This window comes from Myotis yumanensis, unplaced genomic scaffold (assembly GCF_028538775.1).
Source record: "Myotis yumanensis isolate MYYU_CA2020_CCGP unplaced genomic scaffold, mMyoYum1.0.hap1 SCAF_9, whole genome shotgun sequence".
NCBI lineage: Eukaryota > Metazoa > Chordata > Mammalia > Chiroptera > Vespertilionidae > Myotis > Myotis yumanensis.
The window spans coordinates 61,096,753-61,222,106 of record NW_027223760.1 but is presented as its reverse complement, the minus strand read 5'-3'; the positions used below and the strand labels follow the sequence as shown (position 1 = coordinate 61,222,106).

General features: G+C 38.4%; 1 protein-coding gene and 1 pseudogene across 2 annotated transcripts; both read left to right on the top strand.

Moving 5' to 3' along the window:
• Window positions 1–10,696: 10,696 nt before the first annotated feature.
• LOC139016010 (large ribosomal subunit protein eL18 pseudogene) lies at window positions 10,697–11,294 on the top strand (annotated as a pseudogene).
• Window positions 11,295–51,769: 40,475 nt separating this feature from the next.
• Window positions 51,770–113,236, top strand: HYCC1 (hyccin PI4KA lipid kinase complex subunit 1). 2 transcript variants are annotated; one of them, XM_070424424.1, is made up of 12 exons: window positions 51,770–51,971; window positions 68,177–68,255; window positions 78,736–78,837; window positions 84,141–84,320; window positions 85,396–85,476; window positions 86,187–86,302; window positions 86,687–86,782; window positions 93,273–93,389; window positions 95,547–95,634; window positions 96,149–96,308; window positions 107,516–107,811; window positions 108,653–108,737. In XM_070424424.1, the coding sequence occupies exons 2-11, from the start codon at window positions 68,205–68,207 to the stop codon at window positions 107,782–107,784; spliced, it is 1,260 nt and encodes a 419-aa protein (XP_070280525.1). In that variant the 5' UTR covers window positions 51,770–51,971; window positions 68,177–68,204; the 3' UTR covers window positions 107,785–107,811; window positions 108,653–108,737. The 2 variants fall into 2 exon arrangements, with proteins under 2 accessions (XP_070280525.1, XP_070280524.1); XM_070424423.1 differs by lacking the exon at window positions 107,516–107,811 and having other exon boundaries at window positions 108,653–113,236.
• The last annotated feature ends 12,118 nt before the right edge of the window (window positions 113,237–125,354 follow it).

Genomic DNA, 125,354 nt, shown 5'->3' with positions numbered 1-125,354 from the left:
AGTTTGAAACTAATCAAATCCAAACAAATCAAAAACAAAGAATCCCTCTCTTTGTTTTATCTTGGACACTACTTCATTTACTTGCTTTACTTTATGCTCTTTGAGCTGTGAATTATCAGTCAGGTTGAAACAGCAGAGTCCTTTAAATTCTTCACATCGGTGATTTTGTGGACGGATCACGAGACTTATCGTGTTTTTTGCTCTAAGGCTTGTGGCCAATCACGAGAATTCTTGGCTGTTCATTGTCATTTAGAGAGAAACAGTGTAACGGAACATGCGTTCGCTGAAGTTAAAAATTACAAAAGGAATTAAAAGTGATTAGTCTCTTGTCGTTAGTAATAAAAAATAACTGTTTTTTAAATATCAATTTGATATTTTTAAAGTGCTCAGTAACCATGGATAGTGACGAAGAACATGATAAAATTCTGGACATATTTGCTGACAATTTATCAGATATTCCAAGTGAAAGTGATGAAAGCTTTGACAGTGGCAGTGGTATAGTTATTCCTTCAAAAATGTGAAAAATAGTAATTTCAAGTGATTCTGAACCTGAAAATTTGAACAATTCCACACATGATTCTGAGTGTAATTTGCGTTTTGGTTGCCAAGATAATGATTGGTCAAAAGAGGACTTTCAACCCAATTTGGAAAAATTTGAAGGTAATTCTGGCATTACAGTTATACCATCTGATTCTAAGAACATCATTGAAGTCACCAACTTGATTTTTGATGACGATCTGTTTGAACTATTTTGTCATCGATCGAATATATATTATAACCAAAATTTGGGAAAGCACAAAATTTTGAAAGCAATAAAGTGGTCTCCTGTTACTCCAACAGATATGAAAAAATTTTTAGGACTTATAGTGCTAATGGGGCGTACTCGAAAGGATACTTGGAAAGAATATTGGTCTACAAATCCAGTTCTAGCTGTTCCAATATTTCCTCAGACGATCAGTCGAAATCGTTTTGAACAAATATGGACTTATTGGCATTTCAGTGACAATGCAAACATGACTAAATATTCATCCAGGCTATTTAAAACTCAATCGGTACTCAACCATTTTATTAGTAAATTTCAAACAATATACAAACCTACGTGAGAATTATCATTAGATGAAGGCATGATTCCCTGGAGGGGATGTCTTCTATTTCAAACTTACAACCCAGCTGAAATTATTAAATATGGTTGACTTGTAAGAATGGTATGTGAGAGCAATACTGGGTATATTTGCAATATGGAAATTTACACAGGGGAAGGAAAAAAATTGAATGACTCTATTCTTCACTACTTCTGTCGTATCTGGAATTAGGGCATCGCATATACCAAGATAACTATTACAATAGTGTTTCAATTGCAGAAACTTTACATAAAAGGAAATATCCTACTAAAGTTTGCAAAGTATGCAAAAGTAATGGTAAGAGAAGAGAAATGCATTACATTTGCCAGCTTTGTTTAGTTCCACTTCATATTACACAGTGTTTTACAAAGTATCATACTTTAAAAAGATATTAGCTTGTAAGAACATGCAATAAATAACTTCAAAATGCAATGGGTATTTAATTTTAAAGTGTGCCTTTAACATTTATGTAAAATGTTTTTTGTACTCATTCAATAGAAACTTATCTGGCCACTGGGTGAAGCTAGCAATAAAACTACTGGTCCGCAATGTGCTAAAAGGAGGCAGTCTATAGCTGCCTGATTTTCTATTAACACTTCCCTAACTTGTCCTAGTTCTTGACTGATACTGATGGCACTAAAGGCTAGAGAGTTGGCATTCAAAGCCTTTACCACAGTGCGGGCTGATCTACCTATTTCTGTATTCAAAGAGGTTACCATGACTGGCATTATACATAAAAATATATTCAGCGGAGCAAGAAAGGAGCAAATCACTGTTACAATCTGGTGCATGGGAGAGCGCCCGTGGAGCCCATCAGTCTTCTAGAGAGCATGGTCCCCTGGAACTGTTTGCTGGAACACAGGAATAAACAGTCCTTCCATATATTAGAGACAATCCTGCAGGCAAGTTGATGTGACCAAAGGCATAAGGTACATTAGTGGTGGTGTTGCAATTCACCTCCACGCCTCCTGAAAGCATAAAACAGTTTTTAGTACAGTTGACAGAAGTTGCACAATCCTCAGTTGGGGCTACATTAGTAACTTTTAAGGAAAACATTTTCCTGTCCTTTAGAGTTACAACAGGTCTCCTGTTATAAATATCCGGCCCATATTGTTTTCTTAGCTTTTCTAAATGTCAAAAGGCCTCCATTTGCTCCTTTTGTGAAGATAACTGAGATCATTCACCTGGAGGGAAGAGTTCCCAGTGGACAAAAGAAGGTGATAACAAACTTGGATGTTAATCTTCACTCAAGGATATTTTTCCACTGATTTTCTACAGAGTGGAAGGGAGGGGGACAGACACAGAGAGAGGAATATTGATGTGAGAGAGACACATGCAACTGAGGTACATGCCCTTGACCGGAATTGAACCTGTGACCCTTCAGTCAGTGGGCCAACCCTCTATCCACTGAGCCAAACCAGCCAGGGCTGGGATCATATACACTAATATATATATATATATTTTTAATTTTATTGATTTCAGAGAGGAAGGGAGAGGGAGAGAGATAGAAACATCAATGATGAGAGAGAATCACCATGGTCTGCCTCCTGCATGCCCCCCACTGGGGATCTAATCAAGAAACCCAGCCATGTGCCCTTGATGGGAATTGAACCTGGGACCCTTCAGTCCGCAGGCCAATGCTCTATCCACTGAGCCTAACTGGCCAGGGCTGGATCATATTTTTAAAAAGAGCTTTAGATCTGGATTATGACAGTGGAACCCTGGGTCTTGTAAACATTGATCAATAAGACAGGCAAAAGGTAATTTTTCAGTGTTATTTTAAAAATGTCTAATGAGGCTGAGCATGTTCTCATATGTTTATTGGCCATTGATGAATTGCCTGCTTATGTCCTTTGTTCTTTTTTTCTTTTAATTCCCCCCCCCCCCCCCCTTATTGATTTGTAAGCATTTTTTCTTGAGGCAGGTTTTAGGCAAGTTGAGTTTTAGATAATAAATGTGAGAAAAATGTCCAGTAAGCATTGAAAACTCAGGATGAGGTCTCCAAGAAAAGAATATAAATGTGCAAAAGCATATTACTGATTCATAGCTCAGGGAGGAAAAGGATCCAGCAGAGGCAAAACAGTATTGAGAGTGACCTAGAAAAACATGTCCTCATGTGACCCTTAGCTGTCAACGTTCTTTTACTACACAGTTTAGTGTGGCCTGCATGCCTGCAGGGAGTCCGGTCTTTTTTGAGTTTTACTCCCAGAGAAGCCCCAGGGGTGTTGATTCATGTCCAGATGTTTGTCCTTCTAGCTATTATTTTTTCTTAGCAAGTCCAAAACTCAGTGTGCCCCCTTGAGGCTAGAGGATGCCACAGAGCTGCCCTGATGGTGTAACTCCAGAATGTGCTACCGATGCAGTGTTGACTAGGACACTCCCTGCACTGCCCCCTGAAACCCGAGCCCTGGCCAGGCCATGTTCTCTTTGCCCACTGACCATGTGCATTATTGCCACTACTGCTGAAGCTGAACCTCAGGGTTGTCATCTGCTGACCCAGGCCAAGCAAACCACTATGGCTCTAATTGTGCCACCAGGGATACTGCAGATCCTAACCCAGGTTATGATTATTCTTTCTAGTACAGAGGAGAAATGCACAATGTGTTGTCAAATGGGATCTACATAAAATATGACCAAGCCTGATCACCTTCAAACTCTTATGATTCACACTCACTTCTCTGGGGCCCCTGCCTGCCCCTGGGTGTCTGTGTTGGGGGCAGATCCACTGATGAATCCAGGCCAGGATTCAGGTTTCCTAGTTGATTGCCTCACCTATCTCTACCCGTCCTCATGGTAAATCATCTAGGGATCTTGTTGTTCTTTTCTGTCGCCTAATTTAAGTCCATCGAACAATTGTGATTCATTTGAACTTGGGAGGGAAAGAGACAAGTTCTTACCTCCATTCCTCCAAGAGTACCATCATGTGTTGAGGGCTCTGACCCATGCATTCTCATTCCCAACAGCATTTGTTTGGGGTGGGAGAGTGCTGTCAAAATGTTCTGTTGTGACTCGTAGACACAGAGAACAGACTGATGGTTGCCAGAAGGGAAGGGAGTTGGGGGACCAGGTAAAAAAGGTGAAGGGACTGAGGAGTATAAATTGGTAGTTATAAAATCGTCATGGGGATATAAAGTACAGCACGGAATATAGTCAATAATAGTGTAATAATTATGGACGGAGTCAGGGAGTACTAGAAATATCAGGTGGGGGAACACTTTGTAAAGTATATAATTGTCTAACCACTATGCTGTACACCTGAAACAATACGAAATAATATTGAATGTCAACTGAAATGGAAAAATAAAGAAAAAAGCCTGTTGCATCACATCAGCACCTTTCTCACTCTCTTACCCTGGCAAAGTTACCCGAAATGTTGGACCCCTAGCAGAGGTGAGCTTTCTAAGAGGTCCCTACCCAGTGAGGAGCCTCAGAATGTATTTATAAGCTCATATCTTTTTGTAACATTTGCAAAAGTAGATATTTTTGTATTCTTTTTCTCAAAGCTCTCTCCTCCCACTTATAAAAACTTCAGGCTCTGCAAAACCTGGACCCATCCCTGATCTTAGGCAAAACTTTGTAAAAAAGTTAATTTGTTGTTTTAACTTTTAAGAGGTAAAGTAGCATAATAGTATCTAACCCGCGTGATTTGATCCCTGATTCCATTTCTCACTAGCTGTGAAATGCTGTGTGTGTTACTTAACTTCTCAAAACCTGAGGTTCCTCAGCTCGAAAATGGAGAAATAATGTATGTCTTCCAGGATTGTTGTGGGGATTAAAGCACCTAGAATGGTGTTTGGCACTTAGTAGGTAATCGAAAGTTTTGTATGTGATTATTGATTTATTTGCTGCAAAAATACCTTTCCTGGAGGAGTGGGAACTTATTTCCCATGTTTTCTACATATCTATTCTCATTTCTTACCTAGACGTGACAAAACACACACACACAAAAACAAAACAACCTTGAACATGAGAAGAAGAAGCTAGAAGAATGGGGCTCTGCTCTGAACTCCTAACTGAGTAATTCCATTGCCAGGCAGTAAGTTTTTTGTTCATATCTCAAGTCTGAGGTTTTCTGGATGATTAGATTGCCTTGACTTTCCCAATACTATATTACAAAAACAATTCATATCTACGCAAGCAGGCTAGAAAATGTCTTTCAAAACCATTCACTTTTGGTCTAAATCTCAAAGGGAAAAATCTGATACTGAAAGTATAATGAGGAGTCAATATTCTTTGAAATGTGATGGAAAGGGACAAGGTGGTGGTCTTCAGCCCATATACCAATATGTCAAGTGGCCATGCCTGGAAATATAGTGTGTGTGTGTGTGTGTGTGTGTATGTGTGTGTGTTTTCCCAATTAAAATGCCAAACATACTTAGTCTTCCATACTCATGAGAGACTTAAGTGGGAAAAAAGATTATGATTTAGCCCTGGCTGGTGTGGTTCAATTGGTTGGGTGTTGTGATCCATGTTTCTCTCTCTCTCTCTCTCCCCCCCCCCCTTCCCCTCCCTTTTTCTCTCAAATCAATAAAACTATATTCTAAAAAATATGATAATTTAGTCACATCCTCAGCTTAAAAGATGAATTATGTACATAGATGCTCTGTGAAAAAGACTCGGAATGAAAGACAATACTTCAAATACCTTCAAGGAATTATTTGGAACACAGAGGAAACCCATGGAACATTTTTTATAATTGCTTAATTGACTGCTTTGCCCGTGGGTCATACACTAATTCACTGTAACCGTAGCTTGTAATTAAAATGCTGTTTTAGTTAAGAAGACAACATGACAATGAATCCGTCCATGAGAGGATTTCAGCCCAAGGCGTTGTTCTGCCTCTGAACTCAGGTCAAGTTGGCTGGCGTTAAGAACATGCTCTTTCTGAATTCCTTCCCACTGAGCTTCATCTTTCTCCAGTTTATCTTGAATATCCATCTGCTGCCTGTCCTACCCTTTTAAGGACAGATGTATTCTCCTGAGCTTATATTTATCTTCGTTCTTCCTCATTGTCCTCCCCTCTATCCCACAGACACACACATCAGAGCCACCCTGTAAAATCAGTGGAATTTTGCCTCCCCCCACTTCCTTCTCACAGACTTTCTAGGTAACTCTTCCCAGCTTCTCTAGGTTTATTTTCTATCCTATTTCCCTCTACATTTCCACATACCTTTCCCCACACTCCACAAGCATTTCCAAAAATAGACAACACACACAGAAAAATTACAAATGATGATTTTCTAAATTTCCCAAATAGGTTGAACACAATCCCCAACTATTCTGTACCAACATTCAAAATCTGTTGGGAAAGTCTGTGTGTGTGTGTGTGTGTGTGTGTGTGTGTAAGCATTTAAGGGAAAACAAATCTTTTGTCTTACTATGTAATTTCTGGTTCCCTCACTGTGTTCAATAAAAAATCAGACAAAACAAATTATTTTAACAAGTAATTTTATCCAAGAATTTTGCTTTTAGCCCTGGCCAGTGTGGCTAAGTTGGTTGGGCATCATCCTGTGCACCAAGAGGTCACCAGTTGGATTCCTGGTTGGGGCACAGGCCCAGGTTGCTGGCAGGTTGCAGGCTCAATCCCCCGTTGGGGGCCTGCAGGAGGCAGCCGATCTATGTTTCTCATCCATGCTTCTCTCTCTAAAATCAATAAAAACATATTTTTAAAAGAATTCTGCCTTTAAAGCTCCGTACTGTTCCACACATTATCTGAGATACCTACCTGCCCTTCAAACACAGAAATTCCCAGGTACTTGACCTATGTCACTTTCTTCTTAGCTCCTACCTGTGTACAGAAGAAGGGAGCCATCCTTACATGCACCCAAGGGTATTGCTTTCTTTGTAGTTTTGATGCCTTTGAGATTGTGAGACATATATATCTATATCTCTCTCTCTATATCTCTATATATGATTTTTAAAATTTTTTTCTTTCTTTCTTTCTTTCTTTCTTTTTTTTTTTTTTTTGCAGCAGCTCTCTGGACTTGTCCTTCCCAGCCTCTCATCAGCTGACTGCCACCATGAAGGACATGACCTAGACTTTTAAATACAACTCACTATAACCATCTCACTATCCTAAAATACCAAAGCTCTGTGTAAGAAAAAATGGGTCCAAGGGCCTTTACTGAAAGAACTTTAAAACATTTATAACTTCCTTATATTCGCTATTTCTGTTATTCCTTCTTTGTTTCCCTACAAAACTGGTGAACATTCTACAGGGCAATAAAGCCATAACATCTTTGGGTCTGATTTCTCTGAAGGCTGTAAAATCATAACACCTTATCAACGCCTTCAGGGTAACCTCTAACTTCACAGGGCAGTAGCACCACTTTCCCTTTTATCAACTGGGGATTGTTAGTCAAATATACTTTGAAAACAAAGTGGCCGTACCCACTAGAATGGGAGGAGGATAAATCGGGACTGCAAAGTTCCACTCAGTCTTTCTTCCAGTATTAACTTTGAAAGTTCCCAACATTAATCTTTGTAAGGGAGCCGGTACTTTCCTGTACCGCCATTGCTAGCATTGTGTTTAAAGTAGGAATAAATAGGCTCTAGGAGGCATACCTAGAGATGTAGCCCATGACTTTCAGTTTTGTGTGAAATCTGTTTTGGCTACTCAGAAACCTCTTTTGTTTACCAGCTAATTGCCCATGGACTTCTATTTAGGCAAAACAACAACAATAACAAACAAACAAAAAGACACAACAAAAAACCCCACAAAAAAACGGTTCCCTTTCTAGCTGCCTTCACAGCCGCTGCTGCTTCTCCTGAATGCAAGAGTCAGAGAACTGTTTATAAAACCAGGACCAAGAGAAATCTTGTGGATGGCAGGGATTTATTTTTTCTCCTTATCTTGGAATTCTTATCCCAACATGGCACATTCAGTAAATGAAGTAAGCATTACAAACTTTCACCAGACTATAAATACTTTTTGTCCATGAACTTTACCTAGTGCTAGAATGTGATGAAATGGGATAAATGGAGTTTCTGAAATGCCTGTTCAAATGTCAGTATCTTTTCAGAAAACAAGGCAATCAGGTATCCTGTTAACTCACATGCATGTTTTGTTTGTTTGTTTTTTTTTTTAAGGAAAAAACTGTTTTTGGTTCTTTTTTTATTGAAAAAATCATTGAGAGGTGGCAGATTGATGATTCTCTCTCATCATTAATGTTTCTGTCTCTTTCTCCCTCTCACTTCCTCTCTGAAATCAATAAAATAGATTTAAAAGCAAGAGAAAATCTTATATACATTTCTTCATCCTCCTGCTAATTTTTTCTCTCTTGTAAATGCTTCAACATAGTAACTTAACTATGTCCCAAAATTTGGTTCATTTGTGATTTTTAAAGAAAAACTCCCCTTCTTTGGGGCACTATGAGCTTCTCAGTGATCGGAAATGAACACAGCACTTGTTGCTACATGCTCACTTGGCATTAGCTGCTACTTGCTTCAGACAAGCAGGGAAAAAGCTGTTTTCGAGACTGAAATATAATAACATCAGTTGACAGATTCTATAGCATTCCCCCAAAGTGGATAAAAGTCATATTCTATACCTGGTAATCTGTGATATAGTCTTAGGAAGAATCTTGTAACACAACAGCATTTTACTAGTGTGTGTGTGTGTGTGTTTGTGTGTGTGTGTAGAAGAGAGAGAGAGGTGTTTAAATGTTTATTTGATTAGTAGAGGCCCAGCGCATGAAATTCATGCCTTGGTAGGGTCCCTAGCGGCTGCCAGCTGCTGGCTGGGGCCTCCCTCCCTTTCCCCGGCCGGCCCTGCCCCCTGGTCGAACTCCCGGACAACTCCTGGTCGAGGGGACATTTTGCATACTATGATTTTATTATGTAGGATTTTTTTAAAAAAATATATTTTATTGATTTTTTACAGAGAGGAAGGGAGAGAGATAGAGAGTTAGAAACATCGATGAGAGAGAAACATCGACCAGCTGCCTCCTGCACATCTCCCACTGGGGATATGCCCGCAACCAAGGTACATGCCCTTTGACCGGAATCGAACCCGGGACCTTTCAGTCTGCAGGCCGACGCTCTATCCACCGAGCCAAACCGGTTTCGGCTATTATGTAGGATTTTTGCTTGAGAAACAATCTAGATTTTTAGAGAGAGTTTGGGCCCAGCTCACATGAACTCTGTGCGGAGGCGTAACGAATCCATGGGACAAGAGCTTGCTCTCTCTCCGCCCTCTGGCTGCCTCACAAAGGCACTGGGAGAAGGCTGGATCCTCCACCTCCGAGTGGCTGTATGTAATGCTTAGGTCCAAGAATCTGACATTAGCCAGGGTTCCTGTCCTCTGGGTGGGCGGGATGCCATTTGCTCTGATGAAAACTGCAGCTAAGGGGAGGAACTAATAAGGGGATGAGCTAGTAAGAGAACTTCGAACAGGGGTGGGCAAACTTTTTGACTCGAGGGCCACAATGGGTTCTTAAACTGGACCCGAGGGCTGGAACAAAACCATGGATGGGGTGTTTGTGTGAACTAATATAAATTCAAAGTAAACATCATTACATAAAAGGGTACGGTCTTTTTTTTTTTTTAGTTTTATTCATTTCAAACGGGCCGGATCCGGCCCGCAGGCCGTAGTTTGCCCACAGCTGCCTTAGAATCAAGTGATACCTAATTATCACAGGCAAAGGAAAAACCCCACAATGGGAAAAAGTATATTTCCTGCTTTAGAGAAAGCTCGGAGGATCACAAGCCACAGCTACAGTGTCCTTGGTGAACACTGACTTCTCCATCACTGCCAAGGAGGAGGCGAAAATGAATATTTTACTTCATCCATTTGGGAACCCTGTTTAACCTCAGAGGAATAGAGATTGCCTGAGACAGAATATTTGATTTCTTGCTCCTGGTTCATATCTTGTCCTCTTTCTGCCTCTAAAACAATTTCCCCAAATCCTTGTGGTTTCCCATTCTCTTCCCTTTTCTGGTTATATGTAAATCAATATCCATAAGAGTTTAAAGCAAGAAAATAAATTAGAATTAAAATACCCATTTTTGTTTTGCAGCCCTTTCTCAAACCCTGCTTGGCACCTGGAAATTTATGTCTGTGTTTTTCTACATATTAGTATCTTTTCCTTAGTAGAAACATGGTAGAAAGTCTCAGAGGTCAGTGAAAACCTCCAGCCTCTAAGAAAAGTAGGACATAGCAACTCAATCGGCTTGGAAAAGTCAGTATAAACTCAAGACTTACAAAATGCATATTTCCCAGCTCTGCGCCAGCAAGAAGCAGCACGCACTCACCACAAACTCTCAATGCTCACATTTGGGTCTTTGATACTTTTCTCCACTAGAAGGAGCCTGGACTCCTCTGACTGTAGCAGTTTCCAAGATTAGAGACGGGGAAGAAAAAAATTAAATGGGCAGAAAATATCCTTCTATTGCCAGAAAACGAGGATTCTTTAAAAATACAGTAAAGTCGGTGCGGACAGGGCAAAAGGAGCACATTCAAGGTGTTCCCACTGACTAAATTTTGAAAAATCACAAGAATCAAACGATTATTTTTACTATTTAAGTTCATAATGAAACTCAAAAGCAAAAAGTTAGATGGAGCAGGAGGCGCCATCATGGGAGTGGACACCCCACAACAAAGACGAAAGGTTTGGCGCAAGGAGCCCTCGAGCCAGGACATCCACCTGAGGCTGTTGGTCACACTGTACAGGTTTTGGGCCAGACGAGCCAATTCACCTTGCAAGTCGTATAGAAGAGGTTCATGAATGGCACCTACCGGCTGCCCTTATTCCTTTCCCTGATGATCCAAAAGATGATGCTTCCTGGCTGGGTGTGGGGTGGGATGGAGAGCAAGAGGGGGGTGGGGGAGGGCAAAACCGCTGTAGTTGTAGGGACAATAACCCATGACGTGTGTCCAGGAGGTGCCCAAACTGAAGGTATGAGCAGCTATGCTGGAGCTGCATCCTCAAGGCCAGACACAAGATCCTCATCCTCAACTAGCTGGCCCTGGACTCCCCCAAGGGCTGTGGCACGGTCCTGCTCGCTGGTCCTCACAAGGGCGGAGAGCTGTCCAAGGATTTCACCAAGGCTTCTGGAACCATTCCAAACTCTACCTGCGCCAGGGGCCAAGGGGCCAGCCTCAGCTACAAAACCCCAGATCCTAGCTTGCTATTAAAAATATTTTGGGCCGAACCGGTTTGGCTCAATGGATAGAGCGTCAGTCTGCGGACTCAGGGGTCCCAGGTTCGATTCCGGTCAAGGGCATGTACCTTGGTTGCGGGCACGTCCCCAGTGGGGGGCGTGCAGGAAGCAGCTGATCAATCTCTCTCATTGATGTTTCTAACTCTCTATCCGTCTCCCTTCTTCTCTGTAAAAAATCAATAAAATATATTAAAAAAAAATTTTGGATGTTGACAAAGAACAAGGTTAAAATGTAAGCAAAAAAGTGGATATGAGACAAAAGAATGGTGACTATGGATATATTTGTTCAATGTTTACTTAATGAAATGAGATAGTTTTTTTGTTTTCAATTTATGCCTTATTAAAGGATAATTTTTAAAAGAGGGCATTATAGCCCTAACCGGTTTTGCTCAGTGGATAGAGCGTCGGCCTGCGGACTCAAGGGTCACAGGTTCGATTCCGGTCAAGGGCATGTACCTTGGTTGCGGCCATATCCCCAGTGGGGAGTGTGCAGGAAGCAGCTGATGGATGTTTCTCTCTCGTTGATGTTTCTAACTCTCTATACCTCTCCCGTTCTCTCTGTAAAAAATCAATAAAATATATATAAAAAATAAAAAAAATAAGAGGGCATTATATTTATATGGCTCTCACATGTAGATATTATTAAAATACAATTCAACTGAGTAAATTTAAAGATGTAATTGGTATTATTTAATGACTCATGCATTGGGCAGTCTTCCATGTAGCAGATGGATAGAAGCTCCAAGGAGCTGTACAAAATGGAAACCTTCTATAGGCAGAAGAAGGCAGGGCACGGAGTTTGCTGTAGCAAAGAGTGAATTGTTTTAGGCATGGTCACTCTCCTTTCGGGACAGAAGAGGTCTATCAGGTCGATTACCTCACTAGTGCTGACCAGTAATCCTATCTAATAATAGACAAAGATTGAAATGAACTGTACCTCTGCTACACCTCCCATTGGCTAATCAGCAAGATATGCAAATTAACCGCCAACAAAGATGGCAGCTAATTTGCATACTGCAGGCAGATCCCGCTGGGCTGCCCAAGGCGAGATCCTGGCCTGCCGTGTCTTGGGCGGGGTGGGCGGGGCGGGCAGGGTGAGTGGCAGCGTGATCCGTGAGAGGGCACAGGTTGGGCTGAGGGACCCCCCTTCCCTGCCAGTGCACAAATTTTTATGCATGGGCCTTCTAGTCTATATTATAAAAGGCCTGTGGCCATAATGCCGTAACGCCGTAATAACTCACCAGAAGGTGCATTGATGGGTCCCGCGGCAGCTGCGGTGGGTGAGACTCTGGGGTCCTGTGGTGGCGGCGGGAGGGAGTCTGGGGTCCTGCAGTGCAGGCGGGCGAGTTCTGGGTCTCACACAATTTCGTGTACTGAGCCTCTAGTCTTATCTAATAATAGACAAACATGGTAATTGACCGTACCTTCACTACGCCTCCCATCGGCTAATCAGCGTGATATGCAAATTAGCCACCAATAAAGATGGCAGCTAATTTGCATACTGCAGGCAGGGTGGGACAGCACCATCCCGCCTGCCCCACCACCATCTGGGCCTGCTATTTGCCACCCGGGGCAGTGGGGTGGGACAGTGCCATCCCGCCTGCCCTGCCGCCATCCGGGCTTGCTATCTGCGACCGGGGGCGGCGGGCGTCCTGTGTGCAACCTGCCCGGGGTGGCCGGGTGGTGCAGCAGCGATCGGCCTGCCCACCCAGGCATCCTGCGTGCGACCCGAGCCGGAGCGGCTGGGCAAGGCAGCAGTGATCGGCCGGCCTGCTCGGGCATCCCATGTGCGACCTGCCCGGGGTGGCCGGGCAGGGCAGCGAAGGCTTGAAGGTGGCTCCGGCAGGAGCGAAGGCTTGGGTCCCAGGTGCCAGAGGAAAACTGGTGCCGGCAGCCAGGGGAAGGGAAAGCCTATTGCACGAATCTTTCATGCAACAGGCCTCTAGTCTATATATATAAAAGTCTAAGTGACTGGCCGACTGGTAGCTATGACATGCAATGACCACCAGGGGGCAGACGCTCAATGCAGGAACTGCCGAGTGACAGCAACTTTGCAGAGTGCCCTCTCACACTCTGGGACCCCTTGGGGAATGTTGGAGAGCCTGTTTCAGCCCGATCCCCGCAGGCCAGGTCGAGGGACCCCACCTGCCAGAGAAACCCCACTCACTCCACAGATGCCCTTCGAGCCCCAGCACTGCCCCAGGTGTGGCTGACTGGGGAGGGACCTCGGGAGGTTGGCTCCAGGGTGTGTCCAGCCCCTCTCACCCAGTTCCACCCTGCCAGCCACCTTCTAATTAACTTCCTTTCAATGTGTATGAATCAGTGCACTGGACCGCTAGTTATAAACTGGCTAAAGTTTACAGTTATGCCCGGCCGGCATGACTCAGTGGTTGAGGGTTGACCTGTGAATCAGAAAGTCATGATTCGATTCCTGGTCAAGGCACATTCCCAGGTTGTGGGCTCGATCCCTAGTGAGGGCGTGCAGGTGGCAGCCGATCAATGATACTTTCAGATCATTGATGTTTCTATCTCTCTCTCCTTTTCCCTTCCTCTCTGAAATCAATAAAAAAAAATAATAAAGGTTAAGTTAAGGGAGAGGCTGAATCTGCAATTAGGTCTGTCTTGGTTAGTCTCAATTAGTAAGTCTTGGTTTGGGACTCTGCTTTCTGGACTTGTAAGTCTATTTCTTTCACCAGGTAGGGGAAGTTTTCTGTCATTATTTCTTCAAATAGGTTTTCTCTTCTTCTGGCACCTCCATAATGCAAATGTTGGTTTGCTTGAAGTTGTCCCAGAGGTTCCTTACACTATCTTCATATTTCTGGATTTTTTTTTTTCTTTTTGCTCTTCTGGTTGGGTGTTTTTGTTTTTAATTTTTATTTCATTGTTTAAAGTATTACAAATAGTAGTACATATGTCTCCTTTTTTCCCCATTGACCTTCCCCTGGCCTCCCTCCTCTGCCCCCCCCCCCCCCACACACACACACATGCCCTCACTCCCCCCTTCCTCCCAGTGTCTTGCATCCATTGGTTATGCTTATATGCATGCATACAAGTCCTTCAGTTGATCTCTTATCTCTCCCCCTCTCCCCAACCCTCCCCAGCCTTCCCACTGTAAAATACCACATTATCTCACTCATTTATGGATAATAAAGAACATTATAACCTGAGGAACAAAAAGATAAATACAGAGGCAGAGAAGCATCAAACAGACTGTCAAATTACAGCAGGAAGGTTGGATGTTTTTTGCTTCCTCATATTTCAAATCATTGATTTGATTCTCAGAATCCTCTACTTTACTGTTGAATTCCTGTATATTATTCTTTATTTTAATCATTGTATGCTTAATTTCTGACTCATCATTTTCCATTTTTTTTCAGGTTTCTAGAAGATTATTGAGTAACCTTATTACTATACTATGGTTTTGAACTCTATATCCAGTGGTTTGCTTCCTTCCACTTCTTTCATTTGTGACATGTTTCTTTGTCTCTGCATTTTGTCTGCCTCCTTGTGTTTGTTTCTATGTATTGGGTAGAGCTGCTATGTCTCCTTGAGTTGTTAGAGTGGCCTTGTGTAGTAGGTGTTCTATAGGGCTCTGTGGCTCAGCCTCCCCAGTCACCTGAGCTGGGAGCTCTAGGTGCACCCCTTTGTGGGCTGTGAGCACAGTCTTGTTGTAGTCGAGACTTGATTGCTCTTGGTGTCACTGGGAGGAATTGACCTCCAGACCAATAGGCTGTGAGGACCAGCTGTGACTACAGTGGGAGAGCTGCTGTGCAGGAGACACCCGTATGGAACAGGACTTGCTTCAGTGGGGCTTTGGTGCTCACTGAGTCTTCCCCTTGAGTGTGTCACTTATGGATGTGTAGAGTTGTATTCTGGTATGGTCTGACAGTGACCACTGGGTACACTGGCTCTTGGGTCTCCAGGAAGGTGCAAAGTCAGCCACTATCTGTGGCCACCCAGCAGGAGCTACAGAGAGATCTTCAGATTCCTCCTCTTTGTAATGGGTTTGGAAGTACCCAGATGAGGCCCAGCTGTGCAGCAAGGCAGGCTGTTGTTGGTGCTGGGTCTTGGGCCTTTTATTGATAGGTTTGTGGCTCCCTGACCCAGCTACAGCTTGTTTGACAGATTTTACCCTAAGCAAGGAAAGGCCACATACTTGCAAAAGCTGCTGTACACAGCTTGGGTGGGGGTTGTAAATTGGATGAGGCAGGGTCTTAGGGAATCATGAGGGAGGAGCAAACAGAAATGGTTGCCAGTCAGCTCTGCCACCTGATGAAGGAGGTCCCAGCATAGGAACAATGGTCCCTGTGAGCACCTTCGTCTGGGAGAAAGCTGCCCCCAAGTTCCTGCCTTGATGCCAGACAATCCAGTTCCTCCTCATGTGTCTGTGTTCCCCAGAGCCTCGTCCTGGTGCTGGAGCTCAGAGGAAGCAGGACCTTGTAAGTTCAGGTTGTGGTGCTGGCCTTTTAAGGGGAACAGCTGGGTCTCCAGTAGCCTCTGTGTCACTGATTTTTACATCTGCACTGGTTTTTACAGCCCGTAGTTCTTACTGCCCATAGAGACTTCTTTTCCCAGCTCTGGGAGCCTGGGATGGGGGTCTGGTGTGGGGCTGGGACCCCTTGCTCCTCCAGGAGGCCTCATAGAGACGATCTCTCTCCTGATTAAAAAAGCAGCACACGTGGGTGCTGGGCCAGCCCTTTCTGTGACACTGCATCTCCTACCAGTCTAAGTGTGCTTTCTTCTTTACTTCTCTAGTTGAAGGACTTCCATTCAGCCAGCATTCCAGTGATTCTGGATGATGGTTGTTTCTGTATTTTTGTTGTAATTTTGATGTGGTTGTGGGAGGCGGCGAGTACAGGCATTTACCTACGCCACCATCTTCAAATTCTGAGGATTAAAAAGAAAAAAATCAATTCCTACAGGAAAGGCAACTAATTAAAAGTAAGTTTTAACTAAAAAAAAGGTTTAATTTAATAACTTAGTGGTATAGGGTAGAATCATTTTGGGCTGTGATCGGATTCCAAATCCAACTGAGCAGCAATCATTTGACTCCCCTAACTCTGCAGTACTGGTAATCAATATAATATTGTGAGTGTGTGTGTCTCTATTATAAGTTGTTTAAAATATTTATAAAAACCTGATAGGTTAAATTTGTGATTTTAAGTAATTATCGAGAGCATTTAATTAAGTAAGTTTATAATCACTAATTATCTGGGAAATTTTAAGTAGTTACTAGTAAATCTGTGATTTGGTATATCAGCTATATGACTAGTGTATGAATGTTTAGGATAATGTTGATTGTTTAGTATTTAGATAAATTCTAATTGTTTAATACATCAGTTAAGTTTCTTGTGCAATACTGATGCATGAAATGCAGCCTCCAAATCACATATTTCATATTCATGGCCAGCGGGTGTCTGGGGAGGCTCTCCGTTAGACAGTGAGTTGAGTTTAGGTATGCTCCATGTGCTTCTATTGTGGGACCAGTGGCTACTCAGGGCTCTTCACAAGGCAGATGGCAGAATTATAAGAGAAGAGTGTGGGAAAGTTTACTTTTACTTCTATCACATGTGACTACCTTGATTCCTTGGCTCAAAACTGGGAGGCTTTCTTTTTGGTCCACATTCCATTATCTCTAAAGCAAGTCACATGGTCAAGCCCCACATCAAAAAGGCAGGGAAAAATGCTCTACCTGCATTCTTGAACCACGGCAAAGCGGGGGAGGGAAGGAAGAATCGTGAGCAAATAAAGCAATCTACCACACTCAGTACATCCCTGAGATCAAAATATTGGATAGTAACCGAAGCACAAATAGCAGTGATTATTTTCCATGCACAAAAGCCTCTCGTAAATTAAAGACTTTGTATAGCCAGCTTCTGGGTAGTGAAAGGCTATTTATTTTTGTGGGGTCAAATGCAATATGATGAGAACTTAACATTATTTGATCTTAGTGTTTTTGTAGCAGGATTGCAAAGTTACTCATGATGTAGAAATTTAGGAGGGGTTTAGTTTCTTTATTTTGTCTGTGGCTGATTTGTTTTTGTGACCTGGTAGGTAGCTGGAAAGGACAAAATCAAAACAAACTCAATTTAATCTGGTTTAAAATGTATTCTGACCTAGTAATTTAAACCACCTCGTTAGGTAATTTCTCAGGTTCTTGGATTTCCCACATTTTCACACCCCACTGCCTTCTTATTTGAAGAGTATAGATTCCTGTATTCTGAAGATATGGGGTGGGGAGAGGGGCCCCTGTAGTGTTCTCCTGGTTCTTGATTGTGTACCGCTCAGTTTATCCAAGTTTTGGCTATAGACTTCAGTGGCTGCTAAAATTACCTTCTTTTTTTTTCTGGTTCAGTCAGGGTCTAGTCACCCTTCCTTGTTGACTTGGGCCCCTTCTGCTCTTTCTGGCTGCAGACCCTTAAAAGTAACCCTCCACTCAGCCCCTGGCCAGGCTGTTCATCCTGTGAGGTCATCTCCCCCATGGTCACAACAGGGCCATGGCAGACTGCTGGCTCTCAACTCTGTGTCACCAAGGGAGGCTTGGGAGTACAATTGAGGTGTTTTCTCTCTCTCTTTCTCCCTTAGCCTCTCTCTCTTTCTCTCCCCCCTTCTCTCCCCCCACCCCCCCCTTCTCTCTCAGGGACCTCAGGACTCCAGTCTCCTAATCACGCCGGGACACCTGGACACTCACACTCGTGTTGAGATTAAGCCACTCAGCATAGCTATCCCAGAATCTGACAGAAAGGATCCAGATGACCACCTCGGAGCATGAGTTTCTCACTGTTCGCCTTTCCCTTCCTCTGATCGCTCCTTTCCTTCTCACCATCCCCTGGGCTACAAGTGGGAAAGTTTACTTTTACTTCTATCACATCCTCTTTCTACCACAGAGTAGGTGTTTCTTGGCATAGTGTTACAGGCAAACAGGAAAAGCTCTGTGATTTGGTTTGCCAAGTCTAGCTCCTAACATATTAACTGGGAGCCAAAGTGATGTAGAAAAAAAATTTCTTTCACTTTGACAGTTTCTCACTGCAAAATCCTAGTTTATATGTCAGAAGGCGACGGTTACTTTTTTCATTCCTAATTACCATCCTCCCCCCTGACAGGCACAGAGATGGGTGCTTTTAGATCTGTAAAGAGAAAGTCACGACTAGGAAAAGCAAAAGAGAAAAACATGTGGATTCTTCAGAGTTCTGCCGTTGGTACACTGACACTGCATTTGTCAGGGCTCACGTTGAGTAATAGTTCAGAAAGTCAGATTTGGTTCCACTGTTAGGTCTATGATTTCCTTAGGCAGCACTGTGGAGAGCAATCTGGGACATACTTGACATGAAGGTTGACATTCACGTTAAACAGCCATTAACTTTATGTCCGTGTGTATTTGGGGGGCTGGGATGGTGAGGATTACCTACATAAGAAATAAAAATAAATGCGTCATCTCCAAATTATCTGTCATTACCGGCTAGGCAATAGGAATCCTTGTTAGGTATATCACCCACCTTTAATCTCTGATCAAAAGAAGACATGCATTGTCATAATTCCCCTCACCCTCTCTCTGTGGCCAGATTCTGGGATATTCAACTTTAGGACAATAAGCTACTGCCTGTGGCATTCAGCACCTCAGAGGGAGACACCAGCTCTTCTGGACAGTGGCCTGGGAAGATCAGGAGCACTATTCTAACAGGAGCTGTAACTCATAGAATGAATGCTGCCCCTGCTCTTTAGGTTTTTTAAGAAATGGAAACCACTTCCCACTTAGTGTTCAGCTTATCAAATCCTCTCCAGAGTAGAGTTCTGTAGAGTCTCCTAGAGGAGATTTGAAACAAATCCCCAACTTCATCAGGACTTGCTACGATCTGGGAGATGAACTGATTTCTCCAAAGACGGAGAGGCCACATTCACTGCTTCTCTTCTATCACTGTGCTGGCACATAGGACTCGCAGAGATACCTTGATAACTAAACACTGATAGCATCATGCCCTGTGGAGTGATACTCTAAGAGTTACAACCTTCTCAGTAGAAGATACTATCTCCTTCATATATACCCCTGGGTCTTTAAAATCCCTTTAAAATTCAGAATCATATTGATATAAACTTTATGGGAAAATCTAAACTGTCAGGTTGATTATCTAGTCAAGAGGAGAGTTGTAAATATTTTAGAACCATTCTGAGCAAAGAGAGAAACAGCATTCTAGGGACCATTACTGTATTACTCACCGCTCTCTACAGTATGAACTCAGCACAAGCACAAGGCCAGTGGGGCTAAAGTTATGCATTCAGATCCCCAGGGTATAGACATCCTGTCTCAGTTTTATGGCTTTAGATGAACATCCCATCCCCAACCTGCTCCTGGTCATCAGGAAAACAAGAGAATAATCTTCACTTGGAAAAACACCTGGCTAAATAGTTGGTGTTTTAAGTATCTATTGCTGTGTAGCAAATCACCACAAACTTAGCAGCTTAAAATAACATTTATTATCTCACAATTTCTGTGCGCCAGGAGTCTAGGCACAGTTTAGCTGTGTCCTCTGATTCGGGACTCATTTAACTGCAATCCAGATGTGATCTCATTGGGGGGCTTGACTGGGGAAGAACTACTTCTGAGCTCACTTAGATTGTTTTGGCAGAATTCATTTCCTTGCATCGGTAGTGAGGGCCCCAGCTTCTTGCTGCCGTTGGAGGATGTCCTCAACTCTTAGAAACCATATTGTTCCTAGAGTTGCCCGCAGTTGCCTGCCTTGGAGACCTCCCAATATAGCTGCGTACTTCATCCAGCTAGCAAGGAGAGTCTCCGCAGTGGTTCTCAACCTTCTGGCCCTTTAAATACAGTTCCTCATGTTGTGACCCAACCATAACATTATTTTCGTTGCTACTTCATAACTGTAATGTTGCTACTGTTATGAATCGTAATGTAAATATCTGATATGCAGGATGGTCTTAGGCGACCCCTGTGAAAGGGTCGTTCGACCGCCAAAGGGGTCGCGACCCACAGGTTGAGAACCGCTGCTCTAGAGGGAGTGTGCTAGCAAGACAAAGTCTACATAATGTAACATGATCACAGAAGTGACATCCCATCACCTTGGTCTCATTCTATTGATTAGTACCAAGTCGCAGGTCTTGTACACACTCAGCAGGTGGGGGTTATACAAGTATTATAAACACTGTGAGGTGGGGTCATGAGGACCATCCTAGAGACGCTGGCTGCCACATTTGGGAGAGAAGGTAAGTCCTGCTGAGGGTTTGGATATTGCATAAGGTCCAGATTTAGAGTTGGTGGGTGAGCGATATCATACTAGGATAAGGAAAGGCAAGGGGAGAGAGAAAAAAGTAAGTGGAGAAAAGAGCCAGCAAGATAGAGGCCGGGATTAGGCAAAGCCAGTGAACGAACATGGTAATAGCCTGACCAAAGGGTCTTTTGAGAATGACAGTGCTTGTTATTTGAGTGTAAATCCTCCATTTCCCATGAAATCTGCAGGAGAATCTGCTTCCTTCTGGAATGTTAGGTGTGAGTGATATTGGTTTTGATGTTGCAGAAATTGAAGACGTTTGTCCCAAGTTTGACATGAGAGGTAATGGAGTGTGGGGCCAGAGCAGCTCCAGAGGACATGGGTGACTGGAGCTGAGGGGCTCCAAGGTGCTAATTCACTGAAATCTTGGAGAGGCCTTCAAACTTTCCCCTTGGCCAGGAAGTAGCAAGAGATATGAGAGGCTGGGGTGCCTCCAGCCATAATGGGCATTACATAGAAATATGAGGACTTTAAATAATATTATTTTAAAATTGAAAAACTGGGGAAGGGAAAGAAGAGAGAGAGAGAGAGAGAGAGAGAGAGAGAGAGAGAAGAGAGTTGGGGGTAAGGTAGGGAATGCATGTATCAACATAGGATGACTATGTCTTGGTTGCCTGGATCACTCCCAGTTTAACCCTCTGAGTGCCAACCAATATCCTAGTAACTATGCTAAAATTGCCAAGGCATTTTTGCTGATTTTACAGCAGTTTAGGAAAAAATTATGAATCACAAGTAAATGAAGTTACATATTCAAAAACTTAAGAAAACCTTTACTACATTTGTTTTCATCTTTGACATATATTGTTTGCTGATTGTATTATAAAATACTAGTAGAAAAAAAATTTGAACAAAACATATAATATTAAAATAGAGGGACACCCTTTTCTGATATCTTCCACAAAATTGTCATCTTCACAGCAAGAATTGACATATTTAGAAATATCATCATCACTAATAAAAGCAGACTTAGAACTGGACGCCATTTCAAAGCTTTAGGGCTACAAAATCTGAGTAAACTCCATAAAATCGTAGTACCTGTAAAAAATTAGGCAGATAAATGACAGTGGTCAATTTTAGAACTACAAACATTCGGCATCATAAGTAATCTGCACGTAGATGCCATCTGTCAATAAAGAGTGAACTACTAGCATCTAATAGTGACACTGCAGGAGGAGGGCGATAGCGCTCCCGGCACTTTTGGTGAAAGACAGGAGGAGCACGATCGCACTCCCTGGCACTCTAGGGGTTAAGTAACAAATCACACAGTCACTGAATTAAGGCCCTCCTATGTGCCAGGTCTGCAGAGTTTAAAGAGAGATTAAGCAAGAGAATGCTTTCTACGCATTTGTAGGTGATCCTTACCACAAGTGCTACCAGGTAAGGCTTGGACTTCCCATTTGACACATTTCAAAAGTGAGTCTCAGAGAAGTTAAATAATTTGTTTAAGGTCACACAGCCAGTACGTGGCAGAGCCAAGATTCAGATCCATACCTGTCGCATCCTAAAGCTCATCTTCTTTTCATTCTTTTATCATCCTAATGTATGAGGGTTTTGGGGTGTCTGACAACATAATGTTAATATGAGCCTAGTTAAATTGTGTAATGCTTATTTCCCCATAATATATGCCTGCATAGAGAGCTTTAGGAACTCTCCTAACTTCACACATCAATGATTTTAGTTTAGGTTTGAATTAATTGGGAAGCTTTTGGTTGCAAGTAACAGAATATCTGATTAAACATTGCTAAACAATAGGGGTCTATTATCTTGCATAAAAAGAAGTCTAGAGGTAGGAAGTTCCAGAAGGTTTAATGATACTTGAGCTCTTGGTCAGCGAGGCTGCAATTCTCTTGGCTTTCTCCTCGTGGTCACAAGATAGCTGCCACTGCTCTAAGCATCGCACCCTCATCTAATAATACCAGCAAAAAGAAAGGATTTTGTTCTCATATGACGTTCTTTTTTATCAGGGAAGGAAATCTTTTTAATAACCCTCAGCTGATTTTCCTTATAATTGATTGGGCACCTTTCATTCTTAAACCACTGTAAGTAAAGGGAAATGAAAATGCCATGACTGGCTTAGGCCAATTATGATGAATTCCCAGAGGCAGGATGGACTTCCCCTGAGCAGATTGCTGCCTGGTACTTGAACAAACTTGGCATTCTAGTAGCAATGGAGAAGGAAAGACAGGCAGTTGGATCCACAGTGTCTGCTGCAGGATTCTATGCCAAAGGCTCCTAACAGAGGACCTGTGTGGGCAGGGACGCCGTGCTGAGTCACTGTGCTTGTGTTTTGGAGAAGATCTTCCAAATAACTAATTCCTCTCTGTCATCCCTGCCCCATGGCTAAATGCAAATAGTTGGGTTCAAGTTTCTGGCGTTGCACTTGTGAGAAATAGCTGCCATTCTCGGGTACATGGTGTTTTGATATAAAGCACATTATTATTCCAAACTCTTATTGCTTTGCTTCAAATGTTTTTGAAGAAAGAACAATGAGTCATTTCTCACAGGATTGGAAATGTAAGTACCTCCCTTTGGAAATAGCACAGAAATGTATAACTAAAAATGGCAAGCACTCTTGTGTTTTTGAGCCCCTGGTATACTAATAACTCAGTAATATAACTGCAACAGTAATGATAATGATAATAATAGTAACTACCATGTATCGAATGGTGTCAACTACTGGACTGAGAATATTTATATAAACATACATTTTAATCCTCATAACATTTCCATGAGATAGGGTTGCATATCCCCATTTTACAGATGGGAGAACTAAGAGAGAGGTTATAGGACTTGTCGATAGGGCTGAGATCTAGGCTTTGACTCCTGTGGACTGGCTCAGAGTGAGCTTGCTGAATGAGTGTGGTGTTCCGCTCGAAGTAAGCTCAGGATGTTTGCTACCTGCTGCAGAGGAAAAGCCAGGGTGGGGAAAGAGAGAGGGAAGGACGATGTTTCCAATAATGAAAGCTGACCACCATGGGGGAAGCATTCAACATTCATTTGTAAGAAGGAAAATCTTGAGTTATAGTTTTAGACAAGCACTATTATACTGTCAAGGCTAGCTGGGGTCAAATCCAAGCTTTGTCACTGACTAGCTGCATGACCTTGGGCAAATTATTTCAGCTGTCATTGCCTCATGCCTTCATGTATAACTTGGGAGAATAGTACCGACTTCACCAATCTATAGAGAAGATTAAATGAGTTAATGGCTACAAAGCGCTTAAAACAGTGGCTGGAACCTAATGAGTCATTGAGAGGATGTGGAATAATGTGGGCCTGGAGTCAGATGGGCTAAGGTTTGAATCCTAACTGTTATTTAACATCTGGGTGACTTGGGCCAAAATGCTAGACTCTCTGTGCCTAACATATGACTGTGTTAATAAACAAGTTTTAGCCGAAACCAGTTTGGCTCAGTGGATAGAGCGTTGGCCTGCGGACTGAAAGGTCCCAGGTTCGATTCTGGTCAAGGGCATGTACCTTGCTTGCGGGCACATCCCCAGTGGGAGATGTGCAGGAGGCAGCTGATCGATGTTTCTCTCTCATTGATGTTTCTAACTTTCTATCTCTCTCCCTTCCTCTCTGTAAAAAATCAATAAAATATATTTAAAAAAAAAAAATAAACAAGTTTTAAGAATATGACCTGTTTTGCCCAGTAGGTGTGACTCAGTGGTTGAGTGTCAACCTATGAATAAGGAAGTCACGGTTTGATTCCCAGTCAGGGCCCATGCCTGGGTTGAGGGCTCGATCCTCGGTGTGGTGTGTGCAGGAGGCAGCCGATCAATGATTCTCTCTCATCATTGGTGTTTCTATCTCTCTCTCCCTGTTCCTTCCTCTCTGAAATCAATAAAAATATATTTTAAAACAGAATATGACCTGTTATAATAGTACGTCTACAACATTACCCCTTCCCTGTCATCATAATTCTATATTTATAAGTCTGATTGATACCATGTGACCTACTAATATCAGGTTGGTGCTGCTTTGAGTAAAGCAACTCATATTCCTCTACCTTAAAGATATCTAGACCTCAGTATAGCTTCTCAAATTAACATCTGGCCAAAAGAGTGCCACATCACGCAAAACATTTAGTACTATAAGAAGGGGCAAATGTTAGCAAAGGTGATAACAGTTATCCACTAGGTATTTTATCCTCTGAAATTCTCAGCAAAGGAATCTGGATGCTGAGTAGAAGGTAAAGCTATAGTAAATACACTGAAGCAGAGTGTTGCTGCTACAGTACAGTGCATTTAGGCACGCCAGTGCCCCCATACTTTCTTCTCTTCAAATTATTCCTCCTCTATATCTTCAACAGTTATATCAGATTATATAATTGCCTCAGGGCCATGTTCTTGGCCAAATGCGACAGAAGAGGGACACCTGACAAGTGAATTCACCCAATAGTGTCAGGGCCCTGATCACGGCCATTTACAGTGAGTGAAGGGACAGAACTGCCACTTACAAAGTAAGATACAGAGATGCATTTCTAACAGAAGTTTATGTAGAAATTGTAGAATCAGAGACTCTCTAAGGCCCCACACATCTCCCGTGGTCCACTCTCTCAGACAGAAAGGTCCCGAAGTCCTCTTGGACTAGACCTTAGTATCTGCACCGTTACACCCTGAGCAAGCTGAGCACAAGGCAGGACTCAGGGATGCAGAGATTTGACATCTTCATTTGTGGCGGGGTATTTTCCTTAGACCTCAGTATAGCACATTTACTAACATCAGGCCAAAGCCATATCTTTAAACCTGGATAATATGAACAGTGATTGTATCAGCTTTTATATTTTTTTCTGTTAGTTAAGGTTAGGCTTCCTCAGTAGTGAAGGCAAAAAGTTATTATTTTGTAAAATTTTTATTACAACAGACCCAAACTCCAAATAGCTCAAGCCAGGACAAATCGCTGCCCCGAAATTGTTCAACCATTACCCAAATGCCCACTTCCCTTTGAGCTTTATGGAGCTGGCCCCCAAAATATTTCCTCTTTGGTAAGTGTGGGGGTGCAGGGCAGCCCACCCCAAGATATCCCACAATGGCATACTGATCACTTTGAATTAAAATAATGACAGGCAGCCCTAACCCATTTGGCTCAGTGGGTAGAGCGTCGGCCTGCAGACTGAAGGATCCCGGGTTTGATTCCGGTCAAAGGCATGTACCTTGGTTGCGAGCACATCCCCAGTAGGAGATGTGCAGGAGTCAGCTGGCCGATGTTTCTCTCTCATCGATGATTCTAACTCTCTATCCCTCTTCCTTCCTCTCCGTAAAAAATCAATAAAATATTTTTAAATAAATCACGAGAAGCAGCAAGAGTGGGAGGAGCTGTCTGACTCTCCTCTGTCTCTCTAAATCAGCGGTTCTCAACTTGTGGGTCGCGACCCCTTTGGCGGTCGAACGACCCTCTCACAGGGGTCGCCTAAGACCATCCTGCATATCAGATATTTACATTATGATTCATAACAGTAGCAACATTACAGTTATGAAGTAGCAACGAAAATAATTTTATGGTTGGGTCACAACATGAGGAACTGTATTTAAAGGGCCAGAAGGTTGAGAACCACTGCTCTAAATGCAGGAAATAAATCTCCATGTGATAGGTACCCTCCCTGCTCCTCAGGGCTGGGAGACAACCTCATCACAAGAGGATTTTTAAAAAAGCCCGGGCCGGGTGGCTCAGTTGGTTGGAGTGTCATCCAACACACCAAAAGTTTGAGAGTTCAATTCCTGGTCAGGGCACATGCCTAGGTTGCAGATTCAATCCCCTACCCCGACCCCTCTCCAAAAAAAAAAAAAAAAAAAAAGTTAAAAAAAAGAGTTAAAAAAAATTCAGAGTCAAAAAAGCCTGTACAAGTAAACCTTGTAATGCCTTTATTAATTTACTGCCTAAGCCCAAACCTTGCTTAGAGTCCTTTCTAATGAGCACTAACTTTTTTTGTCTTGTCAATTTCTAACAGATTTATTGTTTCTTTGTCTAAAAAGTACTTTTTAAATGCCTGGTTTGATTATATTGTGATTTTTCCGTGTGCATGTATTAAGTAGGTTTTTTCTCCTGTTAATCTGTTACTGTGTCAATTTTATTATTTTATTATTAGTCCAGCTATAAAAAATAAAGCAGGGTAGGGGGCAGGCATTTTCTCTCTCGCTGACATAAGTATTAGGAGTTCAGATGAGGACTTATAGGAATGATTTGCTGGGCTGCCACTCTGCTCTCTGAGATAAAATGGTAATCCATTTTCAAGCCTATGGCTTTTTATAATGAAACTGACAGACCAAAAGCAATTTTCAGTTTTTCACAAGGATCCAGGGAGTAGAACTCCCTGCCGCACTATTAAGCATTGCTTGGCAGCAGCTTGCTCGATGTGCCTGAGAGCTCTTGGCAGGAGCTATAATAGAATCGCCCTTCTTCCCTCTCTCACTCCAGCAATTCATAGTCGATTTATATTACTTTTTGAGAAAGGCAATTCTCGGTCCTAAGGGACATCAAAATGAAAAGCACACCAAATGAAGTGTTTAATTTCATCAACCCAAGGATTAAGTAAAAAGCCTCTTTCTCCTTTGGGCTTATAACAGCAAAATAACCTTCTGTTAGACTTGATTACACGAGCACTTATAAAATAAACTTCTGGCATAGGTGATGTATCATTTAAAATGTAGTAGGGGAAAACATTGGAATATAAGCCTATTCATTTCTTATGGGACTGCATTTCTTTTTTTACTATAACAAATAGATCCTATAATGTCTCAATATGATAGATGTTTACCTTTTTAATTAAAAAGAAAGTCAATAGACTGTTTTTAAGAGCTGTTTAAGGTTTATATAAAAATTGCACAGAGCTCTGGCTGGTGTGACTCGATTGGTTGGGCATAGTCCTGTGCAGCGAAAGGTTGCTGCTTTGATTCTCAGGCACATGCCCAGGTTGCAGGCTCAATCCCTGGTGGGGAGCATGCAGGAGGCAGCTGATTGATTGATGTTCTGCTCTCACATTGATATTTCTCTCTCTCTCCCTTCCTCCCTCTTTAAGAATCAATAAAAGAGCCCTGACCAGTTTGGCTCAGTGGATGGAGCATTGGCCTGCAGACTCAAGGGTCCCAGGTTCGATTCCGGTCAAGGCATGTACCTTGGTTGCGGGCACATACGCAGTAGGGAGTGTGCAGGAGGCAGCTGATCGATGTTTCTCTCTCATCGATGTTTCTAGCTCTCTATTCCTCTCACTTCCTCTCTGTAAAAAAATCAATAAAATATATTTTTAAAAAAATCAATAAAAGCAAAATCTTTTAAAAATTCAGCAGAAAGTTTCTACATACCACTCTCCTCACAGTTTCTCCTATTACTAACATCTTGCCCTAGTGTGATATGTTACAATTGATGAACCAATATTGATATGTTGTTATTAGCTAAAGTGCATATTTTACATTAGGGTTCACTCTGTGTTGTACATTCTATGAGTGTGAACAAATGTATAATGACATGTATCTACCATTATAGTATCATATTGAATAGCTTTACCGTCCTAAAGATCCTCATTCTACACCTATTCATCTTCCCCCTCCCCTCCTCCTAACTCCTGGCAACCACTGAACTTTTTGTTTTGCTTTGTCATTTCCAGAATGTCATATATAGTTGGAATCATACAGTATATAACCTTTTCAGATTGGCTTTTACACTTAGCAATATGCATTTAAGGTTCATCCATATCATTTTATGGCTTGATAGTTTATTTATTTTATTGCTGGAAAATATTTCTTGCTGAATATTTCACTGTATGAATGCACAACACTTTGTTTTTCCATTCACTTACTAAAGAACATCTTGGTTACTTTCAAGTGTTGTCAATTATGACTAAAGCTGCTATAAACATCCATGTGCCAGTTTTTGTGTGGACATTTTGGTAAAAATAAGGGGCATGATTGCTCTGTCATATGCAAGATATGCTTAATTTTGTAAGGAACTGCCAAACTATCTTCCAAAGTGGCTGCAACATTTTACATTCCCATCAACATTCATAGGACACTCTGGAAAAGTTAAAACTATAAGGACAGACATATGCTGGGGATTGACTACAAAGGGGCACATAAATGAGAGTTCCTGTTGTTCCACATATTTGCCAGCCTTTAGTGTTTAGATTTTAGCCATTAGATTTTAGCCATTCTAATAAGTATGTAGTGATATTTCATTGTTTAAATTTGTCCACATGCATTTTAAAGGGTCTAAACAGGCCTGGCTGGTGTGGTTCAGTGGATAGAGCGTCGGCCCCCACACTGAAGGGTCACAGGTTTGATTCCTAGTCAAGGGCAACTACCTGGGTTGCCAGTTCCATCCCTGGCTCCATGCAGGAGGCAACCAATCAATGTGGCTCTCTCACATTGATATTTCTCTCTCTCTCAAAATCGATGGGAAAAATATCCTCCGGTGAGGATTAACCAAAAAAATAAATTAACTAAAGTGTCTAAAAACATATTGCTACCTCCTGCTCTAGACTTGAGAGATAAGGTTTAAGACTTTCATGATATTGTATGTGAAATTGTGTATGGTTTTTCTGGAATGTGGGACATTTTCATTAAAATTTAAAAGAAGTTTATCTCACAAAGGTGAAGAGCCTCTCTTTTAGTGCATTTTATTATTATTATTTTAAAATTTAAGTCACTTTTATAGTATTGTTTGGACACCAGGCTTTTTAAAAGCTTAGACTACAGGCAGTTACATTCATGATCATCTAATACATTTCGGGAGCATCTTTAAGATGACAAGCACAATATTAGGCACTGGAGGTACAGAGGTCAAACACACATGATCTTTGTTCTTAAGTAAGTCAGACTTGTGTAGCTCACGTTGTCAGCCAGTAATCATAGAAGGGGACCCAAAGATGCTCTGTCAGTTCCCATTACCTCTGGGTGCTCAGTCCTGGTTGAGCCAGTAGATGTCATTGTAGTGTAGGCCAGATAACTGATCAGCTAGCCTGAAGGCATGGAATTAAAAAAATGTTTTATTTTTCTTGTCTTGATGCACGACGCGCATACATACTAAAAAGGCATCATGTAATTTTTTTCTCTTACTGACACACACACAAAGTTACTATTAGTATAAAATCGTGGTTATTTTGAAAGTGAAAGGAGATTTCAAAGCCTAACTAAGACACATTTCTACAAAAGGAATATATAAATAACCAACTCTATTATAACTCCTGAAATATAACGTAGCAGGCAACTTGAGACTGTTAACCTTTCAACATGATAATGGAGACTTAAAGCCTCCATATATAAAAAACCTAACAATAACTATTATTTTTATTTAATAACATTAAGCTTTTTCCCCTGTAGAAAAACAAAGACAAATTGAATACTTCCAGTAGCAGTTTGAAAGACTTAAATTTTAGCCTTTACTATGTTGTTTCAGAGACTATTCTGTTCTGATATAAGAACAATTTTGTACAAGAAAAAAAGCCTGTTTTAATTTTTAAAGTGCTCATCCATTCATTAAGTAAATTATGTTAATGCCACATAATTAACATAATTATACAGGGCCACAGCTTATTTATCATGTACTTCAAGTTTATCCTTTCTCTATTGAATAACCTCAGCACATTCATCAAAAATAAATGGATCCCCCCTAGCTGGTTTGGCTCAGTGGATAGAGCATTGGCCTGCGGGCTGAAGGGTCCTAGGTTCGATTCCAGTCAAGGGCACATGCCCTGGTTGTAGGCTCAATCCCCAGTAGGGCGCGTGCAGGAGGCATCTGATCAGTGATTCTCATGATTGATGTTTCTATCTCTCTTTCCCTCTCCCTTCCTCTCTGAAATCAATAAAAAAAATTAAAAACAAAAAACAAATAAGCTGTAATTTCTATTCTCCAGGAGCTCATGTGCTAGCATACACACACACACACACAGATGTTACTGTTAAAAGATTTTAAAATAGAGATATATGCATACATATACATGTTGCTCAGAGACTAGAGCAGCCGTGGGCAAACTACGGCCCGCGGGCCAGATCCGGCCCATTTGAAATGAATAAAACTAAAAAAAAAAAAGGACCATACCCTTTTGTGTAATGATGTTTACTTTGAATTTATATTAGTTCACACAAACACTCCATTCATGCTTTTGTTCCGGCCCTCCGGTCCAGTTTAAGAACCCATTGTGGCCCTCGAGTCAAAAAGTTTGCCCACCCCTGGACTAGAGGGTCTAACTCAATATGGTGGCTGTGAGCAACAGGGTAAACTTGACCCAAAAAGGACATTCAAGCTGGTTCATGAAATATAAGCAAGGTTTTTCAAATAGACAGGGGACTAATGTCTTGCAAGGCAGGGGGAATACAGAGAGCAGCAGAAGAGAACATGCACTAGGAGAAAATGACAAGTCATTCAGTGTGGCTAGAGAACAAGGGACAAGGTGCCTTTAAATGCATAGACTAAGAGGACATGTAGCTAGAAAAGTGGGCAAAGGGTCTTTGTGTGCCACACTAAGGGATTTGGACTTCTGTAGACAGTTGGGAGCTATGGAAATATTTTACCTAGAGTAATAACATGATCAGATTTGAGTGTAAAAATACCATTTTGCTAGCATTTTGGAATATGATTTGAAGAAAGAAGAAACTAGAGAGAGGGAAACCGGTTTGATGATTGCTGCAGAAATTGAATTGTGGGGTGCTGAGGCCCTGGCCTAAGGCAGTGACATTGAAAGTCTAGATTAAGGGACACTTTCAAAAGATATGTGAGAGTGAAGCTGATGGACTTGGGAATTAATTGAAAGTATATAGGGAGAGAAGAGGTTAGAGGGAAAAGGGAATTGAGTATGTATGTCAGAGTTCTGGTTTGAGTAACTGAATGGTAAAGCCATTAATTGGCTAATTTATTATAGAAGAAAGCAAATTTTAAACACAATTGTCTAGTAATCCATTTTCACATAAAAATACAAATTTAAGTTAGAGAAAAATGTCAATAAAAGAATTCTGGATCCTATTTTTCTCTTCCCCAAGTCAAGGACATTTCTTTGCTCCTTCTCGTTCAAATACTGAAACGGAATGGAATCTGAGACCTTGAAAACCATGTCCAATTTATGCCTGAGCTATTTCACTAGTGATACAATGGTTACCTTAGAGATGAGATAAACAAAACGTGTTCCCTTTTGTGTTCCAAATAATTGTCTTGTTGCCTAGGAAGATAAGTTCTAACCTCAGGTTCTCTGGGATAGGGTACCACCTCTTCCTCTTTGGTAGTTCATTTCATTCCGCTTTGAGATTTATTTCCATTGAAATCTCCAAACATGTTATTCCAAGTTCCTTTGAAATGCCTACTTCTTCAGTATACAATATGTAATTATAACAATAGCCACTGAGTGTCTACCATGTATCAGGCTTTGCACTACGTGCTTTGGTGATATTATTTCTTAAATCTTAATATACCTATAAGGTATATTAAGTTAGTCTCACCACTTTAAATATGAAGAAGCTCTGTGAGTTTAAGAATCTTGCCCTGTCTCCTTAACTGGTTGGTGAAAAGAATCAGTACCTGTACTCAGGTCTACCTGACTCCAAAGCCCTTGACATTTCCATTATGTCACACTGATTAGATCTATATACAGAAAAACAAAACTTTAAATAAAAAATTTAAACATAAACAAAAGAAGAGGGAATAATATAATGAAACTCCATGCACCCTTCATCCAGCTTCTTCAATTATTAACTCAGCCAGTCTTTTTCATCTTTTTAAAATATATATATTTTATTGATTTTTTACAGAGAGGAAGGGAGAGGGATAGAGAGCTAGAAACATCCATGAGAGAGAAACATCCATCAGCTGCCTCCTGCACACCCCTACTGGGGATGTGCCCGCAACCAAGGTACATGCCCTTGACTGGAATTGAACCTGGGACTCTTCAGTCCACAGGCCGACACTCTAGCCACTGAGCCAAACTGGTCAGGGCTTTCACCCTTTTTTTTTTTTTTAAATTTAAATTTATTTTTATTGACTTCAGAGATGAAGGCAGAGGGAGAGAGAGATAGAAACATCAATGATGAAGAGAATCACCCCCCACTGGGGATGGCACCCACAACCCAGGCATGTGCCCTCACCAGGAATCGAACCGTGTCTCAACCATCCTCTGATCAAAACTTCTTGCCCTAAGGACAAGGAAATGCAGTGGAAAGCTGGTGGGCTTTGGAGATAGACAAGTGTGGAGTGGAATTTCATCTCTACTACTTTGTGCCCTTAGCCAAGTTGGTTAACTTCTCTAAGCGTTGGTATTAGATTAACCTTTGGGTTGTTGCAGTCACAGAACATTTGTGCACCCTCTAACTTTCAGGCAGCAGCTTCAGCCAAGCTTTCTTCTGTTTTGTGAATCAAAACGATTAGTCCAGGTCTAAAGCCCTGCAGGGGGACTCACAAAGGCCAGTGGTAGAGACTCAGAGGTGGCCAGGGAGGACATGATGCCAACCAGCCTTTCTTTGTTTTGCTTTTAGACCAAGACTCTCATGCTACCTGCCCACAACTATTTCCTCAAATTACCAAAGCAAAGAGGGTACACCCCTTTTGGGCTGCATACTGCTCATTCATGACTGGTGGTCACTTTTCTGGTCTCTTGGGACATTCCCTGAGACCTAAATTCCAGGCAGGGGGACAGCAGGGGTGTGTAGGAGGGGGACAGCAGGGACAGGGTACGGTTTGCTTCACTCTACTACCCAGTAGAAAAAGCCCTACTTAGAACTATTCAAACCAATAACTGGAGGAGAACAATCTTCTAAGAATCCACAGTTACTGGTATTTCATGGTGTGGTGCTGGGCAAGTAGAGGTCGATCCAGAACCTGCCTGCGTGGAGCTGCTTATTGTATAATTCAGCAGATTGCTCTGGGCTCTTCCTCTCACATTTGCGATTAGCCTTCTTTTGGCACGTTCCCTAGTGTCGAGTGTGTTTCCCTCCACGTCCCGTGTGGTTCAGGGTTCGGGATCTGAAAGAGGAGCCGCACACAAATGAGAGAGAAAAGAGACAAGAGACAATTTGGAAATGTTGGGGAGCCAGGCGGGCAAGTCCAACTCAAGGAGAGGGACTTCCACTGATGCTCAGGCCGCTCCAACCTTTTATTTGATCTGGGGTAGCCCTTAGGTAAGGAGGTTTCAATGACGCACAGATTAGCTCATCAGCAGACAATTTCCAGTAATAGGCAGAATATCTAATCAACAATAATCAACAAGGATTTACCTGAGTATCTAAGGAATTAAGTGAATTAAGGTGGGGAGGATGCTTCAGCTACCATTATCTAGATTAACTGGGTGGTGCACAGCTCCGACCTTTGCTAGGGTTTCAAAGGTCACTAGCTTTTGGGGGGGTCTCTACTCTTCTCTGCTAGTGAAGACAATAGGTGGTCTCCGACACCTAGTGTCTGAATGGGAGGTTTTTAAATGGTACTATAAACAAACAAACAAACAAACAAACACATGGTGCTCTTGGAAGCCGGGAATTTCAATGATAATGGAAAAGGAATAGGAGAGCAGAAGGGGCTTGAGCTAATCCACTTCCATTCTGTAAGTTCTGCTGTGCTCAGGCTCATTTGTTGAGTCTGGGGGAAATACAATTTGGCAAAAGAGCAGGGCTTTGCTGCTAAACACACACACATACACACACACACACCCCAAATCAGTCTTGGATATTCTGCTCAAGGGGAAATTACAGAGGGATAATGGAGAGAGGGAGCAGGCAGAGAGCAAGCAGCAAGGCTCTTGAACTTGTCTGTACTATGAGATTTTATTACTAGTAGTAGGTGTTCCCAGTGAAGTTAAGAAAACATATGTGTGCATGTTCATGTGTGGTTGGTAGAACCTTTGGGATGAGTGGCTCTTGACTCTGCTTGCATATTATGACCACCTGGGGAGCTTTAAAAAAATACTTGTGTCTGGGTTTCACCTCATAGAGTTGCAAGATCCTTGGTCATTAACCCAGCTCTCTATATTGTAACATCAGAACAATTATGTATTATATAACTATACATATACTAGTATGTGTAATAAATGTATATTAGAAATAAAAATTTTATAGGAAAACTTGACACAATTATGAAGTTGAAGTATTAAGAATGACTATCAATAATGATATTTTTGGCTATTTCCCAATTTTATATTCTTTTCTGCTCATGAAGACACAAGATATATGGCCATAGGCTTTCTTGGCATTGTGTTAGATAATGAGAGATGCAAAACAATCTTTTTTTCATTTTGTGTTTTTTATGTTAACCAGAGGGATAATAACATACATTTATCTTTATGATCTATTACTGCTTCCTGATTACAATAAAGAACATTTTAGAGAGTTAGTCTCTGAATGAATTTCAAATGTCAAGTACTTGCTTCACAATATGACTATAAGGGGTATTGGTCATGGCCTTGGAAAATCACAAGGCTGTAAATGTCCACTCTGCTTGAATAATGTTGTAAGAAAGTATAAGCACTAAATAACTTCAGGAGCCATTTATTGTAAACTTACTTTAAAAGTCAATTATTCTTCAAGATGACAAAATTAAACAACTCAAACCAACTATAACATTAAAATTTAAAGCAAACATGAGAGCTTCTTACTTTTTAAGTATTTGAAAGGTGTATGTTTCCTAAATCGATTGCCTTTTAACTTTTAAAAATGATGTGTTGATAGAGCCATAAAGCAATTGGCCTAAACAATCCTTTAAACCCCATGGAAGTGAGTCATTATATATTCACAGCACACACTGTGATCTCGGAGGGTAAAATTTGTCCCTTGTTGATGTAGCTGCTTCAAGGGAAGGTTCTTTCCTAGGGAGGCCTGGCCTTTGTGGCCATGAGCCTAATAACCTTCCCAAAGCTCTGCCTGTGGGTGCTGTTACCCCTCCGTTGCAAGGGAGGCTGTGAAAGGAAAGAGGGGAATCCTTACCCCACAATGACTGTTCTATTTTGAGATTAACACAGGTTAAGAGGAATACTTCTGCAATTTGGAAATGGTCTCCCAAATTCACATGTAGACCTATGCAGCCTACTTGAAAACACTCGGGGAAGAGATTGTTACGAGAGCTTGCATGGGGAGAGGGGTGGCTGATGGAAGCTCTAGGCCAGTGGTTCTCAACCTTCCTAATGCCGTGACCCTTTAATACAGTTCCTCATGTTGTGGTGACCCCCAACCATAAAATTATTTTTGTTGCTTCTTCATAACTGTAATTTTGCTATTGTTTTGAATTGTGATGTAAATATCTGATATGCAGGATATATTTTCATTGTTACAAATTGAACATAATTAAAGCATAGTGATTAATCACAAAAACAATATGTAATTACATATGTGTTTTCCGATGGTCTTAGGCGACCCCTGTGAAAGGGTCGTTCGACCCCCACGCAGCGGTTCTCAACCTGTGGGTCCCGACCATTGGAAAACACATATAGCATATCAAATATTTACATTACGATTCATAACAGTAAAAAAATTACAGTTATGAAGTAGCAACGAAAATAATTTTATGGTTGGGGGTAACCACAACATGAGGAACTATATAAAAGGGTCAAGGCATTAGGAAGGTTGAGAACCACTGGGTCGCGACCCACGGGTTGAGAACCGCTGCTCTAGGCTGTTCTTGTCCTGGACCAGCTTCTCTATCTGGGTTCTTGTGTCTAGAAAAGTTTCAGCCAAGAAGTCACAGGTAGTCTTTCCATCCCCTGTGCTGCTCAGTAAGGTCATTGAGGAATGGAAATATTTTGGGAAATAAATAACAAATAAACAAATAAACAAACAAATAAATATTCTACAACCCCCTTCTCCTTATTTAGCAAATGACATTTCCCAACAGGCAGTAGGCAGAGAGGAAATACACATTTATTGAATGCCAGCTATAGTTCAGGCACTGTGCTAAGCACTTTTATATGTATCATATCCTCTAATCCTTACAAATACCAAACAAAAATATTATTTTATAGATAGACAATTTAAGTTTCAGAGAAGCTAGGTAATTATTCTGAAGTCATAAGATCATGAGAGTGGTGAAGCCAAGGTTCAAGTTGTCGCCTGAATTCAATGTCCACATTCTTTTCCTTATACCAAACTGTCTTTAAAAAAGCATGATGACTTTTTCCGGCTGGCACGCCCTGGATGTGACCTCACGGGTGCACGTCGGAGCCGCCTGCGGGGGAGGTGCCTACGCCCCCAGCACAGAACCCTGGAACCTGGGGGTGAATCAGAGAGGAAGGCACCCAGGCTTGGGGCTTCTCAGAAGAAGAAACTGGTGCCCAGAGTATTCTGAGCCTCTTGGAGGCCTCCGAGAAAGGGGGGCGGGGGGGGGGGGGGCAGAGAGCAGGCCTGCTGTAAGCTTTTTCCAGCTTTTGTCAACCGAGCAGAGCCTTGCCAAGTGCTATCCCACAGTGAATGTTGCTGATTCTTCCATCAAGCGTCATGCATAGCTCAAGCCCCAGATGTGCTCCATGTTCTACCAAAGGGTCCCAAGGCTGCCTTTCATCTCTTGCCTTGGATTTGGCACACAGACATGTGTTTACCTGCTGGTGAACTTTGCTTCTTCCACCTTCCTTCCCCTGTGGCATGGGGGGTAGGTGTGCGCTCTGCCACTCTGGCTATGAGGCTTCAGATGGAGGAGGCCAGGGCACAAAGTCCTGAGGATGGCTTCTAGGAGCTGAGAGCCAACCCCAGCCAGTAGCCAGCAAGACAATGAGACCTCATTCTACAGCCAAAAGGAACTGAATTCTGCTGACATCCAGTGAACTTGGACGAGGATCAGAACCCCAGATGAAATCGAAGCTACAACTGATGCCTTAATTTCAGCTGGTGAGACCATGAACAGAGAACCCAGCCATGCCATGCCTGGCTTTCTGACCTCCTGAACTATGAGATGATAAACAGGTACCGTTTTAAACCAATAAATTTGTGGAAATTTATTACATGGCAATGGGAAACGAATACATCATTTGTCCAAAGAGAAGAATAGCATTTTAGAAACATGTAAGATAAAAATGAGAACAATCTATATTCTATATTCTCCCCCCTACTCCGCCCCCCCCCCCCCCCCCCGCCACAAGCTGCTGTGAAGAGTGAAAATCTGCAGCAGCTGCTGGATGTACAGTCCCTGCTCCTGGCTGCAGTTAAACCCACATGCTTAAGACTCATATCTTTCACCTGAGCTTCTAGCCATTCTGGGATGAGGGCAAGTTTGTTTTGAGAAGGGCTGTGCTAATGGCACCACCATCAGAGCGGTCAGATCCCACTTTGGCTGAAGAAAGAAGCTCTGGAACCCTCTGCGTAGGGAATCCCTGGACTTTGGCCATCTTTAGGGTCAATAAAGCCATTTTTAAAATAACAGCTTTATTAGACATAATTCACCCATCTAAAGTGTAAAATTGAGTGGTTGTAGTATATTCAGAATTGTGTAACCATCACCACAATCAATTTTAGAATATTCTTATTGCCCCAAAAGAATCCCCCCATTAGCGGTCACCTCTCATTTCCTCCTAACTCCCCCTCATTCTTTGGCAACCACTAATCTTTCTATCTCTATAGATTGTCTTATTCTTGACATTTCATGTAAATGGAAATTATACAGTGTGGGACCTGTGTCTGGCTTCTTTCACTGAGTGTCATGTTCTCAGGGCTCATCCATATTGTGACATATCAATATTTCATTTCTTTTTTTTTGTACTTCATTTCTTTTTATGATTGAATAATATTCCATTGTGTAGGTGGACCACACTTTGTGTATCCATTCATCATTAAAGCCTGTTGATGACTCTCAAAAAAAAAAAAAAAAAAAGAAGCATGCTGAGCTAAACCATATGAAACCAAATACATTATAGAATCACGAAGAATTAGTATGATGGGGGTGGGAGTGGAAGAGAGTGGGCCAGTATAGAGCAGAGGCTTAGCACATGGACTGTAGGGTTAGATAGACCTGAATCCCAGATTCTTCACTCAGCAGCCTCGTAAATTTGGGAAAGTTACATACTTCATAGAGGCTATTCTAAGTTTTAAATGATAGTGCACTAAATAAAATCCTTGGCAGTGCCTGGCACATAGTAAGTTCTTAATAAATGCTGGTTTTAATTGTTTGATCTTCAGGAACTTAAAGACCCTCTGTTGCCAACACTCTACAGAAGTAAAAGCTGGGGTTCAGAAAGTCTAAGTGAATTTCTCAAGGACGTAGAATTAATCAGTGACAGAACTAGAATTGCAACTCAGCTCTTTTGAGTCCTGACATATATATATATATATATATATATATATATATATATATATAATTAATATTTCCAAGACAGTATATTCAAAAGAAGATTTCAAGAGAGTTTTTGAGATAGTCCTCTTAATAATGACCTTGTTTGAAAACCCCATGGAGTGGAATATTTGAAACCAGTACTGTTCTTGAAAAATCCAGGATGTGTATACTCTTAGTATCTCAAAAGGCATAACTTTCTCTTTTCATTTCCTCACATAACTCCAGTTTGGTCTGGGTATCCATCCTTCCCCATCTCCAGGGGTGGATTCCTTTTAGTTTAAGGCAGTGGTCTTCAAACGTCAGAATACATGGGACACTTATTAAAACTCAGATTGCTGGACCTCACCCTCAGCATTTCTTGTTCAATAGAGTGAGGACTGAAAATGTGCATTTCTAACAGATTTCCAGGTTCTCAGAAGCTTAAACTGCTGACCTGGGGACTGCACTTTGAGAATCACTGGTTTAGAACAACAGTGTCATTCCTCTGGTTGGGGGGTTTACTCTTTTGTGATGTAGAAGAATAGGGGACAATTATTGGTTGCTGGCAGCCATTTCATTGCCACGAGGAGAGAACCATCCTCGCTAATAAGCCAGTGTTGTAGATGGCAGAATAGAGAGAGGGACAGAGTCCAACCCTTTGATGACATTATTGAGCCACTGAATCAACCAAGCACCTCCTGGTATGTAAGATGTTGCAAATTTCCTTGTTTAAGCTACTTTAAATCAGAGCTTCTGTTACTTTGACCACATGTAACTAACTACATAATGTCAAATGAGTGCCTTAAACTCAATAAAATTAAAATACATGTATTTTTTAAAAAATTTATTGACCTGAAAGAGAGAGAGAAATTTTTGTTGTTCCAGCCATCCATGCACTCATTGGTTGATTCCTGCATGTGCCCTGACCCGGGATCAAACCCACAACTTTGCTGTTATCAGGACTATGCTCCAATCAACTGAGCCACCCGACCAGGGCAACATACCTGTATTTAAAATGAGTAACATTTAAATTTAATACTAGCTTTTCTTCCCCAAATAATTGACAATGTTATCTTTCATTAATGAGATAATACCTATATAAATAATAATCCATTTCTATTCTTTCAATCACAGAAAGTACTCAATAAAAGCACACACCTATTCTTAATGCTTTCACAATGTACTGTAAGCAGAAAAAACAATTTTCTTTCAAAAGATTCAATGTCATTAGTTAGTAGTTGTCAGTGAGAAACATATTCCATCCAGTACATTTCTAAATTAGGAAGCACTTGAAAGTTTTAGACAAGACAAATTCCTTCTAAAGAAGCAGATCCACGTCATCTTAATTGCCATTTTTCAGAGCCTCCATTCTGTTTTGTAAGTCAGGTAGGAGCATAAGTGAAATAAATTACTTTACCTCCTTCATGTTTCATATTGTTATCTAAATAACTGCAACTATGAGAAAGATATAAAAAATAAAAAAGCAAAAACTCTCAAACAATGTATTTGCTCTTTCTTCTTGCACCACAAAACTGAAAAAAAAAAAAAAAGCATATGTTTATCCAGTTCATTTCTTCCAGGTACAAACATGCCATTCATTCTTTATGACTATAAGCGAGCACATATTTGTCCATGATTCTGATACATTTCCATGTAAGACTTCTCTCTGTGAAAGGCCATTTTATTGTGGTGTGAACATTAGTTTCTCTTTATGTTACCTGAGGACAGAACCTACTTAACCTTTTCAGTTATTTTAGAAGGAGCCAATAACAAGTTTTGAGGTTTTACCAAAAATTATAATAAGTAGTAATAATAACATCTATTACTACTTAGTACTCTGTGTCAGACATTATGTTAAGGGCTTTACAGGGATTATCTCATTTTATCCAACCATTTACTCATTCAACAAACACTGTGGAACACATAGCATTTGCCAGTCTGGTTCTACAGTCCATTTTGGGCTAGAATGCTCCTCAGGGCAGGGAAGAGTAGCAGTCTGATTTGGGATCCCAGGGCAAGAGCCACATTGCTCAGGAGGTGGGCGATGGAGAAGATAGAAGTCACGCTCTCTCCTTTTTATTCCCTGAGTTTCTGCTCCCAATACGGTGTACTGTGTTTCTCAAAGTTTATTTCTTGATATTTCCACAATAGAATGATAATTGGTAATTTTTAAATTTTCTGTGACTAGTCTGGCCAGTATGGCTCAGTGGTTGAGCATCGACCGATGGAACAGGAGGTCACAGTTTGATTCCTGGTCAGTGCACATGCCTGGGTTGTGGGCTCAATCCCCAATGGGGGGTGTGCAGGAGGCAGTGAATTGATGACTCTCTCTCATCATTGATGTTTCTCTCTCTCCCTCCCTATCCCTTCCTCTCTGAAATCAATTAAAAAATATTTTTAAAAATGTTTCTATGACTAAAAATTTTGAGAGGTAACATGGGGATTCAACCATTAAGCAGAAGTCTTTTTGTTTGTTAATCTTTACCCGAGATATTTTTCCATTGATTTTTTTTTTGAGTGAGTGGAAGAGAGAAACATTGATGCGAGAGAAACACAACGATTGTTGCCTCCTGCTCATGCCCCAACCAGGGCCCAGGCTGGGGAGGAGCCTGCAACCAAGGTACGTGCTCTTGACTGGAATCAAACCTGGGACCCTTTGGTCTGCAGGCTGATCCACTGAGCCAAACCAGCTGCTGTGGTCGGCAAACTCATTAGTCAACAGAGCCAAATATCAACAGTACAACGATTGAAATTTCTTTTGAGAGCCAAATTTTTAAAATTTAAACTGTATAGGTAGGTACATTGTTATTAACTTAATTAGGGTACTCCTAAGGCTTAGGAAGAGCCACACTCAAGGGGCCAAAGAGCCGCATGTGGCTCTCGAGCCGCAGTTTGCCGACCACGGGTAGGGCAAACAGAATTCTCTACTACAGGAGTTCTCAGTGCCTTTAAGGTGCTTTTGGGCTCTCCAAGAAGGTGCTGTACTCTGCACTATGTATTTTCCAAACTTATTTGACCATAACCCCCCACCCCCATTTCTACCCCCACAGGAGGTACAGTGTTAGGGTTCTATGGCACACACCTCAGGAAAGGAAGCTATTTTTGCTTTTGAAAGCTTTTCCATTCCTCCCTCCACTTCACAGCTCCCTAGGGCTCTAAGAGCTCCAGTTGTTATTCTCCACAGCTGCAAAGTCCCCGCCTCCCTGCCAATCTCCTGCATCAACAACCCATCTAGTTCTCAGACATCACAGACATTCCCAGTCACATCTGAGATAGCGACAATAGACATTAAGCTTCTCAAATCCCTGTATTTTTAGATGATATAGTGGCCTCGATCCATGATGACTGGGGGAGGAGGGAAGAAGAGGATATGGGGAAGAAGGTTTTGATCCGGAAGAAAAAATATATAAATGTCAGTAAATAAATGAAGCCTGGTACAGCCAAGTTCTAAAAAACATTCAACTCCTGACTAACAACCAAAATGCATAAAATTAAAGTCATGGATCATGATATCTTGGATGCAAAAGTGAAAGGGAAACCTTGGAAACTGCCTGCTTAATCTGCTTATGTTTCAAAGTCAAGTCCAATAATTCTTATCAGAAAAGGTGTGGAGAGGGAGGGAATGGTCTTTGGAACGTGGATCCTGTAATCTGGCATTTATATTAGCCAAATAATTCAACCATTTCCAAACCTGGACTTCTTTTGTGTAAAGTGTGTGCCTGTATATTGTTGTGAGTTGCTATTCTGATGAAGTCCAGTTAGAAAACAATAGTGTAAGTAATAATAAGAAAATATAAAACTCTTAACTTTGTATGCCTTTTCCTCCTCCAATACATCCTCAGATCTCATCATCCTCTGCAAACGAGAAAAGGAGTAATAGCTAACATCAAGTGGGGAGGGGAGGATGAAGGTAGTTCTGTAATTCACAGCTTCCTTTTGAACAGAAGGTTTTTTGTATGAGCCAGAATCCTGATAGGAAACTGAATTCTCCACTCCAAATCATTCCATGGAAGAGGCATTAATTAGTAAAGGGACTATTTACAGAGATGAGGGCATGGGTAAGGGAGCCAGCAAGGATGTTGAGGTACTAGCCACAGTGGGAAGCCATTACCATTGTAGGTCTGAGGAGGCAAGGAGAGCGAAGGGGTTAGCAGCTGGAGAAGGGGCCACTCCCTAGAGACTGGACTTGTAAATGCAGGACATCAAAGCAGGAAAGAAGTCTCTCTCTCTCTCTCTCTCTCTCTCTCTCTCTTTCTTTCTCTCTCTCTCTCTCTCCTCCCTCCCCTCAGTTCTCCTGAAGGTATCTCCCACTGGCTCAAGCCAGACAGAACCAGAAATCAAAGGAGCCCAGGGGATGCAATATGAGTAGTGAGCCTCTCAGGGACCAGATGGACAATAACCAGCCTCTTTAGCCACACTCCTAACTTCTGGGTACAAACCCCCAATATGTCAACTAAGGGGACATTTTATTTTCAGAACAGAGTTCAATCCCCTCATTTCACAGATGACAAAGCTGAGCTCCGCAGAGCTTGTTCAAAGTCACACATCTTACAAGATCAGTGTGAGGTTTCAGCTTAATCCCGACTTCTAGTTCCGCAATGTGTCTTTGCCACTGTCCCACTCTGCATCTTTTAGACCCTCTGGGTCTACCTTAAATTCAGTTTCTAGATCTTCTGTGTTTCCTAGAGAGGAAAAGGAGAGATGAAGATTTTCTCCCCAGGAGATGTATGCCAGCAACACTAGGCTATTTATCTGAATAAGGTGCAAATTGCACAGACATGAAAAATGTGATTATATTAAAGCTCACCTGCATCTCTTTGGGCAATCTGGATGAATAAGAGAAAACTGGCTCACCAGGAGAGGTCAACTCCATCCTTCCAAATGCACCACAGGTAGTAAGTAATTAAAGTGGTCAAAATGCTGGGTCTATTATTAGGTTCAGTGGTGGCTTTGGCCAACCTGGGAATGCAGGATACTTTAGGTTTTAATACTTTGGTGCCAGCCTTAGGGAAAATTGGAAAATGTTTGACTTTTGCCTTAAGTCATTTTATGCCCGCTCCTCCTTCCAAGGTTCCTTCCTCTCCTTCATTCCTTATCACCAAAAGCTACTTCCCGAGCTAGCTGGTCTCCCCTCAACCGTCTTGAATGTGGCTCAGCATCTCAGACTGTCCTTGGCCCTTTGCTCTGTGGAGGTCTACCTGTCCTTTAGGGCTTCCCTTTCAGTGAGATTTCAGCAGAAGATCTGCTAAACAAAGATGTGTTTATTAACTGCTTACGGTTGTTACTTAGCATGTCATGTGCTACCCTTCCAAAGTACTCTCCTCATAGTCTCATTCCTGGCCACTGTCTCTACACTTACAGTATCTCAATCTGATAAATAGAGCCTATGATGGGATATTCACATACTCCAGTCAACCTGTGACGAGGAGAGGGTCACCTAGCACCGCTTCTTGGTTGAGATGCAGAAGAAGGTAATTTGCAGCCAGCTCTGGAAAACACTCTGTCAGATGGGAATTGAGGCTATGTTAAACCCTTCTTTGGCCCTCAGAGAGCATTACAGTATCAAAATTTGCCCACATTTTCAGAGGATCTCTTCTGTCTATGAGTTATTTAAAGAAAGGTCTTTCTAGGATACTTTTATTTCGTAATACAATCAAACACCTCTCAATGTTCACTTTTCCCTTTGTTTATAAAGACTAGTGTTATCGCCCGGCTGGTGTGGCTCAGTGGTTGAGCATTGACCTAGGAACCTGGAGGCCATGGTCAGGGTATATGCCTGGGTTGCTGGTTCAATCCCCAGTGGGGGTGTACAGGAGGCAGCCAATCAGTGATTCTCTCTCATCATTGATGTTTCTATCTCTCTCTCCCTCTCCTTTCCTCTCTGAAATCAATAAAAATATATTAAAAAAAAAACACTAGTGTTACCTATATCAGGATTAATCACCATCGTATTTTATGGCTCTTAGGTTAAATTACTTAGTTATAGAAACTGTATGTAACTATTTTCAAGCTGTAAAGTTTGAAAACCCAGCTGGTTTTTACTCTTTATACTTAAACCCTTTCCCTCTCTACTGCCCTCACCCCTGTTGGCACATTCTTTTCTCAGAAATGTTTTCTCTACATTGTCAACGACAGTATACAGGAGCTAAACCAGCAGGGCTGATCAGAACTCACCTAGACCAGAAAAATCTTCAGGCCACGTACATGAAGGCAACTAACTCATGTAGTCTCAGGCTCACAATAGGGACTTAATAAATTACTAGAGGCCTGTGGCACGAAAATTCGTGCAGTTGCAGGGTTCCTCAACCCAGCCTGTGACCCTTCGGGGGGTGTCTACCTGCCAGCTTAGGCCCGCTTGGGAGTGGGCCTAAATCACAGTCGGACATCCTTAGTCCGAGGAGGCCAGAGAGGCTCCCGCCACCACCGCTGCGCTCACAGCCATCAGCAGCCCTTGGCCTGGCTTGTGGCTGAGCAGAGCTCCCCCTGTGGAGTGCACTGACCATCACGGGGTAGGTAGCTCCTGCATTGAGCATTTGCTCCCTGGTTGTCAGTGCACATGATAGTGACTGGTCGTTTCAGGTTGTTCTGCTGTTAGGGTCAATTTGCATATTACCCTTTTATTATATAGGATTGTTGATTTTGCAACTTGTAGAAAAACAGGTCCTAGAGATCTGATGTATAGTACAGTGCGGTGACTACAGACAACAATATTGTATCATAATCATCAAACTTGCTAAGAGTTTAGATCTTAATTATTCCAACCACAAAAAAGAAATGATAATTATGTGACATGATAGAGGTGCCAACTATAGCTACAATGGTAATCATATTACAATATATAAAAGTATCAAGTCAAAATGCTGTGCACCTTAAATTTATTCTATGTTATATGTCAAATATATTTTAATTAGAAAATGATCATTGATTCTGAATTGAAATGTGGCTGAGAAGCGATTTACAATGAAGCAGACCCAAAGAAATGGTTTAAAGTTGCAGAGCACGAGTTCTGGGCTCACTCCCGATGGTGCTCACATGGGAACCAGTAGTGGAGCTTGGCTTCTTCCCACCTGTATAGCTGGTACACTTGCTGGCACTTTTATTCGTGATTAAAATCCTTTTCTTAGAAACAGGTATAGACCCCTGCTAGTTCAAAACCCTTGCTAGTTCAAAGGTGCCTTGCTGTGTGCAATAGCCGTGCCCTCTTCTAGACCTGTCTGCTGCCCCATAAATGTGACCACATCTTTGGATTTTGAAACATGAATTAAGTAATTATGAGTCACTGGATACTGATTTTTTTGAACCAGTATTTAATGTCATTAATACTTCTGAATGTCATTACTACTTCCTATCATAGCCATGACAATTTACCTCAAACTTACTGCTTTAACTAACACAAATTTATCTGTAGGTCAGAAGTCTGACATGGGTGTCACTGGGCTAAAATCCATATCTACTGACCACATTCCTCTCTGGAGGTGCTGGGTGAGAATCTGTTTCTTTGCTTCTTCCAGCTTCCATAGGCTGTTGTGTTCCTTGTCTTGTGGTTCCCTTTCCCCATTTTCAAAGCCAGCAACAGCATGCTGAGTTCTTCTTATTCTGTATTGCTCCAACTTCCTCTCTTGCCTCTCTCCTCCACTTAAAAAAAAATAACTAAATTGCAGAGCATAGACAGGGTCTGCATTATTCTTCAGGGAAATGCAAATTAAATCCACAATCAGCTACATCACATACCCACCTGAATAGCTGGAATTTAAAAGACTCAAAATATAAATATTGACAAGGATATTGAGCAGCTGGAACTCTCATATTCCACTGCTGAGTGTGTAAGTGATAGAACTGCTTTGGAAAATGATTTGACAGTATGATGCACATGCTAGCCCTAAACCCAGTAATTCCACTCCTGGATATACTACACCACAAAAGTGCACATACTTGTACACGGCTGCTGCAAGCAGCATTGTTTGTAATAGTCCTCCACTGAAAACCACCCAAACATCCATCAACTGAAAAATTGTCAGATACATTGTGACATATTCACATAGTAGAAAACCATGCAACAATGAAAAAGAATAAACTATAATTACAACAAGAAACATGGATAGACTCCACAAACATAACTTGGAGAGGAAAAGTCATACTCAAAAGTATGTATGCTGAATGATTCCACTTATATGAAATTTAATAGTCATAGATCAATTAAAGCTGTAGGAGTCAAAATGGAAGTTATTTTTGGGAAAGAAGAAAGAAGTAATAATGATTAAGAGCAGGTTCAATGGGACGCCTGGATTGTTGTCAATTTTTTTTTTCTTGGCCTGGGTCAATGATTGTAGTGTTCATCTGTAACAATCCCGAGGTAATTATATTTTTTTTTCTCTTTTTTCTATATGTATACTTCAACTAAAAACAAAATTAGAATGTAGAGTGGCAGGGATGGTGCAAATCAACATAGCCTGCCCCTGCTTGACCCTTTTTAGCATATATTTCCTTCAAAAGTCTCCCTGATTTTTCTTAGCTCCTGATAGTGCCCATGGTCTCCAGAGTGAGAGACCTCCCTAGATATTGTCAGGCTCAAACATCTACATTCCTCCCCCCCCGCAACCCCCCCCCGCCCCAATTTTCTTTCCTTTGTTAGGGACATAATCATGTAATATCTGCCAGCTTTTTGATGACTGATGTGACATTTTCTCTTCTTGGTGTAATTCAAATTTGGAAAAAAATCCTTGAGAGTGACTTTAGAGATTAGTATCATGGTTCAGGGCATAGAGGTGGAGGTTGTTTTTGGAATGGCGCCCATTAAATGAAACAAGGTAGCTGGGCCTGGACATGCACCCCATGCACCCCAGCTAAAGCAGAGACGTCTCGAGAAGGTGTTCCTTGGTTCTGCAGCATAACGGGTATGAAGATAGACCAGCTGCACGGTGTCCTTACAAACATTGCTGATGAGGTTGAATTCGCTCACTGAAACTTTTTATTGGCATAAATATCAGGGTGGGGTGATGATGACTAAGCATATGAGAACAAAATGTGAAAAATGGAAGTATTATTCATACACTGGACTCTCTTAACCCAAGAATTACATACCAGAGTGAATGTGCTAGCAAAACTCTTTGGAGGCGTGGCTCTTCTTCCCAGACTCATCTACCCATTCCCATTACTTGTGCTTGTTAATACCTTTATAACAGATATTTTAAGGGAAAAATCTTCTTTCCCTTGTCTTTTAATAGTTGAGACAATTTTGTTCATATTTGTGAGAAAGCTATGTAGATGGGTATGGAAAACCTAATGACTAACCGATACCCTCAAGTGATTGGAAATGAAAATACCCACATATATTTTCTAAAACACTTTATTAATCAATGTCTTCTAGAAGAATTGTTGGATGAGTCTACTTATGCAGTTTTTATGAATCGTGGATGTGTTAACTAACCTTATGAGTTATTTCACTATATTCACACACACACACACACATATACATATATATACACACATGTATATAAATAAAATGATCACATTGTACACCCTAAACTTACACAATGTTATATGTCACTTATATCTCAATAAAGCTGGAAAAAAAAATAGTCATGTTACCTAGTGATTTTCTGGCTGATTTTAATAGAAGTATGTTTGAGCTAGAATTTCCTTAAAGTTCCAGAAATTTAATATCATAGGGAAGATGTTTATGCTTTATAATGTTCAACGGACATTTTATTCTTTTTTGTTTGTTTATTTTTTACTTTCTTTTTTAAACTGACATTTTAATAAACATTTTGGCAAGAGGGTAAATGAATTTCAATATTTAATGTAGAATTGTGCCTATAGCAATCAGAGGCTAGCAACCATGGAAGGTCTGGAATATGCTGACTTTAATAAAGTAGGTTAAAAGCATTTCTCTTTTAAAACAGAATGTTCTCAGGCATCTTTCTGGTGGTTTGTTGCTAAAATATTGATAGTTGTATGTAACAGTTAACTGCAGACTGTTATTGTTGAAAATTATTTTTATATGCTCAAATTGTGATAAAAAGGAGAATGGATTATAAATGTAAATTCATGTTTGGGTTTTACTCTAGAGGAAAGACAACTTAAAATGCCTTCTGTATCATCTTACCACTGCAAAACAGGAAGTGAAGTCAGGCAGTCAACTGCTTCCTGTCTTCTTGCAGAAAGGAAACAGATATGTAAATATACTAGGCACCCTTCAGTTCTTCCTCCACTCAATCCATCCTATGCATGGTCCCGAGTTGGCATTAGTAATGTTATGCTGCCATTTCTATGTTCTCAACCCTGGTTATAGGTTAAAATCAACTGGGAAGCTTTTAAAATAAACCCTACATCCAAGCTCCACACCCCAATTTTCTGATTTATTTGGTGTGTCTTGGTTTGGGCATTTTTATTTTTAGAAGGCATCCTAAGTAATTCGAAGAAGCAGGCAGGAAGCCACTAGGCAAAAGGACAGAATCTGAACATTTGAATTTGCATTGAAGGCGCTCTATTTTCTATCTCCAACCTAGCTTGCCAGGCTCTGGCCAGCCCAAATAGCCTTCCATGCCCTCTGTCCATTGCTTGTGCTTCTCCTTTTTGTTTCGTTTCTAGGCATTCCAAGTCCTCACACATTCCCCCCCCCCCCCCCCCCGCCCCGCAATTCAAATTCCTGTTCATTTCTCAAGACTCAGATCAGTATTACCTTCTTGTGAAGCTTTCCCTGACTGCTGGACTTGCTCCCTCTTCTGAACTCACACAGTGGTTATCGCCTAGGAAATCCTCTGAATAATTAATCAGTCATGTTCTGCTTTGTGTCATCTCTTTCATTGTTGTGCCGAATGATTAATCTTCGCTTAACTTTTCACCTGCTATCCAGCTATGCATACTGTAAGCTTCTAGCATTCCTTTGCATTCTGGTCAAGCTGAATGCCTTGTACTGTGCAGAAAGTCAATAAACATTTGCCTCTCCCTCCTATCCTTACTTCCGCAGGTGTGGTTCAGGCCTTCATCTCTCCTGGAGTTTTGTCCTAGTCCTAATGGGCCTTCCTGACACTGGAGGCTCTGGCTCTTTAAATCAGGCCAACACATGGAGGCTCACATGGATAATGGCCAGTAAAACCGATTGTGTGTGTGTGTGTGTGTGTGTACTCCTCTGTTCACTCTCGCTCTCTCCCTGTTTTATGAGCTAACTGACCGTTTAGATTTCTTTTTCTTTTTGGCTCCTCACTGTCCTCTCCCTGTTCTGCCATGACTTGAGAGCAGAATTCAGTTTCTCTGGTTTTGATTACCTGTGTTCTTTAAGATGTCAGGGTATAACATACTCACTAGATCTTCCTGTCCCTATCCTTTGGGTAAACACTTGCCCTGGCTAGACTGTGGCCCAGCTGATCTAAATTATCACCCCAATCTTCCACCAATACCCTGGCCTGATCTGTCAAGATTCCCCTTAAAGAGAACAGATACTCTCTAAACTGGCTTTAGGATTTTCATCCTTTAAAGGAAACCTGATCGTGTTGTCCACATGATTAAAAGATTCTGCTGGTCCCTCATTGCCATTGTAGAGTGAAGTCTAAATCTGAGCTGTCCAATATGGGAGTTATTAGAATTCAAATAAAAATTGAGTTCTTCAGCTAAACCATATTTCAAGTATTTGATAATCACATGTGGATAACGGCTATCACATATAGAACATTTCCATCTTTGCAGAAAGCTCTGTTGGACAATGCTCATCTAAATACCTTAGTGTAGCTCATGAGGCCTTTTACAATCATCTCAACCTTTTACTCTAGCTTAATTTTTGGCTGCGACTCACTTTTCAGCCTCCGCATTTTTCAATGTTCCCTAACGACCCAGTGCCCTTTCACAACTCCATGCCTCTGAACATGTAGTTTCTCTTCCTGAAATGCCCTTTGACTTTATTCCCTGGTAAACTCCTATCTATCTTTTAAGATCCTATTCAAACATCACCTTCCTTGTGAGGTTCCTTTTCTTAAACACAATAATTTCTTCCTGTGTGTTCTCCTTGCTCTTTGAACCTAGCTCTGTTGCCCTTGTCACTGCATTTTGTTATTATTTGCTAACAATCATGGCTATGCTCTTGGAAGGGAGATCCTGTCTGATTGTTCTATAGATCCGCCCAAATGATTACCTAAAATTGTGTGCTTAATGCTCTTTTGATATCAAGTAATATGTTTTCTTATTTGTGTGTGGCATATTTGGAAAGCTTATTTGTTGCTTTAGAAGTCTTTCCTCTTTCTGGTAAAAACCTAGAATGACTTCCTGTCTTCCAGGTTGAAGGTCCATTTTTCTTCTAATTAATTCTGATTGGATTTGAGAGGGATGTGGTAGGAGGAGTTGACAAGGTCAAAAAAAAGAGGGACTGTATGTAGGAGCTGGCTCAGATGTGCTCAGGTGCCAATCGTTACACAAAATAATGTGTGTCTAGAAGAGTAGGCAAGTAGGAAGATGGAGGGGTGGGGGGGTGGGGGGGAGTCCATGGAAAGAAAATTGGGAAATTGTATTTGACTTTTTTCCAGGCTAAGTGGGCAAAGTTTTTATTACCATTTTATAAAAACGTACTTTTTTTTTGGCTTAGAATTTAGTAAAATTTTGATAAATTCTTGTGTATCCAATTACTGGGAAGTAAGTCCTTCTGATCAAGAAATTAAAATATCAGTTAGTTCCTCTTCTGTGATTATGGTTAACGTCACTCCGAAAGGCTTACTTTCTTCTGAGCGGGCCATTCATCCTAACGGCTCAGCGTCTAGAGACCTCCACGGATCACTCTTTGTCGCAAATCTGACAGTCAATCATCTCCACTTGGGCGCTCCGACCACGCCCACTGCGGAGACCACGCCCACCGAAGCAGTTCTCCCTCCCACCTCACGGCTCCGCCCCAGACCTAGCAGAGGAAGGTCCTCATTGGTGGAGAAGTTGTTCTGGTCCCGCCTTGGGCGACGGCCATAGGCCGAACTGGAGTGGGGCGGTGGTGGTTGGTTGCCTGGGGACGGGTCCCTAGTCTTGCCCGTCAGAGTAGCTGGCGGCAGTGGCGGCTCTCGGAGCTGGGTTGTCAGTCAGTGAGCAGAGGGGGAAGATGGCTCGTCGGGACCCGTTTTGCTAGGAAGAAGGGGGGCAGGTGCTGCTACTGCCCGGGAAAAGGAAGAGCCGACGCCTTCGCTGTCGCTTCGAGCCAGACGAGTGAAGTTCTGGGAGTGGAGGTCTGGGAGCCGCTCTGGTGAGTCCGGTCGAACGACCCACGGCGGGCCCCCAAGGCGGCCGACGACCGATAACTTTTTTTGTCAGGGAGGAGCCGGGCGAGGCGGCGGCGGGGAGGGGACGGGGACTTTGTCTCTTGGGCGGCGGCTTCGTTGGAGGTAACGGCTCCCGCGCGAGTCGTCGCGGGTGGGCGCAGGACCCTGCTGGGCGCGGGGGCGCGTCGCGGGCCGCGAGCGGCGGGCCCGGGTGAGGGGCTGCGGTCGGCGGCTGCTCGCCCCGAAGTTGGGCGCCCCCTCCTGCTGCTGCCCGGGCGGCGGCAGCCTTGAGCGCGCGGACTCGAGCCTTTCTTCCCGGCGAGGAGCGGTCCAGACTGCGGGGGGTGACCCGGGTGCCGCTGCCTCGGGCGGGGGTGGGGGGTGGGGTGGGGGGTGGAGGGGGCAGGCTGCCCCTCTGCGGAGTGGACCTGGGCCGGGAGCCCCTCACCCCCCCGCCCGCGGCTGATGCTCCGGCCTGACCTCTCCCATCCTTTCCTCCCAGTCCAGCGAGGCTACCGCTCTCGGTCCAGTCTAGCGGCCAAATGGTCCCGTCGACCCCCCCGCGCCCCCCCCCCCCCCGCCCCCGGCCCCTCGTTCATTGAAAGCGTCTCCTGGGGTCTGTGGCTCCCCCGCAGGACGTAGGGGTTCAGAAAGCAGCCACGACTCCTTCCTTGGTTATTACTCGGGAGATCTCTTCAGCCTTTGCCTCCTTTTTTCTTTGAGTTATGACTTCCCCGAGGCCGCTTTTAACATTCTCGAGGATCGCCTGGGTGTTGTCTGAACATTGTTGCATGGAGAGACCGCAAGTTTGCACGCCTCGGCCGAGCTGGCTGTCCGCCCTTCAGTGTGCACATGTGTGCATTGTACACTCCGAGTGTAGACGTTTCCGAAAGGTTGAACGTTGCAACCCTAGCGGCGGCGGCTGCACAGAATCGGTGTCTGATACACACGCTGCCGCCCGCCCGGCAGCCCGGCCGCTCCGCTCGCGCTGCAGGTAGGGGAGTTGGTGCCGCTGGCCTGGCAGCTGCTACTTATCTCAGAGCCCCGACTGCAGGCAGCAGGGCCCATGCAGTCCTTTTGCAAATGATCTGTCCTTTGAGTCACACGTAGTTTTTGGAGCTGGTATGCCCACCTCTTTGGCTCATGTAACCCTTTACAGTTTGAGATTTTCAGCTTTTAAAATCTCATCTACATAAAGTCGTAAGGATCTCTTTTCACCTTGAGTCAATGTTATATTCCGGGGAGGCTTGTTTTCCTTAAGAATATTGTCTTAACATCCAAACTCTACCCCCTCAAACTCCCCCAACTTATAAGCATTCCCCCCGCCCCCTTTAGGTTAATAACATTTTAAGGTTTGCAAGATCCGTATTAGTCCAAAGCACCACATTTTTAAAGTGCAGGGAAAAGCAAGAAAGAAAAAAGGAAAACCTTTAGTTATTCAGATAATTCACGTAAACAAAATAGTAAGGGAGAAAACCATCACATGATTAGAAAACAAATTCTGGATTTGGCTTATTCTTTTTTTAATTTACACTGATTATTACCAGAGAGGGATTATAAACCCTCTTAGTTATCAGCCTTAACAGTACCTGGTATGGACATCCACATAAAGCATTGGCTAGATTAGTATGTTATTCCTATTTCCTTTCTTTGTTGTATTTATCTTTTCTGAAGTCTGCTGTTGGTTGCATTTTTTTAGAGTGGTGTCATTTTGACAGTTTAAAAATATCTTATGGTCAAGATATTTGACTGTTTTATTCAGGATCCTGTTGCCTGATATTTATTTTATAATGAATATTAAGAAATCTTTAAATAATGTTAGTATGAAGATCATGTTTAGGGTATCAGGTTTATATTTTGTAAATAATTGAAATTATGTCAAACAAATGTATTTTGTACTGACCCAAGCTGTTAGGTACTAGGGATACAGAAATGAATGTCATAGCTATTGTCATCAAGGAATTTACTAATTTACAAGACAAGTAAGTAAAATAACAATCATACAACCATGTGGTAAGTGATATGCCTAGTGTAGTAAGGGAGCAGAGTAGGAGATAGCTAACGCTTGGTGTAGGTAGAGTCAGGAGCACGCAGTAGAACAGTGGTTCTCAACCTTCCTAAGGCCGAGACCCTTTAATACAGTTCCTCATGTTGTGGTGACCCCCAACCATAAAATTATTTTCGTTGCTACTTCATAACTGTAATTTTGCTACTGTTATGAATTGTAATGTAAATATCTGATATACAGGATGTATTTTCATTGTTATAAATTGAACATAATTAAAGCATAGTGATTAATCACAAAAACAATATGTAATTATATATGTGTTTTCTGATGGTCTTAGGTGACCCCTATGAAAGGGTCGTTCTACCCCCAAAGGGGTCGCGACCCACAGGTTGAGAACCGCTGCAGTAGAGTTTTGAAGTATGATAATTTTGCCAAGTGCAGTGAATCACTTTCCAAGAGGAGAATATAGAAAGTGAGAAGGCAAAGAGGCATGAGAAACCATGATAGATTAGAGAGGTCATTCTCAATGACAAGTCTAAAGTCAATAACATTGACATTGAATGCAGGGGTTAGGGAAGTGGTGGAAGATGAGACTAGTGAGGGTGGTAGAAGGCTGGACCAGGGCATTGTTTCTTGAATTTGACCAAGCTATGGAGCATTCAGGTGAAGATGTAGGTGTCTGGATCTATGGATGTGGAATTTGTAAAGGAAATCAGGATTAGAGGGAAAATTGGGGGTTAATTTGAAGCTGTATTGATTTAGTTATGTTGAAATAAGTCAGGGAAAGCCTTTAGCATGATAAAAGCAGCAGAGAACTGACTGATAAAGAGGAGAAGTGGGTAGAAGAATAGTGTGAAAGAGAAGAGAAAGGTGGAGTCAGAGAAGGGTGGGAGGGCCATCAGGAGAGATGCTAAGGGTGGAGAGATTTTCACATAGAGGAGGAATGGATGGACAGTTTTGAATGCTGTAAAGAAGTATCAAGTAAGGAGAGGACTCCAGGAACCAGTGAATTTGTCAGGAGTCCATAGGTGACTTTAAGAAGTACAGTTTTAGCTGAGTGGTGATTCAGAAACCAGTCTTCAGAAAATTGAGAAAGAATGGGTGATGATGATAAAGTAAACATGCTTAAATGAGGCATTTCAAGAAAACTGAAAGAATGGAGAGAGGAGATAAAGATCAATATAGAGCAGTGGTTCTCAATCTTAGCTGCACATTTACAATCATCTGGAGAGTTTTTAAGAATCCCAGTTTCCAGGGGGAGCCCCCGTATCAATTTGTGGGTGGGACCCAGACATCAGTATTTATTTCAACAGCTTTATTGAAGTATAATTAGCATTCAATAAGCTACACATTTGAAGTGTGTAGTTTATTTGACATATGTCTACACTCACAAAACCATCACCACAATCAAAATAATGAACAGATTCATCACCTCCAAAAGTTTTCTCTCCTCCCTTTCCTTTCATCTCTGTAAGCTATTGCTCTACTTTCTGTTACAATAGATTAGTTGCATAGGTATTTTAAAGTTCCCTGGGTAATTCCACTGTGCAGGCATGTTGAAACCACTACAAAGGGATTCAGGTTGAAGAAATGTTATGCTTGTTTCTTTACATTCTTAAGGAAAGCAAGAAATAAGATATTCAGGAAAGATTAGATAGATGTTTATTGGAATTAAGTCCCTGAGACAATAGAAGTGGTTGGAATTTAGTGCTTTGACCAATAAGAAAGGAAGATAATTCTGGAAACAAAATCTCTAACAAAGATGTTAAAGATAGTATATTTATTTGTTATCAGCATCAAAGTTGTCATCATATAGTATCAGGATTGGTTTCTGAAGTACTAAAAAAAATTTAGCATGTTGATATTGTGAAAATGGATGGCCTTCAGAAAACCCCTTAAATGGAGCCTGAGACCCTGGCATCACCATGTAATGTTTTGTCATTTTTTGGAGGGGAGCAGATGGAATTAACAGTTTGATTATTGCTTATTGTTGAGAGCCAGAGTCTTTTTGGCCCTCGCAGAGTTAGGCTGCATATTTGCACTGAAGAAAGAGAACATTTAACATTTGAAAATCTCCTGTTTACAACATCTTTGCTCAGAAGAAATCCTGCTTGCAGGCTGTTAGGATATATGCCTTTTAAATACATTGGGGGAGAAAATAATTTCTCTGTCTCTCAAATGAGACTGAGAAGAGTTGTGATTAGAAAGTGTCGAAGGCCCATGCTTTCTATACTGAGAAAGATAATACCTATATTCCCCCCATTCACTTTTTAGAAAAAAGTTTCTGGCTCACAATTTGAATGTAGATAAAAGCTGAGCCCTATTGGTTTTGATGTCCAGGGGTTGTTCCTTACTCTTGATTCTTACATTTGGCATGGGGCTAAAAGCAGAATGGCTAATATCTAAATATTTTTTTTCACATTGTACTTGATCATAAAGGTGGAGTGAAAAACTTCTGATTGTTTTCTAGAGTTCTCAACATTTCTTTCACTGTGATTCAGGCTTGGCATCCCTGATTTTTGTGCAGCCTAAATAGAGTGGGAATATCAATGTTGCCCTGATTTTGGATACCATTGTAGCTATAGTCACAGCAGTATTGTAAACATTCGGTATTTTCTTAGTTACTAATGTAATACATAATAAGTGTAGTAATATTGTAAAATTCAGGAAAGCATAAATTATAAGTAACATTTATAATGCCTCCATCCAGGGATAATCATTATTATCACTTTGGTCTTATTGGCCTTTTTAATAGGTATTTACTTTTTTTTTTTTTTTTAAAGAAACCATATCATATATAGTTTCATTTTTTGGTATGAGTTGTTTTCTCGTTGTCTTATTTTCACTTAATAGAATGAATGCTTACCCAAGTCAATAAAGTATTATTTGTTTATAACATAACATTACTTTAAATGTGTGGATAATATTCAGCAAATGGATTTATCATCATTTATTTAACCACCATTTCAATTGTTGAAAATTTAGGCTTTTCTCAAATGTGAGTGAATAATGTAGTAGTTAGGTTCTTGACAGTTTAATCATTATATTTTTATTTCCTTAGGATAAATTCTGAAGTCAAAAGTTATGCATATTTAAATTATTTTAAATAGGTATTAATAGATTGCCTTCCAGAAAGGTTTAATTACTATTCACATTTATTGTTTTGAGAAAGCCAGCAACCTCTTCATATTCAGCACTAGCAATGAAAAACTGCCATTTAATATGAAAAGTTGTATCTTATATAAATTTTATTTCTTTATTAGTGACACTAAATATTTGTATTTCTTTTGTGAATTATCCATTAGTGTCTTTGTTTATTAAGATATTGGAGATTTTAAAAAATTTAGTTATGAGAGCTCTTTGTATGTGAAACTATTATACCTTTGTCAAATTACATTGCAAATAATTTCTCCAGTTTGTCATCTGCATCCTAATTTTGTTTTTGGTGTAGGTTTTTCTTTTTAAACAGATTTTTAAAATCCTCACCCAAGGATATGTTTTTATTGATTTGAGAGAGAGAGAGAGAGAGAGAGAGAGAGAGAGAGAAAGGAAGGGATAGGAAGAGAGAAACATCAATCTGTTGTCTTTTCCATACACCCAACCTGGGATCAAACCCTAAACCTAGGTATGTGCCCTAACTTGGAATCGAACATGAGACCTTTTGGTGTACAGGATATTGCTCCAACCAACTGAACCACACCGGCCAGGGCTTTTTACACAGATTTTTAAACATTTTTAGTATAGTTAAATCTATCAAATTTTCTTTTGATATCTGCCTGCTTAGGAAAGCCTTCTCGAATTTCCAGGGTATATAACTATTCACCTCTATTTCCTTATGTTACTTTCACAGTTTTAAAAAACATTTACATCTTTAAAAAAATATATATTTTATTGACTTTTTATAGAGAGGAAGGGAAAGGGAGAAGGGATAGAGTGTTTGAAACATCGATGAGAGGAACATCGATCAGCTGCCTCCTGCACATCCCCCAGTCGTGGGGATGTGCCCGCAACCAAGGTACATGCCCTTGACCGGAATTGAACCTGGGACCCTTGAGTCTGCAAGCCGACGCTATATCCACTGAGCCAAACCAGTTAGGGCACATCTTTAGTCTATTTTGGATGTATTTTAATGTAGAGTAGCAAGTCCATCATTTTAATACTTTTTATTGAACAATTATCTTTCCTCAAAGGATTTATTTTTAATTTTATTTTTTTCTTTAGCTTCACAATTATTGTTTCTTAAAGTCAGTTTTCCCCCTTTTTATCGATTTTATTGGGGTGACACTGGTTAACAGAATTATACACGTTTCATGTGCACAATTTTACAACACATAATCTGTACATTGTATTGTATGTTCACCACCCCAAGTCAAGTCTCTGTCCATCACCATTTATCGCCCTATACCCTCCTTCACCTTCCTTCACCTCATAACCACCTCTTCCCCAGCAATCACCACACTGTTGTCCATGTCCATGAGTTTTTTTTCTCCTTTTTTTTTTCTTTTTGGCTCAATCCTCCCTCCCCTGCCACTTAGCCCCCCCACCACACCCCCAACAGCTGTCAGCCTACTCTCCATGTATATGCGTCTGTCACTATTTTGCTTGTTAGTTCATTTTGTTCATTAGATTGCACGTATGAGTGAAATCATATGATACTTATCTTTCTCTGACTGGCTTATTTCACTTAGCATAATGTTCTCCAGGTCCATCCATGCTGTTGCAAAAGATAAGATTTCCTTCTTTTTTACAGACAAGCAGTATTCCATTGTGGAAATGTACCACAGCTTTTTTTATCCACTCATCTACTGATGGACACTTGGGCTGCTTCCAAATCTCAGCTATTGTAAATAATGCTACAATGAACATGGGGGTGCATATATTTTTTTCAAATTAGTGTTTTGGGTTATTTGAATAAATCCCCAGAAGTGGAATTACTGAGTCATAAGGCAGTTCCATTTTTAATTTTTTGAGGAACTTCCATACTGTTTTCATAGTGGCTGTACCAATCTGCATTCCCACCAACAGTGTACAAGGATTCCCTTTTCTTCATATCCTTCCTCAGAGGTTTTAAATGTCATCTTTATTATATAACAAATTATGTTTATATATATCTATATGATTTTTTCTAGGCCTTTTATTCTGCTTCATTGGGATCTTTATTTTTTGATCCAGTAATTTCAAACAGTCCTAATTATTAGAACTTTTAATATGTCTTATTATATGGTTGTGTGAATTCCTATTATCTTTTTCAAAAGATTTTTGGCATTTTTCATATATTTATTTTTCCAGATTACCTTTAACTGAAAACATTTTATTAAGATTCTAAAAGAGCCCCATTGGAATTTCTAAATTAATATTTTGGAGGTAATTGTGATATCTTTACAATATAATTATAATTTCTCCAAGTCATCTTTAATGACTCAGTGTGTTATAGTTTTCTTCATTTGATTCTGCCTGTCTTCAAAGTTAAATTTTCATATTTTAAAACTTATTTTGCTATTGTGAATGTAATCTTTTGCCTTTGTATTTTAAAAAGAATTACATCTTCTAGGTGTGGGACATAGAAAAGTTGGTGATTTGTGTATACTGTTTTCTAAATGGTCATTTTGTGAGCTTTTAATTCTAATAGTTTTTAATATTTTTATAATAAGGCAGTTATAGCATTGGACATGTTAGTTTTGTCTTCTTGCCAATATCTAATACTTATTCCTTTTTTAAAAAATTATAATTATCAGAACATCTAGGATAATGTTAAATTATGGTAGCGAATAGTAAACATCTTTAGCTTGTTTCTCATTTAAATGAGAATAATTTTAGGGTTTCAAAGTTGTGCATTATTTTTGACAATTTTTTTAGCTTGTTGAGAAAATAGTTTTGCATTTTCTTTAAGCAGAAGATCTTGGAATGGGAATGAGATAATATTTGCATAATGCACTTTATTTTTTTAAAATATATTTTTATTGATTTCAGAGAGGAGAGAGAGAGAGAGAAACATCAATGATGAGAGAGACTCATTGATTGTCTGCCTCCTGCACGTTCCCACTGGGGATCGAGCCTGCAACTTGGGCATGTGCCCTGACAGGGAATCAAACCATGACCTCCTGGTTCATAGGTCAATGTTCAACTTCTGAGCCACGCCGGTTGGGCAATATAATGCACTTTATATAATTCACATTTTAATTTATTGGGTGTTCAAAAACAATTTGTATTCCTGAATTTCGTTTGTACCTTGTAAAGAATGTGATGTAAGATCAAGGAGTTTTGGAAACAGTACTTTCCTACTGTAGTTGAAATATTTGCCGTTGTTGAGGCTTGTATCAGGGTAGCCTTGTGGTAGTAAATGTTAAGTGATATTTGTTTGGTGTGTGTATCTTGAACAAAGAGTCTTTGATTAGCTGATGAACATTAGCTGCTTTCTCATATAAATGCATAAAGATTCATTTAGTTCTTTGCACGAGACTTAATGAAAACATTGTATTTGAGTTCTTAAACTGTACTATGAAAATTATTTCAGGTTATAGAGTGATTTATAGACTTGGAAATTTAGAGAATAATGTAAGCCTTAAAAGTGCTAAAATTGGGCAAGCAATTATGAACTCTATTTTTATCTTTTTGAGCCCCTCTGGTTTTTTTTTGCCCCTTTCAGTGTCAATAACATTTAATTAATTGAGTTAGGGTACTGGTTCTAATTAACATACATATACTACACTCCCCTCCTCTGCCCATGTGGAGCATAACAAGTTGCCCATTTGGCCTCTTTAAACTTGCTAGGCACATATACACCCTCTTCCCCCCTAAATTTCAAGTTTCCTGCTCATTTGTTAACCCATAGATATTACAGTAGTGGACAGAGTGACAACATAGCCCCTAAAACGTAAATACTTTAGTAGTTTAGAAGAGGGAGAGACTTTTTGGGAAAATTATGAAACTTCAAGTGGGTCCTGATAGAGGAATGACTTCATTCCAGATGTTGAATAGGGAAGAAGATGAAAATACTTTAAAAATGAGTTGGGGGAAAGCATCCACTATGTAGGAAAAGTAGAACTGTGCAAATGAACTAGACTACTAGAGAAGTACAGAAAATAAGAAGGATGGTTACATGGGTGATAGAATCAGAATACTGAAGTCAGTGATGTCTTCTTTGTAGAGTTTCAGAAAGGAAGACACTTGTGACAAGGTTAAAGAGAAAGAATGAGTATTGAGGAAGAACCAATAGATTTATTTATAAGACCATGAAGAATATATGATGAGAATTAATATATACTGTAAAGGCGGTAAGGAATACATTTGATGGTGAAATAATTGGAGGCAGTGACAGTAGATTAGGTAACTAAATCAGAAAGTTAATCAGTGAAGCATAAATAAGGATGGCAGTAACTGGAGGGCATTAGAATCTAATAAAGCCTTCCTCTCATTCTCCCTCCATCCCTTTTCAGGAAGTGTAAGATCCTGAAATTTATTCTCAATTGTCAAATTGATAAATATCTTGTTAGTGATGATGAGGGCTATCATTATTTACGTCTATGGTGTGCCAGTGCCCTATTTGTATTATTATTTTTTACCTTTTTTTAAAGAGAGCATTTTTATTATTATCTTTAATATATTTTATTGATTTCAGAGAGGAAGGGAGAGGGAGAGGGAGATAGAAACATCAATGATGAGAGAGAATCATTGATAGTTTGCCTCCTGCACGCCCCCCACTGGGGATCGAGCAACCTGGGCATGTATCCTTGACCGGAATCAAACCCAGGACCCTATAGTCCACAGGCCAATGTTTTATCCACTGAACCAAACCAGCTAGGGCTATTTTTTACCTTTTAAAAAACTTTATTGTTTAAAGTATTACATATCCTCCTCCTTCCCTACCCCTTTGACACTCTCCATCCTGCTGCTGCCCCCTCCTCAGGACTTCCCCAACCAATGTTTATCCACGGGCTATGCATACATGCATATAAGTTCTTTGTTTAATATTTGTATTGTTTTTAATCCCTAAGACATTCCTATAATGCAGATGTTGATAACTACTTTTCACAGTTGGGAGCATCCTTATTAACAGTTCTGAGATCACTATAGTAAATACCAGTGATACACTTTTTCATCTCTTTTCTTTTTCTTCATTCCATTCATTGAAAAAAAATACTGAACCCAAGAATTTTCTGAAAGTCACACGCTAACAAGTGCCAGAGCTGGGTCTAACTGTGAAATAAAGACTGACTCCAGTACCCTACCATGATTTTTCTATGACCCTATAATTTTCAACTTGGCTGCCAAAGAGAATCATCCATGTAATTTATTTTTCCCTACCAATTTATTTTGGAATGAAAATATTCTAGTTTTTAATTTGGAATGAAAATATTAGGGAGAAAAAAAAGAATAAAAGAGTATTGGATTGTTGAATGGTGATTGAGAATGGGGACTCTGGAGTTAGACTGCTTGGGTTCTAACCCTAACTCAACCACTTACTGGTATGTGACCTTGGACAGGTTATTTGTTTAGGCTAGCAGCAGCTGCTCCCTTCCTTCCTTCCTTCCTTCCTTCCTTCCTTCCGTCCGTCCTTCCTTCCTTCCTTCCTTCCTTCCTTCCTTCCTTCCTTCCCCTCCTCTTCTTCCTCTTCCTCGTCCTCTGCCTCTTCCTTCTCTTCCTCCTCTTCCTCCTGCTCCTCCTCTTCCTCCTCCACCTGCTTCTTTTGTGAAGTAGAGATTATATTAATTCACCACTTGTGAAGACTGTGAGGATTAAATGAAAATTCCCATAAAGCACTTAGCATGGTGCTGGACACATAAGTGCTTGAGGAATATTAGTCATTATCATAATATTATCCATGGACATCCATCATTGCTGTGTATGAGACATTTGACTCACACTAAGTGTTTTCCAGACTTTATTCCCAGTGATGCCAGATGTGTCTGAACAGTAAAGGATTCCATGGTCAAATGCTCTTGGGAAAATACTTCATTCTAAACACCTTTCTTGGAGATTTATAACACAGATTTAACATATAAAGGCCCTGAAAAGTCCTTTGATTAAGCTTAAAAGAAAGAAACTTCTTTAACTGTCTTGAATAGTTACATTTTCATGGGGAAAGCCTTTTTTTTTTTTTATAACTATAGTACCACTGTTAATATCTTTCTGAATAGTTTTCTTATAACATCAACTGAGGAAGCACTGCCTAAATTATTTAATGTATTTGCATTTACTTCAGTTAGTGAATTAATACAGAGGTTTATCCTTTTATTTTTCCTGATTATAATCTACAGTAACAATATGATGTTTAGTTGGAAGGATCCAGGAGTTGGGGATTCTGATATTTCTGTAACTAGGAGAGTGATCTTATATTTTACCTCTGTATGTGCCTTGATTTCTTTCTTTTTTAAAATATTTTTTTATTAATTTCAGAGAGGAAGGGAGAGGGAGAGAGAGAGAGAGAGAAACATCAATGATGAGAGAGAATCATTGATTGGCTGCCTCTTGCACGCCCCCCAACTGGGGATTGAGCCCGCAACCCGGGCATGTGCCCTTGACCGGAATCGAACCTGGGACCCTTCAGTGGGCAGGCTGACGCTCTATCCACTGAGCCAAACATGTAAATTTAAAATGTTTGAAATGTAAAATATGACACGACAATCAAATGACAAAATTTTTATATCTTAGATTAATTGGAGATTAATATTGAAGTAGAATAAAAAATTTAACTGTCAGAGCAGTTATTTATAATTAACTTGATTGTCTATCTTGAACATTCAAGATAATAGACAAGAATTACTAGAAGTCTGAATAACTAATTCACTAAGATTGGTAGAAATAATCAGAATACATAGGAAAAGGATGGCTTTCCTAAATACTTGTAATTAGCAATTATAATTACAAAGAACAAAACATAAAGTTTAAAAAAGAGAGAAGAGCTCATTTATAATAGTAACATAAACTAGCCCCTATCAGATAACAAAAGGCATTTGTAGAACAGACTGTTAATTGTTCACAACTATTTGTTCACAACTATTCTCTTATTATGGGTAATGCCCCTAACTAAAATTCTTCTAGTTGGTTAAAGGAGTTGAAGGGGACAGATGTTTCTTATGAGCCCACAGGGTCTCGGTTGTCTTTAGCTCAGAATAATCTGAATACCACAGAGACACATCTTGGGGTGACATGTTCTGAACCCCAACAGTTCCCTCCTCTGAAGCTACCTGAGAGAAGTATCACATTCCAGAAGTTGGGTCGATAGAATTTGTTCCATATCTCATTAAACCAGTCTGTTGACGTAACCGGTTTGGCTTAGTGGATAGAGTGTCGGCCTGCGGACTGAAAGGTCCCAGGTTCGATTCCGGTCAAGGGCATGTATGTACCTTGGTTGCGGGCACATCCCCAGTAGGAGGTGTGCCGGAGGCAGCTGATTGATGTTTCTCTCTCATCGATGTTTCTAGCTCTCTATCCCTCTCCCTTCCTCTCTGTAAAAAATCAATAAAATATATTTAAAAAACAAAAAAAAAAAACCACACAAAAAAACCAGTCTGTCTAAGTATAGGTCAGATCAGTTAAACAGTTATTCATTTTAGGAAGTGGTGATGCAGGTAGGCTCCCAAAATTAGTTCTATGGTGCAAGCAAATCAGGTATTTAATAAAAGGCATTTCTATGGAAACAAGAAAAATGAAGGTTAATGATTGGAGAAGACTATAATCCCAGTTTCTGAGTTCAGAATACAGGCAGTAGAGAAGATTTCTAGATGTCTAGCCATATCTAGATATTGAGCAAGTTGCTTCTATAGATGCTTGTACTTAAAACACACACACACACACACACACACACACACACACACACACTGCTTTCTTTTTTCCCCTCTTTGGTCTTAGGAATTGAGGATGATAAAGATAGGTGGCCTGTGAACTGCTTCTAGAGCTGCATTTCTGGTTTCACAATGTCCTTTGTAAGATAAGGACAATTGCTCTGGTTGACCTTCCTCCCAAGGCACTTCATCCCTAATTAGCTTTTTTTCCCTCTGGGTACATCGTTTTTTTGTGTTTTTATTTAGCATAGGGGAGGATGTATTTTTTAAAATATGTTTTGTTTTTAATTTATTTCAGAGAGAAGAAGGGAGAGGAGAGAGAGATAGGAACATGGATGGAAGAAAAACATTGATCACTGCCTCCTGTATGCCCCACACTGGGGATAGCTCGAAACCTGGGCATGTGCCCTGACCTTCGAACTCCTGGTATATGGGACGAAGCTCAACCAACTAAGCTAAACCTGTGGAGTGTGAGGGGTGGGGAGAGAGGATGATTTCTAAGAAATCCTATCATACTCTTTAATCTTCAGCTTCCAATTTTGCCAAATTTCTGATTAAAAAAAAAAGTTATTAAATCTTTTCAAATAGCTTGTCAGGTTTCAGCTGGAATAAATGGTAAATATTTCTGGCAGTATTAAACAATTGCATGGACTCAAGAGGCTGCAAAGGTCATTACCTTCCAGATCATTCCCTCTGATAGCAAAAGAAAGAACTGACAGCCTTCATGTCCCAGGCAGGCAGGGGAATGTTTCCTGGTGAGAGACAATGTCTATTTCCACAATACAATCAGATAAAGGAGATGCAATTACTTTACATGAAGCCTGTGCAAAACATAACAACTTGCCTCTAATCTTTTATCTTAACTCCATCAACCATTAAATCTTAACTATAGCCTCCATTAGAACTTTATCAACAGGTTTTGGGTAGATGAATTGTTCCCTGCCAGACATCCTTTTCCATAAAACATTCAGATAAAGTTGACATAACTCTTTTTAACATAAAGCCTGTGTTACGGCTTTCATAATTGTATCAATCCTTACATTACTATATTCTTTTAACCTAATTGTAGCCTGAGTTAGGGCTTCACCAATGGGTTTTTGTTCCCATAGTTCATGGAATTCTCATATCAAGGAGTCCTATAAATTTCTCTTTGTTTTACCCTTATCAATATTAAAATATAGGTATCTCATTTTGTTTATTTGATTTGGAAGCCCTTGCTTTTAAATGATCTAATCTATTTGGAACATTACTCATAATAATCATTGTAATTTTGGGTTATAATTTCCTTGAGGGCTGGCAGCAGTTTGGTAGGACCATAGCCATAAATGGAGTTTAGCCCACATTTCTGTCTGGCCATACGTTGGAGCTTCCAACCTGACAGTTACCAAGCTCAGTTCTTAGGACATAAAAATGTATAAATTGTCTTTTAATAAGATTTTGCCTTTTGTTTTTTTCTCTTCATAAGTGCAGAATGGTTATACTTCCAATATCCCATCTCCTTTCCTTCCTTCTCTCTTTTCCTCCCTCCCCCCTTTCTTTCTGTAAATATGTATATATTAATTTCAGAAAGTAATAGAGAGGGAGAGAGAAATAGAAACATCAATGATGAGGGGGAATCATTGATCGGCTGTCTCCTGCACACCCCACACTATATCGAGCCCAAAACCCGGCATATGCCCTGACCGGGAATCGAACCTTGACCTCTTGGTTCATAGGTCAATGCTCAGCCACTGAGCCATGCCCGCCGGGCTTGCTTTCTCTAGATCTGCAAATGTCTGAAGGCAAATAGGAAGGTGTCTGAGTTTATTTTGATTTCTCTCCCTCCATCTTATTAAAGGAATCTTAATGACTAGCCAGTATAACAATATGAGAGCTCTCTGAAAATGGTTTTCTTTCTTTTTCATTTAGAAAGTTTTCCAATTCAAAGGATTTGTCTATTGACGAGTAGGATCTTAATAGCTACTCAAACCAATATTCTGGATGCGAGAGACATCCCCAAAGGAGAGTGCAAAAAGATGCAACCCTCACAAGTTAAAGTTGACTCCCAGAGTGAGAAACAGCCATTCTAAAATATGGGGAATCATGTTTCCTCCCTTTTGAATGGGGTGTTTAGATTTCCTAAGGTCACATCCACATCCTACTTGGCTGCCTGCCATATGCATATTCTCCAACTAATGGAAAACAAGAATGAGGGGCCCTGTTTTTATCATCTCTGGGAGGAAATGGATATACATAGAAAATTCCCTTGAGAGCTTAGCGTGGCTGGACAGAGAGCAGGAGGCACACAAGCAAGTGCAACCTCTAGATAGTGGAAGCCAGAGAGAAAGTATTCTCACTGGTCATAAGGCCAAGCTCTTCAGGACATATGACAAGACAAAAGGAGAGACACCAGACACAGAGAGAAATACAGCATTAATAAAATACATAAGTACTCATACCAAATAACCAAACATTGATAAGCCCAAGAAATTAGTTTTACAAATATTTTCTTCTGCCCTATCCAGTTTGGCTGAGTGGATAGAGTGTCGGCCTGCAGACTGAAGGGTCCCCTAATAGAATTAGGATTCAGTTTCTGGCAATTCTGTCTCAGTTTCTACTACTTGATAATGCTGATGAAAATTAAGAAGCCTAATGCAGGTTTTATATCTGAATTAGGAGGTTAGAAAATTTAGGTAGAGCTAAGATTTTTCCTCAAGAAACAGTTTCTAAGTCTACTCTCATATAGATGGGTGGATGAAGATAACTACATTGTACTCTGACAAGTTTTGCTGGAGATAAATTTGTTTTTCATTTCCTAAGCTTCCTTTTTTTTCTTTTTATACTTAAGTAATTCCAATCTTCTGAATAACTAGTGTTGAATACAGTCATTATCTTGGATATTACCACTTTTACTTTTGTTTTGTTAATATTAAGCTTTAAGGGAACCAAGTGGCTTGCCTAGATAGACTGTTATTCTTATAAATAACTGAAATATAAGCAAATTCAATTACTTTAATGCCTTCTATAAAGTCAATTTTGAATGTATGTCTTTTTGAAAATACAGTTTTAAAATATTTTCTGCAATTTTCTTGCGATGCGTCATCTATTTGAAATTATTCACTTGAAACTAGGAAAAAATGTTCAGTATGTTTTGCAGCTGGCATTCATGAAAGCTGAAAGAAAATTGCAGAGCCAATATCATCATATTATGACACTTATACTTTTGTTAAAATTCTTGCATTTTAATGCTTGTTTGTGCACACTGGTTTTGAAATGAACCCAGTAATTTCTGTTTGAAATTGCTTTACTTTTACTAATAGGAAATAACTAAATTTTATAGGTTCATTTCTATCTATAATAATCTGACTATAAAGAAAATGTACTTAAAATTTTAACAATTTTCTATGTTAATTTTCAGATTGAAGATTTAGAACAGATGTGGAAAGATGTTCACTTCAGAGAAAGGGGTTGTGGAGGAATGGTTGTCAGAATTTAAGGTAAAATTTGTTTTAATATAATAATTATATACCAAAGAACTTTGGTCTGGGGTTTAAATTCTAGTGGCTTTTTTTTTTTTTATAACTGAAAAGCTAAATATTTGTGGAAGCAGAAGCATGTCCCAACAAATCTTGATAGGGAATTATTTACACATAGTAGTCTTTTCTAGGACATCAATTCCTTTTTTCTTAAAAGTGGTTCAAACAGTTTGTTTGTTTTTTTCCTTTGATGGCAACACTGCAAAGAATGGTTAGTGTCTGGATGTTGATGTCACTCTCTTCAACCACCATCAAATTCCCCACATGTTAAATGGGAGTGGGCATGATCAACAGTGAGGAGAAAATGGGAAGATATTCACCCAATTTTCTACCAGTAGATCTTTCTCTAGTTGGCTAACTCAGTGACGATATAGGGGTGTATAACTTTTGGTTAGTTGATGAAAATAAAGCCTGTTTTCTTGTTTCATGACTTGTGTCTATGATAGCTAAAATTGTGTTGCTTTAACCAGTTAATTACGTTGTCCTTGTCTTGGCTCTCATTGTTACACATAATTATGTGAGCTTTAGGATCATGAACAACAGGAATGAAAAGTTTGGGCTGTGACTGTCACTTTTTTTGTTCAGCCCTACCACCCCAAGACCTTCAGGGCTTGTTTCAGTGAGGGAGATTATATAACAGGTACCAGGCAGGCATTTCGCCAAAGGAAAAGATAAAATTGTTGTAGGATTTAGAGGAAGGGTGGAGTTCAGATGAAATTTAAATGAAGCTGTATTCTGACGGACTTAAAACAAAGCAGGGCTATGTGTAAATGGGGTCAATATCTGGTCTCAACTTTGAAATAGACCCAGGGTCCTGTTGTCTTGGAAACTACAAAGTTAACATTTATATGGAATGTTGTGTTCAAAAACCCCTCCTCTGAACCTTTGTACCTAAGTCGGAAATTGAGCCTGCTTCTCTGTGTCAAGGTGAAGTAGCTCCTCCAGGCAAAAGTGGGATGTTTCATTCTTACCGATTAATGTTTAAACAGTAATTTTTTTGATATTTCTGATTTTAGACAATAAGATTTCTCAGGGAGTAACAACATAGTAGTCACTCAAAAAAGGAGGTTGTTATGATACTTTTCGGCTACCGTGTGTCCTTGAGAGAAACAATATTTCCTATTAAATTTGCAGCTGGCCTTATCAGTCGTTGTTACCTCATCCTGATGAATGAATGGCTGAGCAGATTTTTATTTTTTCACCTTTCATAATCAAGAATTGAGTATCCTTCTATGGAACCCCTAAGTAGTTATAAAGTAAATTAGAATATTATAAAAGTGCACTGTATAAATTTTACGTATTGTAATAGATTGACTAAATTTTATGTGCTTTTTTTGATGTATATGTTGTCTTTGTGAATTAAGTGTTCAAGGTGTTTTTAAGTTTTTTTTTTCTGCTTCAAGAGAGTTCAATATGGTTCATTATATCATGATTTTTATTTTTTTGCAGTTTGATGGAAATTGTCAAGTTTAACAATTGAGTACCACTTCTAGAGCATTCTTATGTTTAATGGTGAAGCCTAATTTGCAAAAGCAAATATAGCCAATTAGCCATTCTTTAATAGGGGAGTTATGGAAAGATATCATGTTGAAAGATGGAGTATAGGAGAGGAGTCAACTATTAAGGCATATAATTTAAAATAATGACTGAGTCCCTTCCCTCACCTCTATTTGTTATTCCCCTTCCCTTCAGCCTTGACTATATAGATACCCTGGGAAGTGTAGCAGTGAGGAGAGTAAGAGGGCAGTATAGCAGTAAGGGCAGTAATGTGCCGAGTGTTTGAGGAAATGGGTTTTTTGGAGGGAGAGTTACAGAGATGGCATGTAGAAGAGTCAGCCAGAGTGGTTACATTGGTAGGTTGGTTACTTTGAGCAAATAAGTAATATGGAGGATAATGGGAGTTAGATTTCTCTGTGTCTGAGAAAGAAATTAGAAACATGGAATGGGGAAAGGCAAGAAAGAACCCTAGGACCCTAAGGTGTTGTATTGAAATTAGGAGAATCAGTATGAATTCATGGATCTAAATATGTATATGATATATTTAGATATGCATATACATGCATATGTGTATACATATATTTCCTAGTTTTTTTCACTAAAGAAGCAATGGCACCCCAGTAGCAATGAGTACACCAAGCACACAGGTCTTATTTTCTAATACCATCTTCCACTTAAAGAAACTAGGACATAAATAAACTAAGTAATATTTTGTTAATATAACATATACAGGGTAAAAGTAGTTTTTACAGTTGTTTGTATGGAAAATAATACAATAATTAATAAATAATAATACAAGAATAAACTCTCTTCCACATACAACTTTATACTTTCTTTTGCCCGACCCTGTATTATGTGGGTAGTGATTTTTATTAGAATTTTTATAAATTTAACTCAGGGGAAGGAGAGGAGTGAAATCCTGGGCCCCATGAAATAAAAAGTAATTTAATTTAATTTCCCCTAATCCTGCAAGATTAAAATTACCCAGTTTTCAGTCAATTTGGTATAACAAATGTTTTAAATTATTGCCTAGTCTGTATTATAGCCAGTTAAAGAGATATTTCCTATTCCTTGGTTAATTTGCTATGGATTCCTGAAAATTATTTTGAATTATGTTAATGTGTGTTTAATTTGGTTTTCTTTATGTTGGATAAAGAAATTAAGGTTATCAGGCAAAATCAGTAGTATACTAGAGGTAGTAGAACGCAAAAAAAGTGCTTTAGAACAAACCTCTTAAGTACTTTTAAAATTAGAGTAGCTTGTCTTTGGAAATGATTTGTGATGTTAATTACATTTTTGGTTAAAATTTGGCAAAATTTGAAGACATGCTTCATACTAAAGTATCATTTGGCAGATGGTTTTTTAAAAATGTAAGGATGTGTGATATAGGTTGGGTGGAAGAGAATTAATGAAGGTGGACAGATGGATGGAGAACCAATAAATAAAACAACTCTGTTCAAAACATTACACATGAGATTAGATTTTTGAGTGATATATACTTATATAAATACTAGAGGCCTGTTGCACGAAAAGATTCGTGCAATAGGCCTTCCCTTCCCCTGGCTGCTGGCACCGGTTTTCCTCTGGCACCTGGGACCCAGGCCTTTGCTCCGGCCAGAGCCACCTTCAGTCTTCGCTCCGCTGCTTTGCGCCTACGTATGCAAATTAACCGACATCTTTGTTGGCAGTTAATTTGCATATCTCACTGATTAGCCAATGGGAGGCATAGTGAAGGTTCGGTCAATTACCATGTTTGTCTGTTATTAGATAGGAGGACTAGAGGCCCAGTGCACAAAATTTGTGCATGGGTAGGGTCCCTAGTGGCTGCAAGCTGCCGGCCGGGGCCTTCCTTCATTCCACGCCACCCCCTGGTGGTCAGCGCACATCATAGCAAGTGATCAAACGCCTGGTCAGTCGAACTCCTGAGGGAACACTTTGCATATTAGGCTTTTATATTTATAGATAGATAAGTATATAATTTTAGAAAAGGCCTCTGCTTGGTTTTTTAATTTGAGAAATATTTTTATTGACTTCAGAGAGGAAGAGAGAGAAACATGAATGATGAGAGAGAATCATTGGCTGCCTCTTGCACACTCCACACTGGGGATCAAGCCCGTAACCCAGGCATGTGCCCTGACCAGGAATCAAATCGTGACTTCCTAGTTCATCGGTTGACACTCAACCACTGAGCCATGCCAGCTGGGGGTTGGTTGTTTAATTTAATAACCATGTGCTAATATGGCCAAACTCATCATGATTGGTGAAGTGGTACAAAGTATATTGGTCTGAGAAGTCAGAAACACTTTGATCTAATTATAAGTCTTCTGCTGGGTGGTTTTATGATATTGGGCCAATCATATAACTTCTTTGCGTCTCACTATTCTCATCAGAAAATTTTAAGTCTGGGAAGTCTGTGAAGATGATTTTAGCACTTTCTACACTGTTCCATGGTCACAGTCTGAACTCCCAACTCCATAACCTCACTCAACATTCTCTCAGATGTACAAAGACAACTCAGTTTGCTTTGTGTGATTTTTTTCCCCTTGGGCTCTGGCTTTGGGCTCTCCTTTTCAGTACACTTTATATACCAACAAAATAATTAGATTGGGACTTCATTATTTTAAGATTTCATGAATTTCAACCTCTAGCTTTTCAAAATTTTACTTGTACCATATTATCTTTCAGATTGTATCATTTTTCTTGATGCTTTATATAGATTTATCTAGCAGATTTCCAGACTCTTAATTTTTTCAATTTTCTGGTAATCACTGAATCTCAGTGTAACTCAAAATCCAGTCTTATGTGTAACATTTTTGAACAGAGTTGCTTTATTTATTGGTTTTCTACCCATCTGTCCATCTTCATTAATTCTTTTCCACCTAACCCATATCACATCCTTACATTTAAAAAAAAAAACCATCTGCCAAATGATTCTTTCTTATGAAGCATCTGTCTTCAAATTTTACCAAGACTAATTTTCCAACATAATTTCCGATAATTGCTTTTTTGTCTCCAGTTCTGCCTTCTGAAAAATGTGAAAGCTTAACTGGTATTTAAGAAGGCCAGTACTGCCCTAGTTGGTTTGGCTCAGTGGATAGAGTGTTGGCCTCTGGACCCAAGGGTCCCGAGTTCGATTCTGGTCAAGGGCTCGTATCTTAGTTGCAAACTCCTCCTTGGCCTGGGCTCTGGTCAGGCGCATGCAGGAGGCAACCAATCCATGTGTTTCTCTTACATCGATATTTCTCTCTGTCTTTCCCTCTCTCTAAAAAAAAGTGGGGATAGAGCTGCCTGCAGACTGAAGGGTCCTGGGTTCGATTCCAGTCAAGGGCACATGCCCCGGGTTGCGGGCTCCATCCCCAGTAGAAAGTGTGCAGGAGGCAGCCAATCAATGATTGTCTTTCATCATTGATGTTTCTACCTCTCTCTCCCTCTCCCTTCCTCTCTGAAATCAATACAAAAATATATATAAAAAGAATTAAAAAACAATTATTGGGGGGAAAAAAAAGAAGGCCAGTACCTTTGAACTGATACAGTGCAGAAAAATACAAAGATTTGCTGTAACACTATTTAAATCATTAGGGTCTTTTAGATCTTAAGTTTTTCAAAGCATGTTCATAAATATAGCAATTATATTTTCTCCCCTTGTATAAACAAAATTAACTTCTCCTATATTCACAAAATGAAATAATAATAGAATTGTGATAAAATTCAATAGTTCATGGCACTAATTTTTAGGAGACCTGTCCTGTCATTTTTAGCAGTAGTAGTTTGGTCCAGGGTATTTTCTAGAGCTTGGCTTTTCCAAAAAGAGCTGTTTTTGTTTGTTTGTTTTGTCTTTGGCTGTTTCACAGAAAATATTTTACCTCATGAGGCATAATTGGCACATAAACTAAAAATTATAGTTCACATTTTAAATGAATGTTCCATTTTTAGCTTAAATAGTATATATAATATAATCTTTATTTTTTACTAATTTTTTACGATTTATATTTCAATTCACTCAATTTAAAATTTTATAGTTAGACATACATATGTATGCATATATAAAATAATGTATTTTGCATATATAATTCAGGTTCATTTCCATCCAGGGGATTAGAAATACGCTGTTTATTTGACTATTATTTCCTTTTATATAAATTCCTCCAATATTAGGTTACTCTTGATCAAATAAGGGAAATGAAATGTTGTCTGGAGATCTTTTGTTACATGCTTTTGAAATATTGAAGAATGCCCTAATCTCCTCTTTATGTAAACAGTTGCAGTAAAACTCCTTCCCTCCACCAACACCTGAGAATGGTAGAAGGTTCCCAGATAGTTCACATTTACTTACCACTCTGCTGAACAAAACTATTTTATTAAATTTTAAAACAATCTATTTACTTATATAACCTAAAGTGAGATGTGACCTAATTATAAAGAATCTGCTGGTGTGTAAACAGTGACCGTGTTCATTTCTTATTCAGTTCATCTATAATAAATTCCTTCAGCAAAAGTTTGAGTACCAGGCTTTGTGCTGAGTGCTGTGGATGGAGAGGCAATAAGATAGTTCTTATCCTCAAGGAGCTCACAGTAGAGTGAAAATGAATCAGATATCCTTATTATAAAAATTATGCTGTTTAATTTTCTATGTGTATTTATGCACACATACAGCTATGTACACTAACCATAACCCACTTTATTTATTTATTTGTTTGTTTATTTATTTTAAAATATATTGATTTCAGAGGGGAAGGGAGAAGGAGAGAGAGATAGAAACGTTGAGAGAGAATCATTGATTGGCTGCCTCCTGCACGTCCCACACTGGGAATGGAGCCTGCAACCCGGGCATATGCTCTGACCCAGGATCGAGCCATGACCTCCTGGTTCATGGATCAATGCTCAACCACTGAGCTACACCGGCTGGGCAACCAGAACCTACTTTATTTTTATTTTATTTATTTATTTATTCATTTATTTATTTTTTAATTGTTTAATTGCTTAAAGTAATACAAAGAGTATTACATATGTCTCCTTTTTTCCCACCCTTGACAATCCCCTGGTCTCCCCTACCCCCCAGTGTCTTATGTCCATTGGTTATGCTTATATGCATGCATACAAGTCCCTCGGTTGATCTCTTACCCTCCCCTCCTGCTCCCCAACCCTCCCCGCCTTCCCACTGTAGTTTGACAGTCTGTTCGAGGCTGCTCTGCCTCTGTATCTATTTTTGTTCATAAGTTTATAATGGTCTTTATTATCCATAAATGAGTGAGATCATGTGGTATTTTTCCTTCATTGACTGGCTTATTCTTCACTTAGCATAATGCTCTCCAGTTCCATCCATGCCGTTGCAAATGGTAAGAATTCCTTCTTTTTTTACAGCAGCATAGTATTCCATCGTGTAGATGTACCACGGTTTTCTAATCCATTCATCTACTGATGGGCACTTAGGCTGTTTCCAGATCTTAGCTATGGTGAATTTTGCTGCTATGAACGTAGGGGTGCATATATCCTTTCTGATTGGTGTTTCTGTTTTCTTGGGATATATTCCTAGAAGTGGGATCACTGGGTCAAATGGGAGTTCCATTTCCAGTTTTTTGAGGAAACTCCATACTGTCTTCCATAGTGGCTGCACCAGTCTGCATTCCCACCAGCAGTGCACGAGTGTTCCTTTTTCTCCACATCCTCTCCAGCACTTGTCGTTTGTTGATTTGTTGATGATAGCCATTCTGACAGGTGTGAGATGGTACCTCATTGTTGTTTTGATTTGCATCTCTCAGATGATTAGTGACTTTGAGCATGTTTTCATATGTCTCTTGGCTTTCTGAATGTCCTCTTTTGAAAGGTGTCTATTTAGGTCCTTTACCCATTTTTTTATTGGATTGTTTATCTTCCTTTTGTTAAGTTGTATGAGTTCCCTATAAATGTTGGAGATTAGGCCCTTATCAGATATGACACTGGCAAATATGTTCTCCCATGCAGTGGGCTTTCTTGTTGTTTTGTTGATGGTTTCTTTTGCTGTGCAGAAGCTTTTTATTTTGATGTAGTCCCATTTGTTTATTTTCTCTTTAGTTTCCAATGCCCTAGGAGCTGTATCGGTGAAGAAATTGCTTCGGCATATGTCTGAGATTTTGTTGCCTTTGGATTCTTCTAGAATTTTTATGGTTTCCTGTCGTACATTTAAGTCCTTTATCCATTTTGAGTTTATTTTTGTGTATGGTGTAAGTTGGTGGTCTAGTTTCATTTTCTTGCATGTATCTGTCCAATTTTCCCAACACCATTTATTGAAGAGACTATCTTGACTCCATTGTATGTTCTTGCCTCCTTTGTCAAATATTAATTGAGCATATTGGTTCAGGTTGATTTCTGGGCTCTCTATTCTATTCCATTGATCTATATGTCTGTTCTTGTGCCAGTACCAGGCAGTTTTGAGAACAGTGGCTTTGTAATACAGCTTGATATCTGGTATTGAGATCCCACCTACTTTGTTCTTTCTCAGGATTGCTGTAGCTATTCGTGGTCTTTTTTTATTCCAGATGAATTTTTGGAGAATTCGTTCTAGGTCTGTGAAATATGTTGTTGGTATTTTAATGGGAAGTGCGTTGAATTTATAGATTGCTTTGGGTAGTATGGACATTTTAATGATGTTGATTCTACCAATCCAAGAACATGGTATGTTCTTCCATCTGTTTATGTCTTCCTCTATCTCTTTTGTCAACGTCCTGTAGTTTTCTGAGTAGAGGTCTTTTACCTCTTTAGTTAAGTTTATTCCTAGGTATCTTAATTTTTTGGTGCGATGGTAAATGGGATTATTTTTTTAGCCTCATAACCCACTTTAAATCATGAAATACTAGGATATGGGACATGTAAAAAATAGTGTATCTTGGAATGACTGTTACCAATATATTGAGACACTAGTGGCCCAGTGCATGGATTTGTGCACATTGAAAGGAAATTAATTAGAAGAAATGTTTTAATATCACTATCCGCCCTTTCTCTATAATAGAAGTGTCAGAGATGAAAGAAAATTAGTAAAATGTATATGAAAATAATATATAAATTGAATAATAAATAAACAATAACAACATGATATAACAACAAAGACATGATGTAAAAACAACAAAAACATGATATAAAAACAACATTGATAAAAACAATGACTGATAAATTGATTAAACTTATTCTATTATCTCCCTGTATACCACATTAAGATTAAAAACACTTTCAGAGTGCTTGACTAATTTCTCTTGTGATGAAGTATTTCCAACTTTTATTTTAATGTCACACACTCTTTGAACTTGAGAGAAAGCAATGTATAACTGACCATGTCTGAAAACAGGTTCAGGTAGAATATTCCTACTCTGTCTAGAGTTTGTCCTTGTGATTTATTAATAGTCATCACAAATGCTGGCATCATGGAAAACTGTCTTCGAATTAATTTAAATGGGAGGCCAGTGTCAGATGGGGACAAATATTGCGCATGCATGAGTCATTTATTTTTAAACTAGAGGCCCAAAGCACAAAGATACGTGCAAAATGGGCCTTCCTCCCCCTGGCTGCTGGCACCACATTCGCTCCGGCCTGGAGCCACCTTTCTGCCTTCATTCTGGCCCGGAGCTGCCTTTCCGCCTTCCCACGCTGCTCAGAGGCCTGGAGCGGCTGGGGTGGTGCAGAACACCTGCGTCCCGCCCTGCCCCGGCTGCTCACGCCTGTATATGCAAATTAACCTGCCATCTTTGTTGGGTTGATTTGCATACTCACTCCTGATTGGCTGGTGAGTGTCACGAAGGTACAGTCATTTGCATCTTTCTCTTTTATTAGTGTAGATTGCCAGTGTGCGTCATATGTACCAGCCGGTTGGTTGGGCAGTTGGACCGACGTGTGGTTGGTCACTTAGCCTTTTATATATATAGAAGAAGATGTGCGTCATATGTACCGTCCGGTCGGTTGGATGGTCGGACAGATGGTTGGTTGGTCAGTCACTCACTTACCCTTTTATATATATAGATATATAGATTATATCTACTGCTGGATTTTTGTTGATTCCTTGAAGGAAGTAATGACTTGGGAGACAGACATGTTGTTAAGGAAGGGGTATTTTCTAGGAGGATAGGTTTTTATCCTTTGTTATGAAGTGTTCTGTTTTTGCTTTTTAGGTTTTCCTTCTACTTTTATCCCAAACCATCTGACTTACTCCTGGAGTTTTATCTCTCCTCATTCCTCTATGGTCATGGTGTGCTTTCTGAACGGGTGATGCTGGAAAGCTGTGATTAGTTGTCTATATTTTAAATGTCATTAGGAAAACTGGTTTGTTGGTAGTGTGGCTACCTTGTTCTGCAGTTCTGAGAAGTCTAAAATTTCGCCCCAATTTTATAAAGGAGAACAGCCTTACCTAATTTAACAGTCACTATATGTAACCCAGGAGAGTTACTTTGATAATGATCTGTAGCTTTCAGGTTTGAAACATTCAATCCTTATACAACAATGTCTATTAATACAATGTTTATTAAAAAGCAGGATCAATATGGCTAATGAGATTTTTAACTTATATAATGCTATAGAAAAATGTATCTCTGGCTTTACACATGGTTTGTATTCTCATTTTTTACCCTACACGGTGATTAAAGATGAAGTGTTGATGTTAATTTACATCCCCGTTGATGATAAGAGGACTAAATATATTTTTTATTTTATTTTTGCAATTATTTTGAGAAATAATTCACATAACTTTTTTTTTGTCTTAAGGTGAAAATGCGATTTTTAGTATATTCATAATGCTGTGCAACTAACACTAGCATCTAATTCTAGGACATGTCCATTGCCCTAAAAAGAAGCTCTATGCCTGTTCGTCACTCTCAACTCTCCCCTCCCCCAATCTCTGAAAACAACTGGTCTACATTCTGTCTATGGATTTGCCTATTCTGCACATTTCATAAAAATAAAATGTATTTTTTATTTTGTTTAGACACTACCAGAAGCATCTTTACCAAATTATGCCACAAATTTGAAAGATAAGAGTTCTTTAGTTTCATCTCTTTATAAAGTTATCCAGGAGCCACAAAGTGAGGTAAGTACTCTTACAGTTTATTGTATTAGAACTATTGATTGTACTAGTACAGTTGATTGATTTTTAAATTTTTATTTTGAAATATAACATATATAAAAGAGTGAGAAACATATGTGTTTAAACAACTATAATGTACATTATTGCCTTTGAGAAATGGGGTAGAGGGGGTAAGAAAAGAATACTTTATGTTCAAAAATGGCAGAGTAAAAAAACATTTATAATAAAATGAACTCCAGTGTACCCACCCCCAGGCCAAGAAATAAAATTATTACCAAAATCCAAAAGCCATTTCTGAACATGTTCCTCCTTATCTCTCTCTCTATCTTGCTTGAGGTAGCCTAGAAAAGTCTGGGTCACTACATTCATCTACTTGTTTGGCAAATATTTGTGTCCACTATGAGCCAGCTGCAATGCTAGGCAATAGAAAATCAAAGATAAGTAGCATCTTTCAAAGATGAATAGCATTCCTCTCAAAAGAGGAAGGAGTAGAAAGTAAGTAAACACATACTTCCAAGGCAGTTCTTAACTTAACTGATGCTAGTTGGATATGCTTGAATTTGCTAGGTGTGCAAGATAAAGGACCATTCCAAGCCGTAGGGATAGTTTACAGAGGCCTGAAAATATGTAAGGCATTTAAGGAAAGGCAAGCACCAAGCACCGGCTGGTGTTTTCCCCAGTCCTTCTTTCTTTTCCCTTGCTTCCGTCTCCTTTTCTTTCTTTCTTGGTAGCAAATTTAGTTCGAAGGTGATAAAATGATCTGTATTCCAGATTCTGATGCTTATAAATCCCACCATTCATAGTAGAAATAGAAAAGGGTTAGAAATAGTGTAGACAATAAAAAGGTATGGCAGTTAGAAAAAAAGCAAATACATAGGCTAATGCAGTAGTTAAGAGAGGATAAGACTGGTAGGAACTGAAGCTGGAAAGAGATTGTATTGTAGCCATTGTGGATCTTGAAATCTGTCATAAACAGTCTAGACTTTTTTTGCACTGAAGGGATGACTTGATTAGATTATTCTTTTAAGAAAGTGGCTATGTGGAGGATAGATTTGGAGAATGGAAAAATTGAAAACAAAAGACTAGGAAGCTATGAAAATGCCAAGGAGGGAGCTGTTGAGAACCTGAGCTGTGCCAGTTAGAATGGAAAGAGGGGGAATAGAGAGGAGGAATATGAGGCATGTGATTCTTTTGTACTTGATTTTGGTAGAAGACATGATAGGCTCTAATACCATGAATATTATTATTATTCAGTGCTAAAATAACTTATACTTTGGAGTTCAGTCCTATATAGACCTATGTGTCTTTGGGATGAAACTATCAAAACTAGAGTCTTTGGTTATTTGAGTAGTTCACCTCTTTTGGAGGGGATCTGGAGTAACTCAGCTTCTGCTGAGTGTGCTATAAAGTGCATCATGAATTTTAAGTGCTGAAGGAAAGAATAGGGAGTATAGTGACAAAAATGTTAACTGGAATAACTGAATAGAATAATCATATTTTGCTTGCCCCTTCCTCCTCCCCAAAGCTTCTTAATTTGTATAGTATGTGTAAGTTGTTTCCTTGAAGAGTTTTAGTTTTTAATGTTTGGGTAAAAGCTGTTTTAAAGTTTTCCATATTTAATTGAGAATTATTTCACCAAGTAGAGTAAGTATAGCTATGTGCTTTATAATTTTTTAAGCAAGTTAAATCTTATTTATCATTTTGTGCTTAATATTTTTAAAAGACTTAAAAATTATTTTTCTGGTGAACTGTGTTTTAACCAGGCTACTTTGGATAGAGTTTGTAAGGTAAATTTCTGATAGGCTAGTTTGGTTCATAGCATTTCTTTTATTCAAATTAACAGTGAAAACAGCTCTAATCGTTCATAGCACTATTTCTCAAAGTGTGATGAAAGACCAGATTTTAAAAGTTTTCTAATATGTCACAGAATATGTATACCTAATGGTCATGGTGAACATGCAACTCACATCACATGTGAGGTCCCACACAGATTTGATAAACCCTAACTAATCTATACTGTGAATAAGTCTGCTGATCACCCACTTAGATGTTGTAGCAATATCAAGTTGCTATAAAAGTTTCTTCCTTTCAGTTTCTGTATTTATATTGTTGGGGACTGGTAACAGTTTGTTGATGGTTTTCAGTCCATGGACCACACATTTAGAAGCACTGATTTAGGAGGTTTTGCATATAATTTTGTTTTATGGTTTTTGCCTGATTAATGTGGTAAAGGTAGTGTGTAATCCGTATTCTTTTTTTTTAATTCTTTATTGTTGAGAGTATTACGTATGTCTCCTTTTCCAACCATTGACCTCTCACCGGCTGTTCTCACCCCCCAGGATATGCCCTCATCCCCCTACAGTCTGTGCCCATGGGTTATGCTTATATGCATGCATATAAGTCCTTTGGTTGCTCTCTTACCCCCTCTCACCGCCCCCCCCCCCCCCCCATCCCGCCTTCCCTCTGAGGTTGGATGGTCTGGATCTATTTTTGTTCATCAATTTATGTTGTTCATTATATCCCACAAATGAATGTGATCATGTGATATTTATCTTTTTCCGACTGACTTATTTCGCTTACCATAATGCTGTCCAGGTGCATCCATGCTATTGCAAATGGTAAGAGTTCCTTCTTTTTTACAGCAGCGTAGTATTCCATTGTGTAGATGTACCACAGTTTTTTCATCTACTCATCTGCTGATGGGCACTTAGGCTATTTCCAAATCTTAGCTATGGTAAATTGTGCTGCTGTGAACATAGGGGTGCATATATCCTTTCTAATTGGTGTTTATATTTCTTGGGATATATTTCTAGAAGTGAGATTACTGGGTCAAATGGGAGTTCCATTTTTAATTTTTTGAGGAAACTCTATACTGTTTTCCACAGTGGCTGCACCAGTCTGCATTCTCACCAGCAGTGCACGAGGGTTCCTTTTTCTCCACATCCTTGCCAGCACTTGTCGTTTGTTGATTTGTTGATAATAGCCATTCTGACAGGTGTGAGATGGTACCTCACTGTTGTTTTGATTTGCATCTCTCAGATGATTAGTGACTTTGAGCATGTTTTTATATGTCTCTTGGCCTTCTGTATGTCCTCTTTTAAAAAAGTGTCTATTTAGATCCTTTGTTCATTTTTTTATTGGATTGTTTATCTTTCTTTTGTTAAGTTGTATGAGTTCCCTACAAATTTTGGAGATTAAAACCTTGTTGGATATAACATTGGCAAATATGTTCTCCCATGCTGTAATTCATATTCTTAAAAGACAACATAGCCCAGCTGACCTGGCTCAGTGGTTGAGCATCAACCTATGAATCAGGAGGTCACACACAGTTTTTTGATTCCTGGCCAGGGCACATGCCTAGGTTGGGAGCTCGATCCCCAGTAAGGGTCGTGTAGGAGGCAGCCAATCAATGATTCTCTCTCATCATTGGTGTTTTTATTTTTCTCTCCCTGTCCCTTCTCTGAAATTAATCCTCCTATATAATAAAAGCCTAATATGCTAAGTGTCCGGTCAACTGGTCGGCTGTTCAACCAATCAAAGCATAACATGCTAATGATATGCTAAGGCCGCTCAACCACTCGCTATGATGTGCACTGACCACCGGGGACAGACAGTCAACCGGTCGACCAGTTGCTATGACGTGCATTGACCACCAGAGCACAGATGCTCCGACTGGTAGGTTAGCTTGCTGCTGGGGTCCGGTTGATCGGGACTGAGCGAAATGGGCTGGACATGCCCTGGAGCCCTCCCGCAGTCCCTCCCCAGCTGGCCAAACTCCTGTGTCTCTCCCCGCCCTGATCGTGCACTGGTGGGTCCCTCAGCCTGGCCTGTGCCCTCTCACAATCCAGGACCCCTTGGTGGATATCTGAGAGCCGGTTTTGGCCCAATCCCGCAGGCCAGGCCAAAGGACCCCACTGGTGCACAAATTTGTGCACTGAGCCTCTAGTACAGTAGTACAGTGATGGTGAACCTATGACATGCGTGTCAGAGGTGACACGCGAACTCATTTTTTTGGTTGATTTTTCTTTGTTAAATGGCATTTAAATATATAAAATAAATATAAAAAATATAAGTCTTTGTTTTACTATGATTGCAAAGATAAAAAAATTTCTATATGTGACATGGCACTAGAGTTAAGTTAGGGTTTTTCAAAATGCTGACACGCCGAGCTTAAAAGGTTCGCCATCACTGCTCTAGTATATATATAAACATCCAGTATATCTAGTATATATATAAATTAGTTTCTGTTCATTACAATTATTGGTAGTAGAAAATCTGTTTAGTAACTTGACTTAAATTTATAGCCTGATGGTGTGAAAAATGACTACTCTGAAACTCTTCAAATATTTGTTTATGACTCTGTGTGATCACTGAATATGCTTTATAATAATACTTACATACAAGGGTCTCTTATCTTGACTTTCTGTTTTTAAAAATGTCTATTATACAGAGGTTGTGGTGGGAGAGGAAAGGTTATATAGATAATTTCCAAATCATGTTTAAAACAAAATGACCACAATGTTTAGATTATCCGGTGGCAATTAACCATGGTTTCAATAGGGATGTAGATCTAAGGGCTCTGTAATTATTCAGCTATTCCACACACCAGTCATTGTCAAATGCTGCCTAATTCTAAACTCAGGAGATAACAGTAACTACATAGGATTCCCACTTCAATTTCTCCAACCCTGTAGCCAATTATTTACATATTGGCATTTTTATTTTTAATTAGAAAGAAAGGATATTAAAGATATTAAGGAGAAACTATTTACGTCCTAGGTATTTTAAGAAATTAAAAAGATATGGTTTTGCCGAAACCGGTTTGGCTCAGTGGATAGAGCGTCGGCCTGCGGACTGAGGGGTCCCAGGTTCGATTCCGGTCAAGGGCATGTACCTGGGTTGCGGGCACATCCCCAGTGGGAGATGTGTAGGAGGCAGCTGATCGATGTTTCTCTCTCATCGATGTTTCTAACTCTCTATCTCTCTCCCTTCCTCTCTGTAAAAAAATCAATAAAATATATTTTAAAAAAAGGTATGGTTTTACTAACAATGCTACCTTAGTTATAAAATATTTTAAAGTTTATGAAGTACTTCTATATACACTTGCTTTGCTTTAGCCTTCCACTAGAGTTCAAAGTTTTACTAAATAGTTTAGCAATGAGTAGTTTTGCTCCCCCCCACAAAAAAATGGGAAACACTTTTATATATTTCAGCAATTACCAATCAAGGAAAAACTTTTATATTTTATTTATCAGTGTCTTTCAAATACAATCCAATCTTTGAATTAACATTTTGCCCTCTTCCAGTTGCTAGAACCTGTCTGTCACCAGCTCTTTGAATTCTATCGCAGTGGAGAGGAGCAGTTACTTCGATTTACACTGCAGTTTCTTCCAGAACTGATTTGGTGCTACCTTGCCGTCTCAGCCAGCAGAAATGTGCACAGCAGTGGATGCATTGAAGCTCTTCTTCTAGGGGTTTACAATTTGGTTTGTATTTAATGTAGTTAACAAAATGTTTTTTGGCAAAAGCAAATGCATAACATTTTCAGCAAAAGCAAATAGCAACTACTTTTCATGTTTGTAAAGCTAATATTTGTTTTTTTGTACATCAAATGATTCAGCTCATTCTTCCAAACATAACTTTATGAGGTTGAGGTCTATATGGGCATACATATAATATATATATATACACACACACACACATATATATATAGCTAATATGCAAAGTGTCCCCGTGGGAGTTCCATCAGGAGTTCAGTTGCTTGCTATGACGTACGCTGACCACCAGGCCTAGGGACCCTACCTGTGCACAAATATTGTGCACCGGGCCTCTAGTTATGTAAATAACTCTTTTGGGATTGACTGAAGACTGAAAATAAGACCATTTCTTTTGTAGCGGTATCTGAAAATATAATTATTGAATTTAAAAGTTTTTAAACTTAAAACCCATTGTCTATAAATTGTTTGTGACCTTCACAAAAAGTTCAGGAGAAAAAATTTAGTCTAACATCTACCACTAATAGTTCTGTAAAATTTGGACTGTCTCCAGAGTTTATAACATTGATTTAACATATAGTTTGAATTACTAGTAGTGTTTTTATATTAATTAGTATGACATTCTAGATACTTAAGGTTTCTACTTTTTAAAATGGAAAAAAAAGTAAGAACTTTTTTTTGACATATTTCATAACTGTGTCAATTGACTTAGAAAATGTAACTTCTTACATGAAAAAAATTAATGACTATTAAGACTATATCTATATGTCAGCCATCCTTAAAATTATGTTACTTATATTTAATTTTTTTATGTTAGTTATATTTTAAAAGGAGAAAGATTTATGTGATCTGAAGAGAAACCAGAGTATTATATTACTTATATTTCAAAAGTGGAAGGTTAACTCCAAGTATTTCTGAATAATTTATGATGGATTATCATAATTAAAGATTTCAGTTGACTTTAAAATTCTTTTCAGGTCATACTTTAGAATAACAATTTAAATTTAACTTTTAAATTTATGTGCAAAACATAAATATTTTAATATACTTTCTTTTACTTTTGTAGGAAATAGTTGACAAACAGGGACATAGCAAAGTATTGAGTTTTACGATTCCATCTTTATCCAAGCCATCTGTATATCATGAAGTAAGTGGCATTTTATCCAAGTATGCTTATTATTGCTAAGATTTGAAATTGCTATAAATTGGGGTCTGGTTATTGAGACAAAATTTTTGATCAATTTATTAGTACTGTAAGTATAAAACACTAAAGTATTTGCTGTTTTCAAATTTGAAATGAGAACTCAAAATCATTAAACTCTCAAATCTGATTTTTAAGAAATCTATTTAAAGTATTCATTTTGAAATATTTTTCTCTTCTTCCAATGGATAAGACTAGTCTATTTTTTTTTGGTAGCAATTATGTATTTTCATGGCAGAATTTTTGAAGTTTAACTATTATTTCTATTTGTAGTTTGGTTGTTAGTTATTCTTTTTTTAAAAAAAATTTTATTGATTTTTTACAGAGAGGAAGGGAGAGGGATAGAGAGTTAGAAACATCGATCAGCTGCCTCCTGCACACTCCCCACTGGGGATGTGCCTGCAACCAAGGCACATGCCCTTGACCAGAATCGAACCTGGGACCCTTGAGTCCGCAGGCTGACTCTCTATCCACTGAGCCAAATCAGTTAGGGCAGTTGTTAGTTATTCTTTAAGCAGAAAATTTAGTAGACAGTCTGAATGTTTTTAAGATATATGATTTCATGGCAATTATTCTTAGTGGTATATGTATTCTGAGTATCACATTTTTAACAAAAGGGTTTTTATTTCTTCTTTATTCAAATGTCCTTTTTTTAGCCTTCCAGCATTGGGTCCATGGCTCTGACTGAGAGTGCACTATCCCAGCATGGTTTGTCAAAAGTTGTATACAGTGGACCTCACCCCCAAAGGGAGATGCTGACAGCACAGAACAGGTATGCTGTAGAGACATAACCTACACTACTACCGCACTGATTAAAAACATTATTTCAGTAGGCTTATAAATAATGTTTAATGAGTTGTGTATAACAATTTTTTAAAAATATTGAGTCATTGTACAAGAGAAAAAACATAGTCCCGATTTGCCACTTATACTTTGCTTTAGATGTCATTGGAAACATCGAATTTTTAAGATAATTTTCATGTGACTGTTACTTGGGAAGTCTTCTTTTTTCTTTTTGGAGTTCTGTATTATTATTGTTGTGAGTATTTTGTATAGGTTTATTCTGTAACATACCTCTCCCCAGTGCCTGCTTAATTTAATTATGGTTGACTTAAAATTTTAAAGATTTGTAAATATTCTTTTGGTTTATCTTTAGGTTTGAAGTGTTGACATTCCTTTTGTTGTGTTACAATGCTGCCTTAACCTATATGCCCAGTGTTTCTCTTCAATCATTGTGTCAGATTTGTTCAAGGTAAATTAAAATTTAAATGTTTTTAATATTGAAATATATGAATCTAGGGTTGCTAGTTTGTTATATATCTAAGTTATTTTTGTTTTATTTTATTATTTAAAACTTTTTTTATTGATTTGAGAGAGAAGGTAGGGGAGAGAGAGAAAGAGAAACATCAATGTGAGAAAGAAACATTGATCAGTTGCCTCTCAACCAGGGATCAAAGCCGCAACGTCGGTATGTGCCATGACGGAATTGAACATTGATCAGTTGCCTCCCACATGCGCCCCAACCAGGGATCAAACTGGCAACCTTGGTATGTGCCCTGACAGGGAATTGAACCCACCACATTTTGGTGTACGGATGACGCTCCAACCAACTGAGCCACACCAGTTAGGGGTATTTAAATTGTTAAATAAGATACCCTAGCTGGTTTGGCTCAGTAGATAGAGCGTCAGCCTACGGACCAAAGGGGCCCAGGTTTGATTCTGGCCAAGGGAACATATCTCAGTTGCAGGCTTCTCCCTGGCCTGGGCCCTGGTTGGGGTGCGTGTAGGAGGCAACCAATCGATGTGCCTCTCTCACATCAAAGTTTCTATTTGTCTTTCCCTCTCTCTTCCACTCTCTCTGAAAATCAATGGAAAAATATCCTTGGGTGAGGATTAAAAATGGGAAAAATAAGTTAATATGAAGTTCAGCCTAGCCAACACATGGAAAGTTATTATAGTCACAAAAAATACAATAAAGAAGCTAATGTTGAATAGCAATTCAATGGAATATTTCACCAGAAAAAAATAATATTATATAATTAAAAGGATGGAGCTATTATGATCTTTCAGTACTTGGCATGTGGTTGTTTCTGTTTTATTTGCTTGAAGAAAATTATTTTTTATTTCTGTTGTGCTCTAATTTGGTACCAAGAAATAAGTAAGAGATACAGTTTTTAAGCGTTCCTTGTTTAAAAAAATTGAGCCACTAGGTTGGTTAAATAAATTATGGTAGTCCTTAGGTTTACTATGCAAACATTTTAAAATTGTGATTTAAAAAGGTACTTACTGATATATTGTATATGCTATGATTCTAGCATTGATTTAAAATATGATAATAGTTATTTCTGATTGGTAGAATTATGGTTTATTTTAATGTTTTCCTATGTGATTTTCTGTCCTTTTCTAAATTTGCTGTGCTGTGATGAACATATTACCTTTAAAAAACAAATAAACAACAAACCAAAACAAAAAGATGTAGAAAATGCCTTTGGTAATTCAAGTAAATAGAGATAATAGAGAATTAAGAAACTTGTAGAATAATTTAAATTTGGGAAACGTATTTAGAAAATGTAACTTTGAAAATTAATAAAAGGGAGGGTGCATAGAGCAATACTTAGAAATCAAATCAAAACGAACCAAACAGAAAATCAGAAATTGATACTGAATAAGATATAAAACTGTACAGGACCAGAGGGAGAAGGTTGGTAATAAAGCAAGAGGCCTGTAAGAGAAGATAAGAGAATTGGAGAGTCAGATGATTCCTAAATTAGCATATATTTCCTAGACGTTGAAAGAGGATACCAATGTGCCATCTTTCCTACTTACTGAGTTTTTCTAATATGTTTTTTGTTTTAAATCCTTTAAAGTCACAGGTGCCCAGACTTCTGAATTTTACAAGATCTGTAAAATTTTTAACAAAGATGGAGCAGGTAGAATATCTACGTAGCGTTGCCAACTTTTTATCTTGCCAAGTGATGTTATAAATAGCTACCGTCAACATTATTTAACAAAACTGGGATTATTTTAATATCAAAAAGCAGGGAGAGTGGAAGGGAAGGACAATAATTTATAAATTAAAAATGGGATGTTTAGCTTTCTTTGTTTCTCATTTCACTATGGTCTAGTAAAACTTTGTTATGGACTAAAATGAGAATAAGGACCAACACTTCAGAAAAACTAGTTTAAGGAGTGACTTGATGCAGCAACTTTCACCTTTAGACCTTAAAGCAAACTACAAAGCCCAGCTTCTACTCTGGAGCAGTGTCTTAGATAGTAGGGCTCAGGAATGCAGCTACAGATATAGATAAAGACATCTATACCATATATCCGAAACTTAGCATCTTCTAAAACAGTATGTCTTATTTGTCCAAGTTCATTTAATGACACGACCATCCAGACTGCTATCCACACTAGTATAGAAATAATCATATACTCCTATTCAATTTTACTTCCCAGATTTGACTCCACCCTTACTCCTTTAGTTTGGATTACTTCATCTCACTTGTGGGATATTTTGACACTCTCTTGTCCTGTTTCAGTGAACTCTTCCAATACAACCTGTGTGATATAATTGAAAGACCAAGCTGATCATGTCACTCCCTTGTTTAAAACAAGACCTTTAGTTGCTTCTCATTGTCTACATGATAAAGCCTAGCAGGGTATAACATACTCTGTGATCTGACCCCTATTTAGCTTTTCTGTTATTTTCTAGCATCCTAGCATTCTATCCTACTAAAATTTCCCCAGTCTACTTGATGTCATGCTATTTCATCCTTTTTTCTTCAAGACTCTGGGTTGGTTAAATAAATTATGGTAGTCTTTGGGTGAGGATTAAAAAAGAAAAAAAAGTTAAATAAGTTAATATGAGCCACTAGGTTGGTTAAATAAATTATGGTAGACCAAAGGAATAGCTTTCTGGGAAGCTATCTCTGACTTTCTACTTCTTCCACTAGAGTTTTCCACTCTCTCCTTTTGTTATTTCTGTAACTTATTCATTGAAATATTTGTTTACTACACAGTCTCCATGTTAAATTGTGACTCCCTGTGGGTGCTACAGCTTTCAACTATATCCCTAGTGTATGACACAATACAAATCTTTGATAAGTATTTACTGAATGAATAAATAAATTGAAAAAATTCTATCTTTCATATATTGCTTCTCTGTTATTTACTTCCACATATACCATAAAAGTGTAAGGTATAAGAAAGTAAGATGGTTCTAAGTTTGTTTTTTTAGATAATAAGAGTTAGAAGAATCTATTTTAGTTTGGATATAAGTTTTTGTAACAGCAAACAACATTTAAGTTGGTTTTATTTCATGTCCAGCTAAATTTTTTCAGTTTCTGTCTTAGTCATCTCAGGCTGCTGAAACAAAATACTATAGACTGAGTGGCATTTATAGACATTTATTTCTCACAGTTGTGGAGTCTGGCAGATTGAAGGTCAAGGTGCCAGTAGATTTGGTTCCTGGTGAAGGCCATCTTGCTGGCTTGCAGGCTACTGCCTTCTCACTGTGCCTTCACATGGAAGAGACCTCTGGTCTCTCTTCCTCTTCTGCTAAGGGCACTAATCCTATGGTGGGTGCCTTACTTTCATAACTTTATCTAAACCTAGTTACTCCCAAGGGCCCCATCTCCAAATATTACCATATTGGGGGATTAGGACTTGAACATGAATTTGAGGAGGACACAAACATTCAGTCCATAAATATCCCTGCTCCCTTTTACCCATGGTTCTAAAGAATTTTAAGATCCTCTCAATATCAAATGAATTTATACTTAATCTTTAAAGTTGCTTTGAATTAATGATACCCTCGTGAGTATATTTTTGAAATGGTCTATGGTATACTTGAGCATATTTAAGTAAAAGTTTACATTCCTGGATTGGAGGAAATACTAAGTTCCAGGTAGTAATTGCATGGGGGGAAGGGATTAAGTCATTACAATCTATTGATTGGTACTATATTAAGTAACGGTTGTATTATATCAACCACAGCACATTATGAGAAAACAGTTCTTTTCTGTTTTATTGAAAATAAAGCCCTAGCTGGTTTGGCTTAGTGGATAGAGCATCAGCCTACGGACTGAAAGGTCCTGAGTTCGATTCCAGTCAAGGGCACATGCCTAGGTTGCAAGCTTGATCTCTAGTAGGGGGTTTGCAGGAGGCAGCTGATCAATGATTCTCTCATCATTGATGTTTCTATCTCTCTCTCCCTCCCCCTTCCTCTCTAAAATCAATAAAAAAAAGAAAATGAAAACTTACTTTTTTTAAAAAAGCAGTGCATGCTGATTATAGAAAATATAGAAAATACATCCTATATAATAAAAGGCTAATATGTAAATAGACTGAACTGCAAAACGACCGGTCGTTAATGATGTGCACTGACCACCATGGGGCAGTCACTCAGTGCAGGAGCTGCCCCTGGTAGTCAGTGTGCTTCCACAGGGGGAGCGCCGCTCAGTCAGAAGCTGGACTCTTGGTTGGCGGGCACAGTGGCGGTGGCGGGAGCCTCTCCTGTCTCCACGGCAGCGCTAAGGATGTCCAATTGCCAGTTTAGGCCCACCCAGTTGGACATCCCCTGAGGGCTCCAGAACTGTGAGAGGGATGTCTGACTGCCAGCCTAGGCCCAATCTCCTGGGGAGCGGACCTAAGCCGGCAGATGGACATCCCCTGAAGGGTCCCAGACTGTGAGAGGGCACAGGCCAGGCTGAGGGACACCCCCCACACCCCGAATGCATTAATTTTTGTGCACTGGGCCTCTACAATAAATCAAAAAGAAGGTACATTACCCTGGTTGGGTGGCTCAGTTGGTTGGAGTATCATACTATATACCAAAAAGATTTTGGGTTTGATCCCTGGTTGCGGTGCAGAGGAAGCATCTGATCGCTCTTTTTCTCTCACATTGATGTTTCTCTCTCTCTCTCTCTCTCTCAAAAAAAAAAAAAAATCAAACTAACGCATCCTTGGGTGAGGATTTAAAAAAAAAAAAAGGAAGAAAATACATCTATAATACCACAGCCCAGAGATAACTCTAAGACTTTGTATATGATCTTTTTATACAGATTAGGATACATGCGTGGTTTTGCAGTTTTTCTCTGTTATTTAAGTAGACTTTCAAAACATCAGGGCAACCTGCTTGGGTCCCCTCCCTGTAGCAGGGAGCTTTTCTGTAATAAAACTGCTTTCACTAAAAAAATACACACACACCAAAAAAACCCACATGTCATATTTAATTGTTTCATAGTATTGTCTGAATGACTTATTACTGGTCCGCTGTGTTGGACTTTAGCTGGCTTCCAATTCATTATATTAAGTACTTCTTAACTTTAGTACACCTTAAATATTCTTCACTATAATAAATACTTCCCGGGGGAGGGCAGTTAATGGGGGGATAAGGACACATATATAATACCTTAACCAATAAAGAAATTAAAGATAAAAAAAAAGTAAAGAACCAAAATAAATAAATAAATACTTCCTTTTATTCCTTTAACAATTTTTGATAAAAATATATTGATCTTTCTTTAGGAATCTACCTTTGTTGTCATATTTAGGCATTCAAAGAATATGTAACTATTTGCTTATTTTATTTCTCTTATGGTTTTTAACATTAAAAATTTCAATCTATCTTTAGTTTATTAAGGTATGTACTGTATGTTGTTTGAATGTCATTTTAGAGTATTTTTTTAAGCCTACAGTTTATGTCAAGAATTTTGTCAGCGCCCAGATGGCGTGGCTAAGTGGTTGAGTGTCACCTATGAACCAGAAGGTCATGGTTTGATTCCTGGTCAGGGCACATGCCCAGGTTGTGGGCTCGATCCCCAGTGGGGGGAGTGCAGCAGGCAGCCGATCAATGATTCTCTCTCGTCATTGATGTTTCTGTCTGTCTCTCCTTCTCCCTTCCTCCCTGATATCAATAAAAATATATTAAAATAGCCCTGACCAGTTTGGCTCAGTGGATAGGGCGTCGGCCTGCGGACTCAAGGGTCCCAGGTTCGATTCCGGTCAAGGGCATATACCTTGGTTGCGGGCACATCCCAGGACGGGGTGTGCAGGAGGAGGCTGATCGATGTTTCTCTCTCATCGATGTTTCTAGCTCTCTATCCCTCTCCCTTCCTCTCTGTAAAAATTAATAAAGTATATTTAAATATATATATATATTAAAATAAAAGAATTTTTTAATGATAAACTAGGAGCCCAACGCGTGATTTGAAATTACGCGGCTGCCCACTCCCTCTCCGGCCCTTGAAGCAGCCACAGCCATTGCTGATCAGGCCCTCCCCCAGCGCAGGCACGGAGGCCCCTGCCACCCCGCCCCTCGATGCTCCACGTGCAACCTCCTCCTGTCCAGTCTACCTTTTACGGTGTCCCGGTTAATTAGCATATTTCTCTATTTTATATATATATTTATATATATATATAGAGAGAGAGAGAGAGAGAGAATGCTGAGTCCGTGTACTAGGTTTTACAGTGACTAAAAATTATTAATAATTGATCAAAATTAGTGAATCAACTCTGAGAATATGATTCACTTACTACATATTAACACCCCTCTAGCTTTATGCATTTTTCCCCCAATCTAATTTGCTCAGGAAAATGTTACAGACAAATATCCTGTTTGGAAAGATTCTTTTGTTTAGAGAAGCGAGCATACCCAGTATACTGTTGGCTTGTAAATGTTAAAAAATAAATTACCTAAAATTTTACCAATTTTACAAATATTTTTATTTTGGTCTTTCTAGAATCTGCGTTTGTGGATATCCCAGACAACATGTAAGAAAATACAAAGGTGTAAGTAGCAGGATACCAGTTTCTTCAGAATTCATGGTGCAGATGTTAACAGGGATTTATTTTGCTTTGTAAGTTTATTTTATATACAAAGTAAACATTTTATCTTTTTGGAAAATTATAGTTTGTTGTTTTATTGTTACTATATACTTATCTCAATAGATAAATAATTGGCATATATTTGTGAAAGAATATTTGACCCTGTGATCCCACTTCTAGGAATATATCCCAAGAAAACAGAAACACCAATCAGAAAGGATATATGCACCCATATGTTCATAGCAGCAAAATTCACCATAGCTAAGATCTGGAAACAGCCTAAGTGCCCATCAGTAGATGAATGGATTAGAAAACTGTGGTACATCTACACGATGGAATACTATGCTGCTGTAAAAAAGAAGGAACTCTTACAATTTGCAACGGCATGGATGGAGCTGGAGAGCATTATGCTAAGTGAAGAATAAGCCAGTCAATGAAGGAAAAATACCACATGATCTCACTCATTCATGGATAATAGAGACCATTATAAACTTTTGAACAATAATAGATACAGAGGCAGAGCTGCCTCACACAGATTGTCAAACTGCAGCGGGAAGGCCGGGGAGGGTTGGGGGGCAGGAGGGAGGGGGGTAAGAGATCAACCGAAGGACTTGTATGCATGCATATGAGCATAACCAATGGACATAAGACACTGGGAGGTAGGGGAAGCTGGGGTATTGTCAAGGGCGGGGAAAAAAAAAGGACACATATGTAATACCCTTTGTAATTCTTTAAGCAATAAAAAAAAAAAAAAGAATTCTAATACCATACAAACCAAAAAAAAAAAAAAAATGTCTTTTAATGTTCTGAAGAATTTGCATCCAACTAAAACACTTCATTTTTTTAAATTTAAGAACAGAATGAAAATTAGCAAAACCTAAATATATGCGCAGTTCCTTTTTTCATTACTCTTTTTGCTGTAATTTTCAAATAGCTTTTTTCCCCCAGTGAATATCTTTTTCCATTCTAGAAATTTTAACTCTTAAAAAACATTTTAAAGCCTCTTTGATCACAAATAATGTATTATTAGTTTCTAATATTGATGCTCAGCCTTAATGCCTTAGATACTAGTATTTTACTTGGTAATTCTCTTATTACACATATCTTACTATATTTTTTATTATATTCAGTTGGTACTTTAACTGAATATAATATTCAGTTATTCAATTAGTAGATTATAAACCTCATGAATGAGGCAGAATTTATGATCTTTGGGCCAAATCTGGACTGCTGCCTGCTTCAAAAAAAATTTTGTGTGTGTGTATGTTATTTATGGCTGCTTTTGTGCTATAGTGACAGAATTGAGTAGAGACTGTATGGGCCACAAGCCAAAAATATTCATTATTTAGTCCTTTAAGAAAAAGTTAACCCCTGGGTTAGACCTTTAATATTGTCCCATTATACTCACACACACTTTTTTCCTGATATATTGCTAATATTTGCAACATACATCACGTACACTTCTAAATGACTACCAAAATACAAAGAAGTAACTACTTAGGATATTGCAAGCCACAGTAGTTATAGATTCTCATTAAAAACCGTGGGAGCCCTAGCCATAGTTTGACTCAGTGGATAAGAGCGTTGGCCTGGGGACTGAAGGGTCCCAGGTTTGATTACAGTCAAGGGCATGTACCTTGGTTGCAGGCTCCTCCCCAGCCCAGGCCCTGGTCAGGGTGCATGCAGGAGGCAACCAATCGATGTGTTTCTCTCACATTGATGTTTCTCTCTGTCTTCCCCTCTGTCTTCCACTCTCTCTGAAAATCAATGGAAAAAATATCCTCGGGTGAGGATTAAAAATATTTTTAAAAACTGTGGGAGTTAACAGAATAATTTAACCATAAAGTGTTCTGAACATTATTCTAAGATATATAATTTACTATGTTCTGACTTGCTTTGAAAGTGTAAAATGCTTTGAGGTTGCCTGGCTTATTTTTATATCTGTAGATATAATATCTTTAGAGAAGAAATGTACATCTATAAAAAATTCTTTTCCATTAATTGGCTTTCAGATACAATTGAAAGGAATTCAAAGATTTAAAAATATGTATTTAAGGAGAGTATAATGCTAAGCAATGTGCTAATCTGACCAATTATTTTCCTCAATAAAGATAGTTTTTCATTGTATTTTGTTCAAGTATATAGAATTAATTTAAAAATAATTATATTTTATTTATTTAATTTTATAGTTATAATGGAGAATGGGATCTAGCTGAAAAAGCATTGGATGATATTATTTACAGAGCCCAGTTAGAATTATATCCAGAGCCATTGCTGGTAAGTGCCTCATTTATTTATGCAATTTTTTAAATTTAAAAATCCTCAAATTAGAACTATAAATTGAAGAGTAGCCATTCATATGTCATTAATACTCAGTGATTCATGTTCCTGTTATACTAGGAAGATTTTTTATTTGAAAAGGTACACATATAATAAAATTTGACCATTTCATTTGGCTAACTTCTTGGATACCTGATAAATAGTCTTTTTTAACTTATAAGAATATTCTCCTTAACATGCTAGAACTACACTTATTAGTTAGCATTAGGTATTTGGAAATATAATTTAATCTTTTGAAATTTCATCATTTACATATCATATTTAACTATAAGTTTTCTTCTGAGCTCTTACTCTTTATTCCAGAGGATTTATATATTATCTTATAGGAAATATCTTAGTGAAAGTATTCTTTTTAAAAACGTGTTAAAATTTAACATCTTGTTTTATCTAAGGTGTAATAATACATTTTTATTTTTTAATACCAATCTTAAACTATATGTTTCCTTCTTAGGTTGCTAATGCAATAAAGGCTTCGTTGCCTCATGGTGCCATGAAATCTAGTAAGGAGGGTACAAGGTGTATTCAAGTTGAAATCACACCAACTTCCTCTAGAATATCAAGAAATGCAGTAACCAGCATGTCAATAAGAGGTCATCGGTGGAAAAGACATGGTAAGAAATAAAAAACTCTACACATTAGAGGATTGTTGAGTCTATCACATTTTTCTCTGTAGTGTAACTCCTGGCTTTAGTAAACAGTATCATAGTGGCATGGAAGAAAGAGTTATTGGGTCACTTTTAATTTCTAATTTATTGTCCATGAGTGACAGGCAATAAGGAAAATAGAGCCCCTTATGTTACATTCATGAATGAAAATTTATTTAAATATTGTATTGGTTTTAAAATTATATTTCCATAGAGAGAAAAGTAGAAAAATACATTTAAAAATTATTCATACATTTTGAGTTTCTATTCACAATTACTTGCAAATATTTCTTAATGTTTCTGATTTCTCAACTTTCTAGCAGGTACACTTGCATATTGAAGTAGAACGACTAACATTTTCTTCTGGATTTCCTGTAAAGGATGCCATAGTATTGATGCAACTATAGACATTTCTGTTTTCTGGAAGTTAATTTTCTTCAAAGATTATCTGTTTAATATTCCTCCTTGACCGTTTCATTTTATTATTTGAAAATTCTATTGGAAGTTCATTTTATTCACCATGGCCTTCTCAATGCTTTCTATTTCTCTTATCTTATAATTAATTATTTCTTATTTAATTTCTTATTCTTTTTATAACTCCCCTTGTACCTAGTTATTGTAGTGGCAAATATCTGTGTAAATATCAGTGTCACCTTTCTCAGAAGGTAATAATAGAGTGGGAGGCAAGAAGCCACTTCTTTGCCCTAAGCAAACATTGATTAGGAGTAAAGCAAAATCAGTTCTCTATTTCCTTCTTCCTATAAATTGATAAAAATGTTAGCTCCTTTTGGTGTATTTAGTTATATTTGTCTCTAGGGTCTCTCTAGAGAAATGCAAATGTGAGAAGAATGAGATTATTTATGGTGAAATAGAAAGTTGATGATGAGAAAAGTTGTCATTGTTCTTTCTCAGGAAAACTAGGAGATGGTATGTCAAATAAAGAATAATGATGAAAACTTCCAGCTTAATCAATGATCGCTATGAATCTTTTTCTCTTTAAAAGTAGTGTGACAGTTCTTGAAGGTCCTTTAGGAAGGCATTAAAACGATGGTAATGTTTGCCATTAGCAAGGCAAATCGTTACTATTTAAAACAAACAGATACTTCAATTTCTTCAGTGAAAATTATGTTACTGAATGGAACTAGATTATAGGTATAAAGTCATTTAATTAGATATGGTAGTACCTTAGAGATCAGTGTTTTGTTTGGGCATAAATAGGTGAATATAGGCACAGATGCAATGAACCAGATCATATGGGTCATTGTGGACATAATGGCTCCCAAAATACCACTTTAGGAAATGTAAGAATGAATTTTAATTCCTTTGTTTACTTTCCTTTCTTGCTATTTAAGTGGGCATATTGGGAATTAGGAAGAAAAATATGGGTCCTTCAGTTAAAAATGTAAAATATTTAAGCTCAATTGTATTTGTGTGTGTGTGTATGAGAGAAAGAGAAGGTGTGTGGATGTGTCCATGCATGCACTTAACAGAATAAGATGTGCACACTGCAATAAAATAGAAGGCATTTTTCCAGAAATAATTTTAAAGGAATAAATTACCAAAACAAGAGAAAAGACTGCTTGAGATATATTGTATCTATTAGGTACTTACATATTTTCCAGATTACATTTTGGCCTCCACTTCGGTAGTTGGCACTTAGGGCTACAGCTTCATTAAAATAACCTTCCTTATCATCTATTCCCTTATACTTATTCAACCTTCACAACTCTAACACTCCTGTTTATGGTAACAAAAAAGTCACAGATGAGGATTTAGTAAGAGAAAGAACTATAAAAAGAAGTCAGCTGAATGGGGCAGATATAGAATATAGCTCAGTCTTGTTTTCCACTTCTGTAGTGTGAGTTCCCTTTATCTAATGGACTCTAAAGTATTCCTAGTCTAAGGTCCTTATTTATCTCTACAGGTAGGTTGCATTCTCCTGTTTTTTAGTGTAGCCTTGGCTTTCCTTTTTACGGCAATATTTTTCATTGTTACCTTGTTTTGCTGAATTAAAAATTTTTCTGTTTTCCATTTTTGTAGTCCTGATTCCTGCTTGAACACCTTATTATTCTGGGCTCTTTAGCTGACACTGGCTTCTTTTTTTTTTTAAATTTTTAAAAAATATATATTTTATTGATTTTTTACAGAGAGGAAGAGAGAGAGATTGAGTTAGAAACATCGATGAGAGAGAAGCATCGATCAGCTGCCTCCTGCACACCTCCTACTGGGGATGTGCCTGCAACCAAGGTACATGCCCTTGACTGGAATCGAACCTGGGACCCTTCAGTCCCTAGGCTGATGCTCTCTCCAGTGAGCCAAACCGGCTAGGGCTGACACTGGCTTCTTATAGGGACGATAAAATATCTTTTCTCTAGTTCTTACATATATTAATAATTCTCAAGTTATAAATGGATACTTAAATTTATGTATGTATAAATTATATATATTATATTACATTCATATATAAATTACATATATGAATTACAATAAAATTTGATTTATTTATACATTATTTTTTGCAGAAACAATGCTAAAGGGCTTGTAAATTCCAGAGTGACCCACATAAGCCTTTTCATCCCTTAATGTTTCTGAAGCAGAGTACTACAGACTGTAGGTTTAGTTTATGACTGTGTGAAAACACATTTAGAGTTTATTTGATGGAACTCTAATGCATTTTGTATTTCACTTATATCCATACTACTCCCTTACCACACCAAACCTCCCAGGTAGAGGGATATCTTCCCAGACTCTGAACTATATCACACAGTAGGGACATGGAATATCCAACTGTAAGCCTACGAGATTAGGATTGGGGGAGAAGAAGGGAGGAGAAGCATGAACTTTAAGGAAGAGTCTCTTTCTCCTTGCCTCTTTCTTTGTTACTACTGGGGAAGAAGAAAGCAGTTGGCTCCTTTAATCCCCTTTCCTTGAGTTTCTTCCCCCTTTTTAATCTTTTTTTCTTTTATTTATTTTTTTAATTGAGATATAATTGATATGTAAAATTATATTAGTTCCAGGTTTACAACATGATTCAATATTTGTATATATGCGAAATGGTCACCACAACATACCGAATGAACATTCATTCCCGCACATAGTTACACATGTTTTTTTCTTGTGATGAGAATTTTCAGATCTACTCTTGTAGCAACTTTCAAATATAAAATACAGTTTTATTAATATAGCCGCCATGCTGTACAAGTGCATTACATCCCTAGGACTTTCTTTATATATATACTAGAGACCCAGTGCATGAAAATTCGTGCACTCAGGGGGTTCCTCAGCCCGGCCTGCACCCTCTCGCAGTCTGGGACCCCTTGGAGGATGTCCACCTGCCTGCTTAGTCCCGCTCCCCAGAGGACTGGGCCTAAGCTGGCAGTCAGACATCCCTCTGGCAGCCCAGGAGCCTGCTTGTGGCTGAGCAGAGCTCCATCTGTTGGAGCACACTGACCACCAGGGGGCAGCTCCTGCATTGAGTGTCTGCCCCCTGGTGGTCAGTGTGCATCATAGCGATTGGTCATTCTGCTGTTAGGGTCAATTTGCATATTACCCTTTTATTTATATAGGATATATATATGTTTGTACCTATTCACCAGTGGACCACTTTCACCCATACCCCCCAGTGCTCCCCAACCACCAATCTGTTTACTGTATCTATGAATTTGGTTTTTTCTTTGTTTAGATTTCACATATAAGTAAGATCATATGGGAGTTATCTTTCTGTGTTTGACACCTTATTTCACTTGGCATAATTCCCTCAAGGTATATCCATGTTGTCATATAGGATTTCCTTCTTTTTTATGGCTGAATAATATGCCATTGTAAATGTACCACTTTTTTCTTTTTAAAAAAATTGAAAGGATCTGGTTTATTATTTCTTTTTATTATTGATACCTACCTGTTTGCATAAATGAGATATACAAGTTGAATCTCTCCTATTTTCATGATAAGTGGGGATTATTTGAGAAAACAAGTATTAAAATAACATTCTAAAAAATCCTGATTTAATGGTAACATAAATGTCAGATAATGGAATACTGTACTTCAGGACTATAGAAACTACATTTATTTTGTAAATATGATTTTATGACTTTATGAGAAAATCATTTAGTGGAAACAAAGTTGCTAATAGTTATAAAAGCATTTTGAAAAATGCAGAAATGATCATTTTAAACCCCTAAGTAGCAAACTTTAAAGAATTGACGATTAGAATTTTACATCTGCAATTAGAAATGTATAAAGCTTATGTTTTTAACTTAAAAGTTGTCTATACTTATTAATAAAATTTAGGAAAACTAGCAGTTTTAAAAAGGTTTAAATATTTTAGTATAATTTTGAGAAGCCCCATTATTATCAGATTCTAAAATGCTATTTGAGGAACAAATTTTCCTTTCCCAATATAGATGATAAAACATTTAGACAAAAAATAAGCATTTCCTTCTGGCCAAAGATAGCATTGCATGAATTTTAACTGGCATTCTTGATATGGAACTTTATACTCATGAAGGAAAAAATAAAATATTAGGAAATATTAGATGACTAAAAGAAAAGGGACCTATTGACCAAAGAGCTAAAATATCATGGTGGTACAATTTCTGCATATGAACATTAGGTTTAAAGAGGAAAGAATTCTGGCTTAGCCAACTTTAGAAGAAAACAAAAAACTCTTAGGCTATGTCTAGGTAAAAGTAAAGTAATTGTCTATACAGATAAGTAAAATATTTTATAGATATTGGTCTTAGGCAAACACACTCGTTTGTAAATTATTGATTTATATTTTTTACTAAGGAGGTCATATGTAATTCTTGCTGTCGTTTATGAAGTTATTTATTGTTACTTATTATTGAGCACTACACCATCCTCCCAATCCCCCTATTAGGAGCATTTGTTGCACACTGCACACAGAGGATGAAATAAGCTTTTATAGATAGTTTTACAATAGATGTTGCTTACCTGTTTTTGGTCTGTCTGGTTATGAGGATCTTTAGTCATCACGAAGGATTCACCTGGTCTAGCAGCATCCATGTTGCAATTCTTGAAGGGATCTTTTTTTTTTTTTTAAACTTGAGACTTAATAAAGATGACAAAAGTTATTAAGAGTGACTGAATCTACCTCAGGAAGGAGAATTGTATCATTTACTATATATGCAACAAAAACTGAAGACTTGACTCTTGCACTGGCCTGTGTGACTCAGTTGGTTGGAACGTCGTCCCATACACCAAAAGGTTGCAGGTTTGATTCTAGTTCAGGGCATATACCCAGGTTGTGAGTTCTATCCCTGGTCGGGGCATGTGCGAGAGGCAATTGATAGATGTTTTTCTATCACATCGATGTCTCTCTCTCTCTCTCTCTCTCTTCCCCATCCCTCTTCCTTCCTTTCTCTAAGATCAATAAAAAATAAAAACTAAAAAAAAGACTTGACTCTTCTTTATTAAGGAAACTGGTATAGCTCCTAACCAATGTGTCTATAAACAAATCATTTAGATGGCATTTTTCTGTGTACTGCTCCTTTCGTATTTGGAAAGTCTACCTTTGGCTTCAAGAGCCAGATTTCTTAGTCTTTGTGTACTTGCTCATAGTGTAGTCCTTTAACTGCCAGGACCTAATTCTGTGTTTCTATGGCAGATTCACTTCCCTTTAACATGCCTTGCAAATTATTGGCCCAGGCTGTGAATTGTTATGGTGTTGTTCTTTCTAACCTAAGACACACTTCATCCTCATTATTTTGCATTACACAAATGTGACTTCTCCTGTTTAAAAAATGCCAATAAAGTATCCAAATAGTTTATCTGTGTACCTGTCGATGTCTGCCCTTTGTAATCTGAAAGATATCTAAGCTCTGTACTATGTCACAGGTAGCCCTAGTGATATGTCTTACCTACCACTGCTTTGACCTCATTTGTAGACTACTGTCACCCTTCCTTCTAACCCAGTGATTCCCAAAGTGGGCGCTACCGCCCCCTGGTAGGCGCTGCAGCGATCCAGGGGGGCGGTGATGGCCACAGGTGCATTTGGGGGCGATGAGTAACTGCTATTAAAATTTTTTTTAAAATTTCCAGGGGCTGAGTAATATTTTTTGTGGAAAGGGGGCGGTAGGCCAAATAAGTTTGGGAACCACTGTTCTAACCCTTCAAAATACTAAGCCATTTCTGCCTTAGGGGTATTTTATTAGCCATTTGGGATATTTGAGCTGAAATTTAAATGATGAAAAAGTGCCATATTGCACACTTCCTTTATATTGTTTTATGTATCATCATTCAGATATCAACTCAAATATCCCTTCCTCAAAGAGAGTTTCCCAGGTCACCCATCTAAAGTAGACTTTCTCCCCTAGCACTCTGCTTACTCTCCCATTATTCTCATTTTCTTTATTGCTATGCTACTTCCATTATCTAAAATAGTCTTGTTTACTTAATTCCCACTCTACGGTGTAAATTCTGTGAAGGCAGTGTCTTTATCTGGTTGACCATTGTGTCCCCAGAGGCTAAAACAATGTTTGGCACATAGTAGGTGCTCAATAAGTAGTAGCTGAATGCATGAATGAGTGAATGAATGATAAATTTGTAATATAGACAGCAATTTATTCCTTCTTTTCTCATTGTATTGAAAAACATTATAACAACATGATAGTAAACTGGGTAGAAGGGTATTCACTTATAATTCCAGTATTTAAAGAGTTATACTTTTAATTTTTTTCATATGTGTATATATTTTTCATAATTGTGCTCTTTTAAAATTTAAAAATATTATCTTTAAAAAATTTGCTTTTGCTTAGTTAACAAAAAATTTTCCCAAGTCTTCCTAATAGCTCCACTTATTTTAATGGCTACATAATACCACAAAGAGTTGATATTCCATCATTTACTTAACTATTCCCTTAATTTGTTAAATGATTTGTTTCTAATTTTTTGCTATTATAGATAACACTGCAATGAATAACTTAATGAATATAAATAGCATTTTATTCCATTGAATAAGATAAATTATAAACTTAAACTGATTGGACTAAGGGTTATCAAGTTGTTTAGATATTTTATGACACTTTAAATATTTATATCCTGTAAATTATAAATAAATGTATATGAATTTCTTTTAGGTTTACTCTAAAATACTTTAATTAATGTCAAAATTGTACGATGTAGACAGTTAAGTTGGGGATTAATTTTTTTAAGCTTCAGCTTATTTTATTTGTTTTTGCTGATAAATTTTGTAAGTGCCTTTGGTTATAACCAGATTACTTTAGATTCATAAAGCAGTCTGAGTACAAAGCTGTGTGAATTCTATGAAGAAATATATTGTTCCTTAATTTAAATGATTACTTTTAGTAAATAGGGAAGCCTTTAAAATATAAAAGCTAAAGTTGGGATAAAGAGTTTCATGAGTTATATAATGAAGTTGATATTTGGGATTATAACATTACACGGGAGAAATCACAGCTTTTCGTGATCAGTTTTAATAATGTTTGCAATTTGTTTCACCTTTCCCCCCCTCAAAGCCAGAAGAAATTTTGTAGGGAGAAATTATTTGAGTGCCTTTGAGATCCAATTTGGAAATGTCCACTAAAAGTATTCTTTAACTCTCCTCATTTCTGTATATGGAGAGAAGGTTACTTATTTATAGAGAGTATACAAATAAAATATTCTCTGAGAAGTTTCTCTTTGGACCTTTTTTGAACTTTTCGAATTATTTGAAGTCAAATGTAAGTATTGCTTTTATAGTTATAGAACAGTCATGACACCTTTTGCATAGATTTTTAAGTTCTGGGCTTTTAAACAGATTCTGTTTTCTTATGCATTTATATTCCGTTAAAACATATCTATAATTTTCTTAAAGAAAGGATTAACTGCCTCTTTTTTAGGTATGTATGTTATCCTATGGATGACATAATAAATGAACTCTAGATTTTTAAAAATCTTTTTTCCCCCTCCAGGTTTTTTGTTTGTTTTGTTTTTGTTTAAAGATTTACATATAGTATTACATATGTCTCCTTTCTCCCCATTGACCTCTCCCCGGCCATCACCACCTCCTACCCCTCAGCACATGCCCTCACCCCCCTATTATCTGTGCATTTTACTAAACTTAGATTTAGAGATGGCGACTTCACTTTTCCAAAGCAAACAGCCTTTGCCTTTCTCTGTCAGCTAAAAAATTCTTACTAATATCAGCTATATATTATTTTTCCTTTTCCAAATTTAAGTAACACATTCCTAGCCTACTTTTCTCATCTCTTCTGCATGTTTTATTTATTCTAATAATTTTACCTTATAACAGGAAATTTTTTCAGTCCATCAAACAAATATTTATTGGGCACCTACTATATGCAAACTACTTTCCCGGGTGCTGAGTATATATAGCACTGACCAGGCAAAAATCCTTGCCCTCATAGAACTTACATCTAGTAGACAAGATAAATAATTATAAGTTAGAGAGTGATAAAGTGCTAAGAAGTAGGGAGAAGGGTATATGAAATATGGGGAATATTGATGGGATGGTCAAGCAAGGAGCATTCCAGGCTTAGGGAACAGTAAGACCAGTAAGAAGGTGTGTGTAGGGAGATTGGGTCACAAAGCTTTGTAGAAGATCTTGGAAAAATAATGGAGAGCAATATCATGTAACAAATGTTTATTGGAATTGCGTAATTATCTTTATTCTGTAATTTTCCTGAGAATTATATTTCTGTTGATTCTGGCTCTTTACAGTTTTCTGCTTTTCTTTTTATGAATTTACTAAGCAGTTAAAATTTTTCCATTTTTACCAGATAATATCCATATATTAATTAAAGATTTGTGCTTGTGAAAAATCTTATGTTTTCTTCTTGCCACCTAATTTCATGTTTTAAAACTTTTAATATTATGCTTCTTGGGCTGCAGAACTTCACCACTATCACAGGAAATGTGATTAGCAATCCAGTTGCCTAGTGCTGCTTTATATTATTATTCTTGTCATTTTATAGTTTTGCTTGCAGAATTCTAAATTTTCACCACAGTTGCTTCCTATGAAATGACTAGGAATCTAGCAAATAACTTAAACTTGAAGGATGTCAGAGAACATTTAACTCGATTTAATTTTAATAAATTGAAGAGTTAGAATTTATAGTATTTGAGGTCAAAAGATTTTGCTGTTTAGCTCCCCACCAAATAGTTTTGTGGCTCTTTCTGAACTTCAGTTTTCTTGTCTGCAAATGGGAGTTTGAAGTAAATTGCCTACTTCAGAGGCTCACTAGAACACATTGTTTTGAGGATATAATTGAATAATATTATGTGAACACTCTCAAAAAATGATTTAGTGCCATTCGATGCAAATAGTAGTATTTTCTATTCTGTTAGGCCACCTATACTTATTTTTAAAAATTTTGTTGTGTTAATATGTATTGTCTTTGTTATGTCTGGATAATTTCCATAGTTTATGATTTTTTGGATTGATGGTCCCTTTAATAGATCTGTGAAACTGCTTCTACAGTGTAAATAGACAAGTCTTGGCTGTCTCCCAAAAGTGTCGTTGTGATTTTACTCTCAGTTGTAGGGTCCTCTGGCATTTACCTCACTAAGATTTTACTTGCCCTGACTTGAACACAGCTGTTAGTAATGGGGGATAGGCTTGGTTGGAACTTTCTATTCTCATTAAACCTGTGTTGTAGGGACACCCAGAAGCTGCAGTATGATGCTACCTTACTAACATGCTTTGGTCTGTTCAGGAAATAAAAATTTCATTTAGAGAACCTTCAGTCAAATTTTTCTGAGGCACTAGGTAAATGGGAAATCATACCAGCACACTGGCTAGCCAGCCCAGGGCAACATGAAGGTTTGAGGCCCTCCAGAAGTGCATATTGTGCTGGGTATGGGCTACTCAGGGCATCCATAACAACTTTTAATTTTTCAAAATTTGAAAGCTCAGAATAGAACTGTGGTTTCCAAACTTTGCTGCACATTAGTTACCTGGGAGCTTTTAAAAATCCCAGTGCCCAGATCATAGCTTATACTAATTAAATAAGAATGTCTCATGTGAGAGCCAGGCATCAGTAGTTCTTCAAGATGCCCAGCTGATACCAATGCGCCATAAAGGTCAGGATCCAAAGTTTAGGAATATGTGGCTCTGGCCTCCATTTTTTTACTACCTGTTACTGTTTCACATGCTTTAGCACCATCAGTGGGAACAATTATGATCTTATCATGAAAAGCATTTGAAAGTAATATGTAATGTCTCTCAAGCAGATTTGTGGTCTACATTTTTTTTAAGAGTATAAAATGTTTTACATAGTTTTATGTTGTTTTGAACTTTAATTTTCATTACTGGCCCATGGTAGACATAGGCTACTTTTTTTTCTATTTCTTAGAGATATTTCCTTGACTACTTTAAATAAAATCATGCCTTTGCGATTTAAGACAAAAAGAATAAAATGTCTACAAGTATAAACTAGTTAGGAGGTTCATTTCTTTGTTTTGATTGCAATGGCCATTTTCAAGAATAAAGGACCAACACACAATTTGTTTTTCCAAATCCATTTTTACTTTTTTTCAGCTTAGTAATGAACTGTTACAAGATGGCCTAAATTTGTGGAATGTTATATCACAGCTGCATTAATATTTACTAATATAAAAGATGATTGGTATGTGAGACAAAAACTATACCTGTAGTGTTATTAACCATGATATCATAAGTGAATGAGCATTTTTCCAATATTGTGATTTATGAAGTCAGCTTTAATGTAATCTAATAAAAAATAGAATTTTAAGTGTACAAAAAGGAATTCCTAAGTGGCTTGGTTTCTTTTGTTGACAAAAGCTAGAGTTTTGGCTGTATATCCTTGAATATTTGCCCAAGGCTTTATAAATAGGTTCAAGTGGTCATACTCTTATCTTAAAACAATAGAAATCCCGTTTTATTTATAAAAAATTTCTGTTTCATAGTCCATGTCAAATATGTGTGTGAAAAAATGCAGAACATGTATTGATGCTTTGTGAGTTTCTTCATTGTCATTTAAAACAATATGAACTTATTGTCTCCAGTGCCATCAGTATTGTAAATTATGGAAATTTCTGCAGTGCAAATATTTGACTTGATTTGTAACATTCAGTTGTCCAGTTTTTGTTTTGGATCTTTTGTTTTTCTTGTTTTGCATTTTTATTTTGTTTTGTTTTCAGCCATCATTTTGTCTTATCATCTTCAATTCTAGAGCAACCTGACAACAATAATGATACTACTGAATTGGGCATCCTTGTCATTCCTGAGATTAGTGTCACAAATGTGGCCGGAGAGAGAACCGGGAATGGGGAAAAAGGCAGAACACTAGGAGAGATTGATGCTCAGCATATACAGGGTGTGCAGGAAACAGCCACAGATCCTAGAACTGAAAGCAAAGGCTTGCCAGAGATCAGGAGGCAAAAATCTGTAAGAAAACTGATGGAGGATGGAATAAACTCACCTGGCAGAGTGCAGTTTTAGCACAGCACTTTATAGCTGCACTCCAAGGTATCTCATGGAAAAGGGCCACTGCTGCATGTTTTAAGCAACAGTTGTACAGTCACAACAATTTTGCATGTCATCTAATAATCAAAATGCATGAATTATGCACCATAATTTCTCAATGACTCTTAATGCTCTTTGGAATGGTTATACCTATATATTCTCTGAGTTAAATTGTTATGAAAACTGAGGCAGAAAATTGCTTCCAAAATAATTTTCTGCTTATGTTTCGAGATCAGAGTTATTTATTTCATTGTATTTTTTGCCATCGTTGATATGAAGGTTAATATATATATACATATATATACATATATATATATATGTATATATATATGTAGAATTTTAACAAGTTTGAGCTTGTGATACTTATAGTCTATATTTTTATCTTTATAAAATAACCTACAATATAGTATACAATCTTTAATGTTTTTTTGAAAATATTTTAATACATTTTTTTTAAAGTTCTTTGGTAAGAACTTTGATTTTTCTACTGCTTTGTTACTGTAGGAGAGCTTGCCCCTAGCTTTACTGTGTGGTATTTTTCCTAATTGTTTCTGATTCTTTGCATGGATAGTAAGAAAATTCTTTCTAAAAACACAGTGGGGTGTGGTCTATGGCATGCTCTTTGTTTAATACACTCTAAATTAGTGTTATTTAATTACAATGAACTATTTTTGGCATTTTATAGAATGTTTTGATTTATTCTTTGATTTTGGTCTATAATCTTTTGCTTTACCTAGTTATGCTAAAGTTTAATTATTTAAAGTAATTGATTTGGTATTAATCATGAAAAAAGAATTATTGAAAATGCTTGATGTTAATTAATCTTTGTTATGTCTTTGTTTAGGAAATACAGAATTAACAGATCAAGAAGAACTGATGGATATATCTGAAGTTGACGAGGGATTTTATTCCAGGGCTGCATCTAGTACCAGCCAGTCAGGCTTGTTAAACAATAGTCATAATTCTAGTATCAAGACAAGTGTAGGAAAGACTCAGAGACGGTCAGGAGGAAACAAAACTGGAGGAAAAGAAAAAGAAACCACAGGGGAGTCATGCAAAGATCACTTTGCTCGAAAACAAACTCAGAGAGCCCAAAGTGAGAATCTTGAGCTTCTCTCTTTGAAGAGACTTACGTTAACAACCAGCCAGTCCCTGCCTAAACCTAACAGCCATGGTTTGGCTAAGACTGCTGCGACTGTATTTAGTAAATCCTTTGAGCAAGTCAGTGGTGTCACAGTCCCACATAACCCATCAGCTGTTGTTGGCTGTGGGACAGGGACAGATGCCAACAGGTTTTCCGCTTGTAGTCTCCAAGAAGAAAAGCTTATTTACGTTTCTGAAAGGACTGAACTTCCAATGAAGCACCAATCGGGTCAGCAGAGACCTCCTAGTATTAGCATTACGTTGTCCACAGATTAATTTGTAAGAGTTTTCTCATGTGACCAATGAGTCTGGAATTATGGCTTTGCTTCTTTATGAAAGTGCCAGGGTCTTTCATCCCTGCTCCTGACAGAGCCCCGATGTCTTAAGTTCTGAAGGCTTTATGAAGGGAATAATGTCTAGGTTGCAGTAAAGTTGAAATATGGTTTTGTTATTTCTTGGCTGTGTGTTTTTTCCTCCTGTTTGTTTCTGTTGCCCTAAGATTGTCACTATGACAATACATTTTGGCAGGTGGTCTGATCAGATTGGTTACGTCTCATGTGAGGATGTGAGTTGTTTTCCCCCTAATAACTCCTATTTTGGTAGATGTAAGTTTGGCCTTCAGAATAAAAGGAAATCTCCATGTATGGGAACTTTTTTTAAAGGATGAAACAGAGGTGCAACTCCGGGAATTCTACATCTGGTTGTTCAGCAAGTCAGTTTGGAAAAATGAGCATGTGAAAAAACAAAAATGATGTGAAAAGTGCCTGATAAGAATGTTTGTAACCAGACCATCTTTAAGATTAGTAGAAGAATTTATATAAAGCACTGGAGAGTGCTTGGTGGCTTAGTACATAGACTATTATATGATTCCAGTGGATGGACAGAGGAATTTACATTGTTATCTTTGGAACATTTGTATGTCAAAAATCATGTTGCTAGCAGATGTGTTTTGAAGTGTTCTATCTGGGCTGAGCAGGTGCAAATCCCTTTCAGTTTCTAAGATAGGCCATAGGCTGACTTACCATGCCGCTTGACTTCGAAAATCCTAGTTAGTTAGGATTCCTATAATACAAAGCATACATCATTGAAGGCGGCCTGGAAATTGTGTAAATCTTGCAACACAGCTCTCAAGATGCCAGTGTCAGCCATATTGTTTGTCTGCAAATGAAGGAAATCAGGTAAATTTTTATCTGTAAAATATGAAAAAATTAAGATAGGACATTTATTAACTAATTTAGGGTTATTTATGTTTGTATTCTTAAACTTAAAGTTATAAAATATGAATAAAATTACATGTGTTTTTTATTTTATGAACAGGCCTATTTTTAATGTTTTTGTTATAATAGAAAGAATAATCAATGTAGTTACCCCCAATGAAAAAATAAATATAAAAAATGCAATATGGTGAAAGTTAAGCAAACTTGTGTGTGGCTGTAGAGAGCTGTGTGACTTCTAAATGGACATAAAAGTTTGGTGTTTGCTAGTGATGGTCATTTCAGCTATGGTTGAGGTTGCCCGTGAATCAAGAATAAGTAATAATTCAGAGTAAGAGAGAAAGCAAGGCTAAGGCTGAGAGTAAGCTGACTGGGAAAGAAGGCCTAGAGAGCTATCCGCTTGTTCTCTTTCACTATTAGTACACAGTGGTCTCCTTATTCATGGTCCCTTGCTGTGGTCACACAGAGAAAATACTAGTCTTTTTCTTATACCTGCTTATGCAGAGCTCAAATATGTGAAAAATGTGTGTACTGAGTGCTAACACATTTATGATATAAATGCAGTTCTGACCATAACTGCTTTGGCTATCATTTTAAATCTAATTATTCAAAAAGCATGAACTCATTTTCATTTATTAACTCTGAATAGAATATGGTTTTTAGCATAATTTGATTGTTGTAATCTATTGGTATAACTTGTAGTTAAAAAAAAAAAAAGTAAGGCAACCAGACAGTGGAAGTTACTATAGTATTAATTTAATAGGAATCCTGTGTACAATTTAAAATGTCACTGTGAATTTCCTGCTGTCTTTTTGTAATTCTTTAACAAAGAATTTCCCCGAGGCATAGCTACTAACAGTATTAATAATCTTAAGAACTAATTTAAAAGATCAGCAGTTTAAGCAAGTTAAAATGTTTAGGAAATATTGCAGATGAAGTTTGTGGAGACATTAGTTGGCAAAATGAGAGATGAGATGTTAATGTTCAACTGTTATAATGAAAATTCATTCTGGTATTATTCTAGAGATCATTGCCACTCATGTGGTCTGAGGACTGTAAGTATAGTAGCATTGACATCACCTGGCATCTTGTTAAAAATGCAGCATTTCAGGTCATCCCAGATCTACTGAATCATAATCTGCATTTTAGCGAGAGCCTCGAGTGATTTTTATATACGATAAAGTTTGAGAGGAGAATATCAAGTGCAAACAAATCACTTATCTAACATTTAGAGGTCTCAGTGGTCTCACAACCCTAGATCAAATATGTTAGATACTAGCTCATTATAATCATTGTTTTAATGGTAAATTAATTGTTTAATAGTGTCAATGACAGGACTTTTAAAGTCCTCTCATTCTACATTTTAATGATTCTTATTTATTTTACAATAAAAATGTAACATTTTATATTTTTCTTACTAACCATAAATGGAATCAGAGCTGTAGATGTCTGTAATTTTAAGTGTCAGAGGAGTACCACACTCTTATACAATGCACAACAAATCTGCACGTGTACATTCTTTTGAAAACTCTGAGGGCTTATTCAGTGGGGTGGTCCTGAATTTTTGCTCCAAGTAATTTCCACCAGTTAGTTTTCTGGAGTATATATTAACAGTGAAATTCTTTTACAGTACCTTTGGTACTATTTTAAATAAGGATTATACATTTAAAAATTTTTATAGCTATTATAAATATTGGATAATACTATGATAATGATTGTAATTATCCCTACTATTCTCTTCCACTCATCTTTCCAAATTTGAAAGTAGGGTGGCTTTTGTAGGTCATTTTCTCACGAAGATGCTGATGTGACCATTTGGTCACAGATTTCCTACATATCTAGAATAATATATATTTTTTAATCATGAGAAGGATTCTGCACAAGACTGGAGCCTTACACCCCATCGCTCAGAGGATCTGAGCAGAAATTGTAGCTCCATTCCACATTTTAAATCTCTCACCCTTCAAATACCCAAATACCTGTGGTCTTCTATTGAAACTGAGTTTCCAGCATTTGCCTTTTGGAATCTAAGTGGGGAGAGAAACAAAGAAGACTTTCCCCCCGAGGACCCAGGGCAAGTGAGCACCTGGAGTCCTTTGTACACCACTAGTGAACTTCTTAAGGACCTCTGTAGACTTGCAGAGTAGAAATTTTCAGTCCTTAAATGATGACAAAGTTCATTTTGAGAAAGCAATACTTTATTGCCCTTTTCAATTGTGATGTAACTTCTTAGCAAACATTACTCATTTAAAAACAAAAAATTGAATTAAAGGAAAAAATACTTTTTAAATGAAAATAGGTAAAAAGAATTTCAGTTTTAAGGGATTTTGCCTATTTGGAAGAATGAAAGTGTTAAAATATTTAAATTTAAATTATGGGAAAAATGTACCTTTAGACAATTTTAAATATTTAAACAGGTTTGTTAAAATTTGAGTCTATAGGCACAATAAATGTATAGTTTATTACAGGGATGCACTTCAAGGAAATATGTATGTTAAACAATGTAACTGAAAAATATTTTCTTAAAAGTCTTAAAAAGTAGGAATAATTTGATGGACACTTAAACTAAGCATTGTAGATAGAAATTAATGTATAATAGTGTTTACCCAATCTTTGGATGGAAAAAAAAAACACCTCTCTAATCCTTTAATTAGCATGAATTTATACTTTTAGATTTGTCGCTTAGTAAAATTATACTCAATACTTTGAGTTATTCACATTTATGTTTAGTATTGTTATATTCTTCATCAGAGAACATAAATATGTTGTCTTCTATACTTTGTACCTTGTGCATATCTAAAGAGATTAGCAGTGAACATTTGGAAGAAGTTTTTGTGGTTTTTTTATAGTAGAGTTTTGGAGTATCTACCTGTGTCTTGCTATGAAGTTTCTACTAGTAAATTCAAGATCCTGTTTCACACACTGTTATTTTCTCTTAAATGAAGTTTATTGTGTACCTCTTACCTTTACTTCTAATTATGTAGTGATACTAATATTTTCATACTAAGTATACCTGTTTCTAATTGTATTCCCAGAGTTTACATTCCTAAAGAATAAACTATGATTTTGGATATTTTTATGTGTTCTTGAACTTTTTAACACTATGGAAATAAACTGGAGTTTAGTTTTTTGAAGTTGTGTATATTTGTGTAAATGGTCTTCATATGCAATACTTTATACAGCAGTGTTGACTTTTATTTAAAAAAATTGAAAAAAATATTTTTCCAGATAATTTCACTTATTAAAAAAACGTCATAAAACTTAGTAAAAATCATGATGTGGAAGAAGAAAATAAAGGAGGAAGACTTAGATAAGCTGAGCCATTTCCCATAATTTGGGAAATATTTGGAGGAGTATTCGTAGAAAACCAGAACAACCAGAGCAGTGATTTTGTAAGCAGTATGTTAACTTTGTGGAAAATACACCCTCCTGGTGACTTTATTAATCCCAATTAATTGTTGACTCATCTAATAGAATCTGTCTTTGGTAATACCAACATAATTATTTTATAATTTTTAAGGAAGACTTATACAAATCTAGTCATTTGGTAATTTTCCTTGCAATTGTTATTGTGGTGTTTGTAATATTTGTAATTAAAATCTCATTTAACCTTCAAAAACAATAAAATGAGTATAATCTCCATTTACAAAAGAGGAAACTGAAGCTCTCAATAGAGCAAGCGACTTGCCAAGGTCACCTAGCTGCTGAATGGCAAAGCTAGGGCTTGAGCACGAGACTGATGACTCTCACTTTTCTTTTTTTTAAAATATATTTTATTGATTTTTTTTTTTTTTTTACAGAGATGAATGGAGAGTTAGAAACATCGATGAGAGAGAAACATCGATCACCTGCCTCCTGCACACTCTCCACTGGGGATGTGCCTGAAACCAAGGTACATGGACCTGACCAGAATCGAACCTGGGACCCTTGAGTCCGCAGGCCGATGCTCTATCCACTGAGCCAAACCGGTCACGGCTCACTTTTCTTTTTTATCACTTGGCAAAACTAACAAATAGTATGTAATGGACATATATTTGGAAATCCACCCCATTTATCTTATAAGCGATAGACTTAAGTTTTAAGTTAAAAATAACAGTTTTCCAAAAATAAATTATATGTTTTATAGAATTTTAGATAATTTCGTTTCAGTGGTACGGTGAATGCTGATTATCCTGATATTAAAAACATGGTAAAATGCAAATTAAGATTTTACTTATATTTTACCTCTTCAGTTAGATAACGATGAAAAGGATTGATATTGGCATTGACATCATTGGTCTCAGACTATTGGCAGCACTGTAAATCAGTACAACTAAATTGGTGAGCAATTCAGCAGGATCCATCAAACTTTAAAGTGCACATACCATCTGATTAGCAATTCTACTCTTCTATGGTTATTCCACTTTCTATATTTGACAGAAATGTTAGCACAAAATATGTAACGGTATTCATTGCAGTATTGCTTGTAGTAGCAAAAAAACCAACCAAACAAAAAACACACAAAAAAACTAAATGATCTTTAATAGGGGACTACATAACATATGGGACATGCATATAGTGGAATATAATGTAGCCATTAAAAACAATATAGATTTGTGATTATTCAAAAAGATTATATAACAATATTCCCTGAAAAAAAGCATATCATCGAACAATATATAGGAAGACTATAACCCCATTTTCCTAAGAACTATGTGGAACATTTAATATGGGTGTATAGATAGATAGATAGATAGATAGATAGATAGATTTATTTCTATTTTTTTAAAAAAATATTTTTATTGATTTTTTACAGAGAGAAAGGGAGAGAGAGAGAGAGTCAGAAACATTGATGAGAGAGAAACATCAACCAGCTGCCTCCCGCACACCTCCCACTGGCGATGTGCCCGCAACCAAGGTACATGCCCTTGACTGGAATCGAACCTGGGACCCTTCAGTTCACAGACCAATGCTCTCTCCACTGAGCCAAACCGGTCTTGGCATATATTTATTTCTCTTAAGTGTGATCTAAAGACAGCCTGAATTAGGGAAAAACTGGTGCTTTTAAAAGTAGATTCCTGGGCCTTCTGCTAATCCCCCTGAATCAGAATCACTTTGAGTAAAGCATGGAAACCTGTATTTCTAACGAGTTCCTCGGTTGACTCTTCTATAAACTTAGCTGAGTAGATGACAACAATGAATCTTCGTGTCTCTGGTGGTGGTGTGTAGTTACAAAGGATTTTACCTCCTTTTTAAATTATGTGGGTATAATTGACATATAAGGTTATATTAGTTCCAGGTGTACAATAGAATGATTCAATGTATGTATTATGAAATGATCACAGTAAGTTTACTTAATATTCATTGTACAGAGATAAAAAGGTTTTTTTCTCTTGGGATGAGACTTTTAAGATAACGTATTTATTTTATAACTGGAAGTTTGTTCCTTTTAACCTGCTTACCCATTTTGCCCACTCCCACGCCTGCCTCTAACTTACTTAGTATAATGTCCTCAGGGTCCACCCATGTTGCCACAAATGGCAAGATTTCCTTTTTTAAGGCTGAATATCCCATTTTAAGACTGAATAACAGCCCACACTTTCTTTATTCATTCATCCACTCATGGACAGTTAGGTTGTTTTAAAAAGGACAAATTTTTGAAGAGATCTTGTATTCCAAATGCGGCCTCCCTACCATAAAGCCAATTAACATTGACTAACAGCAACATAGATCTGTTAGTGAAGGTGAATTGGCCTGACAGAAAAATGATCTTCTGTATAGTACACACCAATTAAATGAGCAATCCTTGAAAAAAAAACAAACAAAAAAAATAACCAACCACATCATTGTTGAACTCTCCCACAGATCATCAGACAATCTGTTAATAAAGTAAAACTACGCACTAAAACCAGTAAGAGAGTGCACCACTTTGATACACTTAGCTGTATCTCAGAACCTGGAAATTGGATATTTGTAGAGTTTTGGGATCTATGCCCAAATGCTTTAAGGCACGTCTGTGAAAACGGGGAACTGACTGGCTTTGGCAACGTTAATGAAATGGTTTAGGACAGTGGTCGGCATACTGCGGCTCACGAGCCACATGCGGCTCTTTGGCCCCTTGAGTGTGGCCACGAAGTTTCAGTCGCACTGTACGTGCGCGCCAGCACGTGGTATTTTGTGGAAGAGCCACACTCAAGGGGCCGCAGTTTGCCGACCACTGGTTTAGGATTGGTGGAAACCGCAAGCAAGGGTCTTCAAGAGTCTTGATAACCTGTTTGAGAAGCTGGCAGTTTGCTCAGGAAAGCAGATTATTGTCTTCATCCTATGGGAATTTCCTTATGCGAACAAATAATTAGAGATGGTTTCTGTTTGTTTTACTTACAATCTTATCTTTCCTGGGCAAAAATTTTCTGGAATAAGCAACTAAATCATGCTGATAGGTGGACTACAGTTTTATCTAAGCCATATCAACACTGATGGTTTCAGCTCTGTTTCTCTCTCCCTTTTCAAAGATTATAGGTCAGTATTACAGATACAGCATATTGGTATGTCTTTTGTGACTTGGGGTTCTACTGATGATCTCAAAGATTTTTTTCTGAAGCTGCTTGACCCCTATAACACTTGGTTCACACTTGTTAAGTGCTCTAATATAATCCTCATCACATTGTACTGGGGTTATCTTTTCACATATTTGTCTCCCTCACTGGACCCTTGCGCTGTGGAAGTTTTAGTATGATACCTAACACATGATGGTGAATAAAAGTCTGTTTTACTAGGTAGACTACAAATCCAATCTGGGAAATGGGTGGCAGCATAGAAGATACTGTGTAGCTCCTCTTCCTTTCAACATTGGATAAACTTTTTCAAAACTCTGAAGTCATTGGAACACTTTTAGGCAACTAGGACCCTCAGAGCCAAAATCTTAGAGAGAAGGCCTGTAGAAAAGAGTTAATAGCAGGCCTAAGACACTATCCTTAGAAAGCCCTGCTTGCAAGCTTGACCTTGTAGTATCCCATAAATGTTGACATAATGTATTTGCATGTTGTGTTATTTTGTAATTTAGCTAAGCATTTGCAAAGCATTTAGAAATATACGTCTATTTGGACACTTTTAAGTTCTGTCATCATATGTAACTTTGTTGTCCGTGTGCACTGCGTGTAGAATTTCTGCCTTAGTGCATCTCCCAGTCACATCATTGTTTCCCCAAATACGGTTACTTTTTGTGAAAAATTCATGATAACTTGAAAAGAATATATATTTTCTTCCTTACTGTTAAGTTTTTAATGGAGTTATTACTACATTATTTATTTTATCCAACTTTTAAGAAAAAATGTCTATGTGTATGTTTTGCCATATTCTGATAATGGATTGTTAAGATTTTTTTTTTTTTTAATACTATTTTTTTTTATTTTTATTTTTTTCGCTTAAAGTATTACAAAGGGTATTACATAAGTGTCCTTTTTTCCCCCCCGCCCTTGACAAACCCCTACCCTCCCTTACCCCCCAGTGTCTTATGTCCATTAGTTATGCTTATATGCATGCATACAAGTCCTTCGGTTGATCTCTTACTCCCCTCCCTCCTGCCCCCCAACTCTCTCTGGCCTTCCCACTGCAGTTTGACAATCAGTTTGAGGCAGCTCTGCCTCTGTATCTATTATTGTTCAAAAGTTTGTAATGGTCTTTATTATCCATGAATGAGTGAGATCATGTGGTATTTTTCCTTCATTGACTGGCTTGTTTCACTTAGCATAATGCTCTCCAGTTCCATCCATGATGTTGCAAATGGTAGGAGTTCCTTCTTTTTAACAGCAGCATAGTATTCCATCGTGTAGATGTACCACAGTTTTCGAATCCATTCATCTACTGATGGGCACTTAGGCTGTTTCCAGATCTTAGCTATGGTGAATTGTGCTGCTATGAACATCTGGTTACATATATCCTTTCTGATAGGTGTTTCTGGTTTCTTGGGATATATTCCTAGTAGTGGTATCACAGGGTCAAATGGGAGTTCCATTTCCAATTTTTTGAGGAACCTCCATACTGCCTTCCATAGTGGCTGCACCAGTCTGCATTCCCACCAGCAGTGCACAAGTGTTCCTTTTTCTCCACATCCTCTCCAGCACTTGTCGTTTGTTGATTTGTTGATGATGGCCATTCTGACAGGTGTGAGATGGTACCTCATTGTTGTTTTGATTTGCATCTCTCGGATGATTAGTGACTTTGAGCATGTTTTCATATGCCTCTTGGCTTTCTGAATGTCCTCTTTTGAAAGGTGTCTATTTAGATCCTTTGCCCATTTTTTGATTGGATTGTTTATCTTCTTTTTGTTAAGTTGTATGAGTTCCCTATAAATTTTGGAGATTAAGCCCTTATCAGATATGACGTTGGCAAATATGTTTTCCCAAGAGGTGGGTTTTCTTGTTGTTTTGTTGATGGTTTCTTTTGCTGTGCAGAAGCTTTTTATTTTGATGTAGTCCCATTTGTTCAGTTTCTCTTTAGTTTCAACTGCCCTAGGAGCTGTATCAGTGAAGAAATTGTTTTGGCATAAGTCTGAGATTTTGTTGCCCTTGTATTCTTCTAGAATTTTTATGGTTTCCTGTCGTACATTTAAGTCCTTTATCCATTTTGAGTTTATTCTTGTGTATGGTGTAAGTTGGTGCTCTAGTTTCATTTTCTTGCATATGTCTGTCCAATTTTCCCAACACCATTTATTGAAGAGACTATCTTGGCTCCATTGTATGTTCATGCCTCCTTTGTCAAAAATTAATTGAGCATATTGGTTCGGGCTAATTTCTGGACTCTCTATTCTATTCCACTGATCTATATGTCTGTTCTTGTGCCAGTACCAGGCAGTTTTGAGAACAGTGGCTTTGTAATACAGCTTGATATCTGGCATTGAGATCACACCTACTTTGTTCTTTCTCAGGATCGTTGCAGCTATTCGGGGTCTTTTTTTATTCCAGATGAATTTTTGGAGAGTTCGTTCTAGATCTTTGAAGAAGGCCATTGGTATTTTAATGGGAAGTGCGTTGAATTTATAGATTGCTTTGGGTAGTATGGACATTTTAATGATGTTGATTCTACCAATCCAAGAACATGGTATGTTCTTCCATCTGTTTATGTCTTCCTCTATCTCTTTTTTCAACGTCCTGTAGTTTTCTGAGTAGAGGTCTTTAACCTCTTTAGTTAAGTTTATTCCTAGGTATCTTAATTTTTTTGGTGCGATGGTAAATGGGATTGTTTTTCTGATCTCCCTTTCTGAAAGTTCACTATTGGTGTATAGAAATGCCTCAGATTTCTTGGGGTTAATTTTGTATCCTGCTACATTGCCAAATTCATGTATTAAGTCTAGTAGCTTTTGGATGGAGTCTCTAGGGTTTTGTATGTATAATATCATGTCATCTGCAAATAAGGACAGTTTTACTTCCTCTTTTCCAATTTGGATGCCTTTTATTTCTTCTTCATGCCTAATTGCAATGGCTAATACTTCCAGTACTATGTTGAACAGGAGTGGTGAGAGTGGGCATCCCTGTCTTGTTCCTGTTCTTAGGGGAAATGGTGTTAGTTTTTGTCCATTGAGTATGATGTTGGCTGTGGGCCTGTCATATATGGCTTTTATTATGTTGAGGTATGATCCTTCTATTCCCACCTTTCTGAGAGTTTTTATCAAAAATGGGTGTTGGATTTTGTCGAATGCTTTTTCTGCATCAATTGATATGACCATGTGGTTTTTTTCTTTCAATTTGTTTATGTGATGTATCACATTTATTGATTTACGGATGTTGTACCATCCTTGCATCTCTGGGATAAATCCTACTTGGTCATGGTGTATGATCCTTCTGATGTACTGCTGGATCCGATTTGCTAAGATTTTGTTGAGGATTTTGGCATCTATGTTCATGAGGGATATTGGCCTGTAATTCTCTTTCATTGTGATGTCTTTACCTGGTTTTGGTATTAGGGTGATGCTGGCTTCATAGAATGAGCTTGGAAGCGTTCCTTCCTCTTGAATTTTTTGTAGTAGTCTGAGGAGGGTAGGTTTTAGTTCTTCCTTGAATGTTTGGTAGAACTCCCCTGTGAAGCCGTCTGGCCCTGGGCTTTTGTTTGCTGGAAGCTTTCTGATGACTGCTTCAATTTCTTCCATAGTTATTGGCCTATTGAGGTTTTTAGATTCTTCCTGATTGAGTTTTGGAATGTTGTATTTTTCTAGGAATTTGTCCATTTCCTCCAGGTTGTCTAGTTTGTTGGAGTAGAGTTGCCCGTAGTATTGTTTAACAATCATTTGTATTTCTGTGGGGTCTGTTGTTATTTCGCCTCTATCATTTCTGATTTGGTTTATTTGGGACCTCTCTCTTTGCTTCTTGGTGAGCCTGGCTAGGGGTTTGTCAATCTTGTTTATCCTTTCAAAGAACCAGCTCTTGGTTTCATTGATTTTCTGTATTGTTTTTTTGGTCTCTATTTCATTGATTTCTGCTCTAATCTTTATTATCTCCTTCCTTCTGCTCACTCTGGGGTTTTCTTGTTGCTCTCTTTCTAATTCTTTGAGTTGTAGAGTTAGATGATTGACTACCATTTTTTCTTGTTTTTTGAGATAGGCCTGTAGAGCTATAAACTTTCCTCTCAGGACTGCTTTCATTGTGTCCCAGAGGTTTTGGATTGTTGTGTTTTCATTGTCATTAGTGTCCAGGAAGTTTTTAATTTCTTCTTTGATGTCATCGGTAACCCAATCAATATTTAATAACATGCTATTCAGCTTCCAAGTGTTTGAGTATTTTGGGTTGTTTTTATTGTAGTTTATTTCTAACATTATGCCATCGTGGTCTGCGAAGAAGCTTTTTATGATTTCAATCTTCTTGAATTTGTGGAGACTTTGCTTGTGACCCAATATGTGGTCTATTTTTGAATATGTCCCATGAGCACCTGAGAGGAATGTATATTCCGCAGCTGTGGGGTGAAGTGTTCTGAAGATGTCAATTAAGTCCATCTGATCTAGTGAGTCATTTGGGATTGCTGTTTCTTTGCTCAGTTTTTGTCTAGCGGATTTATCCAGTGATGTCAGTGGTGTATTAAAGTCCCCTACTATGATTGTATTGTTGTCGATCTCTCCCCTGATATCTTCCAGAAGTTTTCTTATGTATGTGGGTGCTCCTGCATTGGGTGCATATATGTTTACCAGGGTTATATCTTCTTGTTGTATTGATCCCTTTAGTATTATGAAGTGGCCTTCCTTATCTCTGGTTATGGCCTTCACTTTGAGATGTATTTTGTCAGATATAAGTATTGCTACCCCAGCTTTCTTTTCCTTTCCATTTGCCTGAAAGATATTTTTCCATCCCTTCACTTTCAGTCTGTGTGAGTCCCTTCTAATGAGGTGGGTCTCTTGTAGACAGCAGATGTATGGGTCATGTTTTTTTATCCATTCAGCCACTCGATGTCTTTTGGTTGGAGCATTTAGTCCATTTACATTTAAAGTTATTATTGAAAGGTACTTGTTTGTAGCCATTTCTTTTTTTGTGTGTGTGTGTGGCTGTTTTCTTTCTGAGCTTGATATTTCTTCTTTTTACACCAGTCCCTTTAGCATTTCTTGCATGGCTGGCTTGGTGGTGATAAACTCCCTTAGCCCTTTTTTGTCTGTGAAGCTTCTTATTTCCCCTTCAATTTTGAATGATAGCCTTGCTGGATAGAGTATTCTTGGATTCAGTCCTTTGCTTTGCATCACTTTGTAGATTTCCGTCCATTCTTTTCTGGCCTGATGTGTTTCTGTTGAGAAATCATTTGATAATCTAATGGGAGATCCCTTGTATGTTACTTTCCGTCTCTCTCTTGCAGCCTGTAAGATTCTCTCTTTATCCTGAACATTTGCCATGGTAATTATGATGTGTCTTGGTGTGGGTCTTTTCGGGTTCACCTTGTTTGGGACTCTCTGGGCTTGTGTGACTTTTTTCTTCCCCACCTCAGGGAAGTTTTCTGATATTATTTCTTCGAATAGGTTTTCTAATCCATGTTCATCTTTCTGTTGTTCTGGCACCCCTATTATTCGTATGTTGTTTCGTTTCATGTTGTCCCAAAGCTCCCTTAGGCTCTCCTCCTGTCTTTTAATTTTTTTCTCCATTTGCCGTACAGTTTGAGTGTGTTTTGCTTCCTTGTCTTCTAATTCACTAATTCGGTCCTCTGCTTCTCCCAGTCTACTGTTGATACTTTCAATGGAGTTTTTTATTGAAGCTATGTCACTCTTCATTTCTTCTTGGGACTTACTTAAGTTGTTGATTTTTTCATCTGTTTCTTCTAGCTTCTTGCATAAGTAGTTGAGTTTTTCATCTGTTTCTTCTTGCTTCTTGAACATCTGGTGCATGTACTCTAGGAACCTTATTCTGAATTCTTTTTCCGTCATGTTGCATATCTCTGTCTCACTTAGCTGCTTTTCTGGCGAGTCCTCCTTTTCTTTCCTTTGGGGGTTTCTTTGCCTACCCATGTTTGATCTCGCTGACATATGTAGATGTTGAGATGTTCAGTGGCTGCTCCTTGGGTGGCAGGGGCTCCTTGGGTTGTGGTTGCTGCTCAGACGGTTGCGGTAGCAGCTGCTTTCCAGTTGGCAGCAGCTCCTCTGGTGGATGTTGTTCACAGCTGTGATGGCTCTTCTGGCTGGTGGGGGGAGGCTTCACGTACAGCTGCTGTTCCACAGACAGAGGGTGTGGTGATCAGGAGGCTGTGGTGATCAGGAGGCTGCGGTGATCAGGGGGCTGCTGTTGCTTGGATCCCGGTCAGGGTCTGTGTCTGTCCCAAGAGACGCGGCTGTCTGCCATGCGGTCTCCCTCCGACCCTCTGGGCTCAGGTCTGGCAAAAACAAGATTTTAAATTATATTTAGAGTCCCATTTCTTTTTGCATTTCTGGCACTTTCTAGTTCATGTTTTTTGTTGTAACATATAATTTCAGTATCGTTAGGGTTTCTCTTTTTAATATATCTTGTGCAATCAGATAGGGAGCTTGATTACTTCATAATGCTTTTGCTAAGAAATATGCTCACAATCATGCTAGTTCCCTCTGTTTTTATTTGTTTTCCTTTTTTCTGCCTTCATCTGTGTTGCTTAAACATTGTTTTAGAATTCATAGCATTTAAAAAATTCCACTTCTTTCAAACCTATTTGTTTCAAGTATGTCTTCTGTAGCCTTTTAAATGATATGTTTAGAACATCAACCAGATGTAATTATTGATTCAGTTGAATTTCAGTTTATCATTTCATCATCTCCTCATTTGTACCCTCTGTTTTTTGTTCGTCTGTTCCCAATGTTTTATTTAATTTTTTTTCTTAGTATTCCATTTTAATTTATCTGTTGGCATTTTAGCTATACCTCTTTGTGTTATTTTTTTTAGTGGTTGCTGTAGGAATTAAAATTTACATCCCTAATCAGAACCTATCTTTTTAACACAGTGAATTAAGAGCTATATTGGAATCCTACCTAGCAGATGTCTATTTACATCTCATTGGCTAAAACTGGCTCTTATCACCACCTTCACAGCAATCATTGTATACAAGTAGAGTGACTGGGTTTGACAAATTAAGATTTTTATTCTGGAAATGGAGGCAAAATCCAACTAACACTGAGATAGATTTCTGATGCTGCCTGAATAAATTAGTGTTAGTAGCAAAGAAGGGGTGAATATAGGGTAAACAGTGTCTGCCAAAGTAATTAATCTTAGTATACTTAGTTTGCTAAAATTTTTTTTTAATATATTTTATTGATTTCTTACAGAGAGGAAGGGAGAGAGATAGAGAGTTAGAAACATCGATGAGAGAGAAACATCGATCAGCTGCCTCCTGCACATCTCCCACTAGGGATGTGCCCGCAACCCAGGTACATGCCCTTGACCGGAATCAAACCTGGGACCTTTCAGTCCGCAGGCTGACGCTCTATCCACTCAGCCAAACCGGTTTCGGCTTTGCTAAAATTTTTAACCTCAGTACATTTAAACACAATTATTTTTGTTATTAATAATTTGTTTTACTAACTAAAGAAAGCCATCCCTTTCAAAGAATTACACAAACTTTAGCTTTTAGTGTTTGTTGCTCCTCTACCTCCTATTCCTGTTCTGTCATTTATTTGGACTAGGAGTGCTCTTTAGAATAAAATTTGAAAGTTTGTGCAAAACTGGCCTGTGGTAGATAATTATGACCTGTTAGTGAATTAATGAATAATGAATGAATGCATCGAAGTGGCTATTTTCTGACTAAAAAAAAATTTTTTTTGTAAGAGATTAGTTTAATTTTATTCTAGCAGATCAGAATTTCTCCCAACAACACTATTTTTCCATAAAGGAGGTACTCATAATTGAAACAAAAACAAGGCAAAACAGAAAAAGCTTAATCTGTTGCCCTTGGGTTGTTTCCTTTTCTATTTTAAAAAGAAGTTGTGTGTCATAAACAATTTTCCTTGTAATTTTGTTTTAAAAAGCCCAAGTAGCATTTTGAGTGTCTTTTATTTAATATGTTTTAGTACAATATGAATATATTTGGGAAAATAAGCTTAATTTGGGGAAAAATAATTGGCATTTGCAAAGTTTAATTAAATATAAAATGTTGGGCTTGCGGAAGCGAAGCCTGTGATTTTGAAAGCACATTTCCTACTTTCTTTTCTTCTCTAATGGGAGCTTGCAGCTCTTTGTTAATGATGATTGCATTATAATTTCTCTAGGGCAGAGACTAGCTTTCTATCTCATTAGCAACTTGTATGTGCAGAGAGACAGGCTGTTTGGCCTCATGATTATTTATATTTTAATAAATGCCCACTCGGGAATTATCTTAGTGAATTTCCCTAACCTTCCAAAGGTATTCAAGGAAAATTCTCCTGTTTTTAAAAAACATTTATAAAATGTTTTTATTGATTTTAAGAGAGAGGAAGGGAGAGGGATAGAGAGATAGAAACATCGATGAGATAGGAACATCGATTGGCTGCCTCCTGCACGCCCCCTGCTGGGGATAGAGCCAGAAACGTGGGCATGCGCCCTGACTGGGAATGGAACTGGCCACCTCTTGGTGCATGGGTCGGCACTCAACCACTGAGCCACACCAGCCGGGCTCCCATTTTTATGGATAGGAAGCTGGATGAATGAAATATCTAAAGTCACATGACTTGTATTGTTAGAGTTGAGACTGGGACCTGATCCTCTATCCAATGCTTTTTCCTCTACACCAGCATCTCCAGGTCTCCCT

What these genes read in the sequence shown, in the direction of transcription:
- HYCC1 (XM_070424423.1), top strand. Translation starts at nt 68,205, where the DNA reads ATGTTCACTTCAGAGAAAGGGGTTGTGGAGGAATGGTTGTCAGAATTT. An exon ending in TTGTGTCAGATTTGTTCAAG is followed by an intron (nt 86,783 to 93,272) that starts GTAAATTAAAAT and finishes TGGTCTTTCTAG; the next exon opens with AATCTGCGTTTGTGGATATC. An exon ending in TATATCCAGAGCCATTGCTG is followed by an intron (nt 95,635 to 96,148) that starts GTAAGTGCCTCA and finishes TTTCCTTCTTAG; the next exon opens with GTTGCTAATGCAATAAAGGC.